Below are 130,662 nucleotides of genomic sequence, written 5' to 3'. Positions count from 1 at the left end.
TTTCATCTCTTGTCATGAATCAAATTTATGTTGAAAAAATTATAATTGTTATAATTACCTGGGGGATGCATTCAAAAATCTATCCAAGCAAAATTGATTTGGGTCGAACAGCCAACCTCCCCCATCATACACAGTAAAACTAGCCCTGATACAGGCCTGCCCTCCATGGCCACCTCCCAGAACCCAAACATTGCAATCACTCAGCAGCTCATAAAATCTGCTATGGGAGGAATGTTGAAAATACAATACTCTGACCAATAAAGATCTCTTTCATTGAAGTCAGTAAAAACTATGTGACAGCCCTGTTTATTTTTTGCCATTCTGCCCCGTCTCCTGCCGCTCTCTGTCTGCCCACCAGATGTCCTCCGACTTTCTTCCTTTTCTCAGCTCCGCCTGCACACCTGCTCTCCATCCCCAATCACCAGACCTGCCCCGCCTACCTACACACCTGATCCCACTTCCCTTATCAGCTCCCCTGCATATATACCACTCCGGTTTCCCCAGGCAGCTGCCAAATTGTAATGTTCCCATGGGAGTGCTTCATGCTCCCGGGCTGGCTTGCGTAGACTTATGGTCTTGCCAACATTCTTGTAGCCTGTTCCCGTAATTGGTTCCTGTACCTGCCTTCCTATAAGCTTCAACTCTTTGAATAAGCCGCTTCACTGTGCCGGCCTGCTCGCATGTCTGCGTTTGGGTCCTCTGTGCCTGTGCGCCGTACACCAACCATAACAATAACGAAAGATTCCTTCTTTTCTAGAACTGCAATTTGACCTCATAAGCTTGTGGATCACTATAGTTGGCAGCAATATGTGTGTGTGTGTTTCGAGAAGAGTTGGGGTGGTTGTGGACTATTTTATTCATTTTATCCTCATCTTCCACCTACCAGTCCAACAATGCGGGTGATGGAAATGTGGTCGTATGCAAGCATGCCTCAACATAACTAGTTCTCTAGCGAGTCAGTGTTTGCTAAGTTATGGCCACTTCTGCTCGCTCAAAACCCACCATGTTACAAAAGCTGAAAATGCCTTAACTGACATTTCAGACTTTTTTTTTTTCTTTTTAAGCGTTTATTGCATTTGAGGAGCACAAAGAATGTAGGAGGGATGTGTGACAGTGATTGACAGCTAATAGAAATCTGGAAAGAGTGAAAAGAGAATTTCAACCAATTAGTGCAGAGATTGTCTCCCCGCTGACTGCTGCTGTTGATGGGCTGCATTAGTCAGCAGAGCTAAGAGCAGACTGATGAATGAAAAGCTGCCGCCAAGCAACACACTGGCTTAAACCATGCGGGTGATGAATTTGGCCAAAGTGCTAGTGGTGCCTACCTCTCTCTCCCTTTCTGTCTCTGTCTCCATCCCACACCCACAGACAAGAGTTCATCAAGTCCCATCAAAGCCTTGTGCGGTCAGAGGGAACATGTTTTCTTTCCTGCTTTCACCGTTTTTATGAGCGACCGCAACATATTTCCCCTGTCTAATCTCTTTAGCTGTCTGTCCTCCCTGCCTCCTTTTTCCTGTTTCCCTTCTTCAAGCGATCCTCCTCTGTCACTGATGGCATAACGCTCCAAGTATCTGGCTAATGTTTTAAATGTGCAGTTAAATACCGATACTCTGGTTAGACGTTGCTCTCTGGCAGAAGACATTCATTATTTACATAGCGAAGAGGCTTGGGAGGAGACCAAGAAGAGGGGGAGCAGCAGACAACAGCACATTAGTCTGATCACCAAGGGATATTCCATCTTGTTGAGGAGCAATGTTTCATAAAGCGCCATTATGGGATGTTTTAATGCATCTCGGAGGAAAATGCACTTGGAATGGTTTGTGTTGCAGGGAGGTGGGTGGTCTGATGGATAAATGGGGGGGGGGCTCAAACACTCCATCCCTTCAAATAACTCCTACACAGCTGAGACTTAAAGCATCACTTTCTTGGGCCGACATTTGGAACGAACGGGTGCAGATTATATGAAGAAATAAAGGAGCAGTTTTTTGTTTTTTTTGTTTTTTTCTGCTCACAGATTTCTTGTTAGGTGATGGAGAGGTTCAGTTTCGTGCCTCCTGTGTAAATAATCAAACTTTGACTGAGCCTCTTAAAATGCAACAGGCCTGAGTTATGTCACAGTTGCATCACAGGTTTTAATAGGTCAAATTATCAGACCAAAGCCTTATTACCTGGTATGTTAATACATGCAGTGATTTCCTCAGTAATTCCCTAAATGTTTAATGGAAATCGAAAAGATGTCCAAACAAAAATACAAATTGGGACTTGTATCAGAAAGCAAGTTCAATTTAGTCTGCCTGTCTCTGGGTTACCTGCGTTCACTGAGCCTAACGCTGGCAATCGTGGATAACGGTTTTCCGAAGTGGTAATTGATTGCCTCTGTTAACTCCCGGTTTTCCAATCAAGCTATGAGCGCATTCGTGCGTGTGGAAGAGTTCTTAATTACAAGCCAATCACACGCAACATCATCAAAATATCGAGCCGAGTGCTTAATATGATGAGATGAAACGGTGACACCCATGGGAAAATTCAATTAAGGCAGCAAAAAGTGATATTCAACTAGGCAAGAGATCTATATCTGTCTATCTCTATCTCTATCTCTCAGGGTAGAATAAGAAGCTGTAGAAACAGCAATGTCCACATATTAAACTGTGGCTAAAATATGTGCGGAAATAATCTTTCTCTCTCAAGGGATGGCGCCCTGAAGCTCAAACTGATGTGATGACAGGTTGGGTATCTGAATTCAGGGCAACAAGGTCGTGACAAAGAAAACAAAATCACATAGTGACAGAACGTCTTGTAAAATTTTGCTTGTAAAACTGTTTTTCTGCTCCTCGCAGTCGAAGGTTAACTGCCACGTGCTTGTCCTGCACTTGTTTTCCAGACAACTCTTGGAATTCCAATAAAAGTCGTCACATTTTTGTCTGTGCTCAGTATCCTGTGTTTGGAGGGGAGAGGACCCGCTGAGATCTCTCAGAACAGATGGGAACGTGAGGGCCCATTAGGCCGAGAAGCACGCTTCAGTAGGGTTCAGTGAAAAATGCTGCAGAATCTATTGATTCTACAGTGAAAAGAAAATTACAATCCAGACATGTAGTTTACAATTCTTAAGAGCTTGCCAGAAAAAGCCATCCTATTTTTGTGATAGTGCGTTTTCCCAGAATTTTTTTTTTCCTTCTCTCTCTCTTCTCATTTGCAGTTATGTGGCTTGAGAGCGGAAAGATGGCGGCTGCGTTGCACACTGGCCACCTGTGTTTCCACAAACAAGACGGCGTTGGTCCATCTCCACATTAAAAGTCCATCCATTAAAGCACACAGTTAAGTTCTCTGGCAATTTCCCTCCGCAGTGTGCTGCTGTTGAGCCAGTTTGATCCTCATACCCTGGCGAGGACCCCAGCAATGCAGCTGCCTTGTAAGGCAACTGGTTTGTTTTGTAAGTATTCTCCGAATGCATCTAAAAGGCGAGAGTGTTTAGAGCTGTTCAAAATGGCCACAGCCAAAGGTGGGCTGACAAGCCCGCCGTCATCAAGAGGGGCCAGGCACAAATGGAGAAAAAAATGGGTATAGCAGGGAGCACTTTTGGACAGTTGCTCTTTGAAGGCATGTGTTTTTTTTTGTTTTTTTGTTTGCTTTTGTAATCGAAATTGATGGAGGTAGCGTAAGGAATGGAGGAGAAATAAGAGCATGAGACAAATTCAGATGCTATTTTTCTCACCTCCGCTGAATTGGCAAAGCACTGTGTAAAGAGGGCGTCACTGTCGGAATTTTTGATTTGTGGAAAGTTATAGAAATTGTTAGACGCAGTACCCCCCCCCAGCACTGGGGAGGTGTGGGGCAAGGGGGTATAAGACCCTGTTCGGCCATCTGCCAAACACTTCTTTTGAAGCATACTGACGGCTGACTGCTGCTCGCTCTGAATTTATAGGGACCAATACTGCATCCAAATCTTTTGCTACTATTTAAAAACTGTTTTTGTCTTTTGCAGGGTTTATATAAATTGCTCCTCCAGACAGTGAATCACATAAAAAGCCATACATGTAGTTGTGGCGTAGTAAAATTTCAGCCACTCCAGTGGGCAAGACACTGCATTTAACTCCTGTAACTGCATTTTGATCACAGCCATCATTTTAAGAATGCAGTCCACTAGTTTTCTAGAAATTCACGAAAACGATGTGCCAGAACGAAAAAATGCATCCAGTAAGCAGTAGTCCCGTTCCTAAAAGAACTTGTTGATGAGTGGCATCAGATTTTAAAATATATGCAAATAATAGCTCAGCACAAAACGGACGCGCAGGTGTGCATCTCCGAACACACAACTTATCAAACCTTGAAGTAGACCAGCGACTGCAGCAGGAACCCATGCCATCTGCCCGCTAACAATAAGAGGATAAAGCTACAGGGAGCATGTAATGATCACAACTGGACGACTGGAGAGCAGGAAAAGACTAACTGCTCCAGCACATCAGTTTGTGTTGCAGTTTGCTGAAAGCACGGTCACGATTTGGCATAAACAGAATGAATCCTGGAAATCGTCCCGCTCCATGTCTACAGTACAAACTGCTGCTGCTGGTGTGATGGTTTGAATATTTTCTCGCATATTTAAGACCCATTAGTACCTCTTTCTTTTTGGGCCTTTTTCAATGCACTGACTCCAAATTACACAACTTTAAACTTGGCAAATACAACTTTAGGAATGGAAACAGGTGGACACAGCACATTTAGTTTGCAGTTGGGCTCAGCCAGGATATAGTGATTACAAACATAACTGTACACCTGTTGTGAGACAAATGTGGACCGTACTTGGCTTGAATGTAAACTTTTTTTTAAATGGGGTCAGTACTTGCGCTGTGACTAGAGTGCAGATTGGGAAGGCAACAGGAAATTATACCCAGTGCATTTTAGACTGAGTGAGCCGAGAAGCGTACAATCCATATCGCGGTGATACATTTCCAAACTTTTTCCAATCATAAATGGACAGAATAAAAATGCTGCAAATTCAGATTTTTTTAATTTTTTTTTACCCCCCCTTTTTTTTTTTTTCTCTTATTGGCCTATGTGACCTGATTCGAACCCTTTTGTTGGTCCTCAACACACCCCACTTCGAGTCCTCATGTGTAATAGTTTGCCTGATTGCTGATTGTTAGTTCTGTCCTGAAGAGACCTCACTGACATACTCTGAAGGCATTATGCTGCAACACATCGGCAGAGCTGTTGGAAATAAAATGACCAAAAATCCTCCTAACCATGAGTTCTGTTTGGTTTGTTGTTTTTTACTGAATTGCTGATTTTTTTTTTTTTTTTTTTCCTAATTAGTTCTGGAGAAAACAAACAAACGCTTTTGTTTGCCTAACACAGGATATATTTTGTAAGACATGCTCACATAGTTTGGGTATGTTAGTGCCCCGGAGGGTAAAAACCCGGTAAACTTCCACCATAGTGGGACATGTTAGAGTGGCAAAGCAAGGACAGGCTGGGTAGCAAGCAGAGCAAGGACAGCAGCTTGTTTGAGAATCCTATCTGCTGTTGGAACTCCTGCATGAGCTGCTGCTGTGAGAGAGATAAAAGTTTTGTCCCTCCTCCAGGCTCCCTGTCTGCTTCTGGTAAGGCAGACTGGCCTATTTGAGACAGGAGGAAAGGTAGGGTGCTGGAAGGGGGTGGGGGGGAAAGGATGAAAAGATTGGAGCGGGGGTGCAGAGATTCTGGCCTCGGGCACTGAGCAATGTCATACTGCCATGAATCATGTGCTGGCAGTTGGGAGGCAGTATTTCATGCCTTGTTTTGTGGTGGTGGGAGACAAGGTGGTGGTGGTGGTGGTGGTATCAACCTGTGTATGTTGCTCATTTTTGTGTGTGTGTGTGTGTGTGTGTGAGTGAGAGACTGTACTTGCCAACTCAGTGATCTAGGTTACTATAGGATGTAGCAATTACGCACCAACATGTCTGTCTCATTACAGCTCACCTCTTGGCCTGTCAGTCTCACGTCCTTGTGGTTGCACTTCAGTAGTTAAAATAATGAATAAGGCGAGGAGAAATGGATTAACTGTAATTCAGTGTGTGGGGGGGGGGCAAAACCAAAATGACTTGCCGGAACAGCACTGGAATAATTCGACAAACGTTTGAAGGCAGACTGATGAACACAAGTTTTGTGGGCAAAAATAGCAACAGAGCCAAAGGACCTGATTCAGTATTAATCACATAAAAAAAAAAAAAAAACTGAGAAAAAGTTCTGAATAGATTTAGCACCTTGTTATCTACTTTGTATTTTTCTTGTGGGGATTACAAATAAGACAAATTGACTGGTTTATCACCACCAAAGGCACCAGTCATTCCTAGGCATCTTTTCTATATTGCATTTTAATAGTATACAATCAATTTGTCATTAAAGAGACTGAGAATACAAGTCTTACTTATTCACGGTGACTTATTTAAATTTCAGTCCTGTTATTCACCACTGATGCTAGTTTGTATTGTGTGTGTGTGTGTGCGCGTAGTACTGAAGAGTGGCCAGCACACAGCATACCTGTGGTGTTTCTTCTCACTGAAAAGTACAGGGTGGTGCAGCTGCTCCAAAACATAGAGGTTAGCGCAGGCTGGAGGCCAAAACTGAGGCTAACTCTCACTCTGGCACCAAGCTTTGGATTTCTAGTACAGCATGTGGAAGTGCTTTTGGCTTGGAGGAAATCTAGAAGTTTAAAAAAAAAAAAAAAAAAAGGGGGGGGGATGAAACAAACAGTGGCAAAAGCAGCCTCTGCACAAGGATAAAGGAGCTGGGACAAAGCACATAACTCTTCATTTTTGTCACATTCAACTTGCCAGCAACCATATGGTGGAAAAACAACAAGCCACAGAATTATGATGAATGCAGTCAAAAAGGGAAAGCGGCTGCTAACTCGCAAAAAGCTGCATGCATACAATCCTTAAATTTAGTTTAATTCAAGAGAGCAGAGCATTTCATATTAGATTAAATTACTGCTGTTGCAAAATTGATCAAATTTCCTCCACGATTCCTCCTCGCACTTCTCTTATATTTTTCTCTGGTAAGACCAACTCCTTTGATAGCATGTCCGTGGCTCGACCTCCTCCCTGTGACCCAGCCAACACCCGGGACTATAACAGGCCTTCAGCAGTGCTCAGGGTTATCATCAAGTCCATCCACCGGTCTCAAAGCTAATATCAATGTCTCAAGGGTGCGCAGATAACCATCATTTTCCTCCCTCTAAACCCTCCTGTTGGTCCCCAGAGTGGAGGCTCAGCTGTCTCCTAAAGCCTGTTTTTACTTCACCCCTTTGCTGTTGTCACAACATTTTCATTACATTGCAGCTTAAGCCCTTAATAACCCTCTTCCAAGACTAAACATGAGGTCAAACAGGGTGTTGCCTGGACAAAAAGCAGGAGAGGCAACAGGGGATCTTGTTCATATTCACCCTCTTTACACCTCAATGCATCTAATGAAATTAGCTTGTTACTAAATTCTTCTAGGCTGCAGAGCAGATATCATTACTGTTGTATTCGGATTTTATTTTGATAAATGAAATCTCCCTCCCACTTACATTAACAATAAACAGCTTCTCTGTGTCTGTGTGTGTGTGTGTGTGTGTGTGTGTGTGTGTGTGTGTGTGTGTGGTCTCAAAAGCTGTTCCACTTTACAGCTCTGTAAAACAATGGATAAAATGAGCACTACAGAGAGTAAAAGCCCACATTTGACTCTGGAGACACTACAGGTATCATTTATACTCACCCATACCAGCTACCACTCCAGGTAACTACGGATGGACCTGAGGAGAGATTCCCTCCAGAACAGAAGCAGCAAGAGCCTGCTATCCTCGCTATTCACAGTTGATGCTGAAACGAAAGGGAATGAACTTTCTGTAATCTTGGCGACCTATTTATGTTTTTTTTGTTTTGGGGCAAACAAACACAAAATTCAAAATGACCCCTATCAACTTTTGGGGAAACTGGCTTCATGTTCTGCCTGAACACACCTTTTTAAGATCTGATGATCACTCTGTTCGTTGGCATTTCTGTTGGTTGCCTCTAGCCTGTGCAGTTAGCTACCAACGTAGCCTGTAAGTATTTTTTTTTTCTTTTTACCATGAAGTCCTTCTATAGGGTAACCTTAGGGTTTTAATGTAGGACTTCTTAAAGTAAATGGTTGCAGGAAATTTTTTTTTTTTTTTTTTTTTTTTAAAGTTCAGATATTTTAAAAAGATCAACCAAGTAAAAAAAAACAATGGCTAACGGGGAAAATGCCACGGCTTCAACTTGTATTAATATCCAGTGATTATAAGGACTATTGAACAAATTTTATTTTTTTTTTTATGCCTATTAGATCATAATAAGTCAGATGGACAGGGTGACCGGGGCATTTTCCCTGGATCAGCCTTGCCACAATTAGGAACTCAGTAATTCTATCAATATAAGCTCTAGACATGACTGCTCATGTTGCTCCGGCTGTCTTGTTGTCTGTGGTGGGGAGGCATTTGGTTGCTGCTGTCTAACTCATTCTCCAATAGTGTCAATTCATTTCTTGGGTTCGGGTCTATATGGCTGCCGGTTGCGCTGCTGCCAGCTCTGTAGTGCTGAGTTCAGCAGAGAGATGAGCTAACTAAGCCCAGAGTTGGGTGTGAGTTTTGTATGTGTTCTCTTGGTTTTTCCACCAAAGTCCAAATTAAATGATTGATGGCTGTAAAGCCCCAGCGGTGGGCAGGGGCTTGTTTCACAGCCCACAGCCTTCTGAGTCTGATTAACTTGTTTACGCAGACAGAGAACGGGAATGGGTGTAGGCGGATGGATAGACATGGAGTTTGGATAGAGAGAGAGATGAACAGAATGTTGTTTTTTGTTTTTTTGTTTTTTTTTTGTGTTTATTCCAATAGTCGCTTCTCTCTTAGAGAATGTAGTATAACAAATTTTGGAAAGCGAAGCTGGAAAATCATTTCAGAATGTTTTTCTTTTGTTCAACAAAGGGATCATTTAGAATTTTCGAACTTTTTTTTTTCTTTTCTTTTCCGTCTGATGCTGCAACATGACTCCCTTGACAAATCTACAAAATAAAGTCAACAATAAAGAGTAGAGTTAAAATAATGTTGCAGTCAAAACATCAAGCTCTAACGATGACACTCAGCTTTATTCGTTAGGTGTTTGTGTGCAGCCTTTTGGCTGAGACCGAGGCCCTTTATACCAAACATTGTCTTGCGCTCTGGGGTTTGCAGATGAGAGGGAACCAAAGCCAGCATCACCACCCACCAAATAGGCTTCACAGCTCCCAATCACATTTTTCCAGTCAGTGTGACACAGCTCTCTTTCTCTTGTCTTCTAGAGGATTAACAGCCCCCTTGAGCAACTAAACATAAAATGTTCTCACCAATTGAAAACCAAAGTAAACTTATTAAAATGAGATTTGCAGCGGACTATGGTAGGCATGTCCCTTACAGTAAATGCAAAACTAGGGGGAATTTGGTCACCCATTGAAGTAGACATCAAGTAAGTATCCCTGTCTTTTTGCATGACTAGATCCTTCAAAATTATAGGACACTGTGGTGACATTGCTGCAGTCATTTTTAACGACTTCTTCCAAACAGCTTCAAAACTACTTGCAATGTTCTATTTATAGAGCTCTTTATGGCAAATGAGGTTTTAAAACGGCAGAGTTCCAGGATTTCCTTTATTGCACTGCAAATATAACTCCTTGGTTATTTATCGCAATGCCCTTGAGCATTTCCTAATGCAGATAAGAATATTTCACTGGCATGAGGAAGATAAGACATACCTTAGGGCACCTGCTCTCTGGGGGGGGGGACTCCTGTGTGCAGGTTTCTGAATGGCATTTCGTACCTGTTAACATTACACTCCCCTCTCCCATCCTCGACCACAATTAGATCACCTTTCAGTATAAAAGTCCTCCTTGGCCCGCTGGCCAAGGCAGCAGATGTTACGTTGGCCTGTTCACGCAGACATGCTTGATCCAAGATGATTGGCCATAATTATAGGCTGTAAGCTGATAGTGGGGGGAATAGGCAGCCTATTGAGATGTCAGTCCTCCCAGTGTTTGTGAATGCATTCAGGCACTGTCATGGGTACAGCCTCAACAGCATGAGGGTTGATGGAGTGAGGGGAGGTAGCGGTGATTTTCTAATAGGAACACCTGGAGAAGTAGACCGGGTTAAACAGTGAAAGGTTTGTGTGTGTGTGTGTGTGTGTGTTGGAAGGGGGACAATGTTACAGCTGGTGTCTGTTAGGAAACAAATTTTCCCCCAAAAAAATTTGAGGTGTGTGTTTCGATCAGAAACACACATTCGCACATTTGTTTATGCCCTCAATTTGATGGAATAGTTTTCACATTTTGGGAAATACGCTTCTTCACTTTCTCGCTGGGTGTTTTTCAAACGGGAGGATGGGTATCAGTTTCATATCTGTTAAATGTAAAGCAGCCAGGGGAAAGTTAGCTTAGCTTAACGTAAAGACTGGAAACAGGGAGACACAGTTAGCCTGGCTCTGTCCGAAGGTAACAAATCCACCAGCACCTCTACAGACCACTAAGAGTTTCTTTGTTTAACCCAAGGCCCCTTAAAAGCACAATTTGTTGTTTCTGCACTTCAGTTTCAACAGACAGATAGAAGTTGTATATTCTCCTCACCTACCTCTTAAACTCTAAAATGGTGCATTTCCCAAAATGTCAAACTTTTTTTATTTAACCTATTGTCTAATGATCCAAACTTTACGGGCTTTACTTGCATAAGGTGTTTCTGAAATGGGCCGGGCTTACGCCTGGTTCGTCCCCACATGACCAGAAATGTAACTTATATTAATGAGCTTTGGTCCCAAACTAAAGTGCTGCAAGGGGCCATCAACTATTTTTTTATCAGCTCACTGAATAAATCACCCTCCTCTGCACTGTCCCTTTTTCGGCTCCGACAAAACAAATTTCAGCAAGTGACTTCAACAACTTTGTCAATGTGGAAGAAAAAGAGAGAAAATAGGGAGTAAGGGGATGAGAGAGAAATGTAGGAAGGAAGAGGAGAAAATCAGGGCTGTATGTTAGGAGGCACCTAATTGTCTACTGCAGCATGTAATGACAAGCTTACTTCACATCAATCTTTCATTATTAAGAGCTATTTCTGTCTTGATGCAGTAGGCAAACAGATTCATCCTCAGGATGGCGCTGAATTAGGAGGGAGACACTGGTCTGTCTGCTAACTAAACAGGAAAGAAACATGGAGAAGCCAAAAGTGGATTAATGTAAAGTATTGTAGCTAAATTATAGTGAAAATTAGTAGACTCGGTTCTGAGGAAGTTTGCCGGTAAATCCTGGAAAAAACAAAACAAAACATTGTTCTATTGGCAGTGGAAATATATTTTTAACAACAGTTTATGTGTGTTGCTTGAGTTCGTTTAATCTCATAACCAGGTTGCTACGGATTTAAATGATACCAATTTCAATTTTGACACTTAAAGTATTCGTAATCATCCAACAGAATATTTCAGTTTGATCAGATGCATGTATGCAGTAATATTAAGAGGATTAACTTTAGACTTTTGTTTATTTATAATTTATGAAGAATTGTCACTTTAACTGCCTCTATTCCTTATGTCACATTACCAAGTCAACTTCTAATGTATTTAAGGTGTTTCACACGGCATTTTACCCTGGAGAACACTGCCCCCTATCTTTGAAATCTCTGAAATCTATATTGCAGTGCATCCTGGGGGTAAGCCTCAAAGAAGTCTGCCGGTACAGAGCGAATATGATTAGATGACAGAGGAGAGAAGGAGGCTTAAGTGAGACTTTTAATTAAAACCCATCTCTTCATTTTGTATGTATTGCATGTTGCACCGGCCGATTCATCAGCTATTAGCGTGAATGGGTGAATCATTGAAATTGCTGTGAATGGTTGAGAATGAGCGAGCTGGGCACTGTGCCAAGGCAGGTCAGATGTGGAGATGAGGAGGAGAGAGGATCAAGACTGGGTAAATGCAGGGGGGGGGGGGGGCGTCTGTGCGGATTTGACTCATCTCCATCCTCCTAATAACCCCACTGGATAAAATATGGTTTTACTGGAGATGATTACCTCTTTATCACTGTTCTCTATATTTATCCCCCCCCCCCTTCCTCCTCCTCCTCCTCCTCTCTGCAGCTTGTAGCTCCTCTCTCTATCCCTCATCCTCTCTCAGTACCCAGGAAAATAAGCCTCATTCTCGTCAAATGCTGTTCACTTCTCAAAAGTCCTGAGGAGATTAGCGCTTCGAACTCACGCGGCTCCATCTCTTAAACTTTTTTTTAAAGGTATAGTGGGCTACGTCAGATGACGCACAAGTTCGCCTCAGAGAGCAGGAGACTTGCGTGCTACCAAACGGAGCAGTGGTGAAGCCGGAGCGTGCAGTGATTCAGTGTGATGAATGTGATTCGAAATCAGATTTGTTTTATAATACAAACAATTAAAATCCAATCCCTGAACTTAACCCGGTTCAATAGGATTTGCTGTGGTTTACTCCATTTGTCTGGACGACAATGGTACATTATAATGAGCTAGAATGGTTTTGTGCACATCCACAAAACCTCATTGGAAGAGATGCTAGATACCAAATAATATAATACAGTAGGAAAGTACCCGCATACTCAAATCTAAACTTTTATTAGAGGACGGTTTCCTCAGGCAAAGATTTTTCCAGTGTGCAGGTACTTTTAATGTCATTGTTTAACATTTCTGTTTTTAACCTGGCGCAGCCACTCTTAGCCGAGAAATATTTACAGCTTCTAACTCCTTGTAAAACCCCAACTTTTTCATTGTGTGTCATTTTTACATTTCTGGCCGTGTACAGCGTAAACAAACAAGCTACAATGTGTAAATCAGTGAGCGCTAGAGGTGTCAGTCGGTGTAATTTTGAGCTTTGGACAGAGCCAGGCTCGCTGTTTCCACGTTTCCAGACTCTATGCCAAGCTAAGCTAAGCTAACTACCTCCTGGCTCCAGCTCTTTACAGTCTTCTCATCTAACTACCGGCAAGAATGCGTATAAGCGTGTTTCAGAAAATGTCAAATTATTCCTGTGACACATTTTCCAATGCTGCCAGGCGGATGCGATGCATGGCTGAGGCTAACTAATCATAGATCATAGCTAAAAAAAAGGTAGAAATATGACATTAGAAGAGCGCTTAGGTGGCTAGCATGAACACAGAAGAAAACTAACATTATGATGATAAATAATACGTGCTGCCAGGCTAATAAAACCTAATGGGAGCTGTAGTTTTGTTTTTTGTTTTTTTTTAATGCCGACGCTAATCAAGATGGCTTCTCATTCTAATAGCAAGTGCTGTAGCAGACACACTTTTATCTGAAATGGACAGTAATTGCCAGCAACATGTTTCACTTTATCACTCAGATCAATGAAAGAAACCCTCAGTTAGAAATTACCCGAGCTAGAGGAACAGTGATTGGCCCTAAATGGCATCAGGACTTGTTTGGTGACGTAACTTGACAATATTTCACTTTAGAGAAAGTTCATGCAGAAATTATAGGTACGCCTTTTCTTACCTCCAAGCAGTAACCGTGGGCTAAATAACATATACCCATGGTACCTGCCTTTGCCCTAGCGTGTAACCCTTGACTTTACGGAAGAGCCCTTGCTGTTCTTTTGCAGCACAGAGCGCAATACTGTAAAGTGCTCTGCGACTGAGCATTGCTACGGTGGCCTGAGATCCCCCATTGTATATGCGCTGATCATAGGGCAGAGACTGTTTTCCCAGCTGTCTCAGGCATGCCAGGCATGAGAGAACGACGGAGGAGTGACGGATCCGTATCCCCAAGGATTAGCATGCAGAAGACATCCTGGTGTTGAGAAGGAGCGGATTTAAAAGCACTTTGCTGATAATAATGCAACTCTGAGGCTGGCAGACTGGGAAGGAGGTCTCGCAAGACACGAACCTTCGGTGAATAAAAAGCAGAGGGAAAAAAAAAAAGTGCCCTGCTGGAGAAAAGAAAACACAACCTCATCCCTGCACTCTTTGAACTAGGAACCACCTGCTCTCCCCTAAAACAACTTGTCTGGCTTTTTATTATTTTGCTGCTCACCACTATAACACATGCTCTCACATGGAGAATTGTTTCATGTGTTGCTCAGAGGAAATTTGTGGATGTTTTTTGCATGTGGTCATATTCCACATGTTGAAGCTCGACATTAAAGGATTTCAGTTTGTTGATGTTTTGACATGTGAAAATCTCCCATCATAATCGTTCTGTGAATGTGAGATCAACTGGCAAACTGCTATGATTTGATTGGCACTCGGGGAAGTGAGTGAAGGGGAATCTTTCTCGAATTGCTACTGCTATTAGAAGTTTACACAAAGGAGAATTGCCTCATCGTGAACATGAAACCGTAAATATGATCTTTGTCTTTCTGTTAATGTCAGGTGCAGTTTGCAAAGTAGGAACTGAAAAGACCTTTAAAAGAACCAGGACCTAAGTATATTCAGGCAGTTATGTTATATATCTTCATTCAAGTAAAAGCTGCATTAACAAAGGGACTTAAACTTCTCCACACATTTTCATTTTTTGATGCCAACCCCACATTAATTTGTAATATTACAAAGAACTCTCTTTTTCAACTCTTTCTGTATTTCACACAAAGTTGAGCCATGCCTCTCAAAGTTTTAATTTTCAAAGCTCTCTGTTGTGGGTGTCTAGACATCTCAATCAGCAATGATATGGAGGCTGTCAGTAAGAGATATGTTCATCCATTGCATTCATCTCAGCAGGCATCAAAAGCCCCCGACAGCAGCCCTCCGTCACGCCACAGGTGGAGGATACGCTGTGAAATGGCACCATTGTCATCTCTCCGTACCATCTGCCTCACTTTCTCCAGCCCCCCTTCCACTGCCACTTGTTGTCGTCACAGAGCAGCAACAATGGGCTGTCACCTTGTAATGAACCCTGAGGGTGCAAGGCACTGATTTAAAGTCCCATTACCGTCACAATGCGGAGGGACTGTAGGAATGATGACTGAGGTACGGCAGTTTGCTGGCTCCGAGCACAGATGGTGCTTTCTGGGTAAACGTTGTGCGCTGAGTATGTTGGACAATAAAGGTGAAAGTGTGCGCCGTAACAGATTGGTGTTTTTGCTTTCCTCATTTGGCTCCTTCTGGTCAGAAAGCTTCTCCAGGAAAATGTCCTGATGAGTTATTTCTGAAAACAGAAATAAAGCTGCAATGTTCTGCACCGCTGAAGTGGAAAATGAAAAGAGGCGTTAAAATTAATACATTACAGAGCATGTTTAAAAGAATCGCAGGTATGTTATCAACATGCACAATCCCCCTTTGTAGGGATGACAAAAAAAACAACACGACTTCTGGTCTGGGTGATTGTGTTGACTCTTGTTGCCCAAGCTGCCCCACGTCTTCCCTCTCTTCATGCGAGCTGTGTTTGAAAAGGCAGCGAGCAGCATGAGGCCGGAGCGACTGTGTCCGCTCATGTCACGTGGCTCTTTTCATCTCTCCATGCTGCCATTATGGCAGGTCAGGGGGTGAAGGGCAACGCGGTGGCAAGGCATGCTGGGATACATGGACTGTGACTCACTCTCCCGTCGGCGCTCGCAGCCCTTGAGGGTTGACGTGACTTGTTGCTAGGGTACGCTGGCAGCTGCCTCAGCGCTGCGTGGTAACCAACCTATGGGGCATTAGTTCTGGTCAGACCCCTGTAGGATGTTACTCGGCACCTGCATTTAAATTCTTCATCTGTATTCAAATTGGAGGACTATTGTGGCTAAAATGTGTATGAAGAACATCATTACGACTTTATCTTTAGAAGAAAGAAATATTTCAGACGTAAGGTTTTAAATTCTCAAAGGTTGAGCTGAAAGTAAAATTCATAGTTGCCAGGAAATCAATATTTCTCCTTTTTTGTACTTGATTTGACTTGTATTTGGTCAAAATGGAAATGAACAAAAAGAAGAAACTTAAATTTTATTTATTTTTTTCTGCAGTGATGGAGCTTGGTGTTGGTGTTTCTCCAGGGGACGCGAATGTCATTGTTTATAATATCACTTTCATTTCAACATGCTGGCTTACAGTCAGCTAACAAGCTAGGTGGTTGAGATTGCTAGTCATTTATTATCCATCTGTGATTTTGGCGCTCCATGTGCTAAACATTACTCCGTGTTTTTATTCAAATTGCAGAGTAATGTGTGGAGTGTTGACTTTGCACCCATTTTGGTAAATTTTCACAGTGTGATCATTGGCCGTCACCACATCTGGACACATGAAAGAGGGACAGCCAATGCAAGCTAGACTCCTTCCTTGTGAGAAGTGATCAAAAATATTTCCAAAAAGGTTTTTCAGTCATCTTTTGAAAAGCTGAAAAATATAAACAATAGCTGCAGTATCATTATAGTTTGTATTTCCTTACACAAAGAGTGAGGAGAATTCAAATTTCAGTTTGACTAAAACTCAGGGATTTCAGCCCTTCTCTCTGATGGACACGTAGCATGTGGATTTTCAAACAAAAACAGCCAAGGATTGCAGATGCTGAGCTTGTCACATCACTCACCCTCCAGGATGAAGAAACATTTGGATCAAAAACAATCTCATGTCTCATTCCTGCTCACGTTTTCCAAGAATCAGCGAGATGACTTGTGGAAATGATGGGAAAGGAGTTGCGTTACACAAAAGGAACTGTGTGTGAACACGGAGTTGTCCATAAATTTGATGGGTTACATTTAACAGGTCGATATCTAATTGTCACGGCTGCCAGTTTTTTGTTTCTTTTACCTTTTCTGGTTTTGCAAGGTTTTCTTTCCTCCTCTGGTATAATGACGCATGTCTCCTGCGTATGAATCCCGCTAACCTGCCAACATTTCACCATTTGCTCCAACAATGTTCCCCTCTCTGTCCACAGTCCTGTGTTAATCCTACATGGCTAGACATTGCAATCCACAGCACAGTGCCATTAAACCAGTCAGACACATCTCAGGCACTTTGCCCTGCCAGAGAGAAATGCAGGTTCAGATGGAATTAAATCAACTGGCAAATAAACCCCCTTTTTTTTTAACAAAAATAAAGCGTGTCTGTCCCATCACACTCACGATTCGAGCCAGAAGATCATACCAAATTATCAAATTAAGGCTGCTTTTGGCCACTGGCTTGACTTTTTTTTTTTTTTTTTTTTTTTTTTTATGGAGACAAAGTGATAATCTCTGGACAATGGTACATGCTGATTTTGCAGTGCGAATGAGGTTATGAAAAAGAATGGTCCATCCTCCTCAACCACACTAGCCAGCTCATCAGACATGCGGTCCCAGCTGGCATGGAGGCAATATGAAACACATAAACCCTTCTGATATTAATGACTCTGTCGAGCTGAAAGCCTCTGATGCTATTTGGAGATAGGCGCTAAATGTCCCTGAGTACTGAGAACACAACATTATATGCATTCGTATAAATATCCTCTCATCTCTGCACCAAGACTGCCTGTCCTTGAGTTCCCATGAAAATAATAAGAGGTGGGCCTCCTGTAACTCAATACCCAGATATTGCCTGCAGTCGTGGCGCCGAGAGATGAAATGAAATCAGAACAAGGTGATGACAATGATGCCACTTCTGGTTGAGTTGGAGACTTAAGGATCCATTCTCCTCATGTTTCAACCCCGCCTCAAATCTCCACCGTCCCTCTTTAGCCTCCCCGTGGCACTCCTTGACACTATTAAAATGCTGGTAATAATAGTGATCAAAAACCAGGTTACAAAGTCTTTGAAATACGGCAATCATAACAATCATAATAGCAAATGGTATAACTTGTAGGTAAATGAAAGGATCAGATTAAAATGAAATAAAATAACAAAATCCAGTTAATAAAAACAAAGACAAATCATGAAATCAAGTTAAAAAAAACACAAGTAAAATAATTTAATTGACTTCAAATAAGTACAAAGATTCATAGCTTGGCAGTCTTTCACTTATTTGCTCTCTTGCCGAGGTTTAAATGAGGAGAACAAAACCACTGTCATGTGTTTACATTAAATAGGAAGCTACCAGCAGCATCTGGCTAATTTAGCTTAGCGCAGAAACTGGGAAAAGGGGCAACAGCCAGCCTACGTCTGTCCAAAGGTAACAAAATCAACCTACTCATCTAAAGCCTGCACTTGAATGAGTACAAAAACCAACGTGCACAAACGGCAATTTCTTATTTTACAGGGGTCGTGTGCCACACTATTTCCGTGCCGGTGGCCAGAGGACTGGTGGACACTCCAGGAAGATGCTGGTCAAACGTGCTAATTAGTGAGTTTTGCCTGTTTCCAGTCTTTATGCTAATCTAAGTCAGCCTGCTGCTGATTAATAGCGTCATATTTACCCTACAGACGTATAAGTGGTACCAATCTTCTCATCCCGTCGGCAAGAAATCAAATGAGCCTATTTCCCAAAAAGTCACACTTCTCCTTTGATGCTAATTTAGTGATCGCGTCACCATTCATCGTTCGTCATTCAAACTCTTTGTTCAGTTTAGTACAAAGCTAGGCCAAAACAAGCACTCTTAATAAGTTAAATAGCCCAGGAACCACCCATCAACAACAGAGTTATTGCGACATGGTTGTTTTTGGGGGGTTTGCAGTCTTTCGGTACTTTTTTTTTTTTTTTTTTCTAACCAGGAGTTAACAAACCGTTCTATCACGACTGAGCTGACATGGAGCTTTCAGTCACCAGTGAGGGAAGCTCCAGTGCTAAAAGCTATTGATTCCGTCAGTGATACTGATGATTCAATAAAGTCAATTTGGCCTGAGTATTTTGATTTGTGTTACAAAGTAAAATCAGAATAAGCTCTTAGATAAAGATTTTAAGACGAGATTAAAAAAATACTGACTAATTTAGCTTCTATTTGCACCCTGAATGCAAAGGCTCAGTCCCCTTTATTTCTAAACCTGGAGCAGACAACAGACCTCTGCCTAAGCATCTAAAGCTTTGTGCAGGTTCATATAAGGCTAATTTTGTATTTAGCTGATTTTTTTTTTTCTTTGCTACACACTACTTTTGTTTTCCCAGAGGATGGGAAACCAGAGGAATTAAACTGTTTCTGCAGGTTGCCAAGGGCACCAGTGCCATATGGAAAAGCTGTGGCGGACGACGGAGGCTTAGACATGGTCGGGCATCCCCAACAGCTAGGCCCCTAATCAGTTCTTGAGACGGGCCAAGAGGCTGTCATCTCTTGGGGGTCCCAAACGTCCTTTAACGCCCAGATCTGTCACACACCTGCCACTGTCTTTTATAGGGGCTGAGAGGCAACTCGTACACTGGATCTGTGCCGATGAGACCAGTTATCATTCCCTCCTGCAGCACTTCAATAACAACGTCAGTGTCAGGTTCCCCTTCAGCAGCACACTACACATGGATGGGGGGCAATCAAAGGCCACTCTTCAACATTAGGGGAGATTGGCCTGAATTTAACCCTCGCCTGTCCTTCTCTCAAGAGCCTTAAAAAGACTGGAAACTCGCAGCGAGCAAGTGTCCAATTTCTCTGATAGTTTGCCCTCTGAACTGTGAGGATGGAAGGAAGGGTAGCTTAGCCTCTTATCGAGACCTCCAGGGACGGGTAGCACTGGAGCTGGATGGACCCAAGAGATCCTTGATTTCATTACATGCCTGTTAGGAGTTGGGCTTTGTTGTCTTGCCGTCCCCGTTGTTTCCTGTGTGGGAATTCCGCTCAAACAGCAAAGGAACTGCGCACCATATTATTACTTATTTTAGACAGAGTGCTAATTAATTTGCAAGATGTTTAGCAGAATCGTGCCTAAAAGTTGGTTTGAGAAACATATGTTGTTGGTTTTTTTTTTAATTTTCATCAGATTAGATTGAAAAACTGGTTGTTTAGGGGCCAATTCACCCAAATTACAAAAAACATATTTTCTCATATACCTCAAGTTGTGTAAACATGCAAAAAGTTTTGGTTTTAAGCACCAAGGATTTGAGATATCTGATATTTTCTCCCCCCACCCAACTGCAGTGAAAAGTTACACTTAAAAAATTCAACAGCACGGTTTTTTATCTATTATTATTTTTAAATTATTTAAGTTTTTTTTGTAGGCTATTATAAATGTTTTGCTAACTTTATTAGTAAAGTCAAGTGTGTGGTAATAGCATAGAGCATAGAGTAATAGCATAGATTTGCTCTATCCAAAGATAGAGCAAATCTTTGGATTATGAGTTCAAAGTATGGTAGGGAAAATGTGAAATTGGCTAAGGCTTGTTTCTGGGGTTTTTTGCCCGGCATTGAATTACAGCATTTTTACAAGTGGTTTTCACTTTTATATAAATATGTATTTCGCTCCCTTTTACTTTAATTTCATTTTTATTTTTCCCAATTTCCTCCTATGAATTTAGATTGTGGTCAAGGAATATCACCATTTTGAAATCTGTTTTACTAAAATAAGAAATAAAGTTCCTCAAAAAAGAACTAACAGCAACATTTACACACACATACGGTTTCCAAGAAACAGTGTCTCTGTTATACCGAATAAACCTCAGAAACATGCCTTCATAGATGATATTTCTTTGGTAGAAAGTGGTTCCAAAAAAAACTGTTGGCACATTAGTCTGTGAATCGTCATGGTGATTTTGGGAAGAGGCACTGCTGTTGGATTTTGGAAAATGTCATATTTCACTGCCATGAGCACTACTGGCAAAATTCCATTCACCTCTTTTGTATGACGGTGGTGGCAAAAATCTCAGTGGTAGATACCTCCAAAATTTGGACAAATAAAATCAAAACTATATCTGCATTGCCGGAAATCACTAGCGGTAAGTGAAAAATTCTACCTTGTGTAATTTTGATAGTGCAGCCTTTTAAATTACCGTGTCTGCTCTGAGGTGGGCGACAAAGAGTTTGCTGTTCAGAGTACTCAAATGAGATCAGATTGGGGAGAAAGTCAAGGAAATAATTACCGGCTCCCATTGCCCACAGTGCGGTGCCATAGTCGGTCATCTGCACTCAACACTGCCAATACAGCTTGTTGCTCACCAAGCACAACATTCTCCGTTCGTTTCAAGCCCACTGCTCCACACTGTTTGGAGATGTGTAGCTTTTCTTTCCGAATATCACTCATGTACCTGTTTTCTCAGCAAAATGGGAGATGAGAGGACAAATTACTGTGGAATTATTTTGGGATGTTGTACCGACTCTCAAATCTTCAGGCCTGACATTTTAAAAACACAAGCCAATTTTAAATTATACGTGACAGACATAAACAAAATGGTAAACCCATGCTGGTTGTTGTATTTGAATTGGACGGTTCTGCCCTTCCTGAGACCAGGACCTTTAAGCAGCGCTGACAAATCCCACCTCGGGCTCGCCGCAGATGGCATAGCAATCCACCCGAGCAATGAATAAAAGAGTAGGTGTTGAGCCCTAATATCCCATGTCTAGGACAATTACCATTCTGAGGTGACAGTGACAGCCAAGCCAAACAACACAACTACACTAAGCGTTAGCCGCACTGTAATAGTCAGTATTGAAAATGTCAAACAACGCCTTCTCTGCTGTGCAGTTACAAATTATTCCAAGGTTTTGGTTAAATAATCGGATTACTGTAACAACTGTTCATTTACACTCACTTTAACCCAGTGAGCTACTTTGTCGTTCAGATAAACAAATATCCCTTGCCTTTGGTCACATTATACCAATCAGTACAAGCAGCTAATTGAAGAGAAATTGATTCTCTCCTCGGGTTGGGTTCAATGACTTCTGTACAATCAGATAATTCGTCTGTTCTCTCTGAGCCCCTAATCCACTTGGCTTTGGTCCACTGACCAAGCCGGTCAGACTCAATTCACGTTGTTCTATCATTTCTCCATGCTGAAAGCAGCACGCCTTCACAATTACAAAAATATTTATTTTCCTCAGTTCCTCTCATTTGGCTTCACACTCTGGCTTGGCAGAATTTATCCGCCACACAGCGTAAGCGGAGGGCGTGTGTGTGTGTGTGTGTCCGCAAGGGTGTGTTTTAATCAAACCCAATGTCATTTGTGTCCATTTATATGGTGGTGTTACAGCGTAGAGTTTTAAAAAAAAAAAAAAAAAAAAAAAGGAAAACTTGTGACACACACACACACACACACACACACACACAGTGTTGGGAATCCTGCAGCCTTCTTTTCAGAGTGTGATCTTACCATCATAAAGTAAGTGCACAGGAAGCAGCGATAAAATTCATAAGTCATTTACAGCCTGTCTCATAAGATCAGGATGACTCAGAATTTATGACGAGCCATTATTCTTATTAGGCTTGTAAAAGAAGGCATTAGCCCAGGCCAGGCATTAGTAAAATTCACTTTACCTAACAAGGGGCAGGCTGGGGTGAGAGAACAGTTATATTCAATCAGAGCTCTACAAGGTGATGGCAGGATGCCCAATTTCATAACTAGTATGAAATGTTCTAAATTTATAAATGTGACTAATTATATAAGCTCTAGGGGGGGAAATGTGAGGTAAGGAGCACAGCAGAGGTTGAAATTTCGTAGACATCCACATCCCTGCGTTTCAATATAATGCTTGGGTTGGACAGTATGGACAGCTGATTGCGTGTAAGGGAAGACATGCAGCAACACATCACTGCACATCAAATTAAGCCCAACCCCCCCCCATCCATGAGATAAAGATGCAAGACAAAATAAAATAAACAAACCGAAGGAGCTCCGATTCCCCCACTCAAGTGCCCCACGCGGATCCTGATTCTGCACGGCAGCTTTAGGAAATCCGGCTGTCCCAGGGTGTGTCCAAATCCGACACGGAGGATCCTGGAAGGGTTGAAGAGCACAGGCCCTGGTTTCTTTGATTTTCGCTTTATACGACACGGTTCTCACATGACCAGATAACTTTGCAGCCTCTGTCAGACAGCTGGGCCAAGCCCAGGCCATCTAGGGGAGGGAACAGGTGGGAGGGGGCCAATTCACTGGAGGCGGTTTTGGAACCAGTTGCTATCTGTGGGGCACACAATTGAGAGGGTTAGAGAGGAAGACAATTGTTTCATTCGTACTTGGGGGTTAGGAGAGAATCTTTACGAATGGAAACAACTTCAGACAATTTCATTTCAAACACTTGTCTTTGACGCTGAACTAATCAGTATTTTCATACAGATAGTGGGTCTAGCTTGGGTGCAGACTAGAAATACAGTACAAACATGAGAAGATGGTTTGTGCCTGCATGTTTCCGAACGGCACGATTGAAATGACAAGGTACGTACAAATCAGCTTTCGCTGACTATACAATCAAGAAAGGCTCCAGTTGTGGCCCATCGCTTTACAACTGCCATGCAACCGAGTCTGAATTGTCCAGATTTCTTCAACAGATGTGGTGGTATAAATGTCATAATGACCAATAGTCATAAGGAGTGAAAATGAGCATAACGACATCAGGTTGGCAATTACCTGGATTTCCCTTTAAGCTAGGTGGAATAGTCGGATCAGAAGGGAAATAACTTGATATTAAACTTGAACAGAAGCAATTTATTAGTATGTTTTGTGTCATACAGCTGTCTAACCTCCAGGCAAAGGTGATAAATTCATGATGACTGCAGCTATCAAGTGCATCAGTTCCCCAGTAAGTGAATGTTGTCTGTTCATCTGCAATGTTTTGTGAGAAATATTCTTTTAGTCCCCAAGGGTGCAAACACCATTAAGGAATGAGGATTCCATCCCACTCATGCCATCATCAACCCCATGGAGAATCAAATTAACATTTGTCGTTGTTTTACTTCAATTTGCTGGTGAAGTTAAAGTGTTATAAAATTCCGAAGCACCCGCTTCAAGCATAAAGGATATAAATATTTTGCTCAGGAAAATGTAAAATTAAGGCAGAGCCGATGCTGCGATGTGATGTGTTTTCCCACTGACAGTTTCTTATGGTTTTGTGGTTAGACATTAGTCTATCATCTCCAGCAGGCACCAACCCCGGATCTCCTCATTGATCCCACACAAAACAAATGGCAGTCTCCGACAGCGGGACACAATGCTTCATCCTGCCCAGTCCATTAACCCCTATCACGAAGCTCCCACACTCAAGATGGAATGCACTGATGTCCCACTGATAGACAGAAAGACAGGGAAGACAGAGAGAGAGAGAGAGAGAGGGAAGGGGTGGGGAAAAAGGTGCTGGGGGGGGGGAAACGGGGAAGCAGAGGCAGTATGTAGAAGAAAGAGATAAGGGGGTATACGGAGAAGGAGAATGAAATATGGGGGAGACGAGGGTAAAAAATTAAGCTGCCGTAATGGCTAATAAAGTTCTGCTGCCACCGCTCACCTAAAATTCACACTGCGCTACCCCCAGCGATGATCGGCAGTTAAAACCAAAGCTTGAGTGTCAGATGCCCCTTCTAACACAGGGTATTTGGGGCAAAAAAAAGATTTTGCAACCACACAGAACACGTCAGAAAGGGAGAAGAACTTGTCTTTATTATAAATAATCTTCAGCAACATTGGAAACATGTAGGAAAATACAGAAGGAGCCCAAGCTAGGGACGACAGTTCTCACTGTCTCCGTGTGGTGCATCTGCAGACACCTTGTTCCTGTAGTCACAATTTCAAAGAGATGCACACCAGATGGGGCGGGGCCGACAATGTTTCTGTGATGGTTCATAACAGCGCTGGCGGATTACAGTCACATGAGCACTGCACTCAATTACTCAGCTTTTAACAGCAAAAGCAATTAGTAACATTGCATTTGTTACTCAGCACAGCTCCTTCAAAGCCTCCAGACACAAAAAATCGCCTCCTCTGTATAACACATGTAGGAGTAGAAAAGAAGACTTTGTGGTTTAACGAGCAGCCGGCGACTGCATGCAGCCCCTGCAGCTCTGAGCAGAACCAGGTGATTCCTGAACGTAGGTTTACCCGTGGCATGCCGGATACAAGACTTGTAAATAGGAAGACCTGGGAGCTACCGGGAGGAATGTTTGGCGCAACCAGAAGTGGCATTCCTCCTCTTTTGGTAGGTGCCACGCCTCCGGTCTCTGCACCAAACAAACACATCAGGGGGCCGCTCTGTCCGCTGCACGCAGCGACCAAACTGATATCAACGCTCCATCCAACTCCCACTGAGAGAGAAAAACAAATCGATCTCAAAATGTAGAGGTAGGGAGTCGTTCCTGGAAATAGTACCTGTAATGTAATCACTGGATTAAATCCCTTACACGATAGCATAATCCATTTTAAAGCTAGCTAAATAACATAGTCCTAGTATGAATAGTTTTTGCCACTCTGATATAAAGTCAGAGACCAAATGTTAAAAGCAGTTACATTTGATGATTTACTTTTACAAATTGCAGAGAAAAAACTAAAGATTCCATTATCCAGCTCAAAATACAGGATCACATTCACATTTTTTTCCAGATTCCAGTAATAAAAAACTAAACATATTTGATATAATCACGACAGCTCTGAGATGTCTAATGATAAGCCTTTACACACTACACATTAAAAAATCCTGTTTGTCCACAGCGATCTGCATGTATTTTGCTCTGAACCACGCAGACCACAGTCTTGAAAAACAGCTGCCATGGCCAAACTGAGGTTATAATTAAGGCTTTAAATTGGTCAGTGTGTTCCTGGCTTACTGGAAAATGGTAGCACCAGCAGCTACCACACACGCCGGCAGGCTGGGGGAGAAGTCAGTGGGTCTTCATTAAAGCCAAGCCGCAGAGTGAGGAGGAGGGAGGCCTCCTTCTCCCTGTTCTCTCTGGGCTGCGTTGGCTTCGTCGGCCCCTCTTTGTAATTAGAACAGACCTCCTCCTCCCACTGTAATTAACAGCAATAGGATGTGTGCTGTAATTCAGCCTCCTCCTTTGTCATGCTGATGCGTTTCAGGGCCGGGGCTGATGCTGGGTGGGCCACATCTCGTGCTGCTACGGAGTGAAAATATGGATCTTTTTAATACGATAACTCAAATATATAAAAGTATATTTTAACAAATAGAGAGGCTTATATAATCAGATCTGATAGATTAATCAGATATCAGATTAGTATAGTGAGTTTAGATATCAACATGTGCTGTACTGGGACAAATACAGCATATAGGTACAGGGATTAAGGTGGTGTTTTAGAGAAGAGCCATATTACTTGAAATAATACTTGAATGAAGTATTTAGTTGAAATTACGGAGTACTTGGATAATAATTACAAAGTACAATAATATTATCACTGGATAACAAGGCAGGGAAAATGGAGTAAAAGAGCCAATACTGACATGAAATGATTGTCGTATAATTTATTTTAAAATTATGATATACAACTAAAATAACTTTGGGAAATGACATTGTAAGAGTTTGTTTTGAACATGGAGGATTTATTATTCCTTATATAGTGTGCATTATTGGTGTTGCTTAGGAGCAAAATATTAGCTTTCCACGCGCTAGCTGTTGTGAAAAGACATTTAGGCTAATGAGGTAGGAAGAGGAAACCTTCACCAGGGCCAGTTAGGCTTGGGCCCATCCACCGCACAGTTTTCCAATTAAATTCAAGCTAATAAATAATTAACTGAAGTCCACCGGGTCTGATGTACTAGATTTATTGCATATAGTCAAAAGCATACAATAAAGCGAGCCGGTCCCGGGAGCAACTGAATCAGAATGTGAAAGCATTCATATTTATACTTCTCCACCTGTCCTGCCCTTGGCAGAGCGTACAATCGGACCCCTCCTTTGTTCCACTGTTTTTCTTTTTTAGGCACGTTCGCTTGGTCTCGTGAATAATGGTGTAATATCTTCTCAAACTCTTGATACATAAAACAATGGTGTAACATCCATATAGTTCGATTTAAATTTTTTAAAAAATGATTAAATGATCGTCTATCTCACTATTTGATTGATTCTAAATACTTATATTGAATAATACTTCCCACACTAAGCCCAGTGATCCCCTGTCTGTACACTGTACTTATCTAATACATACCAGGTAATTTACACGTACTATACTCACAATATCATTTATTTCTGTAATTTAGAAATAATCACATGTTCAGCAGTGGAAACCAACTTATTTAGACTCCTCCAGGCTACTTTACGTTCGTATCAGTTTCAGTTGGACTTTGCTCTGTGTAATGATCCCTCCTTTCATCCAGCCACTCAGCTGTTAATTTACTTGTTTGCAGTCGTTTGTCATGCACATGCGTATTTGTAAAAAGCTGATTAGAAACACAATTACCTTTTTTATACGTGGCAGACAAATCACTGTTCTACAGGAGAAATCTAGCTGGGGAACTCAAGTTCCCCTATTCCCCGAAACTGTCTCTCATTTGCATGACATTTAAGAAATCAACTTACTTGAGAAATTCGACCATAACCTGGTTACATAATTGACTGTAATTTGCAGGTTGTAATCTAAAGCAATACCCAGCATTTTCGGAGATACTGATACCAAAGTTAATTTACAAAAGTTTGACCCTAACACTGATTGAAAGCCTCTGCTCCTCTGTGTCTGAACCACCTATTGTTAAAAGGTCCTGGTCAGGCCTTGGTAGGTCAGAGCAAGTTGAGGTTAGCCAGTGTCACGATCCTTTGGAACCCTCGTTGGTCCGTTACTGGCCTGATGTCAGCCAAATAACCATTAGCTGTACAAAGGTAGATGCAGTCCCACGTCATACACCGTGGTAGTAAAGTGTTGGGGTCAGGGAGGTTTGATAGCAGTGAAGAAGGGTTGTGACATGCCGCGGTACCCACGACACGGGCAAGATGCTTATCAAACTCAATAATACCATCCTCACAGATCCCGGATTCCAAATGATCTAAAAAGGTTGGATCTATTTATTTTCAACTGATGAGTGTGAACAAATGTTCCACGGTGGTTCTGTGCTGACAAGTCAATACATATATGGCTGCCATCAGACGGTCTCCGAATGCATCTTCTGTTTTGATGTGGCGTGGGAGAGCTGTGATTGCCTAATCCTGTTGAGATGACTGATAAGGAGACACAGGCAGTGTGTTTGAGGCCGCAGGGCGCAGCAGGGGTCAGATATGCCCAGAGGGACGTGTTCGTTAATACGAGGTGGGTGTGTTTTCGTGTGCCCTGGTAGCTCGTCACACTCTGGCTGTCCCTCGGTGCCCTCAAAATTAAAAACCGACTGCTGAAGCCTTCAACCCCTCTTCTCCTGCTTCACCCAGTCAATCTTGTCTGTGTCCTAACAAGACTGTGATTGGATGATATTTTTAACCTGTTTGTCCAAAGGTCTTTGGCATATTGAGGGAAGGGAAAAAAAGAGAGATGAGCGGTAAGAAAGATGAGCCGTCATCGAAACACATTTGTGTCAGGCAGTGTCCGATGCAGTAATCTATGGGAGCACTTATGTCTGTGACATGAAGGGGCATTCATCACATTCCTCCTCAGTCTGAGGCAGCAGATCGCTGGCAGAAGAATTTCAATGCAACACTTGGACAATACATCACGGTGGACATCCATCCACGGTGTGGCGGAGAACGTTGAACACATCCACCTCGCCTTTTAAGGACCCCCAGCGTTGGCACCGGGATGCACCAACACTGCCCTCTCTGATGTTCCAAGATGTCAACCAAGATTGGGCTTCAATAGAGGTCCAAGAGGGAAAACAACCCCTAAAACCTTAAAATGAAGGGGTCCATTATGTTCCGTTGGTTAACCCCGAGAGAGAGCAGGCACAGGTCAAAGACTGTAAACATCTGTGTTGAAATGCCTACGTCTAGACAACATAGAATAGTAAAGCAATGGCTGTGGGCCAGGTAAACATTAACTGGAGGTTCAACACACAACCTAATTTTGTTCCAGTCAAAGACTGGAAAAGCACTTATCTCTGTAAATGGCACAATATCATTTTCCACCGTCCTGGGAGTTTTTATTACAGCTCAGAGACTCTGGGGTTAAAATTAAAATGGACTTGTGTCCCGTCAACTACATTTTTTTTTTTTTTTCCTATAAACCAGAATCTCTGCTTCCTTCGTCCTCTTGAATAGTGACTGTGTTTTTTCCATTAGACGATATAAAGCTGTCAATAGCTCTCTTTTCTCTGGTAGCAAGATGTGATATATAGTCCGTGGAGATGTTTGTCTTACCATGCTATGAGCGCACATATAACGTATCAAAGATGGGCACTAGAGTGACACCACAGGTTCCAATAATGAAGCTATTCATTCTGAATGTCTGCTTTCTTTTTTTATAGGAAACAACCAATACCATGTATGCAGTTGATATACAAACTGTAGAATGGCTAGAACTATAGAATATTAAAAAAAAATCTGATATCTGATTTGATCACAAAGACAAAAGTCTAAGCCTGTGTATATATACCAAGACTATGAGGAGAGAACTTAACTATGACTAACAAAGACCACTTTTTTTTAATTGGAGTTTAAAACTTAGTTATGTGTGTTGCTAACAGCGTGCAGAAGCCAAAAATTACACTTTGTAGAAACCCAGTGAATGTGTTGAGGGGCGTTTGTTCCTATTTGTCACAGTGAGGCATGTGTCTGACTGGCTGCTTCTCCATGGCTGCATCTCAATCTAATAGTATTTAGAATCATTCACTGCTCTTGAACTTAAAATTGTACACAAAATGGACTTGAAAAAGACATGAACTGATGGCCTTAACTTTGAAGCTCCCATGTATTTGGGATATTTTCCCTGACAGTGGAAGAACTTAGGAGACACTTCCAGTAAACTTTGAGTTCGCTCGACAATCTCAACTGCTCTCACTGACCCAGGCAGAGAAGAGCCAAACCAGCAGTGCTAAAGAACCTGTTTATATGAAAGAACGGTTTTCACAACATAACTGATTTCAAAGCTTGGGTTGTTATGCAGTTTGGAGCCTCCAGGCTGAATCTTTACTGCCATTTGAGATAGAAGAGATTAATAGCACATCCTTTTATCTCCAAATTCTAGGTCATGAAAAACACTGAGCAGCATAAAAGCAGTAAATGAGCAATTATCCAACAGCCCTGTTTAGACAAGACCTGCATGTGGCTGACATTAAATTTATTAAGCTATTCAAGAATTAAACTGTCAACAGTTTAAAAATCAAATTACTCACGGTGACAAAAAAATTACCCAGGAAAGATTTTGAGAGATAATCGTGTGTACGCCAAACATGCAGAGCAGAGACCAGACAGTGAGACGGCCATTGTTATTATATATCTTTCAAGTGATGCAGATCTAGGGATCTGGCGATGATTCGAATGGATGTCACCTGTGTTTGTTTACACCAAGCACGAATGGAGTTTCACAAAATGCACTCTCTCCCTGGAGGAAGACCAGAGCATAGTCAGTCTGCCGCGAACGCAGCACACACCAGCCGTCTGGGATGCAGCTGTTTTCGTCACTGGAATTGTTTGTTGCTGCAGTAACGTGGATGAGATCAGTACATGGATTACAGCCGTCTGACAGCTCTGGGTGGCAAATCTGTTGAGGCGCTCACTGCAAGACTGGGATAAGGTCAAGGTGTAATCTGTGGAATACAAATTGAATTTATAATTCATTACACGTACGTGTTTTTTTCTCCGTGACACGGGTGGGAGATAATGAAACCCTGACCTCTTTTATTGGTTTATTATGGTCCTGTCCAACTCCCGCTGATTAGCATAACATTATTTGATTCGTTTTCACATCACACACCAGCTATCTCTCGCGACAAATTACTTTGTCAGAGCTTTAAATGATACCTATTTACTGTGACTTTGCAGCAGAAAACACACCGGGACTGATTCAGAGGACTGTGTTTTTATGATTATAAGGGCAGGGACACAGAGTGATGAGGCGGATGAGAGTAAAGGCTGCTTCCTGTCCAGACCGCGTGGATAGGGCGCAATGTACTGATGTGGAACATGGCCTGGGGTGCATCCCTGTCTCTCTGCGTGGCGCCCATTATCTCCCATGGGGTACAAAGCAGCTCTGCTATGGCGAGTATTTCCTGCTTCCTCTCCCGCAGCAGAGCCAGGTACGTGTCTGTGGCAGTTACATGACTTCCCGCTGTAACCCAGCTGGCGAGCAGAGGATGGAGAGGAGCATCTCGCTGGGTCGCGGCCCGCAGATTTCGTGGGCAGGAAGCATTGTTAAAGAACAAAGCTAATCTGTGCTTTGGAGATACAGTGCTACAAGGAGCATGTTCAGTGAGGGTGTAAAGTGCTGGAAAAAGTTTTAAAAACATGGTCTGTCCAACCGCTGTAGACACAAAGACAGGTGTTTTTCTGGGCGTAAGTTCAGTTTCTGCTCATATAAATGAAGAGTTTGGTTCAAAAATTCGTAATCTACCATTAACGAGACCACTATACTTAGATGTTGACTGTTTGCATGAAAGTGAAGCACATTATGCAAACAAGACTACTGTTCAAATCCCATCTGCTACCAACAGTCTTTGTTGTTTTCTTTTTAACCATGACCGTGATGAGGTGGGACATAAGGAAATGCTCATATGAATCCATTTTTTTATACATGTCCACACTGAAAAATTATCAAGGGGGCACAGATCAGAAAACAGGGCTAATTTTACAAGGCCCCGACAACGTGTTTTGTTATTTAGGTTTTAAGGACGTGTCGAGGAAAATGCACGTTGAAGAGTCTTTTCAGCAAGTTAATTGTGTTCCAATTCCAGCTCCAATTATCAAAAATGTGATAAGTCTGAAAAGTTTTTTTTCTCTGTTCCCGAGGGCTTCAGGTGTTTCAATTCCACTGTGGAGGCAAAACCGAGAGGATGGACTGTTTTGCCACAAAAAATGCGAAACAGCCACTTTGTTTAAACACTTTGCTGAAAGCACATCTTTCCCAGACGCACAGCTTGGGCCTGAACAAAACATTTTTCTTTTCATGCATCTGACACTGCCGTCCGTCTGCTGCTTGGCTCGGCTTAGCTTGATGCATCTGTTTGTGGAAAAAAAAAAAAAAAAACACCTGCATATCTCTCTCCCAACTGAATTGCTCAGAAGTGCTGCCAAGTAGAACCGGACAGATGTGGGGACTGGATCCGCGGCAGACAACTCCATCACTCTCCCAACTCATCCCTCTAAAAAAAATCTGTGTCTATCACGGCTGCTGCAGTTGTCCCTCTGAATCCCATTCGTTTTTGTCTGCTGCAAAGGGCATTGGGGAAGGGCGTTTGGAGGCGAGGAGGGAAGTAAAAACGCGAAAACAAAAGGGCTGATGCTGCTCTACATGCTATGCACCGTAGGTCAGGAGCGACATGTGTGGTCCATCACGCCTTGACATATTCTCATCCGATGCAGTGGAGCATAGCCATCCCCACGTTAGGCTAATGATGTGTCTGTACTCCTTCAAATGTGCTCTCATTCAACAGGGGACTGAGTCACAAAAGGAGTCAGTGAGGACAACCTATCATAGGCCATTTCCTCTAAACCACTCCTGGTTGCTGACCATACTCTGCATCACCATTAAAATGTGGTATTTTCTCTCATGCAGACTGGACCGGAGCAGGAAAGCGATATCCACAAATGTGTTTACGGATGTAAGCGAGTTACCACTGATTAGGCTTCCTGGAAAAAGCCTCCATTGCTGTCTTCCTCAGTCTCTCTGCTTCTCTCATGTTTACTCCCACACCAACCTGCACGTACTGTTCCTTTCAATTAGGCTTAAATATTCGCTCTCCCAACGATGTACATGGCTCTGACTTATTTCTCCCTCATCCTTCAGTCTTTCAAACATCCTGCCTCTCTCTGTCCAGCTTGGTTTCTCAAGTTGAGTCGAGAACATGCAGTTCACCATCGTAAACTCCACACGTGCACGGACACACGGTTTGCCTGTGCCACGAAGAATTATTTAGGGGCTCTCGCTTTCTATTTACCTCCATTTCCAGTGCAATCCATAACTAAGTGGTTTGGATAATTTGGCTGCACTGGGCTTATTTACAACCTGTCTTTTTTTGTGTTGTAATGCCCTGCCAGACTGCTGTCACCATGTTTTCTAGAGCTCAGCAATTACTTTGGCAAGTACAACTTTAACTGATAGAAATGACGAATGCCAAAACAACGAAAAATAAGACCCACGTTGTAATCAACCAAAACGATCCTTCAAAGCCCAATTAGGCCCCATGTTAATTAGTTTTGCCGTGAAAATGTGACTTGAATATACGTGTATAATTGTTGCATTTTGGGTCATGCTGAATTCTACTGGTCTATAATTAGTGGTTTTCTGGAAAGAATTGCATATTTTGGTACTATTCATTGAGGAAAATAGGAATTTACTTAAAAGGATTGCTTTAAGTTAACCAAAGTAAATATTCATGTACTTTTTATTATTATTATATTACTTCATTCTCTGTATATGGTGAAATGTATGCTTGCCTGAAGAGAAATTAAACATTTTTGTATGTTCAGCTAACCCGCTGTATTCCTTATATTACACTGACAATAAATTGGAATAATCTATTTGGACGTGTACCAGTTGAACATAGTTTCCTTGAACCTTGTTGGAAATGATTGGGAAACTCTTCTAAAATTACAGACCCAAAAAATAAAGTGATTAAGAATTTATTTTTATTTTTTTCAAAATTGAGAATATAGGGCTGTTTTAATCCCATGTTAAAAAAAACATTATTGGCGTAAACCAATCTTTAACAACACCAGAAAATATTGATAACTTCGATTTAGTTTTCGGTCCCTGTACTTGAAGACCTGTAAATAAATTTGAGAGTGGTGGCACTTTTCTTATCCTGTGTTTTGGCTTTTGGTGGCGGGCGACACTCTTGTTTATATTCGGATCACAGACTGTACCTTTAACCTCCAAGTGTTACAAGTTAAGCCATTTTGCTCCCTCTTCTGGAAACAGTAGAATTAATGGCCTGTTTGATCATGTGAACCAGATGTGTGAGATGGGACCGTGCCACCATTAATGCTGCTCACCCATAAGCCTGCGCAGAGGCTTCGGCAATGAGGTGATGTATTACACATTTCTGTTTCACAGTCTACTTGTGATTCCATAGGTTTGGCTTTCTCACTTCGTGCTGGTAAAAATGCACCTTGGCACCAACGGGGTCCCTTTGGGATAATAGTTGAAACTGAGTTTCTTGTTACGGTCTTGTGAATTTGACAATGACATTCTTAGACATGATTACTTCTCCTGGTCATGGTTGTCTGCTGGTTCACAGCTCAGAAAAGTGTCCGATCCCTTGACCTTTAAATTGGTTCTCAGGGCCAATAACTAGTGTATAACATTCTTGGTTACTTCCTTGGCTTGTCACTTGGTACATATTAAATATTGGATTTGAAGGATATGTGTGGTGGGAAAGGAGTGACTACAAAGGCATTATTCTCTGTCAGTAACAGAGAAGGGAATGAAATCCAGATTGGAGAGACCCAACAAGGGTTGTTAGGCCGAGCAGGAGATGAAAGCCTGCTCAACTGGTTCAAGTGTCCAAAGAGAAGTACTTTTTGGACAGTTTGGAAATGATATGAGAGGCAGTGAAAGTCACAGCTACGGCGTATGGTTCTGGTCATGGTCGTTTAAACTGCCTCTCCCCACGCTTCCCTGTCTTCTCCTGGAGCATGAAAATAAAAACAACACGTCTACTTTCACAAGAATGTGGGACTAATCAGTGCCAAAAAAGCTGCCGCTTGAGTTCTCGCTGCCTTGACTTAGATATATGGATGGTATGTAAAAGTCATTTTTTTTTTTTTTACCGTCTCCTGTTTTTTTTACATTTCCATATTTAATGTTTTTTTTTTCCATCCCTAATGCCCGTGAGTGTTTGACTCTTAATGTGCAATAAATGTTAAACTGAATTCTACTTTAAATAGGCAATTTAGTTCTCATAAAAGAGATATCAAAACAGCCCCTTTTTTCTGAAAGTTATGATATTTCTGACTCGGTGCTTAACAATACAGAAGTTCCCCTTAAAACCAAACAACACTGATGCCTCATGTCAGACAGAGTCATTGTTCAAGGTAATTAAACCTTAACTGAGCTGAGAAGGTGTTAGCTTTTCACTGCACGGCATTTTTAACCCTCACATGACCAACTCTGTAGTCATATAACTGTCTTGGGTGCTGGGATAACGTAAATGCTCACTAATCTTTTCCATCTCTACCATTTATTCTATATGCTGGTGAACATGGCATTGGCCACAGGAACTGTAGGACACCACAAATGAAAAAACTTGAGCGAAACAACTCCTTCTTGTTATTTAGCCGGACCGTAAAATTTTACTGCGCCTTGAAACAATTGTCTTGCTGAAGCTGGAATTGGACCTGGATCTAGAACAAACTGGATTTCTTAAACTGAAACTTAGTAAATACATATTTTTTCTTGTTATCAAAGGTTGCAATAAAACTCGAGTCTCATACTGGAAGGCCAACTGAATAATAGCTCAAATGTTAGCATACGATTGGTGTTATGCGTTATCTTTCTTATTGTCAGCTAATGCCATGAAAAGATCAAAACCAATAACATGTAAGTCCGTCCCTCAGCACTTTCTGGCTGCCCTACCCTGACCGCGGCACTCAGCCCCAGGCCTACTGGTTCCTCCTGAAGAAATAAATCTTTAAAAACCGATAAAACATGTATAGTTTCCATTTTTTTTAAAAGGCTCGCTAATTTCTTTTAAACAGCTGGGCACTGTTGTTTTCTTAGCAAATTTTACTCAAACAGGATGGAACGGCGCATTTGTTGGGGACTATTTTCAGCAGCGGATTAATACACATTTGGGGCTCTAGTGGGTATCTATGGCAGCAAGACGCTGTATTTGGGATTGACTCAAGATCTATCTTTGATAGGTTTTTTGGAGGCTTGTGGCACAAAGAAATAACCTACGACAGACTTGGGATACACAGATCAATTCGTTGTTGGTATTGATCTTGTCTCGGAGTTTGTTGACAGTAAGAAAATTTAGAATATTATCAGATTAATTTAATTTCCTAATTTAATTTCCAAAAGATTATATTTACATTATTACATTATATTACTATATTACCAAAATACTTAATACTATGTGTTCGAATAGCTCACTGACAGTAATGTTGCAAATTTACAAGAAAATTCAAAGTACATTTCTGAATGAGGGCGTACTCACCTTAGGCGCAATGCAAAGAATATCTACAGCTGAACAAGACCTGGGTCCAAAGAGCATGTGTAAATCTCATTTGCTGTGTATCCAACTGTCTGAGTCGTGCAATTACTAAATTATGAATGTGAAATTAATCAGAAGAAGGGCTTGGTGTTTGTGCGAGGAGATTAATCTTGTCCGTGTTACGCCAACAGCAAGAGGCATTATTCATGAACACCCCCCCCCCCCCTCCGGAATGAGAAATATAACTCTGAGCCAAGACCAAGCATATACTCTCCAACCCCGACAAAACAGAGTTGTAATTTTGTGAAATTATTGATATAAACAAACAGATGAGCGGCCTTTGCGCTCAGTGTGTACGTGTGTTGTGTTTTTTGTGTGATGTAGACGTGCATGAACGTACAGTATTTGCATGAATGCATGAGAGAAGGTGTGTTTTTGTTAGAGTAAATTGGGTGTTTGACCTTGAGCGAGCGAGCAAATGAGTGAATAGAGCAGGTCTTTGTTTGGTTCCGAGAAATTTTGAGTAATGTGGTGTGGATTGGGGAACATTTCTGTTTCCAAATCCATACAGAATAAATATTATTTCATACCAAGGCTATTATTAGTAAAGGCAGAGGACGGGGCATTGCTATTACTCATCAAATGTGAAAAAAATAAAGTCACAAACGAAGAATACTAAAAATGTCGAATTTAGGAGGCACTTGAAACTTGTCGCAGCACTTAATTGAAACCGCGCCGCTCTCAGGAGAAAATATCTGTGCCAAACACGAATCTGCCTGGCAGTAAAGAGGAACAGTTAGGGAATCTTGAATGGGCCACAATCCATTACAGAAAGTCATAAATTTCCTCAGGAATATACACATCACCGCAGAGTGGGATGTGAGTGTACTCTCGCAAAGACTCATCCTCATTTATGTGCCCATAAACTGAGCTTTTACAAAGACTTTGTGTAAGTTGTGAAAGTAAAGCGGTGCTGTGTTATGAGAGTCTTAATCTCTTTTTATCGTGTTGTACATGTTCTTTGGCAAGAAAATCCTGGGAGCACAAAGTGCCGCTACCTGTTTACAGCTAACTGTTTTTAAACGGCAATTCTTTAGGTAAAATAGTGACTTGCTGAATTCCCCAATTTCCGTCTAATGATTAGAAAAAAAAAAAAGAAAAAAAAAAGGTTCTCAGCCCTTCCCACGGCATGTTGAACGTACACAATGAGCTCACTGGAGTCCATGTAGACCTCAATCTCTGGGCTCTGACTCCACTTACATTCACGTCAATCCTGTTGATATATTCAAACCCGTAACAAATTACTCACTCCTCCACCGCCCCGTGGACGACAGGGGCGTCTTATCCCTGATTGGTGGGCTTTGCTCTCATTTGTCTTCGACACCCGGGGCTGGCCGGCCAGCAGTGCCATTCATCTCCCACGTCACTGGCAGACCAGGGGGGTTATGCTGTGAAGGGAGAAGTCTGGTCCTCCTTCTGAGCCATCGTCGGTGCCAGGTATACTCTTTGTCCCAAGCCTCGTCAGGACCCCGCAGGTCTACCTACAGCATCTGCTGTAAAATATGGTTAGCGTGATTTGTCCAAGTACTGTCTAGAGCCTGGTCAACACTGTACTGGACATAAGGTGCACAAACATACTTTACAATTGTCTGTTTCAAAAGGATTTTGAGTTTGGTTGTTTTTCACAATTTGATGAAAGTGCTTCAAGAAAATGGTCACAGTTCCATTGTCATTTGTTCACAACGTATTTTAAACAAATTACATTGTTGAGTCATGAGGCATCTGCACAACACACACTGTATAAGTATTCAGATGATTTTAAATAGTAAATGTGTCATTACCAAAAGGTAAAATTGAAAAATACTCCACAACAAGTAGAAGGCCTACAATCAAAATGGAAATAAAAGTATGGAAGCAAACGTCTGAACAGTATTACTATTATAACAATATTTTTCATTTTATCATTCATTACCAGACTGCATAAATTCATGCGTTTGTTTTTCTTCTGTTTGAATTTGATGTTCATTTAACACTAGTTGTGTTTGCACATGGTAACTTATAATAGTATGATACCATATCGTGGTATCATACTAGAATTACAGAGCATTATTAAGGTCCTGTATGGTGTCAGGGCTTTGACCTCACGATCCCATTGCCCTCTCTCTGTCGCCCAGTGCCGACAGTTTGCCCTTCGGCGGTTTCCATTGTAAATAAGTCAAAACCAAATACATCCATGACGGAGAGTGATGCCGAACGCCTTGCCATCAGCAAAAAGCAGGCAAGTCGCCGAGCAATTCCTCTGGCGCTCATTACGTTTTCATAATAAATGTTTATTTAATGGTGACCTTTGAAACGTGGGGGGAAAAAATCACCAAAGAGAAACCTCGGTGTGTCCCTTTTTGTTCTTGTGCCTATGCGTAATTTATCTGGGACGGTGACACAACAGCTTGCCACTTTCTGAAAGGACGTCTGTGCGTGCCACTGGCTGGTGCCACTTCATGGGGAGACGGCATGGCTTCACATGTATGAACTGAATCTGACTTTAAGCGTGATATTAATATGAAACAAATTCAACCCCTCCCTTGTGTGTCTGGTCAGCATTATTCATAAAGCATTCCTTGATCCTTTCCCGGCGGGGACGCCGACTTTCACAAAAGCATATTCCGGGTTTTACAGGCACTTTTATAGGGACACCTGGAAATTGCCCCATAGGGGTCACAAATTGAAATATTACGAGTGTTACGAATCCGCCTTGCCAAACAACACTCCCGGTAAATACTAAAGAGTTTCAGCTGAATTTGTGCCTGACAAATGCACAACATACCACTTCATCCTCTCTCTCTCCTATTTCAAACTTCTGCCTCTCCTCATCCTCACTTTGTCTCTGTACGAGGTGACTGAGACAAACCTCGGGTTAAATCCCCCCCCCTTGCCTCCTCATTCATCTACTTGGCTCTAATTCTTCAGCAGACTTTCTGCATCCTATAAAAAGGCAGGGTTATCTATCCTTTTAGTTTGAGCCAGGGTAGTTTATGGTCACAGCAGACACTCTGGAACGCTGCCACCGTGCGAGAAGTCTGAAAGGCTCCACGCTCGCTGAGACGGTGACAGAGATATACACAGAGGAAAGAAGTGCGTGTAGACATCTTGTTTTTCCGGTGCGGGCTGAAATGTCCTCAACACTTTAAAGCCCTTATTTCGGCATTTAGCTCTGTGCCGAGGTGCTAGGAAACATCCCTGATATAAGGAATTTACTCGGCACAAACCAGAGGGACATGAATCAGATTGGGTTACTTGTAGTATAACTCAGAAAACAGACAAAACAAACACATCCAACATGAATTACAGTCTTAATAGGTTGTCTATTAATCTCCACGGCCTGCATACCCTATTCATCAGCGGTTGTTGTCATCACCATGCGTGTGCTGTATTAGGCAAGGGGCTCTGGTGTCGCCCCACTGTGGAGCCGCTGATGGCTAAGGAATGATAAGTGGGGGGGATAAACCTTTGTGGGGGTACACTGCAGCAAACAGGCCCTCGACCACCGCTAAGCATCCAGTTTCAAGGCTTCCGAGGCACACAGAGTCCCATTCAAAAGCTCTCTGGCATAGAATCTCAGTGTAGAGTAAATGGAATCACATTGGTCCACGTGGACAGGTGCCTCGAGGCTGGGATGTGCCTCGCAAGCTCACGCTAACGTATGGGAACCCGCTGATATTAGTCAGCCAATTCTTTTTTATCAACTCTAGAAAATCTGTTAGTGTTAAAGGAACGATTTGACATTTTGTGAAATGCACTGACTCACTTTCTTTCAAAGAGTTGGACGAGAAGGTCGCCAGGCTACTACTCTCACGTGTGTACGGCAAGATACGGTCACAAAAATGTTCTGTGGCTGTATCTTGCACGGACGTGCACTGCGACAAAATCTGTCCACAGACAGGCGGACATATAAACACCTGCCAAAGTATTTCAGGTCACCGCTGTGGTCGTTCCAGCTGCAGTAGGCGTCTCCAGGACGCCGTTATTCGCCATGATAAAACGCGCACAAACACACACAGATTCGCGGGGTGAGAACAACACCAGCCATGAGGCGCGTAGCAACCTATCTTTTAATACATAGAATCTGGAAACACGACCAACATTTTCACCCAGAAATCAACTGTTGTTTAAATCAGTCATACATTTAGATGGTTGATAAGTCTTCAATCAAGCATTTTATGTTTGTAAGCCTACTCCAACACTTTAGCCTATGCAAAGGTTTATGGTTGGTATTGATATTATTTTGAATTCCAAGATGTAATTTTTTTTTACCAGAATTTGAATGCAGCCAAAAAAAAAAAAAGAAAGCTCAAATGATTGTTAAATGGGTTAGACCCTAGATCTGGATCATGACCTACTCTAATTAGCTGTTGCTTTGAGTCAGGGGCTTTCTGCCCACCAGATTTCATCCGGCTCTGTTCTCTCTATTTTTTTTTTAAAGTTAGCTTGCAAACAAAGGGACAGAAGTGAAAACATAACTTCAGTCCAACAATGGAATAACATTCATTAGAAACTAGACTGATCTCTTTTTTTTTCAAGTGTGTTAGTCAAGAGAGCGGGAGTATTCAGTAGAAAGATTCATGATCAACTGCAAGGAAGAGAAAAATTTGGAAGTGAAAACCTACGAAACAGAACCACCGTTTTTACCTAACGTTCTTGACCAAAAAGAGACGGTTTTAAAATTCATTCGTCAGCTGGTGGTTGCCGATAACCAAGTGATATCTTACAGTGAGACACATTGAAGCGTATTAAGTCTAGAGTTACGTTTGTACTTCAGAGGCTTGGTGCCATATTTACAGACGAAATGTGCTTAACTCCAGGACACTGTGTATGAGGTCCAAATCTGACTTTGCCCACCCTGGCTTATAACAATAATTATTATGTATGTGAAGAGATTGCTATAAAGCATCTTGTAACCAACAGAGTGTCAAATTATCAAGGCTAACCGAAGACCTGGGGTGGGTTTTACACACGGTACCGGATCATCTCCATCTGAACGTGCCAGGTCTATCTCCTCATCACTCACTCGGGTTCTGGCTTCCGGTTCTGATCCCGGTGATCCCAGGTGAGCCCGAGGCTCAGCCGGGAACAGGGACCTCACACCCATTTCTGCTTCAGACTTTTCCTCCTCCACATCACCTTTTTCCATCTCTTAGTAGAGCGAAAGACACATAATCAAATGAGTCCTCGCTGCGATGCTAACAGAGGCAGTTTTTTGTTGTCATTGTGAGGCGGTGCATTGGAATATCATTTAATTGGCATTCACTCTCAACCTCTCTATTTCCGCTGCTGCTGTTTGTTTGTGCCGCTCAAAGGGCCTCGTTGCCATGGCACCTCTCTGCATTTTTCATTTGCTGCTTTTTCATGTGGCCATTCCCCACTTTGTGTGTCTGCAGATATAATTTCCCTTTATGGAGTTGATTTTATGGTTGGCTTTGCTGTTTGCTTCCCCCTGATGGGTTTTTCCCTCAGAAAGTGACTGCGGCTCTGTTTGTAAGCTGGCCATCTCTGGAGGAACTGAGCATGCCGGAAAGTGAGCACCTGGAATCCTTTAAGCTGCAGAAGTGTCGTATTAGACATGCACATCCAGGTGACCAAAATTGTTATAACTTGGGTTGAGGAACAAAGACCATGTCTCATTCTAATCCACTTTCCTGTGCTTACCTAGGTATACGCATGTGTCTGAGGGTGTTTTCACACCTGTAGTTTGGTTCATTTGGTCTGGACCAGGCAAAAAAAAAAAAATTATGCATTGTTGCCTTTTGGTACAGTTCATGTTCACACCAGCTTTTACTAAACGAACCAAAAGGAGTAAGCATAAAGTCAAATGGACTGACGGCTCTGCATCATCAGCACATGGACTCGTGGGGAAATCAAATTTCGGAGACTGACAGCGGGTCACGAACCACATTACCGCACTTTGTGTTTATTTATGTTCTCTGGTGCCACAAAGAGGTCACAAAGAAAAATGATCACGAGTATTAATAGTCAAGACTTCAACCGGACCACATATTTCATAAATGGTGATTAACAGATGCTTTGGGACAAAAAAACGTTTTCCATCGTAATATTGCGGGACAAGAGTTCATCTGACAGCTTTGACGCCAGTCCAAACGAACAGAATGCACCAGGTTTCGTTTGAGCCAAACCAAACAGGTTAGGTGTGAGAGCGCCCTGAAGCTCTCAGTATGCCTAAAAGCAGCAGTTCATGTGAAAGTTGTCCAAACACATCCAAAGGCAAAAGCGGTAATACCTGTCCCGAATCACCACCCTTGACCGAAGAGGGGTGAGCTGTGGTGAATCGTACAAAGGGGGATAATAGCACACTTTCAGACAGACTCGTTTTGAAGGCATTCATCGCGTTACACTTAGCTGTACACACAGAAAATGTGATGGAAGTGCTTGTGTGAAGAATAAAACAAGAGAGAAGTTCAGTCTCTGCTTGCTTCCCAGTCAGAAATGGGGCCGATTGTCGGATATTATATTTCTTAAAGTTACAACAAAAAAACAAAAAAAAACGGTGGAGTTGTTACGGAGTGGTAGATGTTCAAATTTCCATTTTTCTGGGCACTTTAAAGGAACGGTTCAACATTTTGGGAAACAATATATTCTCAATCGACTCTGGGCAAGAAAGTGAGTAAACATATTTCCCAAAAAGTTGAACTTTTCCTTTAAAAATGAGTTTTTATATAGAAACTTGGTTACTTAGTAAAAAGCCTAAGTATTTGCGTGTGCAACATTTTCTGTATTACTTTTTATTGCTTTGGATGGACCAACACTAACTGATTGTTTTTTAGTATATTCACGTGCTTTTTAAAAGCTTTACACAACAACATATTCTTTATCCAGGTCCATGAACTGCCCTCTGCAAAGATGAAAAAAAAAAAAAAATCTGTCGCTGGCTGCTTATGCCTACTTTTCATGCCCTGGGCCCTGTTAGCACCTTTTTCATCATCCAAGGCGTGTTTATATGTGCTGTAATGGCACAAGTACTACAGCCACTGACCTACAGCGGATTGTTTACGTATAAGAGTGGGTATGATAAGTGATTCTTATCCTTCACGCTGGTCTTGTATATATCTCACACGGACGACGAAATGCCAGCGGGCAATGGTAAAATAAATTAAAAATGATAAGAACATAAAACACAAGGTAAACCGCCGTGTTTTACTTCTTTTGGCTCCCAGCAAGGTAACGTTACTGTGGCCGACCAAACTCATTAACAGCCCTCTTCAAAACTAACATCACATCCTGCCGTCGAGCTCCAGGGACCGAGCTCCATGTTGACAATGGAGCACAAAGTGGATGTGGCACTCTTCCTTCTCAAAACAAATGAAAACCGCAAACATCAAATCAACGTACATGAAAAGACTTTGAGGCCGCTGCCTCGCTCCCCTCAGCACCGGCGAAGCCTTGACGCTGAGAACAGTGACTTCCTGGCACAGTTGTGTTATTGTTGCAGAGAACGAAGAGAGTGCGATCCAGGTATACAGAGTAAGTTCAATAAAGCTTTGACCAAGAACAGCAAACGGTGCAGGAAAGATTGAGAGCAAGTCGATGCTGTGTCTGGGCGTGCCCTTGAATATTTTTTTTTCTTCCAGTGTATATTCTGTGTGTGAATACTTGCAGGTCTGCAGGCAGAGTAGCAACAAATGAGTAAACTGTGGAAAGACAAAGGGTCAGCGGTAATCCATGTACATTTCCATAAAAACCAGACTGTGGACAATTAAGTCCACGGCGCACTCAACACACACTCAGTCCAGTAGACCCGGGGAGGAGGAGATAGGAGGAGTCAGTGCTTTGCCAGTATCCATTATCACTACCCAAATCTCAGGTTTGATGGTTCAGCCGTTGCCCAGTAGTTCCCAGAGCGTCTTTCTCACCATGTGGGAAGACTTAACCGCACATGAGATTTGAGAGGTATTTGTTTTCACCTACTGTCACGTTCATGGCTAGCCCGTTTGGGACGGATCGAGTATGACGCCAAAATCCGCTGTCACTTCTTCGTGCCACTTAAGAGAAGACGTTTCCCGGGGTAAACACATAACTGTGTGGAAGCCAGTCAAATACGGAATATTCACAGGGAGAGGTTTGGGGAGATACTCCGGGCGCCTGTTTGCATGGATATCTCAACATCTCCAGAGTGTTTTTCACGACACAGTGATCCCAGATGTGGCCTTTGTGTTGTCGTCCAGCTCGGCACTCTTACTCTAACCCGCCCGGGACACACGCCACTGTTTTGGTCCTAAGAATCATGGGTTCCCTTTTTAAGGCAACGCGCTGTTTATATGGGCTGTGCCAAGTGGATCCGTGATTGTGGGCCGCTGGTTTATTTTAATTAGCCATGGAGAGCAGTTCCGATGGATTTGAGAGTGACTCACCCCTTTTTCAAAACATTAGTCTCCACCAAGTCGCACTGTTGCCCTTTGAGGTTGGGTTTAATTTCAGATTAGTACGAAGGAGGGGGCATGCCCTGATGCTGTGCCATGTATGTGTGTAGGTATGTGTGCGTTTATTTGCATATGTGCGTTTGTGTGTTAGACGGGGACTGTATTACCACAGCTGGGCTACTGAAAATTTAGCGAAAATTGAATTAACAACTCTAGAGAACGTATTTTTTTTTCACTTGTTCCTTTTTTTATCAGCTGTGAAGAAATTGCTGACCTCTGTCGGGCGAACCGGGCTTCCAACTGCAGCAGTGTTTGGTTTTATGGAAATATTTCCATGCCTTGCAAGGCACCTCTGCGCTTGAAATGCTCTCTACACTGAACCCACTGTATCGAAAGGCAGAACAAGATTTCAGATGGCTCGGTACCTGTAAGCCAATCGAGTTGAAAGAAATGGCTGGCCTCACAAGAGCAAATATATTCAGTTTTCTGTTGCGGCTCTCGGAATAGTGCGCCTTTAATTCCGCATTTGGCTCAAATGGATGAGATTTTACATTCAATTTACTGCACCAGTCCACCACTCAAAGTAACAGTCCGGGAGAGTTCCCGGCTGCTGAGCCTGAATGTGAAGAGCCAAGGGGAAAAAACACACACCTGCTCTGCTGAGGTGCTGGCGCGCAGGTAGACCTTTTTTATATTTGAAGTTTTAGACATCGCCATTGATCTCCGGAACTTTATATAAAAAGATTGCCTTGAAGTGATGGACGGCTTCCAGCTCTTTCATGAACGTGTCAGCCGCTCGCACAAGACTAAAAACAGACCAGCCGTGTCACGCCTCTGGTTTGCCGTCCGATGGCGTTGACAAAAGAAGCTGCGTGTGACAGATGACGTGACTCTGCAGCGTTCTGCAGACTCAAGAGCCGAGTTTCTTTTTTGTGAACGGGTAATCATTAAGCTGACTTTCGTCTTCACAGCAAATTTTCAATCATATTATTTCAAAGTTTTAACTTAATTACTATGTGAAAATATCAACAATTTGCTTCCTGGTGGACGCAATTTTATCGTGTCATTATCCTGAACAATGATGATGGCTTTTGTGGGTTTGGGCCCCAGACTCTGGGTGTGATGTCTCCTCAAGAAGATGCTGTTTTACTTCGTACGTAAGTCAGAGGCTTAACAGACATTTACAGGCCAGTGAAGTTACTTTTCAGATACGTCGCTAATATGTTACCTGACTAGCTCAGTGTCATGTTTTCAATCATGTTATGGTTCCATAACATTAATATAGTTTGATTGTTTTGAAAGCCTGGTGACCATCAATGAACCAAAGCATTCCTAAAAGTTGTACAGTAGATTTCACAATATAATCATCAATCAGTGAGTCATGCTGCATTTTTTACCACATCAACTCTTCAGATCTGGACAAACGCAATCACAACCATTGAAGCAGAGCAGGTATTTCTAAATCAAGACACTACAATGGCTATATTTTCTTATGTTTCCCCTTAAAAACAAAACTTTTTTGATTTTTACATGATTTATTAATCAAATACAAGCTTGAACGTCGTTTATTTTATGTCTGCGGCATTACGTTCTGTGGAGATGTTCAATTTGTCAGAGCGCTGTGTTCCTCGGTGCAAGTGTGACATAAATTTGTAACTGTAATTTTTGCTTGAAAAGACTTAACATAACCTTTTTACACTGTAATATCACTGGGGGATAGTGTTTCTCTCCGCAGCAGCGGCAGTGCATTTCCACTGCCTCTTTGGCAGAATGCTTGAAGTGAATCTAGCTGATTCAAAACACGTGAGCTGCATACGAGAAACTAAGCCCCAGATTCAAACTTGCAGTAAGTATGGCTTTTGATGTAGCCACATCAGTACACCCGGGACACAAAGGAGACACTTGCAGAAATAAAAGTGCGGTCTGACATTTCCAACTTATCACATGGTGTCGGGTTTCCTTTGTGTACATACCCAGTGGCTTGGCGGTGTGGTCTCTGCTTTTATTTCATCAGCCAAAAGATTCAAAGTGATATCCTTCGTTCTTCCTGTGACTTTAATTCCTGATCTCTCCATCTCTACCTCCCTGCAACCTTCTAACATTTTGTTTAGACATTATGTGTGTGTGTGTGTGTGTGTGTCTGTGTGTGTGTAACGGCTCCACATAATAAACCATCTTTCCACTAAACATGACATTTCACTTTTTCACAGCCCCTGAGAGCGGCTGTGACTAGATGGCAGCCCTCTCCAAAACACACTCATTATGCCCTGCAAAATGTTAAATTGATATTGTGTGCAGATTGTGTGGGAAAGACAACTCCAGCGATGTCATTCTTACTTCAGCCTTTTATTGTTGAAGAAAAACAGAACACTAACCCAAACGACTCGGCGGAGCACCCTCTTTAAACACTCATAACTGTTATAAGCTGCAGCTGCATGAGGATCAGTTACATTCTTTATCTCACCTTATAGAGCTTTTCCGAATGAGAACTATAAATTTTCAGTCTTGTGCTGCACAAAGGCGACCGTTTGTGTATCTGTAGTGCTCTTTATCTCCCCTCTTTCGCATTGGCTTCAAATTAATTTTCTCACAGCTGTTAACAGAAGTTTCAAAGAAAAAGGGGTTGTAATTATTAAAAGTCTACAGGGGGAGGTTACATAAAACACCAACGGAGTGAGAAAGCAGCCAAAACCATAGAGTCACGGCGCTCTAGAGAAAGAGAGGAGAGAAATTACTGGCAGACAGATTCGTGAGAAATGGCCAAGACTTTTCTAGTTAGATTGCTAATTTTCGTTTAGTTATTAAGAGACATAAACACCTTTTAAAAGATGTTAGAAAAAAATGTAATTTGCACTAAAGTCACCGAGAGAAACTGTTCGTTGAATATAAAGGCCCTTCAGAAAACACTCCATCAGCAAAATGTCTTTCTTGGTTGTTGTTTGCTTCAGGCAGACACTAGCAAAATGTGAATATTTTGAAAAACTTGAAGCCAGAAAGTGTGAGTTACTGCACAATCTCTATTGAAGCCAAAAGAAAATAGCCTACTTTAGAAATACTGTGCATGTGTATCTTGGGGAACCTGCTAATTCATATCAACCCATAAAATCCCCATCATTTCTGAGAACAATTGCCTGCGTTCATGTTAACTCAATTTTTCCCCCTTCATATCCATTTCGCACTTTATGAGATGCTTATTAGCCAGCGCCAAACAGATGTATCACAGTGCAACTGGACGGATGTCAAGAACAAATATTACCAAAACGTTAAACGCAGCCGACCCAAGTCCAAGGGTCAATTATAATGCTGCTCACTGTACTCTTGCCCGTGTCAGGCTTTATTTGTTTTATGCTACCAAACTGAATGGTAATCACCTGATAAAAAGGCAGCTACTCGGGAAAGGAATAGTTTAAATGTCAGAATGAACAGAGGAATGTCAGTAGTCAGAAAATACTTGCCTTTTGTACCGCAACAATTTTCGATTCCTGACTCATCCAGCTTGGCACATTAAAATAACAGCTCACACACTGAAACAATTATGCGAATACTATGGGGTGTTTTAACAGCTGTAGACTGGGGGAGGTCAGGGTGAGGGGGTGCAGGACTCGACGAATTGTGGAATGACAGGAGAGGAGAGGACCTATCACAATAGTTACCAGCATCTCAGTCACAGATGACAAAAAAAGGTACGTTTCAATATCGAACGGGTTGAAAATGAAAGGCTTTACAAAGCCGCTGGCTTCTTGTGCCAGCGGAGAGTTCAGTAAGATGTGTTCAGCTGGGTTGTATCGTCCAGGCACTGACACATCGTTGGCACAGCGGTGCTGAACTAGGTTGTATCTTTGAATATTTTCACGTGAATCTAAAGCATTCAATATAAAGATATTTTGAAGGCCGGCGGACAGTGGACAGGGTTAAGTCCTCGTATGAATGTCCTGCAGTGCAGTTTTTAAAGTGACAGACGGCTGATAAAAAAAACACTGTTGAAAGGAAAAGTCTGACGTTTTTGACACACTTATTTAGTTGAGAGTTAGTTGAGAAGACAATACTCATGTCTGCTAAATATGAAGCTACAGCCAGCAGTGGGCTAGCGTAGCTTAGCATAAAGACTGGAAATGGGGGAAACGGCTAGCCTGACTCTGTCCAAAGGAAAAAGTATCTAAACGTCTAAAGCTGACTAATTAACTTGTCAGATCTTCATTTTGTTTTTTTGTGTTTTAATCTGTACACATCTGTACAGATGAAACCACATTATGTTCTGTTTGTGAGCAGGTTTCAAAAGCACGATATAATGGGTAGCATTAGAAGAGCTGGCGGGAATTTTTTTTTTTTTTTTTTACCTTTACGCTTGAATTTCAAAAGCAGACTGGGACGTTATTGGTTAATCACATTGCTGCAAAGAAATACAGAAGAAACCAGAAAATGTGCTCAGTGGAGCGCAGACCTCCGCCGAGGCCAAAGTCAGAGAGCATAAACCAAACTTCAGAGGGAAAAAATCAAATTCATAGTAAATGATCTGGAGCTGTCTGCAGACTGACAGCCGCTGATGAAGGAACCGGTTTACTCTTTCACCTTTCCCCCTTTCAGAGTGTCCCGACTGATCCGGGAGTTTAAAGTGACTTCTTTAGCAACAACTTCTTACCTTCAGGGTGCAAATTCTCCTCTTCCTCATACAATGTACTCTGGTGGCCATAACCCATACTCCTCTCACCACACGAGCCCCTGGGAAAAGCACATAAGAAGCTTCATTCCGTGACCTAAAACATCTGCTGCTAATATGGGTCAGTTTTATCCCCAGGTCTCCAAAAAAAAAAAAAAAAAATCCTGCACATGACAACTAAATGAAAAACACAAACGGCATGAATCAACCAGGCTGCATGTTATTTCCCAGCACTTGTATCAACATGCTAGGGAGCCCGCTGAGCTGTGAAATATCTAAGCTAGGACACCCATTGGTTCTCCTCGGCTCCAAAAAAGGCTCTTCCTGGGCCAGGGTCAAGCAAGGAGAGCGTAAGAGTCCCACAGAGTATTTACTGTACAAACAGCAGTCGAGTTATCATGTCTGGAAAGTGGTATTTGTTGTGACTGTGATTTGGTGGGTTATAGAAGGCAATAATGTGAGGCAGAAAGTCTTTGTATGAATTGATAACCTCCTGAGGGGAGACTATAGTGGGCCACTTCCATCAGAATTTCCATTCATTGTTATGCAAGGGCAGCGTCAGTTCATCCCACGCTGCAGTTTCTCAATTAATGCAAAGTAAATGGCTCACTTTTCGAACCTTGTCACCCCTCTCAGAATCACAATCCAGCTGTAAAACTTGGATTTGACGTTTGTGGGCGACTGTGTGTTTTGAGTTTTCATCACAAGCCCCGAGAGGCCTTTCTTATCAGGTACCGCGACCTCTCCAAACACTGAGAGCTCTGCTGGTATCGGGATTGAGAGGAGCGCAAACATCTGTACTTGACATGAGCGAGCAGCTAATTGTTTATCGGACTGTGATTAAGTGCATGAGTCAAACTATGGGGAAAGCACTGATAAGGATGTCCATTAGCTGTCCCGGACTCTCTCACACACCATGTCGGTGTTTTGCTAAAGCCCTGAGCTTTAAATAGAAACACTTAGTGTATTTGACAGAAGTTATTTTTTATAGAAAAGTGTTGGTGGCACTATTTTTAAAAAAAATGCCTCTTCATTTAGATAGCCAGTGAAGTACAATTGCGTCCAACACAAGACCTCTAATCCTCCGCTGCAGCTCTGGGCCCCCTTAAGCGTTTTGTCCTTCTCCTGCAGTGCATGAAGACCTTTGGAGTCCTACGTTACAATTAATTTTCTGTTCATTTTGTGGCAGGAAGTAGAGTCAGATGGCGTTTGCCGTAACTTTTCCTCTGTGAATCGCCCTCCTTGTTCAGAAGGTGCCCCCCCGCTCAGATGATATGTGCCTACTGACCTCTAAGTAGGGAAGTTTTATGCAGTTGACCTTTGACTTTTACGTCTCTGTATTTATGTCTGAGAAAATAGTGAAATTATGACACTTAACGCTGTCGCCTACATGTGTCTGGAGCTACTCTGTGAAGACTGGGGGCCATTGAGACCACAGGCCAATCCATGACACCCTTCTCTCTTGTTTAATAGTGACGCACTGAAACACATTTACGTAGACATGCCATGAAAAACCTGAGAAGTATATTCAAATGGATTGTAAAGTCTTTTATTAAAGTAGTTTCAGACTGCATTGAAACTCTGAGCGTTTGATTATAGTTATATAAAGAAAGAGACTGTACCGTGTAATTTTACATGCGATTTACGATAATTACAAGATTTTTAAGGAATAATTGTGACGTCGTACAGTTGACGCTGGACATGATCTTAACAAAGCCTCTGTGAGATGTCTGTAAAAAAATACATAGGAGTGATAGGACTTGAACTGCAGAAGCACCGATGATTGGCTGAAACGTTCAGGTCTCAACAGGTCTATAAGCAGTGATAGTGGGCCCCCCAGAGGACAAGTACTAAAAATCAGCGCCGTCTTTGAATAATGCCACGGTGACTTCCACTTTGAGACTTTAATAAATGCGATGGCCTCTGGTGTTAAAGCACCTGTGTGTTTATTTCCGTTTTTGTTTGTTTCTGAAAAGGTCTTTTGTATAGAATAGGTCCAGCAGATAGAAAATAATCTCTTTGCAATTATCAGAATACATTCCAGATGTCACGTTGTAAAAACAGACGGTCTCACGGTACAATCAGTCAATTCATAAATGAAAAAAAGAAAGAAAAAAAAAGGTTAAACTTAATGAACTTGAACTTAAACTTTAACACAAACAAAATGAAGGCTGGGGAGTAAATCCTGGTACCTTTACAGTCCAATAAACACAGGGCCTCTTTATATGGAATGAAGCATTTGCATCCACCTCAACTAATTTAGTTGTCACCTCTACAGCCCTTATCAGTGCTATTTGACACGTGTTAGCTCTCAGCCGTGTGTGAGTAACAACATTTTTTCCAATCATCTGTTGGGGTTTAGTCTTGTGCACGGCGAGCCAGAAGCCTGCAGTAGCCTCTTTGATCCTCCTCCTGATGTGTGGTCGCAGTGGTTTCACTCTACTCTTTTTGGCTCAATCAAGGGCCCCTTGAACGCAGCAAGGTCCAACTCCAGAAAACAAGAAAATGCCCGTTGCAGAGGCACCACTGAGACCCAATCAATGAGCAATCAGATTCCCTCTTATCTATTTGGCTGGGCTGGATGTGGATGTTAATCAGTCCCATATCTCAGTAATGGGATCCCTGTTAATCGCCTCCCTTCGTTTTGGCCGTATCCACTTGCGATTGTGATCTCTATCCGCAAACGGGGTCAGAAACTCATATGACTCTTGTTTTTGCAGCCTGGCGCGGCTGAATCCTAACAGGGAACGGTTGGAAAGAAACAGAGATGGCCACGTGGCCTGGCGTTTGAAGCTGTCCTAAGATCAAGCCACGCGTCGCTCCCAAGTGTGGATGTCGCTGCTTGAAGTTGCTCATTATGATCCTTGTTTCAGCCTGGCGTTAGTTCTCCAACAGTTTCTAGGATACAGGGTTCCACATGACCGCCTTTCAGAGTTTGTCCAGAGTATGTTTTCTACAATGGGGAGAATTAGTCACTGCTCTTATCGTGAATCAGTTCCCCCTGAGAACGGTGGGATTTGCATATTCGCCGAGCCTTTTGCATCTGATGCCTATGTCGTTAGACCCGGTAATGGTGTGATATCTGAACAGCTCCAGGGCAAGTCGGCCACCCGTCTGAGTGACATGCAAATACAAAAATAATGCAGCGCACGATTTGGTTAATCCCGTTCTATACAATGACTGGCCTGCACTGCCCTGGCCTGGAAAGATGGTGCTAGTCGAGGCCGAGGTAAGAGTTCAAGCCTGCTGCTGACACAGCATGACAGAAATTGAAAAATTAATTTGACAAATGAACTATGATGCAAATATGCGCCTTTGGAGATGGAGATCCATGTAGAGTGAAGGTCATCTGGGTCATACTGAATTGTCCTTTTGTCGCCTTCTCCCCAACCTCCAACCCCTTAGAAGCGTCTTTCACTGCAAGGGGGTTAACTGTCGTTTCTTTCGAGCCTCTCCTCATGCATAAATAAACCTGTACCCTCCTCCCCGACCGGCCCTTGGGCCTGGTCCAGGGAGCAGAAGGTCTAAGAGCATTCCTCCATGAAGACTCTCCCTTTTCTAACTTTGCCTTTGATTTTGCGCTCATTATCCCCCCCCGCAGCTCTGCCGGTCCTGGACAAGACCGCGCTGCCCTGATGAAGCTAAGCTGGGCTCGGGGTGGCAGGAGCGGACTGCATTGTCTCACTACGTCACACCGCCACGGGTGGAAAAAAAAAAAGGGGGAGACACCATTATCCCCGGTTTTCGGCCGACCAAATCAAATTAGCAGCAGAGTGCTCCTGAAAGCAGACATTCTCCAAAGTGGGACGTCTCACCCAGTCAGTTCTCCTCATAATCCTTTGTTATTCACGGGTGCCCAGCTGTTGTGCTGGTGCTGTCAAAGCAGAGGACCTTGCCTCCCTGATCTTCAACCTCCTCGCCCCTAATGATGCCCTCGAGGCACCGGGGCTAGAGGGCAGGTGGCAGGGTGAAAGGTCACTCTGGATGGTACAAACTCCTCTCGCTCGGACGAATTCACTCATCTTGTTTGAAGTACGGCACAAGTTAAAAAACCCACAAGGATTTCTAGTTACTTCGATGGTGAGGGAGACGGAGTGTTTTTCGGGGTGGTTCATTAAACTGAGGGAAAATCAGAGGAAGAGAATATGTTCCATTGGGAAAGAAAATAAAACCAATCAGGTACAAACAGCAGGTGTTAAGTGGCGGGCACTGCTTATTATAACTGTTGGAATTTGAGAGCGCATGCTTGAAAAAGCAATTCTGTAGAGTTAATTACAGAAAAGGAATCAACACAGTGGGGAAAAAAGTGTTCAGAAATATGAAAATAGTATTAAAAATTCATTTTAATTTCAAGTTTTCAAGCAATCAAACTATACAAGAAAACTACCTCAACTTTGTAAAAGACAGTGCATAAAAAACTGTGAATTACCTGTGTGCTTCTCCCTCCCATAATCAACACGAACTGCAAACATAAATGGAAAGTCTAGATACGTTCAGCTTCAGAAAAAGAAAAGAAAGCGAGAAAGACAGAATACACACTAAAACTCAACTTTGTGCTAAAACATTCAATCAATCTAAGAGTTTAATTCATATCCCGAGAAATAAAGTCAAATATAACCAAAAGCATACGACAAAACTACTTCATAATAACTGTGGGTTCTGGTCCAGCCACCACCGGATGATACAATACTGGCCCCTAGTGGAGTTTTAACGAAACATCACATTTAATAATAAACTGCGTCGGATAAACAAAGATGTCCACAACACCCCCCTTGTGCAGTGGTGATAAGAGTTCGGTTGACACGTTATATAATCAAAAACAAATAATAAATTATCTATTGGTGAATCCTCTTATCCCTCTCGGACAGTTTTGGTTCACAGCTCTGCACGAGTTCCCTCTCGGCCTGGACACAGTCTTCCAGGCAGGTCACCGGGAGCAGCCTGAATCATCCCAGCTCTCTGAATGGACCCGAAAGGGCTGATCTTAGGCAAGCTGGCGCTAGTCTTTATGCAGTGTTCTGGATTAGGCTGCGACCTGGTGAGCATGCACCCAGGAGCCTGTGGCCCCTCTTTGGCACTTGTGGTGAAGGCACCGACCCTCTTGATCGCCCTCTGTGGGTCAGCACTGGGAGGCTGTGCTTTTTTAGAAAACGAGCAGTGGTGGAGTCTCCTCGTGGTGTCAGGAGCCGTGGTGACATCTGTGTCCGTCATATTTTGACTAGCACCTCTCGTCAAAATCGGGACACAGGTCCTGGCCCTCCTGGGACGACCGTCGAGTGTCTGCCGCCGTGGACATATCTGAGTCCGCAGACTCTCTTTCGGGGCCGGGATGTCAGAGTGCAGAGGATCCTGAGGTGCGTGAGGACCCCAAGAATCTCGCAGCCTCGCGTTGCGCTCCATGTTGATGCTAACTTCATCCGTGCACTGCGCCCTCTGAATGGCACTGACTCTGAGGAGGATGTAGTCACGTGTCGGAGGATGATGAAGACCCCTCTTCTTCATCCGTTCGCACGTGGCCTTCTCACTCAGCATCACTGACCGCTTAGCAGTCTCAGGCCGCTCTCTGACTATGAAGGAAAAGTTTAGTTTACAAGGACAAACGGATCTTACAACATTTCTACTTTTCACATACACTTGTGCATGCTTACCATGTGTTCGACCTGTAGTGCGGGTGAACCCAGCTCTCTCTGGCTTCTCGCTGTTACGGTTGTGCATCTTTCGGCTGGGTAACGCCGCCCGTGCGGTGCGACCTGCCCCGGAAGAGGTAAAGGCAAGCTTTCTGATTGAAGCTGCAGATTTCTCAGAGACCAAACCATCTTGAGCCAGCACGTCACCCTGGCCTGCCTCCGTTGACTCTGTGTAATCCCAGAACACTTTTGCGAACTGGTACAGCTTCACACTGGATGTTGTGCTCACTAATATACTAAATGGGGGTAAAGGGAGGAAATATGGAGACAAATGTATGCTGACACTGATATAATAATAACATTTAATAAAAATAATACAGTAGTAAAAAATAAACACGCTTCCGTGAGTGTGCTCCATGACTCACCTGTTGTCATGGAAGTGCAGGGACAGTATACGGCCTGTTTCATCCTCTGCTGCGATGTCTCTCAAACAGTCTCCGGTGAGGAAATTAAATATGCGAATCCTTCCGTCCACACAGCCAGTAACAACACGCAGGTAGACGAGCGTCAGAGATTTGACCTCTCTGTGGAAAAGTCAGCATTGAACTCAGCATTTAGGGGTTTAGGTTATTAAGGTGTTTGAGAAAACATTGTCATCAAAATGACGGGCAAAGATATTTCACATAATGTGTTTAGGTGGTGATACAGTAAGGACATTTCTATTATTTGCAGATGGCCAATATTGTCAGGAATGTAAGAAAATATTCAAAAATATACTGAAGACAATGTATTCCTCTATGTCCAATTTAAGTATGTTCAAGTACATTTCCTGGCATTTTTGTGCATCAACGCCAAAGGTTTCTTGCTCACTTTGGGTGGCTGAAGGTCATTAGACACTCTTTAGCACGACAGTCGATGCTCCAGGCCATGACGTGACCGTTGAAGTCCCCAGACAGGAGATGCCATTTGTCAAAGAACAGGCACTTCACCGAGCTCCTGTGGGCAGCAATCACCTTAGGCGAGGTGGAGCATTACGCCACAGAAATTAACAGCGCGTGAACAAAGGCAGACATATGTGTAAATTAATAAACAGTTTATAAGAGAACTCTTTAGAAGAGAGTTCCAATATTCTCACCCTGAGCAGTGCAGCCTTCTCCATGTCCCATATTTTGACAAGGCCCCGATCACAGCTGCTATACACTTCTGTTGCGCTGATCCTCACGCACTGAATGGAGCCGGGGTGCTTGAAATTAAGATCCTCAAAATGCTTCCCTGTGTGTAGACTCCACACTGGTAGGGTGGTAGTCGAGATTAGTTCACTTGCACAAAGCAGCACAAAAAAAGCAAAGTTCACATCAAAATTTTAAAAGGTGAAAACATAAAGATTGTTCTCATAGTTATGTAAATGTACCGGCAGAGCCACAAAAGGCTAAAGGGTTCTTATCTAGCTCCTCTAAATAGGTACCATGTTCGCCTGGTAATTTATTAGCTGTTTCCTTGTCACCTCTGCCCGCTCCTTGTTACAGTTTTAAAACAAAAACCGAAAGCTTGAAAAGACTGCCACCGTCCCTCTGTCCTTTTTCTGGGGTAACATTACTCTTACATGTGCTAAATATCAGCCCACCCACTGGTCTTTGCGAACCTAAAACCATGGTACTGGCGTGGCAAGAGTACGTTTGTCTCTGCATGAGTACGTACGAATACCAGCACTGTTTACAAACTAAGTAGGAACTAAATTTAAGATTCTAGGTAGGCAGAGGGTTGTTTTCAGAAGCTGAGTAAAACCCAGAACCGGATATCCCACGTTCCAGATTTGGGGATGATCCGGGTTTTACTAAGCAACATTACAGCACTGTGTGATGTGATTGACAGTAGATGTGTTGGAATATTAAAATCGCGTGGCAAAGTGGGGTAATATTACAAATAATCATACTGTACGTCCTTCAAAGCCTGCTTACCTTTTACTATACAGTCTTTAGCCCCTGAGACAAGTCTATCAGCATGGACGTCCAGGCAGTTGACGGTGCCGGCGTGACCATACAGCACCATCTCACACCTGTCCGTCTTCAAATTCCAACACCTACAGGTGTGATGAAACACCACAACTAAACACCCACACCATCGAATCTACCTCAGTCACGAGGAGGGACGTACCATCGTGTCGTCTAACGAATCGTCGCACATTCGCAAAACGTCTATTCATAAATTTGACTTGTGACGACACGCACCGACTTTCCATCCGCTCCTCACCTGATGCTGGCATCGCGGCTCGCAGTTATCACCAGGTCCCTGTCCTCGCAGAGCAGCACCGCCCGAATGCTGCCAACATGGCCCCTCATCGCCGACACGACTTTTGTCTCCGATGCCACATGAAACAGGTGCAGCACGCGGTCCTTGGAGCCCGTGGCCATAAATGATCCTCCTCTGTAGTCCACCACCCGATGAGGGTCTTCTCTGTCAAATCCAAACACACGGGCCACACCTGAGCTACATCAGCTGCACGACGGAACGTATGTTTTCATTCCCATGTGCAGGGTTTAGTTAGGAATTCTTAAAATAGGTCTCCTGCCACATCAAAAGGAAAAAAAAAAAAGGAAATCTAACACACTAACTTGTTCAGCAGCACTTTGGTAAAATATGCACCACAATAAACATTTCGCTCTTCCATTTGTACGGTTCTGGTTTTGATTTTGGCATAAGCAGCCTCAAACGGCCTGACCTGTGAAACCAATCAAAGAAAAGATCATTAGAAAGATCAGTATAATGAGAATCGATTTCTCGAACTGAGGTTTATGGAGGAAGGGTTTTGATTCGTTAACCTTCTGGTCACTGGAATGAATATCTGCTTCCTCGTCATCCTTTGTGGGTACGAGGACCTCCACGATGTTGGAGTAGGTAGGGCTGACTATATTAATGCCTTTGCAACTCTAGAACGGAAGAAAAACATTAGTGATAATGTATTGATTTTATAGCAAAAAAATGTCACTGTTAAACTTTAGCATCGCACACAAAAACATTTTTTCTTAAATGTTATTTGGTCCTCAGCACCAAAAACGACTCTGGACACTTTAAAATATACAAATCCTTTACACGTGATTATGCATTTACAGTATATCACTACGTCACTCAAACATACAAACGCCCTACGTTCATCATGGCCTTAATTTGATCCTGGAAGTTCCTTCTGAACTTGAGTTCCTCCACGGTTTCCTTCGCGAGAAGCTGCCAGCACCGGCAGACCTTCTGGCAGCGTCTCAGGGTACGCTCCTCTAACAGACCTGTTAGGAGACACGCACGTGGGTACAGTGAGAGAACGAAGGACCAGTTGTGTTTGATTTTTGCCACCGATAGAGACACCGAGGGCAAGTGTGATGGTCACCACTGTGCCACGTTGCGTCCCACTGCCCGGGGGCCTTTCGTCTGTCATGTGCTTCTGTCCAAGGGCCACCCAAGGGCCACCCACTTGAATGGGATGGATTCAGCAGGAGCATTCTCGAGTCACTAGGTGCTACTGGCCTGGTGTAGGTGCTATTATACTATATGAGTTTAAGGACATGTCAGTGCACATTTCAGATTGATCACGGTCTGCACTGCTGATTCCACCACAGCAAGACTGTGGGAAGAAGACGGGGGTGAAACCTGGATACCCATTATTTCCTTTTCGTTGAATGTGCCCTGTGTTTGTCTCTGGGTACAGCATCTCAAAACTAACGTGCAACATGTATGTTTTATATTGCACAAAAATTAACATGCTGGAAAAATATTAAACCAACTGACACAGGTCAGGAATGCACTCCTATTGAAGGCAGCAAAAAACGCCGCGAATTGTCAGTGAACTTAGCATTTCACTGGTGTTACCGATGCGTTGACTTACCCAGTATCCTCTTTGACAGATCGACCGGTAGGCAGCCGATGAAGTCCCGGTATCGGCCGACTCCGGACACCGACTCTGAGGATCCAGGCACCACCGTGAGAGCCGGATCCTCCGGGTCCTCGTCGGCGTCCGGGTCACGTCGTTTGGCACTGCGGCTGCTCACTGAAAGGGGGCATATAATCATTGTGTCAAGTTAAAATTAAGTGGTCGAAAGCCAACATGGCGCTGTGCCGAAAGAAACGCTTCGACGACGCAAAGCTCATCGGGTCACCGAACGAACATCTTCTTTTATTAAACCGCTCGGTAAATGAGGAGCCACTGTGTTTACGCCCTTTGCCGACCTCTAGCGGCAGCTACTGGGAAGTGCAGCGCAACTTGAATGTACTGCTCCGAGGTGAGCGTGCAAAATTTAAAAATTCAAAGGACTCAGTAAAGGGTGCGCTGCGAACCGAGTACAAAAAATTAGACATTGTTTTTAACTCCTGAAACAAGAAGAGACTGAGCTTAATCGTGTTTCGTTTTTTTTTCCCTTTTGCGGTCTTACAATCAAATTGCAGAAACCTTCGTTTTTGTCTGACCAGAAGCACGCTGGTTAAGTTGGAGGCCATGCGTAACAGTTCCGAGTCACAAAGTGAGAAAAGACGGCAAAGGTAGCGGGATTTCATCCACTCCGGACTGCCACTGAACCAGTCCCAGATCCCCTTCATGTCCGTGCCGAGCGGTCTCCCGTGCGGAGCGCGGTCCGTGGCGCGGCAGGGGTAAGTCGGGCCTCCCGACCTGGCGTAAGTGAGCAAGGTCCAGGATGTTACTCCGAGCACATTCTGGATGCTTTCGAGCACCCGGACGTTTCTGCAGCGCAGAAGCAGCTGCACCACGAGTCTCCTCTTGGATCCGTCCGACACCTTCCACAAACGCTGGCCGGAGCCCGGCGGCTTGGGGGCGAAGACGCACGATGGGCACACCCCGCACACGCCGAGACATCCCGCCGACGCTCCACGGTCGAGTTCGCACGCAGACGCGCTCCGGCTAAGTGTAACGGACTTCATCGCGCTGTTTTAAAACAGGCCGTGGCGCTGTCTGTTGGCTGCGTCGTTGCCACGCAACAGCTGTTTTTTTTCCCCCTCTTTCTTTCTTTGTACAGTTTCGACCAAACGTGCGGACATCAGTCGGCAGGTTGCCAGGCAACTGACGCTCTTCGAGGCAAGTGTAGCCGAGCTCCCTCCCCGTGTCCCGCGCTCTCGGCTCACGATTCATTTCGCACTCCGAGCTAAAACTTTTACGGAAGCGCAGTTCGTTCACGAAAGAAAAACAACATCGATAGCGCATGATTATGACTTAGTATCTCATGATCGGGCAAAAAAAATAAAAAATAAAAAAAATAAAAATCTCATAATTAGGAGATAATGTAAACTAAGGGGACGGGACTTGGCGCACTTCCAAACTCGCCTGAGAATCATCCGTTTTTTTTTTTTAGTTTAGTTTTTTTAAGTAATTCAGCGATAGTTTTCAGAACATCCAAAGGCACATAGCGAACTGAGCTGTTAATAGCTCATTCGGCGTATTTAATTTTCCTCTTATATTGATATTTAAGCTCATGTTCGTAGGCTATAGATATTTGTCTCAGATAGCGATGGCCACGTTAACCGCCCCCCCCCCTTTCACGCAATTACAAGATATTGGGCCTTAGTTGTGAAACAAATTGTCAATGCAGTGTGCTTCCATAAAAAAAAACTAATGCGGTCTAACGCAACAGTAAATCCTCCCCTGTAATGCTCAGTGTTTGCAGAAACTGTCTTAGAGACGTTTGTCCTGCTTTTGACCAAGCACATTTTGTGTGGCAGCTTTGAGCTTTATTAGACATGATTGGTGGAAGAACATTTAATCAGATACCAAGCATTTCATGGTCCCAGCCTCTCAAATGTGAGGATGTGCTGCTTTTCCTTTTAACTATTTCAAACATTTCAATTTCGATTTCATAATTTTGAAGTTTAGACTATTGGTTGGATAAGAAAAAAACATTGTGAAGATGTCACTTTGGGTTTTGGCAGTTTCTCGCTGTTTTCAGAATTTTTACAAACCAACAATCAATCAAACCAAAAAAAAATATCAACAGATGAATGAATCCATAATGAAAATAATCATTAGTTTCAGTCCAATTTAATATAATTAAAATTGCCTTCACCTCAACCAACTACAATAGTAAAAGTCTGCTTTTATGTTATTGTGTGAGTAATAATAATGTAGTAATATAATAGTATTTCCACTTTCTGCACTGAGTGCTTTTACTTGTAATACCTTAAGTACATTTTTCCTGGTTATACTTCTATACTTTTACTTACATAACATGTTCAATGCAAGACTCTGCATTACACATTTTGCTAGAATATCAGTATCTCGTAACATGTTTCATCACCAAACAACCACAGAATCCCTCAATGAATTTTGCAATATAGTAAGTTTTGAAGAAGTAAACAGATACAGGCTACTGTATATAGCTGCTGCATATTTCCACAGTGTTTGAATTTATTCAGTGTGGTTTGTAGAAGATACGTTATAGAGTTAAAACATATTTTGTATTACTGTATTATTCTTTTTATTAGTATACTGTATGCTTACAAATTATGTCAACTGTCAGAAATAGTGTTGCCAGTCTGAGAAAAAAAAAAAAAAAAAGATCCGTGCGCCGCCCGGGAATCGAACCCGGGTCGCAAGAATGGGAATCTTGCATGATACCACTACACCAGCGGCGCCGTTGGTAAGTCGGAGGTCGGCCGTCATTACATAACTCTAGTAGGTCAAGGATAGTGATTAAGAATTGTTATTAGCAAAGCATTCGCGGTGTTATGTGTTTATAGTTCCGATGTTGCAGGTTGGACTCGCTGTAGAGATGCGATAGCAGATAAACAGTTCGGGTCCTTCTAACGTTAGCACTCTTATTTTGGAGAAGAACAGAAACGTGGGCCCTTATGCTGAAAGGGGGATTTATTTACTTCCGGGGAAGCGTCCTCGGTCTCGGTTAGTTTAGTTTCTGGTCTGTGGTCCGGGACCATATGTTAACGGCCTAAACCAGGCGCTTTGAACGCCAGTTAGCGAAGCAGCCCGGGGAATGTGTCCGCTGTGATTCGAGTAGGTGCCAAAGTTTATCTTTCCCTCATGTAGAAAATATCAACCGGGAATGCACGGGTCTGTAGTATAACGCCAGTACATGTTGCCGGTGCTTCTGTGATAGCCACATATCAGTTACTAACTCCGGGATACCTAAGGTAAGGCTGCGCTGTTGGCCGCGACAAACCAACGACAGCACTTTTTGCACAGAATCTTATCAGGACCATGGTTCCCCACCGTCTTCACGAAGTGTGACGCCAGCCAGCCAAATCGGTTTCCGGGGCTGGTGTTTTTCCTCGAGCGGGCTTAACGTGCTAACGTTAGCTGTCAGTTGTTTGCGGCGTTTTCGTGAGCGCCGGCCGTAGATGCAGCCGTTAACGGTTTCACTGAACGCTCCACAGAGTCTGCACTCATGTCGGGCAGGAGCAGCGGCGTGGAGTGGGTTGAGACCACCGAGGAGGTGGTCGCGACAGAGGAGTGCCCACCACCGGAGAGCAACACCCCCGCAGGTACAAGTTGCCATATTAGATGGTGCTTGGAATTTACACCAGAGACATGAAACACGAATGTAATAGTGTGTCTTTGTTCTTCCAGTGATGCCGGATTTAGAGCCAGCAGAAACACCAATCCAGAAGTTACTGGACACCGTGGGGAAGGGAGAAAACCCGGAAGCCGATGATGGCTTTTGTAAGCAAGACCACCGTGTCTCCTATGCCACTCTCACTCGGTTGCCAGTTTATTAGGTACACCCAGGTAAAACTAATGCAGTCTAATGCAGCAGCCTTCGTGAAGGTTCTTGTGTTCAGTTTTTGTCGAAACTGCTTTCGACAGGTGTTGATTCGACCGTTTCTGTTACTCGGCCTACCTCCCATGCGTCTGCTGAACAAAAAAAAAATTGCTGGCTGTCCCTCGGACCCGCCGAACCCGAGGTGACCGTGCTTTTCAGGCTGTTGCACCCGGTTCAAGGAACGCTCTCCCCTCATCGGTGCGATCCCTAGACTCCTGTCACACCTCTGTGGAGCAGCTGAAAACGTTTTTATTCAGGCAGGCCTTCGGTCAGCCTGACTGAATGGCAGCTCCATTTTATTTATTGCAGTTTCTCTGCCTATTTCCTCGTCTGGGTTTTAGACCTTTGTACTAGCTCTTGTGTCTCTATTTTCATTTGTTTGTTGTTGCTCTGATTTAACTTGTCAGCCCTGTGCTGTTTGTCGTCATTGCTATATTTGATATTGTTTTTAATAGTATATTTTTTATTGATGTAAAGCGCTTTGTGATTTTGTATCTGTGAAAGGTGCCATACAAATAAACTACTTACTACTCACTCAGTGATATAACCAGGTGGGCAAAATAATAGAGACGTCTGTCAGTAAAGCACGATACAATCCAACAGCAGCGCAAACTTTAGCCTCCGAAAATGATCATAAAGTTGAATCGGCACCTCTCTGAAACAGTTTCAACAACACCGGGACATTATAACCTTCGTGAAGGTAGGGTTGTAGAATTAGACTGCGTTAGTTTTGGCTATGTGTACTTAGCAAATTGGCAGCTCAGCGTATATTCACGGCATCCTTGGGCCTCATACAAAGTTTCCACATAATCTTGGAAAACTTGTCGCACCACAGACTACTCCAGACAGAAAAGCATTAACAAAATGTCATGGGACATGCCAGAGAATGGTCTTGTAAGACAAAGAGGCCTTGTTCATTCCTTCCCTTTCCTAATTCCCCTCCTGAGTCAAAATCTTCTCGCTGAAATTGCCTTTCCACTAGTGAGAATGTCTTTCAGACTAGCCAAGCCTGGTCCCAGACAGTGCTTACAATATGAGGAGACAAACGATCCAAAATATATAGCAAGCAGTAAAAAATGTTAAGATCTCGAAAAGTGACCAAAAAATCAACCACTCGAACTGCAGGTCTGAAACAAAACATTTTTGTATCTTATTATAAATTGAGTTTTGAATGGAATTAATGTTCCTGTTGATGTGTGGAATATTTGAGCAAGATTGTTCTGTGATGAATGGGAACTGCTGTTTGACTATTGAGGTTTAAATTGTCACGGGCATATTAATGTGCATGATAATAGTATGTATCTTTGTAAGATTATGAGTGGTTTAATATGGATATCATAAAAAGACCATTCACTGTATTCTTCTGTTTTCCTCCTCTTTCTATTTCCCAGATTGTGAGGAGTGTCTGACTCTCTTCCAGGACCAGGGTGACCCTGCTAACATTGGTGGCCCATCTTTCATTCTTGACTTTCCAGCAAGCGTGGGGGTCCCCCAGAGGGCCCTCCTCACTCTTCCCTATGGTCTGGTGATAGGCAGATCTAGTATTCCCAGGGCGGGCATTGGGGTCATAAATCATGGACCAGTGGTGTCGCCGGGAATGCATTTTGGGCCTTATGAGGGGGAAGTGACAACAAGCGAAAATGCCGTGGCAAGTGAATTCTCCTGGGAGGTGAGCTCAGAGATGCCGAACTGGAAGTGAAAATGAGTCTTGACTTGTAGCAGAGACTCGTTTTTACAGCGGCGTCTTATCGTGGTTATTGGTATGCGTGTGTTGTCTTGACCATATGCTCGTTCTCCGCAGATTTACAAAGGAAAAAATGAGTATGAGTACATTGATGCTGCCAGAGAGTCGCACTCAAACTGGATGAGGTAAATTATTTAAATTATTTTTATCATTTAAATGACACTAGATTAAAAAAATGAAAGAAACGGTAGGTAGAAAATAAAATCCCCGTTAGGATGGATGTGCCAGGAAAGAGGATTAATATTAAGAACTATAATGAGATAAGAGTGCTTCTAAAATTGAATTTGGCAGCTCCAGTGTTCACAGACGAGAGACCACTCCATCCATTTCTAGGCAAATATATCGGTTGCTTAAGAGTAGCTAGAGGTGCCAGCCTCTAGCCAGGTGTTAAGCGTTTACTCAAAACCCAACCGAGACCAAGTCTCTAGTGCTTTCATTACGAAAGATTTGAATTTTAGTGGTGTTTGGTACATGCATTGAGTTTTGTAATTAACCTCACGGTATCACGTGTCATATTGTGGCTCATGGTGCATCTAAAAATCTGTCCATGTTTACATTCAAGCTCCGTTGTCACGATGCTTTCTTCATACACAGGTATGTCAACTGTGCTCGTAATGAAGACGAGACAAATTTGCTGGCAGTCCAGTACAAAGGCAGCATCCTTTTTCACTGCTGTCGCACCATACAGCCCGGGGATGAGCTCATGGTGTGGCCCAGCAGGAAGCTTCTCACCCATTTTAGCGAAGCTTGGACCCAGACGTGGTTCACGAAGTTGAGTTCAGCAGGTACCCTCGCTACCTGAGGTTCACTCTTACAAAAAATTTGATATATATGCAGTTATTTTTTTACATGAACTAGTCACTAGTGTAATTTTACACTCACCATGTAGAACTTCTTACAATTCAGTATCATTTTTGTGTCTGGTGAAATGAAGTGTGACAGTAATGTTGTCCTCCTCTCTTCTTAATTGTAGAGAGTAATAGAGCTGCAACATCTCAGATCTTCCTGTGCACCCACTGTCAGCTTTCCTTCACCACAGAGGCGTACCTCCAGCGGCATACAGAATACTTCCACACCCAGCCTAGAGGGGACTGTACAGCACCTGCCGCTGAGGCAGCTGAACCGGAAAATCCCGCCTCCAACGCTGACTCGGGTCACTCGGTGGCGTCCGTGGTGGTGCTATCCGTTGATCCCCTCGAGTCCAAGACGTGCGGTGACTGCGGGAAAATTTTCAAGCAAGTACCTCACCTCAGGAGGCACAAACTTTGCGTCCACTCGAACAAGCGCCCCTACTGCTGCCCACAGTGCAGGCGGACTTTTAGCCAGGCATCCGGCTTAATCAGACACCAGCTGGTTCACAGAAAGCAGGCTGTGCTAAAAGTTCCTAATCAGGACATAATCTCCGGTCAGAAGAAAGGGAGCTCGACGCAGAGGTCGGAACTTTTTAAACCTGCAGATCCAGCTTTAACTGGTGAAACGGAGGGAATGAATGTAAGTGAGAGTCTACAAGAAGCTATGGATGCAACCGCAACCGAGGATACCTCTGCAGGAGAGGCAGAAACGTCCCAGTGCCATTGTTCAGATTGTGGAAAGAGCTTCACGAACGAAACCTCCCTCAAAAAGCATAAGGTGACTGTCCACGAGAGGTTACGTCCATACGTCTGCACTGTGTGTCAGAAGTGCTTTGGCCAGTACAACGACCTGACCAGGCACCTGCGGAGTCACCAGAAAGAAAATAAAAGTAAAGGAGAAATAAATGGGGCTCCAGAGGAACCGAATGCCATGCCCTTCAGCTGTTCTGAGTGTTCACTGACTTTTTCTTCAGTGGACACGCTTCAGCAGCACATCAGTGAGCATCACTCCGAGGATACCGCTGCGGAAAATCAAGATGATGATCCAGCGCCCGCTGATGATGATCAAAGCCGTGATCCTGACTTCATTCCACAGCCCTCAGTGGCCGAAACAGTCGGGTCGAGCCAAAAGCGTCCCTCTCAGAGGCCTCAGCGACTCGGAGCTCGATCTAGAATTTCTGCCATAACCAAGCTCATTGCTCCGAAACGAAGGGCAAACGTCTGCAAGAAGCCATCAGCCAGCCCCGCTCAGTCCGAGCAGGGCTGCACAGAACCAGAGGCTCCCGCTGTCAGGAATGGAAGGTTAACAAAATACAAATGGTTCAGCTGTAATTGCTGTAAACGAACATATGGAAACCCGGATGATCTCAAAGCACATAAGTGCGCTTTGAGACAGCACAAGTGTGGTCAGTGTGGGGCAACCTTCAATAAGTCTGGTTTCCTGAAAAGACACGAGCAGACGGTTCACGCGAAGAGCAAAAAATCTCACAGCTGTGACCGCTGCGATAAAGCCTTCACTACATCTGGTAACCTTAAGCAGCATCAGAAGAGCAACACTTGTATGAAGTATCACTGCACGTCCGAGCTCTTCCCGTGCTCGTTCTGTCAGTTCTCCTTCACCATGAAGAGCTACCTTATTAAACACATCAAGAGGCACCACCCTGTGGAGTACCTATCCCACTGCGATTCAGACAGCCTCATGGATCCGCTGGAGGAGGAGGAGGAGGAGGAGGAGGGGGAAAAGGAGTATGTATGCCCCCACTGTGGGAAGAGCTGTGCGAGCGCCAAAGCTTTCAAATCTCACACGTGCTTCCAGCAGGTGAAGGTCCTGTACCTGTGCACCGACTGCGGGAAGGGCTTCACCAACCACTACGGCCTGAAGCAGCATCAGCGCATTCACACCGGGGAGAAGCCGTACAGCTGCCCCCACTGCAGCAAAAGCTTCTCGTACACCGGCCAGCTCAACGTGCACCTCAGGACGCACACTGGGGAGAAGCCGTACCTGTGCACCCACTGCGGGGAGAGCTTCCGGCAGTCGGGGGACCTGAAGCGACATGAGAGGAAGCACACGGGGGTGAGGCCCTACAGCTGCCCCGAATGCTGTAAGAGCTTCAGCCGCCCGCAGAGTCTCAAAGCTCATCAAATGCTCCACCTGGGACAGAGAATGTTCAAATGCACCCAGTGCGGAAAGAGCTTTTCAAGAAACTATCATCTCAGGAGACACCATCAGAAGATGCACTTGTAAGCGGATCACATTGTTAGCAAGAGTTGCAGAGAATTTTTGAATGTCCTGTACATATTATTTAAACTTGTGAAGTTTGTTTATAGATTAAGCATTTATCCAAAAAAATGGATCCGTTTAAAACTTTTTTTTTTTTGGTTTGTAAATAATGTGAAAGAGGTAAATCTGAATAAATCGGATTTTCTGCCATTAACAAAGTATGTTTAGTAAGACACAGTCACATAAACAAATGCTTATTGTTTCACAATGTCAACCTGCTTTGAAATAAAAACAACCAACTTGACCGTCACTGTTGACCATTTATTCCACAAAACATACAATGCAAAGCATGTGCACTGTACAAGCCTTAATATTATGAAAATACTCATAACCATGCCTGTTTTTTTTTTTTTCAATTCATTAATCTTTGTTTTTGTAGTCATCCAGGTCTACTTTTTTTTTTTTTTTTTTTTAACATGACAGTATAACTTTGTCTATTGAACATTGCTTTTTGCATTGCTTTTGTCAGTTTTTGTCCTTTTGTTAGCTCATATTTCCACCTTGACTATATTATAAATATTAAGTAAAATATTTCAGTCTTACCTGAACTATACAAACATACTGGTATGACAGTTGACACAAGTAGACTCAATTTCATTTTAAACTGTGCGTAAATTGAAACAGGTAGAAACCTGGCAGTGTTTTCCATGTGCTACGCACAGCGGTGTCAAGTGCAGCTGCTGGTTAAAGACGAACTTTTGAACTTTGCTGTAACTTTGCTGCTGGTAAGGGCTTCTTTAACATCCCGGTCCAGTAATGTTTCTTATATCAGTAGTCCTAACTATTACCAGTTACACATGTCCTTGACAACATCCATTTTGAGGGGGGGGGGAAAGAAAGATCCATTTTCATTTGTGGCACAGCAGTTGTGGAGGCTTGTCTCTGAGGTCCTTTTTTTTTTTTTTTTTTCCTTTTTCTTTTTTTTTTCCAAAGAAGCGAGGGGTTGAAACCAGAGGATTGGTAGCTCATTAGTGAGTCTTAATGTGTAAAAAACACACAAACACTTCTGAAAGGTAGGCAGCAGGTGGTTCTCAAGGTTAAGTGACAAGACCCCTACGAAGGTTGGGTTACTGTTTGTACAATTTCAAAGACACCTCAGACTCATTCCCGTTTACTCCTCCATTCCAGTGAAGCACCTTGTGTGATGTCTTCTTCAGTGCAATCTCTGTCCAATTTACACATCTTCATCACATAAAATATACAACAACCCTCAATCTCATTAGTTTATATTATGTTAAATGTTATACACATAATAAAAATTTTTACAAACCAAACTGATTGTTAAACCACACTATCACATCTGTACAAACTCAGAAAAAGAGGTCACAAAACTAGGCAAAAGAAAGAGAGGAGTTTGTTTTTTGGCAATTAAAAGCAACAGCCTGGTCTGTCACGATACCACAAATCGAGGGATTAAATACTGAACTCCGGAAATTTAAAAAGGAACAGTACATCTAGAGCTCAACAGAGTCTGAATTTGTGATGATAAAACTGTTCTTCACGTCCCCATAAATGTTAACAGAAAAACATGGTTAAAAGGGTTAAGTGGCTGAAATACAAAGCCTGAGGACACATATACAGTATGCGACCAGAAACCAAGCTCAGGTTGGGGACAAGAAATACCCTGCAGTTCATTGCAAGTACAATAACACTATGTTCTACTTCATCTGGTGAAGTACTGCTTTCTGAGATAGGTAAAGGGGGAAAAAAAGGCTCTTATAAAGGTTCAGATTTCAGCTCCTCGACCCTACACTCCAGGTCAGCCACCTAGAGAGGAGAGAGGAGCGAGCGTTAAATTCTGTTACAGTATGAAAACAAAACAGTATATTTACGGTTGGGTCCAAAAGTCTGAACTCGAACATTATCTAGGGCTGATACACATAAATATATTTTGATCTTTAAGAAATACTTTTTTCAAACTGTTGGCATCCCACAAGCACCGTTCGTTCAAATGCTGTCATTTGCATGCTGCCGTGTGAGTGACGCTGGGCCTTTAATAACTAATACAGCACACTGAATAGACAAGGTCCGCCGAGGTTTTGTTGTTATTGCTACAACTTTCACATGAACGAGTGCTGAAAAAAAACGGTCACCTCCTCAAACTCTAGCTAAATTCTAACAAGCCAATTAAAATGTTTGCTAATAACACTGGAGAGATTTTATAAACGTTACTGTCATCCAAAGCAAGAGTGAGAGGTGCTGACTTGGTTACCATGATTAACTACAGCAAGGAGAGGCTCTGCACAGCATGCTGCGTCTTCTGACTTAAAGGATTTTTTTCCCCAGAAGAACACTGTCCCCTAAACACGCATCCAGGCCCGATAGTCCAAAATGATCGCTGAATTCAACAGGTTGCCCTCCACTCTCACCAGACACTGACCCCCCCTGAATATCTTTGGGAACATTTGAAAGAGGCAAAACAGGGAAAGGACTCTGTCTGCCTTTAAAGAGGGTGCAAAACATTTGAACAAAAACTACTCACTAACGTGACATTATATTACCAGATGAAATCTGTTAATATAATGGTAAAAACTTGCATGCACTAGCAAAGTAGCCTTAATCTAGATGACCTCCCATACCTGTTCGTGGAGTTGTCCAGACTCCTCTTTCAGAAGGGAGGCCTCAGCCCCAACTTGTGCACAACGCTGGGTCTCCTTCTTCAGGTACTCAATCTCCCTGTTACAGGTAGCAGATGACAGCGTCAGACCGTCTATCTCACACATCATACATCACACAACTCTTTTAGCGCTCGTCTGTGTCATGAAGCCGCCTTACTTCTGCTGATATTCCTTGATCAGGCGTTTGGCTTTGCTGTACTTGCGCTCCAGGGCCTGATACTGAGCCTGCGTCTCCTTCAGGTGCTCGTCCACCGCCTGGCACAGGCTCTGAGCCTCCATCCAGTAGCCCTCCAGCTTCTCCATACGCTCCTTGTTCTCCTGCAGGGTCTGTTCCAGCTGAGCCTTATCCATACGCCAGCGCTGCTTCTCCTGCTCCGCGTGGTGCAGCTGGAAAGACAGGTGACGCATCAGAGACACATCTCTGACCTTTAAAATAATCAGTGCTTCTTTGCTTCTTCCTCCTTTAGGACTAGTACTTTTATTTTAATTTAACACCTTACCTTTCTTTTCAGCTGTTGGATCTCAGCCTGGGTCACAGCATGCTTTATTTGGAGCTTTACAGTAAAGAGATGACAATTTTTAAATACATCTGTTAATTATTAGGTACATCAGAGGAAATAAGCTGTGATTACGTAGGAAATGTTCCAATTAAGGAGCTGACTACTCACCTCTTTGTATTTATGGGCTAGTTTCTCAGGGTCAGTCTCCAGAGGCGACATGTCCTCGTTCTCTGCCAAGTCAAACACCTCAATGGCACTGGGATACGGCGGACTGACCTCCTCATCCTCGTCCTCCTCCTCATCTGTGCCATATTCAGCACCCTGCAGGGATGAGATCGAGGATAGGAAAGAATTTGTTACATCAAGTGCTGCAGTGCAAATGTGCCTTCACTCTTAAATTATTATTATTATTTTTTTTTTTTTTTTGCTTCCTTAAGTAATATCATTGTCGATCAAGATGTTGCATTTGGAAATAACGTGTAGAAGGATCATTCAACAGTGCAACCAGTATCAGTTAGACAGAGAAAGCCGAATGTGGGGAAGACAAGATTGTTCAAACATCTATGATGTTTGTAATGGTTAGATTTTGTTTTTGTCTCTACACTGTACTGCTGTCTGGCAAGTAAAGGGGATTTCTGAGAGAAAACATTTTTTTTACCGTTATCTTTAAATGTTTGAATAAAACAGCACAGAAAATAGGAAAAGACGGTGAAACAGGGACTTAACAGTGCTGTCAGAAACACAGTGCCGTGACACTAAATGGACACTAGATGGTGTAAAACTCAAAAGAGCAGACTAAACTTTCCATTGTACAATGTAATGCTTTTCAAGAACCACCCACCATCACCCTTTCATGAATGGGGCAATTTCCTCTCTGTTATTACAATGAAACTACAGACAGTTTTCGGACCCATGCTCTGTTTATGTAAAAGTAAAGGAAAAAGAAAATCTGAGACACAAAGGTTAACAAAACAAAGGGCCTCCTGGATCACAAAATTTGAGTTATCCTGATTTGTCCCCATTTTGGAGCCGAGCTTATCGTTTAATCAGACTGAAACTACATGCTGGACAAAACAGCGTGGCTTTGCGCCAGAAGCACACGCAACACAGCCACACCAGAGAGAGTCACGTCTGCTGATGATGGCACTGAGATAAATTTCATAATCCTGAGGAGGAACCAAGGACATATGGCGCCAATGAATGATTGCAAAAAAAATAAATAAAAAAACGTCCTTGTTTTTCATTTTAAGGCAGCATTTTGTGCCTGAACAGGTTGAAAAGGTTATGTCAACTTTAATGCTGTTTAGTGACGCCTTTGTTCTGTTGTCAAGTAGCTTAGTGTAGGACCATGTTTCAGATGCTGAAGTCCAATTTTTCGTCTTCTTGCTATAATTTTTGCACGTACATTCAGATAACTGGAAATGATCCCCTCTAAATACTGACAAGACAACAACTGAGCTTGAAAGATCATGGTACTCACATGCTGTGTAATACGTTTACATTTTCTTGTAAGAATCTTGAAGATATTAGTCTAAATGTTACATTGAATTCTCAAAAATCTGTTTTTTGTTATTGCAGTAATGTGTGTGTGCATGCAAGTGGTGGGGGAGGGGATGGAGGACAATGGATTAGTAAGCACTGCACCCTCACTTCCGCACCATGTATGTGCAGACACTGCACCACTGCACCATCACTCCTTCGGGAAAGACAAAACAGGTCGTTTTCTTAGCTAGATCCTACACCAGCCCTGAATGTGAAGACTGACCTCTTGTTCGTCCATGTACTGGTTGTAGCGCTGCTCCATCATCTCCCTCTGCCAACGTTCCTGCTCCAGAGTCTGCTGGATGAGCTGGGCCACTTCGCTCTGCTCCCCCGGCTTCTCTCGCCCGATCACAAACCTGCGTTTTGACAATCAACAGTCCGGTTCAAACAACATATCTGACAAACCACTAACCCCGAATCATGTTCAAAGGTCCTAGCCGTACTTAAATAATCCTATATCTGATATGGTATGATACTGTATCTGACTACTAAATAATACATAATGGCCATAATTTTCCCCCCTCCTGACCCCAGAGGAGCCAAAACACTGGTTCCACAAGCACCATGAGTGTGTTGTTTCACGTAATACACTGCTTAGAGTGGTATAGTGCAATGTATTCATGTAGTAAGGAATGTGTTAGCTCTCTGATGACAGAAAATGGCTTCCTGTTTAGAGGTGAACAAAGGCAGTCTGTGTGTTGTGGGCCTATTCTACGATAAAAATCAAACCCTTCATTATAGAGGCTATATGTTTCCTGATTGATTCTCACAACTCTTTGCCCAATCAAAGGCAGTAAACAGGGAAAAGCCCAGTGAATCACGATGAAGCCACAGACGGTTATTAAGCCAGCCGCTGCAGCCTTTCAATCCCTGCTGCACTAACGGGTAATTAAATGTTCACAAACACACTTCCTGCCCCCGTCTATTTGTCTCCCTTACGGTTTTTATGAATAGGTTTTGAGCTCTAGTGCCCTTCGCCATCACTGCGGCAGATCCATAATGTATGAGCTATCTATGGAGGTCTCTGATCTCCACAAGTCACACAACACTAACAGTTAGCCCAACAGCGCTGGCCACAAAACCCTGAAGTATGAATGAGCTTACAGCTTAGAAAAGGAGCACAAAGGGAAGAGTCAGTTCCACCAAAACGCAAAAGAGCCAGTCTACAAATAGCCCTCTGGCATTTCAAAATGATACTTCTGATTCTGACTGTATTTGTTCCTGATAACCCTGTTTTCTGTGGCTCTAGTGTGGAATCTTTGGGCCTTATTCTTCAAAAGGAGCTTTTCAATACTGAAGGTTACAATCATGGCCCTGTGAGACCCTGAGATATAAATCTGCAGTCTGGTGAGCTGAATGGCCAGGATGTGGTAGTAGTCAGTCCTGCACGTGAGACTGGCTATGGGTATATATCAAGAGGAAACCACCTCTTCAAGCAAGAATGCTGTACGTCATAGCGAGTTGAGGCGACGGGATAGTTACACAAAATGACACCCTAATCACAGCTAAGGCATCTAGAAAGCCAGATGCGACTAGAAAATGGAAACTGTAAAAATAAATGTCCATTCAACTAAGGGCATAGCAGTGCTTTGGGCTAAATGCTAACATCACCATGCTAACATGCTCACAGTGACAAAGCAAACACGTTGGTATTTAGCAGGTAACGTTTACCATATTCACCAGTTTGGTTCGGCATGTTAGCATGCTAGCATTTTGTACTTTTAGTTTTGCAGGCATTTTGTCAAATGAAAATTTGGACTCGATGGAAGGTGTTAGAGGAAAAAGGAAGGTACCACCAAAGCTACCACAGTTCATCCTGAGGGGCACACGGCTATCTCCGCCAAGCTTCATGGTGATCCACCCAGCGGTTGTTGACACATTGTGATGCTAGAGGAAACGTCTCCACCAAATAGCTGTTGAGATATATGCAGTATAGAGTCTGGGCCAAAGTGGTCGACGGACCAACTGACAGCCCGACCAACGCTGCCCTCCTCAGAGCCACGCCATTAGCATTGCTTATAAAAATGACACTTGTTTTTAGATTATTTGTCTATCTTGGTGTTAAAGTGAGTCAATGTGATAGCAACAAATTCATGACGAGTGAGAGTAACTCTTACTTGACAGTTCCTGAGGTGTTCCTGAGTACAGAGGCAGCAAAGCTCTGGGTGACTCCAACCAAACTGGTCCCGTCCACCTCCACAATCAGATCGTTCACCTGGATCCTGGAGTAGACGGCAAAGAGTGAAGTTTAGGATTTACAGTCACAGTTCAACTGTGGCCTCTGTACATCATCTATATACTTAGGGCCACACAAGCCAAACTCCATTTATAAGTCCTTGTGCTTGGCACCAAAACCTATTTGCAGTTGGCAGGGATTAATATGAGACAATGAAGCATCCACTCCCGGAAATAGCTAACCTCTGGTTGACATATGGTGTACAAACTTAACAGACTGGTTAAGGAGGCCAGTTCTGCTCTGATGTGCCCTCCCGACCCAGTGGAGGTGGAGGGAGGAAAGGAGAATGATGACTACGCTATGATGCCTGATGGAGAACATGTCCCACCCCATGCAGGACACAGCACTGGGCAGCTCCTTCAGTGACAGGCTGCTTCAACCGCGTTGTGTGAAGGAGAGATACCGAAGGTCCTTCCTTCCTGCTGCTGTCAGACTTCAAAGTCATCTTATCTTATCTTTTCTTAAAACAAAGGCCCTCTCAGTTTGAACAGAAAGTCTGAAATGGGATGTTTCAGTTGTGTTTCTTCACCAGAAGAGGCATCAGGACGACCCAAAGTGAATTTAACACGAATAAACATACCTGCCGTCCCTGTGTGCCGCTCCTCCCTCTGTGACCGTCTTAACGAAGATACCCAGCTTCTCCAGGCCCATGTCAGCCCCTGCACCCATCCCGATGATACTGATGCCCAAGCCATCACCATCTGAAAGACAGTAAGGAATACCAAACTAGCTGTCACCATACTGTTATTGCAATCGATGTTTGAAAGGTTTTGGTTTAAATTTGTTATACTGCCATGTCCCTGTGACTCAAGTATGAGTCATTTCTAACCACTCTCTGTGAGTGGAAAACATGACTTTGAATGTCATCACTCTTGAGATTTACATGTTTGGTAATAATTTGCGGCCGTGGACTAATTTCAGATAAGTGTGCTTGTGGCTGCGAGACTGGTGGTTCACTCCCCGCACCATCAGGATAAACTTACTGCTACGAGACACAGTGGGATCTTAAGACAAGTTTAAGACTAACTGGAGGCTATTGCAAGGATCAGCAGTGATGCGAGCCCTTGTCTTTGTGAGTTTTAAAACAATAACTATTGATTTATATTTGCAATAAAAGGATGGAGAAGCCTCTATCTGGAGGATATAGTGAAGGTCCGACCTTCACAATGTCTTGAAATGATACAACACTACTTTAAAGTTAGATCAGAATCAGAGATCACACCTATATTTTCTGCCAGATGGTGTGAGATAGTGTATTCATTTGTGAGCACTGTTTCTCCCTTTACTCTTCTAGACTAATAACTAGAGTCTTTGTTTTTTCCTGACTCAATTAATGTAGACAGTAAACACGGCAGGAAAACATTTATATAGAACATGTGCACATATGGTATCCCATGTAACCTGCCCTGTACACAAGTCTAAATATAATCTTCTATAAATATATTAATGCACCATAATGCTGAAGGGATGTTGGAAGTGTGGCTCACTGGGAAGAGATGGAAGGTAAAACCATGGCACTTTCTTTGCCCTGTTGGAAACAGGAGGGTTGGCAGAAGGCAGTCTGTAAACACTGAAGGCCTTTTTACATAAGTGATAACCAAATGTAGAACTGTTTTATTTGGCTTCAAAGAAAGACAAAAAAAGGACGACTCATATTGTTCAGTGGGAAGTGAATCTGATCTGATACCAAATTGTAAAATGTATTGTATTCTCTTTCCAACTATGGCACAAACCAACCACCCACTGCCCCGACGAGGTTAAAATAAATACTTAAGACTTATCCGTTTGTGCACAGCTGATGAGCACTCGGAAGAGCGACCTCTCACACTGTTCAGTACCTTTCTCCAGCTCCACGGGGAACAGGTCCAGCCTCTCCACCCTCTTCTCCAGCTCGTACTCAGCAGATGCTGCCATGGGATCCACGTCTTCGTTACGCCTGTCATAATCCTCATTGGGGTAGGTGGCAAACACCTACAGCAGGAAACAGAGACAGTAGGTCAGACTGAGAATTACAGACACTCAAACCTCTTTGATCAAGACTGTCAAAGGCAATGGGATTTTGGGAGATTTCCTTGAAAAAGAGGGTTATTTGTGAGATTGTTGTTCTTTAAAAAGGAATAGTTCGACATTTTGGGAAATAAGCCTAGTTGCTTTCTTGCTGAGAGTTAGGTGAGAGGCTTGAAATCACTCTCATATCCGCCGATTAAATATGAAACTTAGCACAAAGACAGGAAACGAGGGGAAACAGCTGGCCTGAATCTGTCCGAAGGTAAAAAATTCTGCACCTCTAAAGATCACTCATTAGCAAATTATATGCCATTTGCCTTATCCATTAAAAAAAACTTTAGTGTAAAAACAACAATTTTTGTGTGGTTTTTACGGGGGGTTATTTTTGGACAGAGCCAAGGTAGCTTTTTCACCCTGCTGCCATTCTTTGTGCTAAGCTAAACTGCCCAAAGGTCAATCAGCGTGAACCCTGTGGTAAAGTGCCTGCTTGATTTTCTGCTACGAGTAGTTTGCATCTTTGTGTTGCCCCTCTCTTTTCCTTGCAGCCGTGGTGGTTTATCACTGTTTTGTCTTACAACCCACTTCTTCTCGCATTGCTTCCAAATATAGTAACTGCTACTGAAAAACACGTGACTTCCTGTGCATCCCTTGGGAGCATGGTAAATGTTGAATAATTTGTGTATGCATCAACAAGTGAAAGGACATAGAAATGTTGTAGATTGTCACTTAACTACTGTGTAGTTGATTAGATGCAAATCCAAATCAAACTACTATGCAGTGTTTTTTTTAAGAACGTGTGCATGAATGGTTCACAATTTAAATCCAGTATTTTAGTTTATTGCCTGAAATATTTCTCTTCTTAAACCGACTCAAATAGAAAAACAATTATGGTGTATTCAAGAAGTAACTCAACATTATGTTTGGGTAGTAGTTCAAGGGACTCATCAAAGACGTACAGCTGTGTGTTGTGTATGTAGAAATACTCTTAACGCTAAATCTTTGAGATTACAAAAATGATTGCAGCTTACCACCAAATGCTCAGAGGCTGTGGAGTTGAATGCATCTGAGACAGACAAGCTTGATTCATGGTTTGATAATAACTAACCACCACTGTTAATGCAGACAAAATGCAATTCAAATGTATCGACCATTTCAACTGAGACGGCCACTGCGTTTCCTCGAGGACTCAGAGCCGGATTATTTTCAGAGCGGTAGTGTGTATCAAACACAGTTGGCAAAAATCAATCACAACCACTGAACTTACTCCCATAAAGACAGAGGCCTCTCTTTTCAGGGCCCGCCTTCCCACAATCACACTGGTCTAACAGCATGAGAGTTTTACATAACCACCTCCAGCATGCTAATGGAGGCCTTCTGCAGCTGCTGTTCACAAGCCTCTCTCTCTCTCTCTCACACAGACACACAGACACACACACACAGACAGAGGGAGAGAGTAAGCTGAATCTTTAAAAGCCTCACTTTCAGTCTTCCAAGGTGATTATGTATGCACCACCTTGCTTGGTCCACTAGCCACACTGATTCATAGCTGGACCTTCTCCTTTCACACATTCTTTTCATTTATCTTATTTAATTTCTAGACTTTCTTCTCTCCACAATCTTGTTTCCTTCTGTCGCGTCATTTTGACACTTTTTTCCTCGAGTCTTTGTTGACTTTATTCTGTGCATCTCTCACTTCTCTCTCAGCTGTTTGGTTTGTCCGTCTGTGTTAACAAAGTAGCATCTCGTAGCCTCCGTGCTACCCTCTCACACATATGGGCCTCGTCCCCCTAGCAACCCACAGTAAAGAGCCTGTCAGTTTTGACAGCACTTTTGAAATGTATTGATTCATGCAGTTTCACTGCATTATCATGCCTCATCGAACACTGTGCAAGCATCTGCTTCTACTTTTAAGCGTTCCTCACCAGTAAGGATAGAGTTTAAACTGTTATCGCCGTGAGCCAAATCACTGTGTCATCATTCCTGTCTGTTCACGTGAGTGATGACGAGGCCCAATTTTTTCCTCAAACTCAAGCATAAATATTACATTTACTTTAAAGTTCGGCTGGGGTTAAACTATTCAGTTAATGCAGGCAAATTTTAAAACGTGAATTTCATTGCGTTAAATACATTTTAAAAACTACTGAATATTATTGAACTTGATATATGTAGTGCTTAAACGATTGGTCATTTAATTGATTATCGACAGACAGGAAATTAAAAGACAAGTTTGACATTTTGGGAAACACGCCAATTCGCTTTTTTGAGATAAAACCAGAGTTTGTCATTTTTAGTCTCTGGTTTTTGCAGAGATTATATAAATGAGATATAATGTGTTAATTAGTGAGCTTTAGAGGTGCGGGTAGGCAGATTTTGTGACGGCTGGACGGAGCTTGGCTAGATTTTTCCCTGCTTCGAGAATATATGCTAAATTCAGCTTTTCCCAAAATGCTGAACTATTCCTTTAACTGACACTTTTAATATACATCAATTTTTAGTTTATCAAGCAAAAATGGAAAACATTTCCTGTGTCCAGCTTCTCGAACCAGAGGAATTCTTGTCATTTTTCTGTTTAATATCATTGTAAACTGAATATCTTAGGCTTTTATACAGTTCGTAAGAGAAAGGAAGCCATTTAAAGACTTTAACCTAGACTCCGGGAAATTGTAACGGCCATTTTACTGTATTCTTTGGACATTTTATAGATATATAATTAATCACAATTTCAGTTTCTTTCATCAGATTGAACCTAACCCTACTGCAGAGGACAGATAGCATGGGAGCCGCAATGAAGTCTAATGGCTTTTGATTTAGGTTACCTTTGTATTTAGAGGGATTAGCAGAATGTGGATTACAGACACAAAAAATACAGTGTTTGTATCCTAAATAACAGAGCATAAAACAACTACAGTGCACTCCAAGCCTGCATGCCCACTGTGACGCTCTCCCGTGGCACTGCTTAACTCCTTTAAAAGTTTAAAGATCAAGAGGCTGCAGCTGGTGGCTTGTGGTGGCCTCATTTTACGCCCACAATGCTGCAGATCAAACGGCGAAGTTCAGCAGCGTTTAACGTGGCACTGGAAAAAAACAGCAGAGACTGGATGCGTGTCGTGACCTGCGGCCTTGGGCGAGTTCAGGACCGGTGCCATGATGTAGGCCAGGCTACAATCTTGCCTCAATGACACAGAATTAACACTTTCGCTTCCTGAGGGAAGATTTTCTCCCTCCTTATGGACAATGATCCCACGCGGGGAAGACAGACTAATGGGATTCTGAATGATGCAACCTCTTATCCCAACCTTACCTAAGCATGTAGCATAGTAAATGAACTCCTCAAACGGTGAGGTGGCTATCTTTGGAAGACAAACATTGGGATTAAAGGCAGGGTGGTGGGGGTGGGTAGGGCTGGAGAAGGACACTGTTCCAGTTGTGGCAGATAGTAGGTCAGAGGAGCTAACAGATGGCCAGGAAACTCCCTTCCTCCCTCCCTCTGCTACTAGCCGCCTGGGATGTCCTACAAAAGCTCTGTGGGCAGCTAGCTAGAGCTACTCAACAGCTAACAGATTCTGTTTACTTGACTGTAAAGGGTATTAAAAAAAGCCAGTAACTGACAACTAACATTTTACAAAGCAGTTGCTGTGACAGAGAGATGGCTAAATGATAGAGCTGAGCTAGAACTCCTACAGTGTGGTTCCATCCTGATGGACCTCTGGCTACAACGTGATTGGGTAATACTGTGGCGGTTTAACTAGCAAGTCAGTATCCCCCCTCTGCCCACAGCATCATGTCGCCCGCTGTGTTTCTTTCCCTCTTGACTCTCCAAAAACAGATCCAATTTTGAATTCAGCCAATAGGATGTGTGGAGGTGGTGCCTTTGGTTTTTTTAACAACACAAATAGCAGGTTTCCTGTCACTCCCCACATACTGTAACACCCGACTTTCCATCATTATTCATTACTCATCCTCTTCTCGCAGTTATTTCAACTTGTTTCGGGCACGTGAGGCTCACTGCTACTCTCCATTTCTACCTTAAACGCCAGAGTGAATTAATGTGATTACCATGCATAATGTGAGATCTGTGAAATAGCTACTCCTACTGTCTTTGTGTGCCTCACTTTTCTGTGTATATATTCTGCAATTAATCCACTTTTCTTAGGGTCAGAATGCTTCTGTGATGCTTAATCGAGCTGTCAAAGTTAGTGACACCACCATTAATTGCTTTCCCAACCATCATAGGTTAAACGTGTCCAGAAGTGGCAGGTTATTGCTTCTAAATCCTCCTCAAACTGGGGGTTAATACAGATCCCAGATGTGCAACACGCAGACAGAAAATAGGGATGTGGCCTTGGCTTCCATCACATTGGACCACTCTCCCCCAGCTAACAAATGGACATGGTGGGTTTGTCATAGTAACGGTTGCGCGGCACCAGAGCCCATCTATTTTGGCAGGCCAGTCTTTGGTCAGCAGTCATGTTTAGGCTTAGCGCTGACTCTAGGGAGAGACACAGCAGCATGAGAATAAGGTCAGCGAAAGAGGACTGAATAGCACTATATTATGTGGATGGATACAGCGACTTTACAACTACATGTCTTATAAGTTTTTGGTACATTGCACATATAAATATTTATGTTGATATTCAAATGAATTCTCTTTACATTATTATTGTAATTTGTATTATACTTTATTATATTTAGTAGTCACCTTACTACCATTGTAAAGCATTTTAAATTTTTTCTATATATGTATATTTCTTTTCATAATATTTTTTGACAGTAAGAAAAATATGGAAAAACCTCAGCCTTCTCCTTTAACTTCTCCCTTGGGGGTCAACAAAGTTAGCCCTATCTAGAGAACCAGCAAGAAAGACGTATATAAATCTTCATCATTCCATACAGTGCTGATGCAGCCACACAGATCACTGTATCCAGCGTCTGTTGGGTTTTTTTTGTTTTTTTTTTACGCTTGACAAGATGATGGCAGGTTGGACAAGACAAAACAGCACTCAGACATCGTGAGCGAGACATTGCATAACGTGGCTTGTCGCAGTAACCTGAGAGAGTGGGCACGTCGCGTAGATGCTCGCAACCCACAACCACTGCAGGACTGAGAAGTGGGGCAGAGTGACCTTGCTGATAATCTGTCTGCTCTCCCACCCCTCCTGGCTGTGAGTAATGCACTGTATGAAACACTGCCGGCCCGTGGACTCTAAGTAATAGACAGTTTGAGGATACCTTGACATATGGTGATGTATTATCTCTCCCTTGGCAATCCCTCATTGGCTGACCTAAGCAGTGTACAGAAACCACCAAAAGTTGCATTTTGGGTATTCTCTATTTTGCAGTTTGTGATAGCAACCTTTAAAAAAAATGCAGTTCCTCCTTCTATGTGTGTCAATTTTCAACACCCTCAGTTTTCTACAATATAAAGACAGTCGCTGTTTGTGCTAATGATAGAGTGTGATAGAAAATCATAGGTGTTCTTTGAGCAAGCTGGCATGACTGCTGTGCAGAGTTGCGTAGGCAGCAGAAAACCACAAGAAAGTGTGTGTAGGTTTTTTTTTTTTTTGGGGGGGGGCGGGGTGAAAAGTGTAAGATTAGTTTAGCTGATGAGTGAGCAAGGTGATTCTGGTGCATGACAAAATAAATCTGATTATTTTTGGTTTGGAGGGAACACAGTCCAAATCCAGTGGAGATTATCTTATTTTACGCTTTTTGGAGAAAAGCTCTCCACCAACAATAGGGTAAATACTTAAAAATCACTACATGCCCAGAGACTACATCATGAACTGCAGTACACTGATACTGAGTGATACAGAACGAAGCCAAAACAAAAACGCTACGCAAATAAATAAGACATGAGAGGCAGCTTCCTGTGTTCAACAAGGCGGCAGCCCTGAAAAGCGAGGCAAGTCTGTGACGATAACAATGCTGCTATTTTTACTAACAGTAGGAGAGTGGTGACAAAGAGCGAAAAGGAGAAAAGAAGGAGCGAGAGAAAGGGTGTCAGGAGGAGCAAACAAAGGGTCTAGTGTGAACTCGACCCGAAGCAGAACTGCTATTTTTGCCAGTTTGAGAGGACAGAGAGACAGACAGACAGACAGAGAGGAATGTCCAGTGTAACATGGGGACAAAGACAGACATACGCCCAGACATCCAACCGCCATCACCACAACAAGACTTAATTGTGGCCAAAATCTGAATTGTTGCACAGAGGGGAAATATGCACTAAAAATGGGCACTTCCTGTTTGGAAGAGAAACCAACTGACAGTGTGACTTAAGAGCTGGCAGTTATAAGTCGCATGACATTTGAGCTGTATAATGACGCCACTCCCAATTGACACCCCACCCCCCTTTTTACTAACCCCCCCCCCTCGCATCAATCTCCATAACAAAGGCCACAATGATACAGTGTGAAAGGACTCAGTAGGAGGTTATTCTCTGACGGTGGCTGTAGGGTCACAACCAAATTCTGCTTTTTATCCAAGCCTATGAGTTATGACTTCTTTATCACACCATATGTAATATGCTTCCTCCTGCTATCCCTATTTGATCTCAGGACGGTCAAATAATGTGAGAGAAGTCTGTTTTTCCTTTCCCTTCTGCATTGCACTCGCATGATGGACATGCTAAGCTCAGGCATGATTCATATGGGATTCATGGGATTTTCAGCATGGGGGAGACCGTTTGTTTCCTTCAGTTTGTCTGGATATAAGAGCTCAACCATAACTGAACACACATGTCAGTATTTCATTTCTCATAGAATTTGCTGTACATACTGTAAATGTTTTATAGGCTGCATTTCTTATTTTTTAATTCAAGTTTAAAATGATGTATCTGTGTTTTTATTTGTAGACATCACCTAGAAGTAGAGATAACAGAGATATTATTTAAAGGTTCCTGGTGGAGTTATTTTTACAGTCAGTGTTTCTCCTCAAAACACATTGTGTATCTCTGAGGCTTGACAAACATGCTGAATGCAGTTCCTTCCTCATGAAAACATTTGCAAAGCTTTTTTTTTATTTTTTTTTTTTTAATATTTTGTAATCTACATTGTTTACATCCATATTTACATTCCCCAGTATTCTTCTCCTTCTCTGCCTTTAGCTGGCGAACTGCAACATTTCTTGGCCCGCTATGACCAACAGCTTTCCACAAGGCGCCTTTGATTTTCAGTGACTGTTACAGGCTCCAAAAAAAACAGTTTTATCAATTAGATTCTTACAGTGAGGAAACAAACACACTATTATCTGCCAAAGTTAGAAGATTGATTGATGTAACGTGAGATATTTGTTTTGCCCCTGCTCCTCTCTCTGCTTTGAGTTGGTTTGGGTCTGTTGGAAAAATGTGACGTCATATATTTTGATGCACAAATCAGGAGTGAACAATATTAAAAACCAGCAACTTAATAATAACTCATAAAATTCGCTTCGGTTGTTTAGTCACAGATATTTAACTTTAGACATTCAAGTGCTTAAAATATGTCATATTTACCATTACTGTCACCCTAGCTCAGATGATATTAAAAGGAACAGTACAACATTTTGGGAAATATGCTTAGAGCTTTAGAAGTGCTGGTAGGTTGATATTGTTACCCTTGGACAGAGCCAAGCTACCTGTTTTCGCTGATTCCAGTCTTTGTGCTATGCTACCCTAACTGGCTGCTGATAGTAGCATTTTTACCATAAAGACACGAAAGTGGTATCAATCTTCTCACCTAATTCTCAGCAAGAAAATAAATAGGCTTATTTCCCAAAATGTCAAACAATTCCATTAATGTTTAATGCTCAGGTCTTCATTAGATTGCCTCAGTTCGTAGCTTTGTCATAACTCTTTTATACCCAAATATGAGGGATTGTTGCGAAACTTGTTTGTGCAAAAAGGAATGTCCACCTATTTGTCAATATCTGCTTTTTTTTTTTTTTAAACTTTTCAAATTTTGAAATCTGAGGTTCTAGTGACTAAGGCGCTGCTGGTCAACATTGCAGCCATGATAAGACAGCAAGAGCAAATTTCAACTTGACTGGTCATGATATGGGACAGGAGCCCTTAGTCACTGAAATGGCTTTCTGAGTGAGGGAATGTGTGTGTGATGTACAGTGTCAGGGCCCACTTTAGCTGAGTCTCTGTATGCCTCAGACCTCAAGGCAGAGCAGAGCAGCGAGACTGAGCTGCAGAGGAGCCGATGCTCTTCTCCGGATCATTACACCACCCCCAGACACAGAGAGACACTTTAAATCAACTCTACTCCTCTTCCTCCTCCTCGTCTCTCCTCCTCTCTCATCTCACTGGTCCAAGTAGAGATCACAGTCTCTTTTCTCACTTCCTCTCTCTTGCTCACAAACACAAAAACACTCCGTTCCTCATTCAGCCCCTCATACACTGTCCACCGACCTTTGATTGGCCACGGCACAGTATCCACTCCTCTAAAAAACAGGGCTAATTATCCAGGCCTTTTTGATCCTCCTCCCCCCAGCAATTCTTTACAGAAGCAGCTCCCACTGCATTTCAGATAAGTATCTACATCGCAACTCTTTGGGGGCCCATGTCAGCTGCACAGGAGGAATGCAGGACCATCCATTAGCAACTGGCTGCTCTGGAGGGATGGTGTTAGCAGTGTGCAAAGCCCCGTGTTGAAACAGGGTAAAATCAAAATGTCAGCATCATTCTGACACTGTCAGAAGCCGAGTGAGTTCATTAAAACAGCTGACGGCAACGCTGGCTATGACTGTACCACGGTGCATAAGCTTTGAGGTCAACTTCAGCAGGCCTCTGAACCCAACAGGATGAAAAATTTAATAAAATAAAAAAATAAAACACATACCAGAATACAGACGTTACTACAAACTAGAAATCAGCACCTCAGTCGAATACCCTCAGGGGTAGGTTCTACCTGCAATTATTAATATTAATTCCGTGTGGTTTTCCAGAGCATACATCCTCACCTTGATGGGCTCTGTGCTGAAGCGGATCTTCCTGGAGGTGGGCGGGCTCTCCTCCGCAGGCAGCCCAGCAATCTCCACACAGCTGGACTCAGGCTCATAGCGCTCATCGGCCTCCTCTTCTTCCTCGTCCACCTGGCTCCCTCCAAAGTCCTCCCCCACTGCGCTGTAGGTACTGATATCCACAGAGTCACGGCCCGACTGGTCGTCTCTGAGAGTCCTGTCTTCCTCCTCCTCAGCATGCTTAGCCATGTCCCCCTCCTGTCTGAGCATGTCACCCCCCTTTAGAGAGCTTTGCTTCTCGACAGCAGCTTCTCCATTCTCCACAGAGCTGTGGATGTCGCCTTGCAGTGTGGTGTTGCTACGCTCCTTGGCCCCAGGGTGATCCTCAGGTTTGACCTCAGCTTTGGCCTTGACACCTGCGTCAGAAACAGTCTTTTCTCTCTGCTCGTTTGGCTCTCCTATAGTACTGTAAAGTTCAGTAGTTGGGGTGCTTTGGCCAACACTTTGGCCACCGTTAATGCTATCAGATGGGGAAATCACTCTCCCCCCAGGGCCCCTTGGAGGGCCCTCTTGGCCCCTCTGATTGCTTAGCTCTTCCTCCTGGTTGCCTGCTGCAAAGGCACTAACCCTCTTTGTGATTATTTTGGAGTTCAACACACCCACCTTGGTGCTGACCCCTCGCGAGGGGAGCGGTGGGGTAGAGGAGAGGCGGTGGAGGTTGTTCCGGAGCTCGGCTGCCCGTTCAAACACAGCACTGAGTTGGCTGACTGTTGGGGACACGGCCTCACTTGTGTCCAGGCTGTCCAGGGACTCTGTGCTGCCATTGAAACGAGCCACCACGTCCAACCTGCCATCCTGGAAGCCTGAGGCCTTGTCTGTCTTCAGTAGGACTCTGGTGGTGGCCAGTTTCTCCTGCTGCTGCTTCTCCTGCTGCTGCTCGAAGATGCGGCGGGTCTCCTGCAGCTTGGAGTAGCTTGGCGACGAGGCCCGCTGGTGCCCGTTTTCTGGTTTGGTGTCGAACTTGCTGACGCGCTCGGACACGGTGGATCCGAGCTTCAGCAGCGCGCTGTGGTCCACGTTCTCGTTCAGGCTCCCGGCTCTGGGGAGGGAGAGGCGCACCGATTTGTCGGCGATCCTGGCGCCGTCCTCTCCCTCTACATCGGCTGGGGATGTGGTATGCATCTGCTGGAACATGTTTTTGATACGGTGCACGTTGGAGCCGTACCTGCGCCCTCGGGGGCCCTCCTGCACGTCCCCGTTCGCAGCATTGTCTTTGACGGGCTTCAGGGCCTGCATCCCCGCCTCGTACGCGTTCCTGTGCGGGGATGGGCTCCTGAGCGTAGAGCCAGAGCCGGTGCTCTTGGATGTGGATTCGGTCTTCATCATGGTCAGTCAAGCGTCGCAATGGATGCTCAGCGACGGCATGTCTCCTTTCTCAACCCCCGGTGGCAAATGTGTTTTATCCACCAGCAGCCGCTGATACTAGCGAGGTGGCGCCCAGACTAGACCGGCAGATGGGGAGAAACAAAAACAACAGATCGTATTAAAGGCCTGCTTGCATCCGCTGCAATTCTCGTCCAATGCTACGGAGAAAGTGAGCACGATGCATCTGTCATTAGCTCGCTTGCAGTTACACAATGAAAACCAAACCCTCACAGACAACCGCATTAGTCACAAAAAAAATATTTGCACAGAGAAGTAGAACAGCAATGACCGCGGATTTGCCGCAGCTGACGACAGATTGCTTACGTTTAATCCCTTTTTACAGGCAGCATCATTTTGATCTCTTCATTCTGTGAGCTGCAGATTTCTGGTCCTCCTCTCGCAGCGGCGGAGTGCTGCTGCATGGAGGAGGGAGCCACTGGGTCCTAGTGCCCGTCGCAGTGCTGCTCCGTGGCCGACCGCAGCATCGCGTCCTACATTTTTTATTTTTGTTATCCTTACCACAATTGGATTAACCAGAACCTACGAGCCGTAGTTAGTGGTGGGTATTTCACTTAAATCAGTGATGCCCAACCAGGGGTACTTGTACAGTTTAAAGTTAAAGTCAAGTTTAAGGCTTTTTTGTTTTGTTTTGTTTTGTTTTGTTTTGTTTTGGTTTGGTTTGGTTCTTTGTTTGCCACTTTTCACCATTCAGATACATCTTTTGGTGCTTTTGTTGTTGTTGTTCCTTCCACACAGTTTGTGCTGTCGGTATGTTTGGGGCCATTGCGGAGATCAAATTTGCAGTGGCAGAATTATGTGAAACCCTAGCAAGGGTAGCAAAGAAGACTAAACGGTTGAAAGGAAACTGATTAACTTTAAATGGTTGAAGGTCATGGATACACAGTTGAACTAGCCAACTGGCTAATAGTAATGGGGGAATGATGAAAAAGAAAAAAACTAATGGACAAATTGTTGAAAAAGGTAGAAGTAATGGAAAAGAAGATTAAAAAAAGGTTCAAATAAATGATTGATAAATGGTTGAAAAGTTAAAAGTAATGGATAAACTGCCTTTTCAAGTGGTAGTAGTAAAAATGCAAATTTGACCAAGCAGACCTACTCACTGACAGTTCCAACTGTATGAAAATAGGAAAATGTGTGTATGCAAATGTAACAGTAACTACTTATATCTAATAAGCCAATAACTTCCAGTTTAAAATAAGGTGAAATGAACACATTTGGAACATGGCAGGCGGTGCGGATGAAGGGGCAATGCTGCTTTGAGTTCATCGGCCAAGGCTCTGGGGTTACACCAGAAGAAGAAAGGGAAGAAAGGAAAGAGGGGGGTGGGGGGCACAGCGGTAAGTTTTTATTTTGTCAAATTTATTTAATCAAAATTTGGAGACCAGATTTCATTTCACTGCCCCCTCTTCACCTACACAAATACAACGTCCCAAAGAAACAATAAATAACCTAAAAAAAAAAAATGGTAACCGCTGTTTTTTTATATATAATATTTGACCACCCTCCAGTCTTTTTAAAAGTTTGGGAGGAAAAATCAAACTGAGGTGGCAGCAGAGGCTGTCAAGAGAGGGCGACTCGCGTTAGGACCCGGCAGAGCTTCACTCACGTCAAACCTCCTTGGCCAATAACACATATCCGTTATTTGCGGGCCACATTGTTGCTTCCTGCATTCCGCATCTGTGCTGATAGATACGTTAAATATTATCACTCAAGGTAGACAAAGTACCCCCCCCAGCTTTTTTTTGGGTGAGAACTGGTTTCCAGTCTACCCACGCCGTTTCGGTTTCTACTTTTTTTTTTTTTTTTTACGGGGGGCCGATTCACCTACGAGGCCGACACATTCACGCAGCTACCTCGCACATTGGACAGGGCAGCGTGAGAGACGTCTTCTCACGTGTTGGCTAAACTCTCCTCCACCTTCCCTTCTCATCACGTCGGCCGAGGGTCTGGTCTGGTCTGAGGGGGCACAGCTCGAGGAGCGCTGCCCGAACGGGCGGAGGCGCTGTCAAACAGGATGTACACCCCTCTTCAGTGGGGCGGTAGTGCCAACTAGCTGCCCCGGCGAAAGCCTAACCCGTGTGTAACTGTGGCCCTTAGCGCGGCAAAGCGAGTCAGTGACTGAGATTGGAAAAGTAAACTGAATAAAATCATCGTTTCTCTTCTTCTTCTGTATATTAGGCTGACTCATCTTTGCGGTAAACGGAGAGTAAAATGATTTCCTTGATGTATAAAGTTGCTCCCCGATATGTGCAGACACAAGACAGGTTACCCAGCGTTCCCTCGAGTGCACATACGGTGCTTTTAAGACAAGACATTAGAGAAACAAGTGGCAGAGGAAGTATTCAGATACTTAAGTAAAAGTATTAAACCCACACGGTGAAAGTACTTCATTTACAAGTAAAAGTCCTGCGGTGAGAGTGTCACTTAGGTAAAAGTTTGTAAGTATAATGAGGAAGATGTAGTCAAAGTATTTCAAGTGAAAGTGCTCCATGCAGAAAAATGTCCAGTCAGTGTTACACTGTTATTTATAATGAGATTATTATTATTGATGCGTTGATGTTTAAGCAGCACATTACTGCTGCAGTTTGTGGAGTTAATTTTTAAGTGTTTTAATTATAAGACTGCAACTAATGATTATCTTCCACTATGGATTAATCTTCTGATTATGTTCTCGATTTATTGATTGATTATTTGATTTGTAAAAAAAAAAAAAAAAAAATCTGAAAAATAGTGAGAAATGCTAATCATAAGTACACACAGCCCAAAGTGACACTTTCACAATACTTGTTTTGTCCAACCAACAGCCCAAATCTCAAAATGATTTCAAATAAATTACCATAAATTACCATATATATATATATATATATATATATATATATATATATATATATATATATATTATATATAAATTACAAGGAAAAAGCAGCAAACTGTCACGTTTGAGAAAACGGAAGCCGTGACATTTCTGGCATTTCTACAAGAAAAATGACTCAAACCATTATCAATTTTCTTCCAATCAACCAATCTTTTAATCAACTTAACAGGTTTAGCTCTAATTGTATATACCGTTGTGAGTTTAATCTATAACCAATCACCATATCTTATTAGCTCTTCTTAAGTCTTGTATGTAAAAATGTTCATTTATAAAGTAACTACTAATTCCAGCCGTCAAATAAATGTATAATATAGATAATATAGCGTGAAGGAATAATACAGGTCTTGATTTACTTCACAGCCTCACACTCACAGACTCACAGACACCCTCATGGATGTTATTAGAGTGAGTGAAGCAAAAATAGCCCCAACATGTCTTATGCTGTGACCAAGCCCCTCTCCGCTTGGCTCTGTCAATCAAAAGCCAAAACAAGATGGCAGGGTGCAGGAGCTGGGTCTTCTTCTTAACAGGCAAGTTTATTCCCGCAATTATTCAGCTTCATGTAACATGACAACACTGGTAACAGGCCTTCCTCCTGTTATTATGGGGTCTGTGTGTTTTAAGTATAAAAATTTGGTCCTGATGTCGGCTGTCAGGGGTTGAAGGCCTAAATGTTAAACTACAACATTTTAAAGTCAAGTTGAAGGGCTATTTTTATTTGCCGTTTTTGACCATTCAGATACATCTTTTGGTGCTTTTCTTGTTTTGTTTTTAACACTCCCACACAGTTTGTGCTGTCAGTCTGTTTGGGGCCAATGCGGAGATCAAATTTACCATTCCTGTTGGGAAGTTATTTACATATGAACTGATGAGAGAGACTTTCCAGAATGACTTTGAACCTTTGTCAAAACTCTATGGTAAGAGCCTGAAATCACCCTTTTGTCATTATTAAACAAAATAACAAGGCACAGATTTCCTTATTGTATGTGTCTATTTTTCTACTCCTCTTTTTGTATGTTATAAAGCTGGGCGCTTGTATGATGACCCCATAATTTTTAAGTGCAACAGGCAGAATTATCCAGACCTCCCAGAGTGGCTTCGCTTTACCCAACGGCAACCCTATGATAATGGCTTCCTGTACGGGACGCCGAAATCTGAAGAAAAATATATAATTGAGGTAGGAAGTCATCATTTTCACCAACAGTAGCACAAGTCTGAAACACTGTCAGAATGCTGCACAATGCATTTCTGGCCTTACGTTTGCTGTATAGTTGTAAAATATTCCCAAATTTTTCTGTTCCTGTAGATAATGTGCCAAACATAGATAAGATTCCAGTTCAGCTACAATGGAGACAGATCTGAAAAATATATGCGGCTATCTGAAACATCAGTGGCAAATGTCAGGTTCTGTTGTCGAGCCCTCAGAGACAAAAGCTCGGGCGTCTCTCTAGAGCTGCTATTTTCAACCAACATTAAAAATTCATGAAGAGACATATCTTTGAAGAAGAGAGAGAAATTTCTCATTCTCTGTTTTAGTCTCAATCAAACAGAATGTATTATAGTTTGACGACATGCTACATCTGGAGGTAACCACAGATTACAGCTGCGCTTCTGATTCAAAACACTCCCCATATTGACAAACTACAGCATTTTTCTGGGGTTCACCCTCTGGAGTCCACGTTGATTTTGGTTCATTTTTACCAATTTCCTATGCATTCAGTTTGTCTTTGTTTAACACCTTTTAAATTGTCCTTACGCCACGTGCATGGTACAAACTCACCTATAAGACTGACTTCGCATTTTGTCAGTTTATGAAGTATAAAGCTGCCAGGAACCCAGAATATGTGAACAATGACACAGGCACTATAAAAAAATCTAGAAACACAAATCTTTAGTCATAATGACTTAAAATGTTACTATAGAACAGTTCAAGGTTGTACATGAAAATTGATTTCATTTTAACTTTTTTTTGTGGCTTTTTCATTGAAAATCTATGTATGCCTGTAAATTACGAAAGAAATATTAATTCACTGATTTAAAAATTTGTTTTTAAATGTTTTACGGTCTAAAGATATGAATTTGACAGTGTGTGAATGTCCCACATCAGCACTATCATCTGGTTTTCTCAGCTTGTCTCTAAATGATATATAAATAAAGTTATGTTAACGTAAATGAAACGTCGTCAGTGTATTAAACAAAAACTCCAGAGGGTTAAGGCATTCTGGGAAACGTAGGAAAATCAATAACCAACGCTGAAGCAGACAAGGCAGGTTGATGGGAAGTAAAAGTACACTTCAGCAGAAGCACAATATCTCCTTGGATGCAGCAAACAACACAATCCAGCAATGAAATAACGTCTGAGGGTGGATTTGAAAACTGATAACTAAGACGGTAATAAACTCTCATGCTTCTTCTGACAGATCTATGCCGTCAACAAGCGGAGCTACGAAACAACCAGACAAATACTCGTAATCAAAGTCAGTGGGGGTATGTGTGTTTTGAATGATATTACAAATGCATAGCAAACCAATGGTAATAAAGAATGGGTATGTACGACAGATGAAAAATTAGGAAGTACAGTTAACATGTTGTGCATCACTGCTGTCACTTACAGAGAAGATGCTGCCCTATCAAGCTGAGTTCTTCATCATGCTGAGGGAGGTTGAGAAGGTGCTGCCCTCTCCTGTTCAGGATGAGATAAAGCAAGATTTACAGAAGCTGTGGGACACAGAGGCCTTGGAAGTTGTTAATATTACCAACGCGCTCGACCGTGGCGGCAGAGTTCCCCTCCCTCTTGCAGGACACTTTGAAGGGTAAACAGAGAGATTTCTGCAACCTTGGTGTAAGTTTTTAGCTTTGGAATAACTATGTTTATTAAAATCTGTTCTGTGTTAGTGTGTACGTGAAGGTGGGGTCTGAGCAGTATTTCTCAGACTGTCTCCTGAAGGTGCTGACAGCAGACCACCAGAGGCAGTGCAAAGCAGGGGCCAAAGTCAAGGTCCCTGGAGGCTGTAACTTCTGCAGCATTCCCAGCAACTGTATCACCTGGTGCAAGACGGAGCTGGTGAGGCCTGACAAGACACACGGACGTTCATGTGTGAATTTGTTATGAATGAAAATATATACAACACATGATATAGCTGAATGAGCATGCAGTGTTTGTGTAGTGACCTGGGATTAGTGCTGAAACAATCAGTCGGTTATTCAATTTGGCCAACCTGGGGGTCGGGGCCCACAAAGGGGTCCCATGATAAATATGAGCAGTCACAACATGATTAAAGGGATACTGGAGGGGGCTACGACTAATGATTATCCATTCATTATGAATTAATCTGCCATTTATTTACTCAGTTAACTGTTTTCTCCATAAAACATCAGACAAATGTGCACAATGTCCTTTGCGATATCCTGGAGCACAGGATAACATCGTGAATGTCTTGTTTTGTACGACCAACAGTCCAAAACCTAAATATTCAATTTACTGATTTAAGCAGTGAGTTCTCACACGTGAGAACGTGGAACCATCAGATGCTTTATATTTGTTGGAAAAATTAACTTTAATCGATAATCTATATAGTTGCAGATTAATCTTCTTTAAATCGGCTAATAGATTAACAGACTAACCATTGAAACTTTCGATTAATGAAGAAATGATTGAAATAATCATTTGTTGCAGCCTTAGTTTGATTCCAAACTGTTGTTGCTGTTGTTGATGATGATGACGGCACAATGACAGTCCCATCATCTGTGGCTATGTGTCTCAAAGTTGTGATAAACAGAAGGAAAAAAAACAGTGAAGTCTCCCCTCCTCCTCCCTGCAGTTTGATCTGACAAAGCAGGAGCCGGCTCCACCCGCTCCCGAGATGGGCTCTGGGATACTGGAGGCTGGAGGTGACTTTGACCCTTCTGAGTCTCCCCCGAGCAGAGAATATTTCCTGGACTACATCGTGACAGTGATAGTGCCCCTGATCCTGGCCATCATCCTGTGCCTGCTGCTGGCCTGCATCATGTACGGCAGACGAGAGGGAGTGTACGTATCTGATAACTAATCTACCATGTCTCTGTCATAAAGGGTCAGTTCGCAAAATTAAATTTTTTCCGCCCCTTACCTGTCGTGGAATTTCATGGACCCACCCAATCCAACTGATTCCACGAGGGGAAAGAATTTCTGTTATGCGGGTGAACTGAACCTTTAAGCAAATACTCAAAGACAATCTAGGCTTTTGACTGATCCCCGTAAACTGTGACACAAAGGTGACACTTGTTTCCTCTTTTTTTTTTTTTTTTTATAGTGCAAAAAGGAATGCAAGGACAAACCAGTGAGTACATTGAGTTTTTCCCTGTTCTCTGATGCTGATGCTGTTACCAGACTTAACACAAAACATTTTAGTAATATTCAATGGTGGGATGCTACTAAGTACATTTACTAAAGAGCTGTATTTAAGTACAATTCTGAGGTACTTGCACCTCACTTGAATATTTCCTTTTTCAGATACTTAGAGGGGAAATACCGTATTTTTTAAAAAAAAAATGTTTTTTACTCCACTGCATTTATTTAACAGCTATAGTTACTAGTTACTTTGCAGATTCAGATTCTTAATACAAAATATAATCCACAAATGAAGTCTGATGTGTTATTGTAGACTAAGCTACCTAGCAGGTGGCTTAGGAATGCGGTTAAAATCAGCCCCACTTTTACCAGCGGTGACATTAAACCGATGCTCGCACATGAATGCATTAATAATTACAATCTAATTATATGACGTATATTATTGTCAAAGCGTCATTCTGTATAATGAGAACTGCTGCTAAGACTTTCGTAGCCCACGTCTAAACAGAGTATTTTTACACTGTTGTAGTGGTACAAACGTCCGAATCCTGCACGAGTAATGTGTACACATACTTGAGAGATAAGTCCGTTGCTAACTCTTCGACTGTGGCTTGTTAAGACGAATGACTGCACATTCACGGCCAAGACGCTACAAAACGAGCGGAAAAAAACTAAAAATAAATATATTAATTAATTAATTAATAAAGCCAGGATTTTATTTCTGTTTTTCAGACACCAATTTATACATTTTATCATCACCAGTACACCGAAGAACGGAGAGTCTCTTTTTTTCTATCCCTGGCTGATGTTTATTTGTTTCCGAAACAAAACCGTTGACAAGCTAGCTCGACTGACTGACTGACAGCGACACAGAGTGAGCTACCGTAACAAACGGACTTAAAATGAATTTTACTGATGCTTAAAGGCGTTCATTTTAAAAAAATAAATAAATAAAATAAATAAAATAAAATAAAAAATACCTCGTCGCCACCTTCGGCTCCGTGACCATGTCACGACTTAAAGCCGTTGCCTGACCTTTGACCTTTCCTGGTGCGTGCTACTGATGTTCTGTCAAAATAAGAGACGTCCGCGTTTAAAGGAAATAACGAAATAAGAGCCAAGATACTTTAAAACTTTACACATGTTAGCAGTGCCGGACGAAGTATTTAGACATTATTTAAATCATCCACATTATCAGCTCATTATTCTTATAACATCAGTGAAAGTATCATATAAGTAAAAGTAGTTGTTCTACACTAAAACGGTCCCTGTGACTGACATACTATTATATATGACATTATTAGATTGTTAATACTAATATAATAATATAACGTTTGCTTTTTTTGTGAAATACTGGAAAATTTTCACGTATTTGGGCCTCAAATAGGAAACCACGTAAGAAGTTGACGGAACTGCGGAGAACCCGTACATTTCTGAAAGTTGACAACTGGATTCTCATTTTATATGTGGGGTCAAAAGCCAAAAGAGTTGGAAACCATCGGCTCAATCTAATGTAAAATCGAGTATCGGGAAAAGTACCAATTAGTAACCACGGTTTTTAGATAAATGTAGGGGAGAAAAAAAGTACAATATTTCCCGCTGAAATGTAATAAATTACACATAGAGTAGAAAAATTGAAATGCTCAGGTAAAGTACCGCAAAACTGTCGCTAAGTGCAGTATTTGAGCAAATGTACTTTGCTGCTTTCCACCATTGCGAATTGGCTATGAAGTTAACCATGTATGGGAGATAGTTAACAGGCTGACACCCACCTGTGTAGTTTGTAGTTTCATCTTAACGGTTAAAGCACACAACCAACACACGGTATGCGACGCTCTGCTTGCTGCAGAATTCAGCTGTACCACCACCACACTATTCTCGGGAACACCGATGAGCTGAGGAGCATGGCAGGGAACCGAGGTGTTCCTTCACCGCTGTCCACACTGCCCATGTTCAACAGCCGGACTGGGGAGAGGGCCCCGCCGCTGCCGTCCGACAGCGCCAGCATCCCCCTCATCATGGCCCAGCAGTAAGACCCTCACCCACAGATCCACTCTCACTGTCATTACCAGCATTCATCACCCCCTTTCTATTATTATTGCTGTCATGTGATTTAAATAGGTGACTCACTTTTCCACCGAGTCCCGAGAAGTCAATTAGTTGTTAACACAGATTTTTTCACTCTCCTGTTTTTCACAGCGATCCCTACAGTGAAACACTGCCCAGGTAAACACACTCATGGAACTTCCTCCTACAACATCGCAATCATTCTGGTCTAAATTTAGGGTTCTTTTTTTTTTTCTTGGATTATTATTAGTGATTGATAAGCATTGATAAAAGTTATTTCTTTTTGCAGAAAATAAGAACAACGATGGATAAAGTGCTGGTCATGCGGTCGTTTGCTGCCACAGTCTATAGTTCTACATTTGCAGTGGGAAATTGTGTTTTTTCTTCTTTAGGTTCCATTAAAAGAATTAATAGTGTGCTGTTCCCCTAATTGTTATTTGTTGTTTATGATTTTCTGTATTCCACCGTATCTCGCCACTAATAAAAAAATATCAAAAGCCACATTCATTCATTCAGCCTGACTTGCCTAAGGTTTTCAGTGTGGGTATCACGTTTACTCTGGTTTAAGACTCTTTACTGACACCTTGGAGGAGCAATTAAAAAAGGAGAGGGCGCTCACACCTACCGTTTCAGAGATGCTTGGCAGCTTGAGCATGCTTCGTACAGCTCATTACTTCATGAGTAGGATAAACACAGACAGTATTCAAAGACAGGGGTTTACTCAACTAGGCTCACTAACAAGGCTGGAAAGTAAAAGTCAACAATGTGCGAATCTGGTGCCAAACCTTTGTTTCCCCAGTTCAAAGTAGAACTGCATTTATCACGGTTTACCTCACAGATTCAGCAGGTGCAAATACTTGTGGGCATCAGATTAAGATGAAGATATAACAGTAGCTGTTTTTGTCTGTTTTCACCGGTTCTGTTCAAATATGTGAACAAAAATTCAGAAAGATTGTTATGTAACGAATAATCCGTCAGATTTTCGTATCTGTATTTCTCTATCACAGTGGCTCCCAATTTGGAGTCAGGACCCCCAAGATAAATCTGACCGGTGACAAGATGACTAACAGGATGGGGAATAAGTAAAAGAAAAAAGAAAAAAAATGTTTCAGCTTCACAAATTGTGTGTAGTTTCCCTAATCTTTTCTTTTTTATTATGACACATAGGAAAACTTTACCTCATCAGACCTCTACAATTTTTGAGGAGAAACAATCTGTGAAGGGAACATCACCTCTGAATTTTCTCAGGTCGCGACATCTTTTACATTCTCTGCTTTTGCTGTTGGGTGGAGGCCAAAAGTGAACGGCGAAACCTGAAAACGTCAAACCCGCAGAGAGAAGTGCAGGAGTAGTTTTCTGATCCTGTTTGACTCAGCGTTGAACTTTCCCTTAAAGCCGCTGTTGGTGCACTAGAAGTCCAGGAGGGGTCGCTGGTGTATCTTCATCTGTTTTGGGAGTGTTTGGGTGTGACGCACATCTTCTCTCCTGTTAACAGTGAACAGTCTGAGGACAAAAGTCATTAATCTCATGCAAATTCAGTTCTGTGTTTTTGAGTGTGGAATTGAACGAAACGTTTTCGCTTTCAACTAGATTTTACAGTGATTTACGTCTGATTTCTAAAGGAATTTAGCTCCAGAGCCAATCATTTCTACCAATTGTGAGTGTATAGAAACTCACCCAGGTCGGAGTGTTGGATATTGGCCTTGTTTTCACTGCTGCTTGATTGAAACATATTCAGTGCAACTATTGTGGAACAGTTGATTTCTGAACCTACTTTAACTCTATTTCACACCCAGGGTTTGAAGATGTGTGGTCTCCTGGGGTCTCTGAAAATGTGAAATGCAGCTTCAGTGTATGGAGTATTTTCCAGATCCTGACACCTGATCTGAGTTTCACAACAGTTGCAAAACAGGACAGTGAAAACTCCGCCACTGAGTAGACCACTTCACATGCTTTATTTCAGCACCCAAAATAATTAAAAACATCTCGATTTATTATACATGTACAAAATAAGTACAGAATCTCTCTTTTAAATCATGAAAGTGGGTCTGCTTCAAATTCTTTTTTAAGAAACCCTTCGCGAAAAAGACATCGACAAACAACATAAACAACAGGGTGGGAGATGTGTGCTGTTTTTTTTTTTTTGTGAAGAGGAGTTTTCCACGGGGGCAAACAGACAAGAAAGATCAACACTGAACACATGGGCAAGGGAAATGATATTGAACCAGTCACTCGCTTTTATCTACAGACATGATTGCATGCATTACATCTGCAGTGATCACCTTTGCAGAGGACCTCTGTTATCAAACCAACACTTCAGAAGAAAACAATTGCACTGCATAGACAACAAGACAATGAGTCAATTTAGTAGCACCAAAGGTTCTGCAGGCATTAGTGGCATAATTACAGTATGACAGTGATAGATTCACCATCAAACACCAATAACTGGACTTCATTGAATTGGTAATAGCACCTTTGAATGTTTTTAATTCCCCCCAATAGACTTGTTGTGTAAAATATACCCTTTTCATTTAAGAAAAATTGGGGGTGACTTCTTGTTATGAGGTAGCCATCTACATATTGCAATGAAGGTGAGCTTCTTTGTCTTGCTCATTTGCTGGTCACGTTTGTCTGAGCAACATTCAGGTTTTTTTTGTTCATGAATTTAGAACAAGAAGACACTTCACACTTTTTACAATTTATTTAACACCAGAAAAATGGTACATATCATTTGTTGTTTTCAATGTCCTTCCGCAGTGATAGAAAATGGCAAAAGTCACCTGTGTTTCATTGCGTGTGTGTATCTTTTTTTTTTCTCAATCTCCAGGGGGAAATTTTACACAAGTATATATTATTTTCTTGTTGCCAGTGGAAACAAAAGATTCTTTTTAAAGTGTCCTTGTGGTTGGTTTGGTTGAAGTAGCAGTCCCAAACACTTCTCATGATGGGAAAGACACAAACACCGTCTTCAGTAGAGTGGTTTTAAGCATGTGGGCCAATGGCAGCCGAATGAGTTTTGAATGCATAGGAAAAGGATTTTAGAGATGACTGCTAGAAAAAAAAACAACGTCATGTCCATATTTCTTTCATTTTTACAAGAAGCAAACGGGGCCAACTTCAACGCCAAATTCCTGATCAGGTGCACCAACATCCATAGGAGCAATGTCAATGATGGGCAGGCGGGATGTTTTTGATGTCTTGTAGTCGATGACTGTCTTGCCCCATGTGCCAGTGTGTGACTGTGGAGAGTAAGAAAATGAGAAAAAGGTCAGAAATTACTCAAAGAAGTGAGTTGTGTATCTCTGCACAAGTGCTGTAAGCATCCAAAGCTTCTCTAATTTATGTAAATGGAAGCTCCAGGGCAAACTCACCGTGCAGCCATCCTCGCTGACGCTGTATGTGAAGCGGCTGTTGCCCTCAGCTCTGATCTCGACATCGTTGGAGCCCTGGAGAAGCAGGGCCTTCTTCAGGTTGCCGGTGGCGGAGTCCATGTAGGCGATGCTGTTCTTGCAGTGGTATGTGATGTTCTGAGAGGCCTGGTTGGACATCAGGCGCATGAAGGTCATCTGGATGCTGACATCCTCGGAATCAGCTCCATCGCTGCCATACTGGAACTGCACGGTGGAAGGAAGAGAACGATGCATGGGTTTTATTGTCATTGGCTTAATAGTACTGTACACATCCTATAGTCTATCAGTGGATGAGGATGATTTTTGGAAAGTTTTGACTGAGTCTTCTCACCTGGAATCCACCGGTCATGGACTCGCTGAACCAGACGTGCTTCTTCTCTCTGATGTTCTTGCTGAGGTACCAGTTCTTCATGGGGATGCTGGACTCGCTGGGGTAGATGCAAGTCTGGCCAGTCTCCATGTTGCAGTGGACCTTGATGGCATCCAAAGAAGAGCCCTGGTTGGGATCAACCCAGTAAATGCCTGTAACAGAAGAACATATGAAAGTTTGAATCAGAGCTTGTCCTCGTGTTATACTTTATCTAAAGGCTCCAACAGGGCTCTGATCTGTACTCACCGGTCTTCCACTCAGGGTGGGACATCTTCAGGTCACGGCACATGCGGGCAGGGCTCTTCTGGGTACCATCGGGGCTACGGATCTTCTCGACCTTCTGCGTCAGGGTCTTGAGGGTGGTGTCAACCTCCATGTCGCGATCTTGCACCACGTTGGGGTCGTCATCATGCCAGTGGCCGCCATGGTAGGGATCAGGGGCCTTCTCCTGAGCTGGTGGGCTGATGAAGGGGTATCCATTGCCGGGAGGTCCAGGGGGTCCAGCAGGTCCAGGGGGTCCAGGAGGTCCCTGTTTGAAGGAACCAGGGGTTTACAAATTGCAGCCACATTTGAAGTGTCTGAACTTTCAAGTCTGTGAATATAATAAAGATAGTAGTGCAACTTACAGCAGGTCCCATATCTCCATTGCGACCGCGAGGTCCAGGGGGTCCGATGGGTCCAGGCAGACCATTCATGCCATCCTTACCAGTGGCGCCGTTAGATCCAGCAGGTCCCTATGGAACGAAAGCCACATGATCACTCAGTGAGAGAAAACATCAATTGATAACAGTTCAGCTTGCCATTTATTTATATTATGTGCATGTGTAAAACTGATATGTGTGTCAACAATTATAACGTTTGGTCCTGCTTCTCATGCACAATGTTTTTATTATGTTACTTTCTGGATTATTGGCCATGCTCTCCGCACAACTGAATTTATTTTGTGTCTTGAGTCAATGTAAAAATCTAGAAGAAAACCAAAAACAGGCTCTTCAAGTAACAGATTGGTAGAGAATTATAATAGTTTATGTGTGTAAATAACCACCAATAATGTGAGAAATTTTACAACAGTTGTACTTACTCTAGGTCCAGCGGGTCCATTGGCACCAGCAGGTCCTCTCTCTCCAACAGATCCCTAGAGGCAGATGAAGATTTTGTTTGATGCAGCAATCTACAAACTTTAGCTTGCTTCTTTGTCACTTTGAAACAGTTACTTACAGCAGGTCCGGGCAGACCATGCATGCCAGTGAATCCTCTGTGTCCCTTGTGGCCTCTCTCTCCAGCCTCACCAGCCTCTCCTCTGTCTCCCTTGGCACCAGCAGGGCCCTGAATAATGGCAACAGGAGATCAAAATGTCATCTCAGGGTCACTCTATCATCAGTCAGCACAAGATTTCTGCTTTGTTTCAAAATGATGCTAATATGTGTTAATAATGCATGTAATAAAATGATGAACATACAGCGGGACCACGGACACCAGCAGGGCCAGAAGGACCGGCAGGACCAGCGGGACCCTAGAGGAAAGAGGGAGCAGGAAAATCAGATCACAGTGAAATTTAAAGTTATCTCCTCAGTGAGTTACCACGTTTACATAGTTACATTTTTCAGCTGTATCAAGATAAACAGGAGGGGGGCTTACAGTCTCTCCACGGCTACCAGCCTTGCCATAGGCGCCGAGAGGTCCGGGGGCTCCAGGAGCACCTGGTGGTCCATGGGGTCCAGCCAAACCAGTCTCACCACGGTCTCCCTATAAGAGCAAAACTCCAGTGAGACAATGCTAGGCAGGGTAAGGCTGATTGTAATACTTCTATTGGGTAGCTGTGCTGGACTCAATATTAAATTGCCAAGCAAAGCTTAGCAGAGGGTTTTGTATTCAGATATTATCTGACGCTTGAGAAAAATAGAAATTAGACCAGATAAGCAAGTTTACCTTGGGGCCAGGAGGTCCGTCGCGGCCAGGGGCACCATCATGACCGGCAGATCCCTGTGGAGGAGCAATCATCATAATAGTTCAATGGTTAGCCCCAATATGCTTGGAGGCCATTCTGTGGTGAACGGCTTATCCGCACTAACACAGTGCATCATTAGCCAAAGAATGAATATGTGTGATTTGTAGGAGCATTTGCAATGTGTCAGACCCTCCTGTCCAAGAACTCTACATGTCTCTGATTCAGAGTGAGCATACAACAGGCTGAGGCTGCATACCTCACGACCAGCCTCTCCAGGAGCACCAGACAGTCCAGCGGGTCCAGCAGGTCCGGGGGGTCCACGCTCACCAACAGGTCCAGAGGATCCCTGCTTTCCTGGCTCACCCTGAAGAAAAACAAGATAGGTCAGTAATCCGCATGCATGTGGAGGTGCAGACGGGAGTTTTAGAAATAATGTACAGTCATGCTGTGCTCAAAATTATGAGCAACTGATTTTGTGTAAAAGTTAGTTCTAGTTTCATGTGTACATTTGTGCAATACTGTCCTGTCCTAATGCAAAGGAAATGCTAAAGACTGTTTTATTTTATTGTTTTATACTCTGACCATAGTGTACTCAAAGAATACTCACAGATGCTCCAGATACACCAGGCATACCGCGCTCTCCACGCTGTCCAGTCAGACCTACACCACCACGCTGTCCAGTAATACCTTGGGGTCCGGGAAGACCAGAAGGACCCTAAATAGAAGGACAAAGCGGTCGGTCAGTAGGCATATAGATGAAAGTAGATCACTGTAGTACATTTTAAGCTGTCACACCTTGACAGAAAATCTATTGCACAATTATAGCGGGCACTCACAGGGGCTCCATCAGCACCATGAGATCCCTTCTCTCCAGCAGGTCCTGGAGGTCCAGCAGCACCAGCCTCGCCAGGGCGACCAGCAGGGCCAGGCTCACCACGACTTCCTCTTGCTCCATCTTTGCCAACGGGTCCGATGGGTCCAGGGGGTCCAGCAGTTCCCTGGAATTGCAAGATGATTCAAGCCATTAAGTCAAACTCTGCTGAAGGCCATGATGGTAATATACAAACAGACTAAAAACAAGAATGTGTATTGGTTATTGTGGTCATGTGGACATGATGATACTTACGGAAGGGCCAGGGGGTCCAACTCTGCCAGCGGGTCCAGGGTAACCAGTAGCACCCTACAAGCACGCACACAAACAAATGAAATCAAAAATGAATCTTGAAACAGCTTCTTTGTCAACATCTATGGTCATCTAGTTTGACAAAATCTTACATGTTGATGGGATACTTACAGGAGGTCCAGCACCACCACGAGCACCTTTGGGTCCGGTAGGACCGGCAGGTCCCTGTTGACAGAAATATTTGTAAGTTAAAGAGAAACAACTGTATAATCATTTTCAGAAATGATTTAACAAAATGAGGAAAATATGACCCAATGAAAAGAGTCCCACATGTAAAACTCATCAATCTATCAAAACTATCTGACATCAATAAGGAAATAAAAATGCTCAGCTCAGCACTTTTACTGTGGTAAAAGTGACTTTGAATGTGAATGTGAATTGTGTTATCCATTATTATTCTACAGTATGTATCATCTGATATGTGGGCCTACCTGAGGACCAACACCTCCAAGAGGTCCACTGGGTCCAGGAGCACCGACATCTCCCTTGGGTCCAGTATCACCACTCTCTCCCTTGGCACCAGGCTGACCATCGGCACCCTGAGGTTGGAGGGCAAAAGAAGACACAAGTCACTACATGCTTTCTTGGGACAGCTCTAACCTTAAGTGAGTGTGCTGTATTTTCATATATGTGAAAGCATCTGATTGTGTAACAAAAGGTCAGTCCTGGGGTAAAATCTAATTACTAAGTGACTTACAGGAGGTCCAGCGAATCCGGCAGGTCCAGGAGGTCCAGTCTCTCCACGCTCACCCTGTTGGAGAAATAATTAAAGAAGTTTTAGGGTCATTCAGACATAACTGTGTCTAAATTTAAAACCCATGATATAAAGTTTATGTTCAGTATGTTTTGTTGAGCAGTATAATATATACTTTGTGTTTGTTTTCTAGTTTTCAAATAAGTGTGTGATGGGAAAAGAACTTACAGGTGCACCACGAGAGCCAGAGGGTCCAGTGACTCCAGGGGGGCCACCCTCACCCTAAGACCAGAGAAGAAGTAGAAAGAGAGGTCAGCAGACAAGTTGGTAGGTCGTTCTAACCACTTATTTCATGTGTTGAGCCGGAGTCTTGCACACAAGTTTTTACTTTTTCCTTGTTTTTCCATCATATTGTTTGAGATGATCATGACATTGTTTGAAGGAGTAAGTAGAAGGACACATCTGAAACTGAGACTGCATTCATACTGTATATATTAGCTATGCACACTGTATATGTAAATAAAAATGCTGTAAAAGTAGTGAAGACTTGTCTTTAATCATGACAACAGGAGGAGGACAAAGCCAAGCATGGCGTGAACCTGGATCGGTGATATTTGTGGGAGAAGCACAAAGTTGTGTTCTAGTCTCACCTTCTCACCCTGAGCACCAGGAGGTCCAGGAACTCCAATAGCACCAGTCAGACCACGCACGCCATCTTTGCCAGGGGCACCATCACCTCCCTTGCCACCAGGCTCACCCTGAGAAGGGAAAAAAGGTTATTAAGATCACTTGCATTGATATTAAAAAAGTTAACCCACCCTTACCTAGTCACAAGAACCCAACTTTGTTACTACTTATATTTCACTGATCAATTAGAGAAACTGAGAGGAACTTTATTTATTTGCTTACATTTTATAAACCACTTTTGGCTAATTGTCAGGGGAAATAAACATCCTGATCCAGCAAAAATTTAAAAAGAAGGAATAAATAAATCCTTCCTAAAAAAAATAAGTCATAGAACCAATGGCATTTTGGTATTTTGAAATAAAAATTTATTTTTTCCTCAATAATCTTTGTATTTAATCTTCATATCTTAGTTAAAAGCAATGTGCCATTTGTTCACTAATAACAATTCCCCTTTAGGGTAATTATAACCTGCAAAAGTCAACTAAATATCTGAAAAAATGAAGTGAAGTGAAAGAAAGGAAATCTAAAAGTTCAGGCGATACAACACAGTGAGAATTTCTCTCCCTTGAGCTCCGAAAAACTTATAATGACCAATAAATCAAGGTGTTTACCATTTATTTTTGTCATGATAAGTGTTAATAACAACCTTTTAATGGTGTAATACTCACTCTCTCTCCCTTGACACCAGGGAGACCAGAAGCTCCACGCTCGCCGGGCATTCCCTGCATTCCAGGGGCTCCAAGACCACCGGAGGCACCAGCAGCACCGGTCTCTCCCTGCACACAAACACAAAATCATACATAATCAAATTATTATCAACCGATACAATGTTGACACAGATCATTGGAGGTCAAGGACTGAATCCGCAATGGTTCTGCTGATGCTGATCTATGTTTTATGAATAAGGAGAGTGACGGTAATAACACGAAGAAAATGTGATTTGGTAGATTTTTGAACCCAGACCTTTTTTAAAATTTTGTTTTCATCATTTCTAATGCTGCAGAGCATAACCTGCCCAATAGCTTTAGTTCTGAGAAAGTTACTGTTCTGCAGCAACTTCCTCTTCTTCTCAATGTCTGTATGTTGTACTGGCAAAAAGAGGGCTGCAAACTATGCCTTCAATCATTTGTTTTTTGTCTTACGTACATCCACGGTGGAGAGTAAAATAAAGGATGGACCACATTGTTACATTTTTAAGGTGAGTTTAGTGATGGTTTTAAAGGCCTCACCAACTGCCCTACTAGAGTGCATTTAAGCCAAGTGAGAAGTGGCAGCAGTTCGGTTGGATGCAGGATGAAGCAGGAAAACTCGTAAATGTAGAAGATGTTACATAATCAATGTTATTATTAGAATAAATACTGTGATATACAGTACATATGACTGAAATAAAGAACCCAGAAAACAAGATATATTTAGAGTTAGAAAGTTGCACGGACGTTATATTTGATACAGTATTATTTTCCTCACAGAACATTGTTTAATTTATTTTTTTGTATTGTTGTACAGACATATTAAGTGTTTTTTCAAGAAACTGGTCTCTTTGTATGAGAGGATTTGTTAATATGTTGGACTTCTTACTTTATGGACCTGAAATAATATGTATTTTGCCTGTTTTATGGTAGTTTTGCAAGTGATGTATATGTATCACTGACTATATGTCATTTCAACAACTGGAACTGCACTGAAAAGTGAGATTTAAATGCTAAATCAGCTTTTAAGAATTTCGTCATCTTTTAGAGTTAAGAGAGCCTACCTTAGGTCCGTCGCTACCAGCAGGGCCAGGGGCACCACGGGGTCCAGTTGGGCCAGTAATGCCAGTAGCACCGCGCTCACCAGGGAAACCTCTGTCGCCCTGAAGGACAGAAGGGATGCATCAGTCATGACACTTTTAGCCAAAGACTAGAGGAACAGCGTTTACCATGGATGATGACAATGTTTTGTTTCGGAAATGCAGGAGAGACTCACTCTTCCACCAGCTGGGCCAGGGGGTCCAGCCTCACCGGGAGCACCCTGTAAAAAAGAGGGAAATGGGAGAAGGGGATATCATGAGTTCTGATTTACTGCGTCAGTATGATATGCAATGAAGCAATCTCCCACAAGAAATGGAAAAATGACAGGATTATAATGACAAAATCTTTAATATTGAAACTTCACAAAACTCCTAGATGTATGTGCTTTATATCTGACTATGTATGAGACGTATGAATAGCAACTAACTTTTATGTATATATTACACATGAATGCCTAGCTTACAAGTAGGTACAATTTAGGCTACGTAACCTATCCCTTGTGACTCTTACCTGCTCACCAGGCTTTCCAGTCTCACCAGTAGCACCTTGGGGTCCAGAAAGACCCTGCACAATTAATGAAGAAGAAAATTTTATGGTTAATAAGTAGAATTGTGACACAGCTCAGAAATATATTAAAAAATCCAAAAACAGGTCTCAGGCTGCTGAGAAGCCTACCTGGTATCCGGGAGAACCAACAGGTCCCTGCTCTCCCTTCTCTCCAGCAGGTCCCTGAGCAGAAAGAAGCAAATTCAATGATGAGAAACTTTGGCACAGGTAATGTAAATGATGATACTTTCATTTTAGATTAAGTTAATTCTATAAAATATAAAATAAAATACTGATGGAAAAATCTGTCACATTATGTGGTTAAATAAGGCAGATGAGATACATACAGCAGGGCCAGAAGGTCCAGGAGCACCAACATCACCATCTTTGCCAGGGGCACCCTGTGAACAAAAACATTACCCGAACCAATTATCAACAGCTTTTTAGCTTTTTTTTATGGGCATTTATTTTGATTAAAAAAAACCTCTTTTACAGTGGTTTACAGAGTTTGATTTGTATGGTTTGAAAATATATAAGTACTTACAACAGGGCCAGAAGCACCAACAGCGCCTCTCTCACCAGGCTTACCAGGCTCACCCTGTTAAACACAACAAAGTCCACACTTACATCTGCTGATGAAGGATTTTGCATTCCTATTTGAGTTCAGTTTTATGGGCCACAAAAGATCATATAAAACACATAGATTTTACTGATTTCTTCATGATCTTATATTTCAATGATCTCCTTAGAACTTATTTTAGTTTATTAAAAACAAGCAGGTTTTCATTTAGCACTATAAAGACTTTTCTTACCAGGGTAAATGTAAGATTAACAAAATGAACCTGGAATTTAAATGCTGAGCGTATCTATACACCTTCTAGAGATCTGGTTTTGCAGTTGCAAGGAAAATGAGTTGGGATGTTCTGTTAACTTACAGTAAGTCCCTTGGGTCCGGGGAATCCCATAACTCCAGGCTGACCTCTGCTTCCAGCTGAGCCAGGAGGTCCAGGGCGGCCATCTTGTCCAGAAGCACCCTAAAGATCATTGGAAAACAGGACAATAGAGAAAATATTCAAAATTTGCCCTCCTATCTTGATTAAAATGATTGATTACAGGTGAAATTCCTTTACATTGTATTACAAAATATGTTGTGAAGTCGATACTATCTGATATTACTGGTGACTCAGTACTTACAGCAGGTCCAACTTTGCCATCAGCGCCAGGGCTTCCAGGGCTACCAGTCACACCCTATAGAGAAAAGGTATGAAAAGATATATAATATATGAGATTCAGTGAGTATTAAGACAAACAACAAAGTTTTGTAAGTGAGTTTTATTTTAAGATTAAGCAGAACATCTGTGTTTCATGAACACAGAAATGTTGCACATGAAGAAATATGCTGTAGAACTCACCTTGGATCCAGGTGCGCCAGGAGTACCAGGGTTTCCAGACTCACCAGTGGCTCCCTGAGATCCCATTGCGCCAGGGGCACCACGCTCACCAGGGGCTCCCTAACATACAAGAGAAGAAGAGTCAGGAGAAACCTCCACTAGTTGTGAAAGTGGGTGAAGTTTATGACCTAAATTATCCATAGTTACTTGGAAGGTTTGACTTCCTAAAAATAAAAATAAAGATTTGCTACTAGCTATTAAGGATTTCTGAGTGGATTATGAGTGGAATACAATCAGGCAAATTGGTTATACGGCAGGTTTGAATACATGAGGGGTTTAGTAAGCCAGAACCAAGTTTGACAGATTTATTACTGTCCTGGATGAGGACCTATTGGGTAGATTGATTAACTCACCTTGCCACCAACAGCTCCATCAGCACCAGGGAAACCGCGAGCACCATGGGCACCCTAATGGAAAAACAGACACACCAACCATGTCACTGACCGTGGCATAAATGCTCAACTTCAGGGTTGATTCTACCTGGGAATTTAACTTATTGTAAATATGCATAATGATTTGTAGGAACGTCGAATACAGGAATTTAACATGGAGATCTGATTGTTGCTTCACTAACAAGAGTGATGCTAAGAAAGTATTAATTATTTTAATAATATGGGAAATGGATATATAGCATCATGGCCATTCCCCGTATTATCTAAAACAAGTGGCCCGTGATTTACAAGTTTGTTCTCCTACTGAAATCAATGGCAACTACAGTATCTGACATAAGTTTGATGCAGTTGAAGAGATAGAGGGTATATCATACACGCTCTCCAGGGGGTCCACGGGGTCCAGCACCACCGGGCTCTCCACGACCTCCTCTCTTTCCCTCCTCACCAGAGGGGCCAGGAAGTCCCTGAATTCCTGCGGGGCCCTGGAACAGAAAGGAAAGTCGTTCAAAACTGAGGTCTTCCATCTCAAGTAATTTGCTAATTTAGCACAGAATCTTAAATTAATGGCAAGATCATGTATTTCTGAAACTTACAGGCTCTCCCTTGGCACCAGGCTCTCCCTTAGGACCATGGGGACCAACATCACCCTGTTGGCAGAAACACACACAGTTTATTTAAGCTGTCAGATGATCCAGGGTCTCTATAACACTGAAGAACAATATATCTTGAAACCACAACTCAAAATTCAAATAATCAATTGTCTTCTCACATTGTTACCCTTGGGACCAGGAGCACCAACAGCTCCCTGAGCTCCAGCAGGACCACGAGTACCTGGGAAACCAGGAGCACCAGTAATACCAGCAGCACCCTATGGGATGAAAAATCAGGATGTCAGAATACTTCATATACAGGATTTAAGTGTAATAAATGTGATCAATTCGTATGACACTTACAGAATTACCCTTAGCACCAGGGGCACCATCAGTTCCGGGAGCACCCTGATGAGAGAGGAAGCACATAAAGTGTTTATGAAAAACATTTTTTTAATTTACATAATTGATTTGACAGTGTGTAAAAGAGTGCCTAGAGACAGTCCGGTATCTACTCACAGCAGGTCCAGCGGCTCCAGCGGGTCCTGGGTTACCAGGCTCGCCACGGGCTCCCTGGGGTCCGTCAGCTCCACGGGCTCCAGTGGCACCGGTTTCTCCCTGTGGAGTGAAGCAACAATGTCTCAGAAATCATCTTTGATATTGTGAGTACCTTCATAAAAACAAAAAAAATTCTAAAGCATCAAGAAAGAGTCCATCTTGGCCAAGATTGTTTATATCTGAAACACAAGTAAAGATGCGTTGCATGTTGTCCTAGTTTATGGACACTGGTGGGAAATTATTTTTAAGTTTATTATTTTATCAAAATATTACAGCTTGCTCTGAGATTTTGATTTTCAGTGTGAATGAAGATTGTAAACAGAGACAAAATAGTCCCCACGCTAATCTTAAATTGGTTCATTGTACGTATCCAGAGAGCAATTTTAAATCGTTTGATTGTTCTGTCATCACGGCCCAGTTTTTGAAAGGTGTCACATTACTGACTTTTATTTCTACTCTCCTCCTCTTGGTTCTTAAAAAAGCTCTGGTGTGTGTGACTTCATAATAAGTGAGAGTCACAGGATATTAAAACATGTCCCTCGCCGTTGGGGGTCTACTGATGCCATCTGGTGGCTACAGGGTTCGCTTGGGGTTTAATGTATTGTGTCAAACATTTTGTTTTCAGTTTTACAACATGCTGGCTAATGGCTGACTGTGGAGCATGGAGAGTATAGTTCATTTGTGGAATTTGCATTGGGGAGTTTCTCCAATGATGATTCTACAAATACTAAAACCTCCCGCAGTCAAAGTAGGGTGACAAGGGCTTTATCTGTACAGACAGTTTATGTCCCCAGTTTTCCTACTAATGAGCAAGATCAGGTAGATGATGAGACAGCTAGTCAGGTGGGTTACAAATCGAGTGAGGGGCTAGTAAGTTACAATATTGTCATGTTATTCCTAAATTGTCCCTGGCAGGAACGGCAACCCTTATTTGATGGATCAATAGCTGCAATTTTAAAGGTTTCATGATGCACACCACAAAATAGTGCACAACAATAACTGGTCAAGTTAGACACGGAGCAGTAAAGCAGAGCAGTATTTCTTCACCTAATCTAAGGATGAGAAACCTAGCAAGCCAATTAAACAGTGTGTTTTGTCGCGACATGAAAAATGTCTCGAGTATTGGGTGACTTACCTTAGGGCCAGCACCACCGAGGAATCCAGGGGATCCAGCAGGTCCAGTGGGTCCCTGAAAAATAGAGACACATTATGTTAACAGACAATCTTGATCCGCAAAGACCTCCAATGATTCGATGGAAAGCTAACAATGAATCATTCCATATCGTCCCAATCAGGGCATCTGTTCAGTACCAGATCTACAGTGCATTGAATCTTTTGCCACAGCATTTCCTAGCGATGTCACAAAACAGTTTTAAGTAGGTGCTATTAGCCTGACATGAATTTTCGAAGTGGCAATTAACAGTGCAAAATACAATACTTACAGGAGGTCCAGCAGGACCAGTGTTGCCATCATTACCACGAGCACCCTACAAAGAGGGAGGAGACTTGATTAAAGGGACAGTTGGAAAACAGTAGTATGGGACTAAATACCGTTGACAGAGAGAAACATGTTCCAGTTTTAGATTACTTACAGCAGGGCCAGGAGCTCCAGGGTGGCCTCTCTCACCAGGAAGACCACGAGCACCCTAGGAAAGACAGAAAACACGACAATATTAACTTGACAGTGCTACAACATTTTACGCCCCCCATCTTTTTTAGAAGATATGAATGGGATGAGACTTAAAGTGTTGCATCTATCAGCCACTATCCCATAGAGTAATGTGCATGACAACAAATTGATTGAGGTGAGACAAAACGTACCATGATTCCAGGAAGACCGTTCTCACCAGGGGAACCGGGCTCTCCCTGTAGACAAATACAGAACGAAAAAAATCGAGATTGGCATTAGAATGGCCGTAACCTTGTGGTTCAAACTGAAATATTGGTGAAATTTATGATGAGATCCCTGCTTCGGTGAGAAAGAGCACATCGTGCTGTCTCACCTTAGGGCCAGCAGGTCCGGTTTGTCCCTTAGCTCCATCCAGACCGCTGAAACCCTGTGGACAATATCAATTAGCATCATAGGCTCAGTCACCACTCATAATGAAAACGCAGCATTTGAAAAGGCTGATTTTGATAGTCAGTGCTCTTCGCAACTCACTCTGTGTCCCTTGATGCCGGGGAGTCCAGGTGTTCCGGGGAATCCACGAGCACCCTGCAGGAGGAAAACAAGAGATAAGTCAATAACTGATCTTCAAAAGCAATATGCAAACGCCTCATGCATGATAACTTCCTGTAATTCTAGGATTTCTCTACAAATATAAAAGGAGGTACAACCCAGACTGAGTTTTCAGACCTACTGAAGATACTGGGAAATTATTTGAAATGACTCTCAAAGTTGACAGATCGATTTAAAGAATAAATGAAACCAGCTTTTGTTCCCTTGTGTGCATCCTGACTATCAGCTTTCAATATTGGATTCGTTTTTGGCTGACCATCTCCTGACCTTTGCCCTCAATGGGAATTGCTCACCTGAGGGCCAGCAGCTCCGCGCTCACCGGGACGTCCAGCTTTGCCGGGCTCACCCTGTTGAGGACACACAGAGAAGGGGCTAGTATGAGATAAGGGCGTCAGCAATCACTGACTGCGGAATGTATCCTTCATACAATAAATAGATTATGAATAAGTCACTCAGTAATTTCACGACAAAAGTCATATGATTAAAGGATAACAACAAGGACAACAGAAGAAAATATAATCATTAGCTAATATCTACTAAGTGTTAGAAGGATCAATTTTAGCTATGTCCTTCTGTAAGTTATGAATAATCATGAATATTACTGTATGACATACCAAGATGTGCCTCGTACACAAGGATAGACAGGGAAGAAAATAATCAATAAGTCACTTACATCATCTCCGTTCTTTCCAGGGGGGCCAACGGGACCACGAGGACCCATGGAACCCTGAAAACACCAATAAATGACTGGATTAGCACCACCATAATGTTGACTATTTGAAGTTAAGGTCTGTGAATATTAACTATGCCGCTGTGGTTATGGAACAAGGGGGTGAGTTGGGCATTTATCGCTGACAAACGGTGGTGTGTCCAGATGTGTGTAAGACGGTCAGTGATTACAAGAGGAAGTGGCGCAAAGAATACAGGAAGTAACATGTGAAAAGGTGCCATCAATAACACATTTGGATGTTAAAAGAGTAAATAACATCTTATTGACTGAGAACAATCATGCAGGTATATGGGGTTCCCTACTGAGTTGTAAGCTAATGAGAACTGGGAAGCAGTGTAGTATGTTGTGCCTGGTTAATGTGGATAAAGCTGACATTTTCTGTATACTCACAGAAGCTCCGGGCTCACCAGGCTCTCCAGGGGGTCCAGTGAAACCCTGAGGACCCTGATGGACAACAAGAGAAACAGATCGATACAACGTCTTCTTTCTTTTTTTGTGTTTATGCATCTATTTTAGACACAGTGTCATATGTCTGATGCATGAGAAATTGATGACATTTGGAAAAATTTGGGGCAAAATCTTTTGAAACACCGGGGGATATTATAAGCTTATTGTTTAAATGAATCACCGAACTGTCATATAATTGATAAGGGAATACTTACAGAGGAGCCAGGGGGTCCAGCAGGACCACGAGGACCCATAGGACCCTGTTGATAAAGATGAGAAGAAAGCCTTTTAAAACCTTTATTTATTTGTAGCAAACTGAAATAAATATGGGGCTACATGTACATACGAGTAGCAATGTGAGTCAGTATTAGCCAGGATTTCAAAAGTTTACTACTGACAACAGCAGAAACATCTATACCTGGACTTTAATGCCACACATTTAGCCATAAAGATATGTCGAGAGAAAGCTAATCCTTCTTACAATGGGGCCAGGAACAGATGGGCCAGAGGATTTGGAGGAGTCCATGTAGCTCATTTGAGGAGAGAAGTTCTGTAAGGGGAGAAGATTACGTATTAGTCACTGAGCTTTGAGAAATAACAGTTAAAATGTTACTGGAGCGCAAAAACATCACATGGGACACCTGAAAGGGGATTTTTTTCCTCAGTGTTAATTTATACCGTGGCAGTGACTCGTTTAACAGTGTCAACTCACAGTAACTCTGAAATACATCTTATAGCATAAAGACTTCTACTTCAGGAGGAATTTGCTAACTGTAAACTCGTGTTAGATCCTGTAGCACAGATAATTGAGTTAAAGTTTAACGTGTTAAAATTGTATAAATTCTTGGTGGAACTTTCATGTGTCGCTGACGGAATAAACTGGTCAGATCAACACTTAGATATTCTGCATTTTCCCCAGGCCTAAACCTAAGGACCCGGGAGCTGTCTGCACTCCCAGTGCTGAAATAAACGTGGAGGGTATTTCAAAGTTGGTTCTCTCTGTCCTCAAATCGTCTTCCTCCCCAAGTCTGTGTAAAGGGAATGATCACAGACTGAATCAGTGCTGAATAGGGGACGGCCTTTGGGGGTTTGATTAAACCTAACTTGGACTAAGATGTAATCTCATCTGACTCGAGTCATACATAAATCTTAATCGCAGACTTCGTCGATGTTCTGACTTGATGATACTTACTCCGCCAAGGCCAGGGGGGCCAGGGGGGCCGGGTGGGCCAGGAAGTCCAGGCTGTCCGGGGATTCCATCGTTGCCAGGAGGACCAGCAGGACCCTGTGGAAAAAGTCAAGCAGACATGGTCTGTTGGAAATATTCTTTACTAATTGTTTCAATTTTGTAGATCATTTTTAATTTGCCCTCCAGGAAGAATTATAGCTCATAGCAAAACCACTGTAGATTAGACCACATGTTTTCTCTGAAATCATGATTTAAACACACAAGGTTGACTAACAAATAGGAACTGTACATTCCATTTTTAGGAAGCGAGCTGTTTGTTTGAATCATAAAAGTTTGAAAAAAATGTTGAAAATTAGTTTTCATGTTGACTTGATGTGTTTCTTGCTACTGTTCGCTGTTAATTAAATTTCCCTCATCATTTTTAAACTAATTTGTGTTATGTGACCTTTGAACTTTCAAAGGCCTGTTGACCTTGTGACCTAATTGTCAAAGGTCATTAGTAAAAGTTAGGTCATAGCAGCTTCGTCAGTATTTAAATCAGTTTGTAGGGGCTCACTCAGCAAATACATAGTGGTGCTGTGTACATTTTTACATTTTAAGTCAGTAACTGGTGAAATGTATGACAAAGTAAAAACTATCCTATAAAAATCTCACGAAAGTAAACATTAACCACACGCAACACAGCAAAGATGCATAATTTGTACTATGTGGTGCTTTGTGAATGTGACTGAAACAGAATAAGCCAATATCATTTCTTATGAAAACTACACAATGACCAACGCGACATGGAAGAACTCCTGTGTCATTGTTGGGAAAAATGCATCTAACATGTCTCGTATTCAAATATATTCAAAAAAACAAGGCTGATTAAACATTATTCTTCCCAACGACAGTCAGTTCGTCCTTATAGCGAATATATACACTTGTTATTAAAAACATATAGGTCTCAAAAGGCGTCTAAAGACAGAAAAGGTCTCTTGAATAGTGTTGGTGATGTTGAGAGTTCATGTAAACTGGAACCTACCCTGTCTCCCTTGGGGCCAACGTCTCCCTTTGTTGGCTACGGAGAGACAGAAAAAGGGAGTTAGGCTACGCTGCAATGTTTCGGCCGGACTGAAAAGACAAGTGCGTCATCTAGAATACCGGCTGGTGTAATGACAAACTAAACTGGACCATGCCAGACCCTCCAAAGAGAGATCACTGTGCAGTTCAGCCCTCAGACCCTAGACACACATCATTTTCAGTATCAGTCAAAGTTGAAAAGGCAAAATACCTCAAACACATCTGGAACCTGGGGTCCTACAAAACCAATGGAAAAAAAGAAAATGTCAAAACCTTTTCAACATTTATGAGAGACACATTCATACACTTACAAAATAATGAAAGTGGGTTAAGTTTAGCATTAAAGCACAAGTCAATGCTATCTACAGCAGGTGTAGACTGGAAGTCTTTAGTGCTGACTAAAGCACGAAATACAGTATTTCATTGTGATTGTGAATCAAAAGCCTACTCATTTGGTTCTAAAGCATTTGTACAACGGAAAAGGCGGAATATAAATTATATAAAGGTTGTTTTGAGAGACGTGATATGTGTAGGCCCTGTTGCACCCTCTAGTGTCACTGCACAGGTAGGCATGTTGAGAAATTAAAAATTCACTGCCAGACTTCACCAAAGAGCAGGTATAATCCATCGTTAAAAGAATGCATATAGAATCTGAAATGAACAAAAGGTAAATCCAAAGCGACTGAAAATCCTCAGGCAAGCAGGCAGGCTTAGGGCCTCGAGTCCATTTATGGCCAGAGAGCCACGGCTTGTCAGAGATGAGGTTGGGGGGGGGGGGCACTAGGTGGCGCCACAAAGCTAATTAACCACAGAAATGCTGACGGAGATCAAGGTGGAGTACCATCATCGGGGCAGATAGGGCAGCACTCTCCCTCTGGAATGATGGGATCGGCGCACTCGGATGTGTCCTCACAGATCACCTCGTCGCACATGACGGTTCCACTGTCACAGACGCAGATCTGGCAGGGCTCTGGTTTCCATACATCCTTGTCGTTGTACAACTGTCCGTTTAATGTGCAGCTGCCGAATGTGCCTGAGAGGAGAAAACCAAGGTGAGTTTGGGGACAGACAGAGCAAATAACCAAAAAAAATGTGTGCACGTCAAGGTTAGATTTTATATGGGAGCCAGATGTGCCCTATAGACCTAGATCAGCCACGTAACTATGCTTGCAACACAGCTTAATATTCATAAAATAGAGGGAGAATGTGCTGCTTGGATCCTCTGTAACAAAAACGTAAAATTCAGTAAAATAATCCTTTATCAATTTCCCCATCACTATATTGTTCTTGCGATTTCAAGACTGTGCATCAGTTAGTTCTGACCTCAGAGCCTTTGGAGTTATAGTTTTCCTTTATTTTTCCTTACGGAAAAATAAAACTGCAGTCTTTGACCTTTCTGTACTTTAATCACTGTCGTCCATGCCGCACTCGGGCTTTATCTGGATGTGCTACAGTCATGGTAACAGGCTGTTAATGAGGTCAATTCTCAGGAGAAATCGGGTGTTTGGTGACTGATTTGTGAGCAGGAATACAGCTTCTAATGAGGTATAACGTCACTGGTTGTCTATAGAAGCTGTAAGTAATCTGGGCCTGTGAAATCTCAGGATACAGGACTTAGTGCGCAACGGAACAAAAGGTACCAGAAGTCACAATCCAACATTCCTGCTTAAGTGTAGTCTAAGATTTTCTCCTCATAGCTACGAATGGAAAATTACACTGGGCCTGATCCCATTTCAAGCTGGTGGATGCGTGGTTGGGCCTTTCAGGTGGGAGGGCCGAGGTTTAACGGATGGACGCGCGGCTCCGGCACTTGCCACAGAGGGGCGCTGTTGACCTACAAAACGAGGTCTTCCGCGCCCTTCTCTGTACGGTGATTAATTGATGTCTAGACTATTTCACTGTAGACGTCAGGCTTTAACAATTTTTCCATTGCCCCCTCTCAGCCAACTAAGTCCTGTTTCATAAAAACAGGAAAAAAATGTTGTTTGATTCTCCCAAAGCTTTAATGCAAAAGTTTAACCCGTGTGAGAACGTATGAAAAGGTCTCCACTGTCATGTTTTATTCCTCAACAAACTCCCGTCTTCACACTTTGCATGCGTTTATAATGAAGCCACTGACAAAATATCAAAGGGCTGGAATCTACAGGTTTTGGCACATTTCGGGAACAGGGATACAACTTTTCTACAACTGATGGAAACTGCTCTCCAAACAAAATAGGATTAAGATTTCTTTTTTTTTTCTCCCCCTTTTTTTTCCCTTCAAATTTCTCAATGCTGGTGCTCTGCCTTCAACTCTTTCTGAACCCCATGTCCTGTCACTGTGCATCAGAGATACTGCAGCTGCTGCCCTCAGGTTTGCGCTCCAGCAAGCAGGACGCGCACTGAGCGTGTATCTGCACGCCAGTGAGAGCATCAAACACTTGGAGAAAACCCATGTCTATACATTTCTATCCTCTTCCAGATCTCAAAAAAAAAAAAAAAAAGACCCCCCCCCCTCCCACACACACACTAAAACGCCTCACTTGGTAACAGCTTCCCCCATCTCTGCCCACTGGAGTCAGGTATCCCGCAGAGGACGGTCGGTTCCAGCAAACTGCTCAGCATCCTTGCTGGCTCTCCACATCCTTAGGGCGCCACAGTCCCAAAACAAACTCAAATCAATGTTTGAAAGTGATACTTACTATCATCCTCGCCTTGAGCTCTCGCCAAAAGCACTGCTGCGCTGAGCAAAAGCGCTAACCGAATATCCACAAAGCTGAACATGTCTAAATATTAGACATGTAGATTCTTTGCGGCAAGGGGGGGAATCCTCTTTTTCTCCTCAGACACCACTCATACACGGTAGGGTCCGGTCTGTGTATAACTCCAATCCAGACCCTAGCAGAAACTCCCTACTGCCTAAACAAATGACTTAGCTTGGCTTTTATATGCCAAAACTTTTGGGGAGGTCCTGTGCGCACCAGAAATCTTGTACATGTCCAAGTTGCAGAGCCCCTCCTTCATCAGAGAGAGGGGCCGTCTTTAAACATGTCAAACAAGTTCACGTTTCAGCTCAAACGTGGATGATGAGGGCACTCATCATTTACGCGCCGGCTCGCCACCGCGAAGACGTGTCTTCATCGAGCTCTTGTTCTCCATGGATTTTTTTTCGATCGAGACTTTCGTTGGGGTGTTTTGTCCGACCCGAGACACTATGTCGCTGAGCTGATTTTGAATCGTTCGGAACAGCGGGGGATTTTATTTAACGCATCAGAATCATTTGCAGCTTAGCCTCCCTCAGGTTCCAGCTTATTGAGAATCTGGCGTGATTTCAGTTCTCCGGGGAGTTGTTTTGTCTTAGTTTACGGTTTGCGGCCACCTGGACTTGATGGTTTCGTTTAAGAAGGAGGAAATGGCTCAGAATGATGTCTGAAGATGTGCTATGAGTTCAAATGAAGTGCGCGCATTTTACGCACGGGGAGCGAACCAGGCAGAGAGTCAAATATTGCCAAGATCATTTGAAGCTCCAGTGTTTTAAGACTAAATCATTTTCCACACACAAGTAATAAACAGCACATCTCTTACATGTATTCTCCAGAGGAAATCCTGATAATCTTACTGTAGGTGCCAAAAACTCTGAACCTCTGGGCCTGTACACTTTCTGAGTATCAAGCACCTCCAAGCAACTGCAGTTTCATGCCAGCATACTGTATGTACAGACCAGATATATTAATGAATAAACACTGCATCCAACAGTCAGTGTTTCAGTCTAAGGAAGGAGTAACCGCAAGCCTGAAGTCATCATGAAATGTTAACATTTTCCAAAGAATTAACTTTTTACGTTTCCCCTCATTATTAAGCACTGTAGCCCTGCATCTACCCCCTTTCATCTTTCTAATGATTAAAATGGGCCAATGATAATGCTCTCATCTCTATAAATCCCCTAAAAGTAAACAGTAATATGAAACACGCTGAGCAAAGAATTTGAAAACATGTACAACGACCTGTGTCAAAATCCACCTTTCCAAAAGAGGCATGGCCACCCCATGATGTTAGAGACAGGGAGGGAGTGGGGGAGGGAGGGAGAAAGAAGAAAAATCTGGCAGATCCACAAAAGCAGTCTGGTTACACTGTGGACACGTTGCAGCTTCTACAACTACAGAATGGCCCAATTCGACCTTTGAGCTGCTCTCTGTCTTCTTTTGGCGTTCAAATCCAGCGAAGCTTTCCCGTCTTCAGTAGCTGGAATCAGTGAGGGATATGAACACCAGACATTTAAGAAACATGCATCACAGGCATAAAAGCGTGTTTCCACTGCTCATGCAGGCGGTGGAACTAATCAAATCGGGAAATGTGCTTTTCAGCTGTATGTATGTGAGTGCAAATGTGACTGGGAATGTTTTAATTCAAAAACACCCAATACCCGCTCTATAAAAAAAACTTCTTCCTACGATGGATATCTTACGGTATCTTAAAATAAAAGCGTTGATGTAGCCCAGAAATGTTCATGTGAATTATCAAAAAAAAAAAAAAAAAAAAAAAAAGCAGTTAGTATTAGCTACAATAGACTAGCTGGATACAAAAAAGAATCAAAAAGACAACTAACAAACTGAACAAACCCGTAACTATTTGGAAGAAAAAAATAGCGATACTATGAAAAATATGTAAAAAACCTTTTTTTTTAAAACAAAAAAACAACAAGAATAGTAGATAGAAGATACCAGGGAAATAGCTGCATGCTAGCCAATAGGTTACCTACTAGCTAGTCTGAAATCATCATACTAGCAATGAGAAGAGCTATGGTTTCCCAAATTATCTTGACTTCGGATTGAAGGGTTACACACAACGCCCCCAAAAAAATCTTCGCAAAACTCATTCTGATGTTTATGAAATCGTTTAAAATAATCCATGAACGCTCTGTAGACGTTTGCTCATCCACACACACACACACACAGCGCAGTGCAAAGGTCATCTAAAAGAGCCAGGCTGCAAAGACCTGTATTATTTTTATGATACGGTTCAGCTGCAGGGAAAATGAATAGTTTCCGGGGGAAAAACTTTTGCGGTTAGTAATTCTGTTTGCGCTAAACAGGTATTTTTTAGCATCTGTTCCCTGTCTGATGAAAGCGGGGAGTCGGCTCAAACACCTGCCAAAGAGCCGGATAGCTGTCAATCTTCATTTCAATTCCTCACCCACGGTGAAGTGTTGCAGTACACCGTATGTTGTGCATTTGTGTAATTCGGAATGGCCGTCCGAGGGCTGCTTATCTAACCTTCCTTGAGGAAGAAGATACTGCTATGTAAGATATAAAAGGCATAATGTGCATCTTCTTTTATATCGTAAATCCGTGTAAAACTTTACAGGAGCCAACAGAACTGTCCTTGGTCTTTGTTGATTGAAAGAAAGGAGATAGTTTTAAGCCATCGTTCGCAGCACATACTTAATGCAACGACGAAGTGATTTCAACTGCCACAAGTGCATAGCGAGGAAGCTTCAAGACAAGACACACCCATCTGAGTGACTTTTTTTTTTTTTTAGATTGGAAAGAGAGGGATTAGAGGGGAATTGTTAGAGTTACAGAATATAACGGGCTTCAGGGTGGCTTTGGATGAAATGAAAATAGGGAAGTCCTGTTTCACAGAGTCCTGTTTATTTTTACTGAGAGGAAGCCCACTTGATAGGCCCTTTGCCGGTGTGCTGTCTCTGGGATTTTAACTTAAAGAACACATTTTCCCCCAGCACAATCATATGACTATTGCTTCTAGTCTGATTTTTTTCATCCATGTTCGGAATGTGTAAAATGCAGTTAAAATGAAGTTTTCATCGACAGATGGCTTAAATGGCATCAGCCTTTAAGGCAGCAACTTGCGCATTCAGAGCGACTCTCTGCGAGTGAAATTAAGCCGAAGCTCACAGGACAGTGTTTAAATAGAACTGGTAATTTTCTGGTGTTGGTCTTGGACTCACATTGCTGCAATCTATAATATTTTTTTTTGTGGCCAGTCTCTCAGAGGTCAGACTGGTGCTGTGGGTGGAAGCGCTCGGAATGGTCTTGTGGCGTTTCAGCTTCATTCAAATATCCTTTCACTGTGCTTGGAGCTGCAGTACATGTTTTCTCGTTGGTGGATAAGATATTTAGCATAATTTAGCAAGGAAGGTTGCCGTCAGGTTCTCCCCTCCACGATAATCTGAGACAATCTCCTACTCCCGTCACTGCCAAAGGAGGTACTCGCTAGGAATCCATTCTCGTCAGGCAGCCTTCATGTAATAACAGAAGGAGTATAAAAATAATTGAATTAGAGCCACCAAGATTTGCCGACTCGAAGGAGGAAATTCCATGTTTGTCATTGGCAGCCTGTGGAGGTACATGAGCCCAAAATGTAACAGGTTGTGGGAAAAGGTGTGTTCACAGCCACTACTACAGCTTTTTCATGATTTTCATCCTGTCAACGATAATACTCTGACTGTTTTTCCACAATTACACCAAACAGACCTCCACTGGGGAGGCATTTATGAACAGAAACTGTGGCTGTTTGATGGTGGAGGGATCATACGTTTGGCAAAAGTGGTGCAGGCCCTCAGGAGGGGTCAGATCATGCAGCTCTTATTTGAAACATGTCCTGCACGGATGCAAATGGAGCTATAGGAACTCTGTAAGCAGTGAGAGCAATCTGCAGTACATTAATTAACCTCACATTATGGAGAGGGAATCTATGCATAAGAAAGGTTAACTTGCAGCATTAAGACTAGCAGAGCTCACAAAGTAGCTAAAACGGTCTAAACACTGCATTCCCCAGCAACCCTCTGAGCTGTAGCCAGCAACACGTAGCATCTGCCTGGCTTTGTCCACGTGTTTCTACTTGTAAGACTCTGAGCCTTTGCTGCTCCGAATTCTACCAAAGCCAAAACCTCTCTGTCTCCCTCTCTTGCTTGTTTCTCTCACTTAGCGCCCGAGGCCCATTTTCCTCCACCCTATTTAAGGTGCCATGGGCCATTTATTTGTTTTGTTTTTGCTTTTTTAACTGTAATTTCTCCTTTTAACTCACTGTCTGACTGGAAATTTTGCAATAAGAATACTATTACTTGCTGTTAAACCTTTGTTGCAGGCCGTTATGATGTTTGTTGATTATTTTCAATTACAGGTTTTTGCACAGACATTTGCTTTGTTTAGGTGGAAGCCAAATGTAGGCCCACCTTCTCCAGACAAATTACAGGGTGTGATGGGGAAAATTGTACAGTATCTCATATAAGATCAGTCACCGTACAGTATATCTTTAAAGTTTAAATGGCTGTTATCAAGTGTGCTGTAACTGTAATACTTTTTATCTTACCAGTTTTCCAAAATTATATGTGAATTATAAATAATCATGATGAAAATAATTAAAAATCAGTGACAGTAAAGTGGCCGTTTTTAGTATTAAAAAGTATTGGTATCCCTTTCTGTATCGATATCGGTGTTTCTGTTCTGGTCCCGGTTTTACTCGGTATCACATGAAAACCGAAAATTTTGAGCGATCACTCACCGCACTGAAATTTATTCAGTATTCACTTCACAATACAGTGTGTATAGACATAATGTGTCCGATAGCAAAGAAGGTATTTTGGACCTTACTCAGGTCAGTCCTTCCATTCAAATTTGCCTTTTTTTTTCCCCCTTTTTGGTGCAGTGACGATGGTAGTTAATCCCAGTTAGTGACCATAGTCACTAATCATTTTTTACATCACACTGTGAGATCATTTAAATTCACTTTATAAAGGTATCATAATTCTCACTAGACTTTTGGGCAAAATTACAAAACAGCAAACAGACTATATACGGTAGTGGACTGCTACTGAATGGCGAATAATTACAAGCATGACTTGTGAAATCTCCTCTGATATAGTAAGTGTGAAACAATATGGAGATGTTTCAGGGAGAGTGGGGTAACAGATGGCATGCTGCTCTGGAACTGTTTTGTTAGCCAAAGCATTGCTACCCCCGATTTAGTAAAATCTGATAAGAGTCAACCACTTTGTTAACCTCGGGTCTCCAGCAGAGACCCTCATCCTCTGTCAGGAACCGCCAGAGTCTACCGGGTACGTGTACAGACGGGCAAATAACTAGTGTGACTACAACAGTCGCCTCCATGAAAATAAACCTTCCAGCTCTGGCCCAGACTCTGCAAGTTCATTCAACGCAGTAGCAATGAGTACAAAACAAAAAAAAAAAAAAAGAGGGACTTCCACGCGGCGTTATGGGTAAATGCTCAATTACAGGGTGAATGTTTGAGCTCACTTCTGACTGTTACCTCAAGTAGAGCCCTATGTGAACTGCAATCATCTCATAAAGGCCCAACTTTTGTCTTTTTAGTTTTAGTCTCCGGGCTGAGGTTGGTGCTTGTTGGCTAAGCAACACTCTCACCGCTACAGTAGTCATTTAAATTGAAGCCAGTCATTTTCTGCGCTAGCAGGCAACGGACAGTTGGAATGCAACTGTATGACACTGTTTAGATGACACATATACATATTATATATATTATACTGTATCATACAGTACAGTAATGGAAGTACTTGTGTTAGGAGTAATATTAGGGTTATCGGACAGTGTATCATACAGTGCTGAACCTGCTAATAAAAAATGTCTCATTTGACTTTTTATACAGTTTACAGATAACCCAGTCCCATCAATTTACACCTACTGGTACAGAGATCATATTGGAAATGTAACTACCATTCTCACTTAATTATTAGTAATTATGTCATGTAAAACGTCCCACAGTAAAGGACACAGTAAGGGAATTGTTTATGTATAAAGATGTGTATAAAGGGTAAACTGAATATTTAAATGATATTTAAATCATCCTTGCTGCTTTTGAAACCAGAGCTCAGCTGCCAAACAAACCCAGTCTCTCATGAGCTCCACCCATCATGACACATCGCCTCCCTTTTGGGGCGTGAGAGAAAATGGTGGGGGACCCAAACCTACAAGCCCGTAGCTAACCCATCATGGTACCACGTCCTTCATTGGGCTAAATATCCAATGACAGTTTAATGTTAAAGGTTAAAAGGTCAGATTACTGGTTTCCCCTTTATACCCACATGGCACAGGTTTTTTCCGGTTTTGATGCGGAGTGTGCTACACAGTTATCTGTTGGCTCCACTTCTCTCACAGAACACAGATTTGTGCAAAGAACTTTTTCCACCCTGTTTCTTGGTCTGGTTTTCTTTTCGTCTCTGCATCTGGCTTTCTCTACTTTCCCAGCCCCCATCCACTCCCCAGCTCTCCATCCCTCCCTCTTTCTCTCCCTGCCTACTCTCCCTTTTCTCCCAACCCCTCCACTCTTCCGCCAGCGGAGACTTTCAGTCAGACACAGAATGTGGATGGAAAATATGACTGGATCCTTCCCTGACTTCAGATAATGTGCAAGACCGCTGGCAAGCGTGGCACCACTAAAAACAGGGAGAGGCAGAGACAGAACGAGCATACTGGACACAGAGAAGTTTATCTGAAGGGCTGCTGTTAGTACATCCTTTGGAGCAGAGAGTTTTCATTTTTTTGGTTTGATCGTTCTTTTCCGGCTCATTTGAATCCTTTTTGAAACTTAAAAAAATGACTGCTCTGCAGCAACTGGTTGCTAACTGCACAGTATGATATGGGGATAGTTGATAGATGATGTTCATAAGCTCCAGAACAAATTGTTTGTCCCTAGACATTACACTACCATTTTATAAAAGTGGAGAATCAGAGGAAACCCTTAAATTTTCCCCTCACCAAAGGTGTTTATGTTGATTATTTACACGTTAGCACAACATCAGAGCCCACAAGACAAAAAGCAGAGAGCCCCAATGTGCCTGTGGGTGTCATATTTCCCTGCGACAATAGCTCAAAGTGTGGGTGGGTCTTTTAGCAATGCAGGCAGAGGGGAGTTAAAACAATGATATTTGGGTGGAATATTCTATTCTGGATGGGAGACACACAACCACAGACACAGACACACACACACACACACACACACACACACAAAGGAAAAAGTGAGTTTTTATCTGTGTGTGTCTCCATTTAGGATACGTACTCTATCTCAAGAAACATTTGGAATCATCAACTCCAAATTACTTTTAAAACTGTAGAAATGTGTGGTATAATAAGCTTTGACTGATGCTTTTACTCATGCCTTCTGAAGAGAGAAAAAAAAGAAGAGATTTTTTTTTTTTTTGTCCAAAGTTAAAGTTTTCCTCCCAATCTTCTCTGAATGTAGTTTCTGGTTGACCTGCAGTCTCGTCTGGATGGTTTGACACTGGTATTCCCCAACATCTGGGAAAGTTAGTCAGTGTTTTAGCTACACTGTCTTGTCCTTTTATCCTTACTTTTCCTCTTTTGCTCCTTTGCTTTATTTGCATAGCAAAGCAAATGCTTAATAAAGGCCAGAATTTTTAGAATCGTCCACTTCCTAAGGTTTCAAATCCAGAACTCTTTTTGTAGTCATTCTTACAATACTCACTATGTTTTGCAAATTTCTTGAGTCATGCTGAGCACTCTTCTGTACCATCAGTAAACTTTTACCTGATAGACAGTGTCCAAGAAGCATCATTTGAGGCCAAAGTCAGCCTCTTTCACAAAGTGACTTTGCAAGGAATGATTCGGGGGGGTGGTGAGCTCAGAGATCCCGTCTGGAAATGTCGTTACTCCAGCTGCACTGCCGCCCCTCTGCAAGAACTCATAAATACTGCAGCCTATGGAGATGTTAACGTGAGGAAAAGGGGGGAAAGTTGGAGGTGCAGGTGAAGGAGAAAGACAAGAGAGACAAACGAAGAGAAACAAGGAGAGAAAAAAAGAGTTTTAAATGAGCAGAAGGACCTGGATTCAAAGCAAAAGTGGGAGTTTTACTATCTATATTAAAGCTCCACTACTTCTATAGAAATAACATAGAGAGAAAAGGGCAGAGCAGACAGCAGGTAACCTCAAACTATGGGAGACTGGAAATGGAAATAGGGAAGCCTGTAACTACGTGGGGAAAATATTCCCATCTGTCGTATGACTCATACTCTCCCCTCAGCTACAGAAACGAAAATTACCAAACCTCCTAGTTTTTACACTGCTACAACAATGATATTCTGGCCAAATAATGTAAGAATACAAATCCCTTATTACCTAAAAATATTTTAATGCATTCTTGAGCTTTACATTTTTTATGTCTGGATTCTTAAACTGTTCGCTGGAAGCACTGCGTGGTATCCATTACCCAAAGGGTTATCGATATTTTTGGAGTGTGCGAGTAAATAATAATAAAACCTGTTAATACTTCTACTTGTATGGTAAGCAAATTACTGGCCTGTACTATCTGTCCCTGGTTTTTACTGTGAGACAGTAAAAACACATGCTGTCATGTTATCAGCGTCTTGGCAGTCTGCATGTTGTAGGATTTTCTCTCTTAGTAACTTTCCCCAACAAAGACGAGCAGAAGTTAAAAGCATCAGTCAACCTGGCTACAATGCTGCCCAAGCCGCTGGATGCTGGATATTTGTTCCTTCGTATTGACTGCAGAAAAGGAGAAAGAAAAGACGCTTAAAGAGCTTACCTCAGCCATCCACGAAATCCTTTCCTTGTAATGGATGGGCAGCACTCAGCTCCTACACATGTGAAAAATATACATCAAAACATGCATCCATCAGAAGATCGCAAGTGATTTTCAGTCTTTGGGTTCACGTACTATGGCAGACAAGGTTCCCAACCAATTCATAAAATACATTACTGCATCAGTCATGTAGAGTCAAAACTTTCTGGCATTCACACTGTCAGATTGTGCGATTGTCCTTTCACTTCCTCAGATCCTTTATTTCACACGCTTCAACTTCTAAAACAACTTCTGATATTAACGGTTTCCAACTATTCACTTCTATATATCGATACAGTTCAGAGAGTGAAATCTTGCGTACTCTCAACCTTCGTCTCACTAGCACAGGGAACATTTTCAGTGAGATTATAGGGGGCCTAATTACTTTTTGAATTTTTTGTCACTCCTTATAGCCCCTCACAGTATATTCACAAAAAGGGCTTAACCTCTGTTTTATAGTTTTGTTTTTTAAGTCATTGCCTCTATATATTTTTGTCATTGTAAATACTGTTTTATATTAACTTTTCTGTATTCAGTTATAGGCCATGAATACCCCCCTGTCCCAGCACATTACTTTGAATTGTTTTTTTGTTTTGTTTTGTTTTTTATTTGAGTTTTAACTTGTGCAAAGAAATAAAAGCCCAAAACTCAGTGACTGCGCAACAACCAGGATTATTAATTCCTCAAACCAAAAAAATGTTTGCTTCCTTACCAGGAGTCGGACGAGGAGATTGTTTACATGTTCATATGTGTGTGTGTGTGTGTGTGTGTGTGTGTGTGTGTGTGTTCAGTACCTTGTTAGCTAGCTTCTGCCACCTGTAGCCTAGCTTAGTAAAAATGCTGGAGGGTGGGGGGCAGCTAGCCTAGCTCTGCCAAAGATGCTCTCCAACAACTCCTACTTGTACCTCGTGTGTTTAACACGGGTAGAAATGCGAGTTTTTTTTTTTAAATTTCTTTACTGACCGACAAACGGCTAGACTGCAAGCGGCATTTCTGAAGTCCCCTCCTCGCCGTGAACTTATTACATCTGAGTAACAGTTAAGTTACTCAGATGTTTTGGTGGAGAGACTGACATCGATCTTTATTTGGCTAGCAAGCTAGTTAACAAGATAGCCGGTACGACTTGTGGATAAGACTATATTTTTGAGTGTATTTTTCCCCACTTTTGGCGGAGACTACGTCCTTCACCCTGCTTTCAGCCTTGATGCTAAACTAGGCTACAACCAAACACATCCATCCGCAGCTTCGGCTTTATTATTGTCCCGAAGGAGAACTTGGTTTACAGGTCACAGGAATACACTGATGACAGTGTAAAAGTAATTGATTTTTTTAAAAAAGTATATATATATGTATACACATAAAAAGTAGAAGATTAGATAGACACCAACAGAGCCACATAAAGTGCACTTCATATTAAGATAAAGTGCAGCTGTGCAAGTTTCTATTTTATAGTAAGAGATTCAGTCTCTCAATAGCTACAGGAATAAAAAAAGAGTCCAAACCACTTTCTTTATTTTGAGCATCATGTAGCTGCGGCCTGAAGGAAAGGGGTCAGACTCCTTGTGGAGTGGCTGACAGGGACAGTTACGAATCAGCTGAGCCTGGCTGATAAAGCTCTGACAATATAAGTGTTGAAGCTGAGCCTGCTGCACCCTTGCTGACCACCTTAACCAGCTTCCCGGACCAGTCTCTTTACTTTGACTTTCCTAAATGCACGGATCAACTTCATATCGATTGTCTCATCTGCCTCTCAGTAAGAAAGCAAACAAGCGTACGTCTCCAAATGTTTAGCGATTCTTTGAAATTCAGTTTTCATAAGGGACGGATCTGCATACCTGTTACCAGTTGAAAGTAAATATTATTAGAGCCAAGTATTCAGTTATCAGACCTTGGCCCAAAGTGTGCGGCGCTGCCTTTCCTCCATATTTGACATTTTGAGCCTTCTCAAATGTGTCAAAATCAACAATTGAGAAAAATAAAATCCTTATGTTTCACCTCTCTGTTTCTCTTTCAGCAAATGACTCTTGAGGACACACCAGTCTACCAGTAATATTCATCTGTGCATCATATGCGATGATGTCAAATGTGAGTAAAACCATATGACGAGGAAGATATGCTGTGAGCTGCTGAAAATGCCCAAACAGTTTCATACATACTTACAAAGAATCACACATTAGTTGGAAGAATGGAAAAACACTGGCTGGAACAAATATTTTTAAATAAAGATTTCCTAATTATCTGAATATTTACCATGGCTCGTGTATGCTGTTTTTCTTCATCCTTTTACAGATCTGTGAATCAGTGTTACATGTTGGCAACCCTCAGTAAACGGCAAAATGCCTCTCCTCACATTCTGCCGCTGTTGTTTGCTCAAGGCCCCCCGGCTCCTAGCGCCTGTCATTACATCAGGACACGGCAGCGAAGGATGAAAATATGCCTCTCAGCTTGGACTTGTAGGACTCCCTCCAGGAATGAGCAGGAAACCACAGAAACGATGCGCTGAGGTAAACGACACTCTGTTTGATTGTTGATTTTATCTGTGTGAGAAAAATCGCATTTTTGAGGTTGGGGTGGCCAGGCCATAGTTAGAAAAAGTAATCCATTACCTATTACTCTTCAATCCCTACCCATCATTGGTCTTGTAATGCTTCTTTGCCTGAAAGATGGTGAGCCTACCGCAGACACTGGTAATATATCTCCGCTACACAGGCTGCCACAGGTGCCTTTATTTCTCCCTGCATCCCTTTTACGCACCTTGTTGGAGCCATTCCACGGAACAGGCTGACGTTTTCTTCCCCACCTTGTTGTTGTGAACATATGTTTTGATCAAGTGCCTCGAGAGAGAGCATGTGGAAGTTGCTCGTCGACAGGTGAAACATGAGAGCATTGGTCATTTGTTCAAAATGAGTAAAACAAGGTAGGTTTATGTTTTCCTGACAAGGACTTCTTGTGGTCGTTTGAATTATGACTGTTGTGTCTCGGAAGCAAAGGTGGAAGTAAAGCAAGGCAGGGCAAGTTTATTTCCATAGCACCTGTTAACAACAAGGCAATTTTAAGTGCTTCACATAAGGCATGAAAGACGAGATGTAAACAAATATAAAAGGACATGAATAGGATTTAACAGAGTAAACTAAAGACAGAAGAGGAAAATAAAACAGTAGAATGACATTGCTATAACCATCACAAACCTGATTGGGAGGAACTTGGGGTAAATGGACGGATCAAGAAGCAACCGTGACTCTGCCAAGGAAGAATTCTGTTTGTCTCGCATTACCTACTGGCAGTCAACGGACCATGACACTGTCTTTCCCTTATCTTAAACAAGTCGTTTTTGGTTTTTTTTGCCTAAACATAATGATCCTAACCGTAGCAGTGGCACTAGTGGAAGGCACTAACACAATGTCTTCCTGCCGATAGATCAGAAAATACCCTTACAGTTAGCTTTGAAGGCAAGGTGGATTTTGTCATTTAGTTTTGAAGACTTGTTTGACTCTGACTCTCACAGCTTACATTTTACGGTGATATTTTAATCTTTCATCTCTGCTTGTCATTGCGTCCAGCCTATCCTTCTGTTTTGAACTTTATTCATAACCTCCTCCTGTGTGGATGCACACTCTTGACAGCAAAAGGTGCAATGCAACGAAAAGAAATTTTCTTGGGCAGATGTTGTCAAATTGCATTAGTCAGTTGAATTCTTGTGTGTAACACAAGTTATGCAATTTAATGCATAATAATAACAATAACAATTGGGCATCCTGGTAAGTGAGCATGTTTGGGTGAAATGCTACAGTTAGGCCTCATTTTTCAAATTATATGTATTTGTATGACTGAGCTATGCATGTAAAACATCTAATTTCTTTGTCGCTAGTGAAGTTAGCATTATCATGAATTTGTTAA

General features: G+C 42.6%; 5 protein-coding genes, 1 long non-coding RNA gene and 1 other non-coding gene across 13 annotated transcripts; 2 read left to right on the top strand and 5 right to left on the bottom strand.

Annotated features, from left to right (window-relative positions):
• Positions 1–53,403: 53,403 nt before the first annotated feature.
• Positions 53,404–58,849, bottom strand: fbxw10 (F-box and WD repeat domain containing 10). Its single transcript, XM_040135434.1, has 11 exons — positions 58,580–58,849; positions 57,853–57,983; positions 57,525–57,632; positions 57,318–57,424; positions 56,956–57,159; positions 56,664–56,785; positions 55,841–55,995; positions 55,576–55,718; positions 55,131–55,289; positions 54,727–55,001; positions 53,404–54,645 (listed from the first exon to the last, which is right to left on the bottom strand). Exons 1-11 carry the CDS (start codon positions 58,761–58,763, stop codon positions 53,954–53,956), a joined length of 2,280 nt encoding a protein of 759 aa, XP_039991368.1. The 5' UTR covers positions 58,764–58,849; the 3' UTR covers positions 53,404–53,953.
• A 2,409-nt stretch (positions 58,850–61,258) lies between these two features.
• trnag-ccc lies at positions 61,259–61,329 on the bottom strand. The gene has a single exon. It is a non-coding gene; the product is annotated as a tRNA-Gly (tRNA).
• Positions 61,330–61,560: 231 nt separating this feature from the next.
• prdm9 (PR domain containing 9) lies at positions 61,561–67,597 on the top strand. Its single transcript, XM_040134635.1, has 7 exons — positions 61,561–61,705; positions 62,086–62,193; positions 62,279–62,371; positions 63,863–64,140; positions 64,273–64,340; positions 64,810–65,000; positions 65,189–67,597. Exons 2-7 carry the CDS (start codon positions 62,097–62,099, stop codon positions 67,309–67,311), a joined length of 2,850 nt encoding a protein of 949 aa, XP_039990569.1. The 5' UTR covers positions 61,561–61,705; positions 62,086–62,096; the 3' UTR covers positions 67,312–67,597.
• Positions 67,598–68,238: 641 nt separating this feature from the next.
• On the bottom strand, positions 68,239–94,895 carry LOC120794052 (neurabin-2-like). 5 transcript variants are annotated; one of them, XM_040134640.1, is made up of 12 exons: positions 94,822–94,895; positions 92,124–92,194; positions 85,191–86,692; positions 76,082–76,214; positions 74,824–74,944; positions 74,125–74,229; positions 72,231–72,363; positions 70,634–70,786; positions 70,466–70,519; positions 70,123–70,352; positions 69,927–70,023; positions 68,239–69,114 (listed from the first exon to the last, which is right to left on the bottom strand). In XM_040134640.1, the coding sequence occupies exons 3-12, from the start codon at positions 86,574–86,576 to the stop codon at positions 69,064–69,066; spliced, it is 2,463 nt and encodes an 820-aa protein (XP_039990574.1). In that variant the 5' UTR covers positions 86,577–86,692; positions 92,124–92,194; positions 94,822–94,895; the 3' UTR covers positions 68,239–69,063. The 5 variants fall into 5 exon arrangements, with proteins under 5 accessions (XP_039990574.1, XP_039990571.1, XP_039990570.1 ...); XM_040134637.1 differs by lacking the exon at positions 94,822–94,895 and adding an exon at positions 92,414–92,511; XM_040134636.1 differs by lacking the exon at positions 94,822–94,895 and having other exon boundaries at positions 92,124–92,231.
• Positions 88,644–96,401, top strand: sgca (sarcoglycan, alpha). Of its 2 annotated transcripts, none has more exons than XM_040134643.1 (12): positions 88,644–89,064; positions 89,872–90,041; positions 90,300–90,428; positions 90,537–90,688; positions 91,932–91,998; positions 92,126–92,324; positions 92,407–92,575; positions 93,333–93,541; positions 93,804–93,830; positions 95,691–95,870; positions 96,041–96,067; positions 96,198–96,401. In XM_040134643.1, the coding sequence occupies exons 2-12, from the start codon at positions 90,005–90,007 to the stop codon at positions 96,202–96,204; spliced, it is 1,203 nt and encodes a 400-aa protein (XP_039990577.1). In that variant the 5' UTR covers positions 88,644–89,064; positions 89,872–90,004; the 3' UTR covers positions 96,205–96,401. The 2 variants fall into 2 exon arrangements, with proteins under 2 accessions (XP_039990577.1, XP_039990576.1); XM_040134642.1 differs by having other exon boundaries at positions 88,644–89,074.
• A 1,482-nt stretch (positions 96,402–97,883) lies between these two features.
• Positions 97,884–118,097, bottom strand: col1a1b (collagen, type I, alpha 1b). Of its 2 annotated transcripts, XM_040134947.1 has the most exons (51): positions 117,876–118,097; positions 116,036–116,227; positions 115,406–115,431; positions 115,157–115,192; positions 114,136–114,228; positions 113,425–113,493; positions 113,159–113,203; positions 112,887–112,940; positions 112,440–112,493; positions 112,060–112,113; positions 111,689–111,742; positions 111,531–111,584; positions 111,349–111,393; positions 111,120–111,173; positions 110,970–111,014; positions 110,663–110,716; positions 109,489–109,587; positions 109,333–109,377; positions 109,149–109,247; positions 108,973–109,026; positions 108,754–108,861; positions 108,341–108,394; positions 107,949–108,047; positions 107,731–107,784; positions 107,472–107,570; positions 107,081–107,134; positions 106,884–106,937; positions 106,666–106,719; positions 106,501–106,554; positions 106,166–106,210; positions 105,954–106,052; positions 104,869–104,976; positions 104,164–104,271; positions 103,742–103,795; positions 103,517–103,570; positions 103,251–103,358; positions 102,931–102,984; positions 102,763–102,816; positions 102,473–102,634; positions 102,244–102,351; positions 101,893–102,000; positions 101,618–101,671; positions 101,327–101,434; positions 101,148–101,201; positions 100,907–101,014; positions 100,770–100,823; positions 100,315–100,422; positions 99,935–100,217; positions 99,650–99,840; positions 99,280–99,522; positions 97,884–99,147 (listed from the first exon to the last, which is right to left on the bottom strand). In XM_040134947.1, exons 1-51 carry the CDS (start codon positions 117,955–117,957, stop codon positions 99,001–99,003), a joined length of 4,350 nt encoding a protein of 1,449 aa, XP_039990881.1. In that variant the 5' UTR covers positions 117,958–118,097; the 3' UTR covers positions 97,884–99,000. The 2 variants fall into 2 exon arrangements, with proteins under 2 accessions (XP_039990881.1, XP_039990882.1); XM_040134948.1 differs by lacking the exons at positions 102,931–102,984; positions 103,251–103,358.
• Positions 118,098–125,779: 7,682 nt separating this feature from the next.
• Positions 125,780–127,526, bottom strand: LOC120794797. Its single transcript, XR_005708161.1, has 3 exons — positions 127,478–127,526; positions 126,730–126,781; positions 125,780–125,884 (listed from the first exon to the last, which is right to left on the bottom strand). It is a non-coding gene; the product is annotated as an uncharacterized LOC120794797 (long non-coding RNA).
• Between the last annotated feature and the right edge of the window lie 3,136 nt (positions 127,527–130,662).

This window comes from Xiphias gladius, chromosome 9 (genome assembly GCF_016859285.1).
Source record: "Xiphias gladius isolate SHS-SW01 ecotype Sanya breed wild chromosome 9, ASM1685928v1, whole genome shotgun sequence".
NCBI lineage: Eukaryota > Metazoa > Chordata > Actinopteri > Istiophoriformes > Xiphiidae > Xiphias > Xiphias gladius.
The sequence above is the reverse complement of the archived record's forward strand: the minus strand, read 5'-3'. Positions and strand labels throughout refer to the sequence as shown.

Excerpts from the sequence above, each read along its gene's own strand:
- fbxw10 (XM_040135434.1), bottom strand. The coding sequence starts at position 58,763 with ATGATTATATGCCCCCTTTCAGTGAGCAGCCGCAGTGCCAAACGACGT. Across the intron at positions 57,633-57,852 it reads AAATTAAGGCCATGATGAAC|AGTTGCAAAGGCATTAATAT; the intron begins GTAGGGCGTTTG and ends CTTCCGTTCTAG. Across the intron at positions 55,719-55,840 it reads AGAAGGCTGCACTGCTCAGG|GTGATTGCTGCCCACAGGAG; the intron begins GTGAGAATATTG and ends ACCTCGCCTAAG.
- prdm9 (XM_040134635.1), top strand. The coding sequence starts at position 62,097 with ATGTCGGGCAGGAGCAGCGGCGTGGAGTGGGTTGAGACCACCGAGGAG. Across the intron at positions 62,194-62,278 it reads GGAGAGCAACACCCCCGCAG|TGATGCCGGATTTAGAGCCA; the intron begins GTACAAGTTGCC and ends TTGTTCTTCCAG. Across the intron at positions 65,001-65,188 it reads CACGAAGTTGAGTTCAGCAG|AGAGTAATAGAGCTGCAACA; the intron begins GTACCCTCGCTA and ends TCTTAATTGTAG.
- LOC120794052 (XM_040134640.1), bottom strand. The coding sequence starts at position 86,576 with ATGATGAAGACCGAATCCACATCCAAGAGCACCGGCTCTGGCTCTACG. Across the intron at positions 76,215-85,190 it reads TCAGCACAGAGCCCATCAAG|GTGTTTGCCACCTACCCCAA; the intron begins GTGAGGATGTAT and ends TTCCTGCTGTAG. Across the intron at positions 70,787-72,230 it reads AGTACATGGACGAACAAGAG|GGTGCTGAATATGGCACAGA; the intron begins GTCAGTCTTCAC and ends TCATCCCTGCAG.
- sgca (XM_040134643.1), top strand. The coding sequence starts at position 90,005 with ATGGCAGGGTGCAGGAGCTGGGTCTTCTTCTTAACAG. Across the intron at positions 90,689-91,931 it reads AAGAAAAATATATAATTGAG|ATCTATGCCGTCAACAAGCG; the intron begins GTAGGAAGTCAT and ends TTCTTCTGACAG. Across the intron at positions 92,325-92,406 it reads CTTGCAGGACACTTTGAAGG|TGTGTACGTGAAGGTGGGGT; the intron begins GTAAACAGAGAG and ends GTTCTGTGTTAG.
- col1a1b (XM_040134947.1), bottom strand. The coding sequence starts at position 117,957 with ATGTTCAGCTTTGTGGATATTCGGTTAGCGCTTTTGCTCAGCGCAGCA. Across the intron at positions 112,941-113,158 it reads CTGGACCCCCTGGCTCCTCT|GGTCCTCAGGGTTTCACTGG; the intron begins GTAAGTATTCCC and ends GTTGTCCATCAG. Across the intron at positions 99,148-99,279 it reads TCAGCGAGGATGGCTGCACG|TCACACACTGGCACATGGGG; the intron begins GTGAGTTTGCCC and ends TACTCTCCACAG.